Source organism: Chinchilla lanigera, unplaced genomic scaffold (assembly GCF_000276665.1).
Source record: "Chinchilla lanigera isolate Chin_1 unplaced genomic scaffold, ChiLan1.0 scaffold00016, whole genome shotgun sequence".
Lineage (NCBI taxonomy): Eukaryota > Metazoa > Chordata > Mammalia > Rodentia > Chinchillidae > Chinchilla > Chinchilla lanigera.
Window position 1 is genome coordinate 12,449,883 of NW_004955417.1, and position 144,179 is coordinate 12,594,061.

Sequence of the window (144,179 nt, forward strand, 5' to 3'; positions counted from 1 at the left end):
TCAGTATGGAGAAAAGTAACCAAGACAACATCTCACCAAAAAGATACAATGATGGTAAGGGAGAAATGAGAAAGAAAGAAAGGAAGGAAGAAAGAAAGGAAGAAAGAAAGAAAGAAAGAAAGAAAGAAAGAAAGAAAGAAAGAAAAGAAAGAAAAGAAAGGAAAGAAAAGAAAGAAGAAAGAAAGAAGAAAGAAAGGAAGAAAAGAAAGAAGAAAGAAAGAAAGAGAGAAAGAAAGAAAGAAATAAAAGGAGAGAAAGAAAGATTCATGTCACATGTCATCAGGGAAATGTAAGTGAAAACAACAGCGAGACACTACTACCTGCTTGTTAGAATGACCAAAATGTAAAGTACAGACAGTGTCAAGTATTGGCAGGTATATGAAGCTACAGAAACTTTCAAGCATAGATGGAAGGAATGCACATGGTAGTCACAGTGGGCTGTTTCTTACAAAGCTCAGTGTACTCTTGCCACGTGATCCAGGATTCACACTTTTTACTGTTTACCCACGGAACTGAAAACCTATGTGTACAAAAGAACCTGGACATGGATGCTTAAAGAAGCTTTATTCATAATTGCCCAAATTTGTAATCAACCAAGATGTCCTTCTGAAGGTGAGTGGATAAATAAACTGTGGTGCATTCAGACAATGGCATAGTATTCCATTCAGCCAACAAAAATGCCCCATATGATGGCACTCAGCAGGCAGAGAGGAAAACAAGAACAGCCAGAACACCCACTCAAGGAAATAAAACTGCCAGAAGACACAGAAAAAATATGTTTTAAAATATAAAAGTACTTAATGACCTCAAGTGCATCTACCAAATATTAATAGTTAGTAATAAAAACATGAAATAACAAAACACATTTCCCAATTAAAAATTTGGAAGGTGAATTAAAAGACAGAATGTTCATTCCTGTTAAGATAGAAATGCGTGGCCTGGAAATTCATGAACATCATTGAACAGAAATAGGAGAAGTTGGAAATTATGACAGAAAAAAAGATTTAAAAAAGATAAAAGATAAAACACAGTAAGAGTAAGGATATGTAACAGGAAAAGCTTCTTAAACAAAGATTAATAAAAGAAGGGGGGGAAGTCCCTCCAAAGCCTGAGGAGAGAGAGTCAAAGGACAAGGTAAGGAAGGAAAAAATACAAAAGAACAATTTTAAATCATAAGAGACACATATTTTTCTAAAAACAAATGTATTGCAACCAAATTTAAAATCTAGAGGACAACAAAGATTTTCTGACAAATACAAGTGACTAAAAGTGACCTAAAAGACAGGAGACCTGCGCAAAGCAATCATGACAGAAGAAAGAGGAGCAGGCACCCAGACAGACCAGGTTTCTAGATTGAGAGCGAATTTCTAAAGAATGGATCGTTTCCATGCTACTCAAGTTAGTGCAGGACAGAAAGGAAACACAGAAAGCTCCACAAGTCATTTTATACAACCAGCACAACTGTAAAGCAGCAACTTGAGCTAGTCAGTGAAACGAAAAAGACAAAGATATGTATCACTTTCAAAGGAGATACAAAAAATTCTGAACAACATTTAATGCATGGATACTAAGAAGTTCTTAAAACCTGGTGCACTAATGCAAAGGAAGTTTTACTCAGAAATGTGGGAGTTCCTTTCTATCAGAAAATTCCCAGGGAACTTCAACACTGTCCATTACATCAACAGAGTAAAGGATAAAATCCATAGGATTATATTAGTAGGTCATGGAAGGGCTTTGATAAAATTCAGCAACATTGTTAATAACAACTCAAAATAAATAATGAAACTTGCTGATCTATTAAAGGGCATCTGAAAACCAACCACAGCTGTCATTTTATTTATTTATTTATTTATTTATTTTGGTTTTTCTCCGGTACCGGGAACCGAACTCACGACCTTGCACTTGCCAGGCAGGTGCTTTGCTGCTGAGCTAAATCCCCAGCCCCACAACTGTCATTTAAATTAGAAAACACAACACACTAACCCATTTCCATTCAAACCAGGAACTGGTTATTAAGCTTCTCTTATTAAGTAACTGTCATAGACACTAAAAAATATTAAAACTACATTTTTTGCTGATGATATCATTTTATCTCTAGAAACTCATGAGACTGTAGTAGAAAAATGTGCTAGCTTCATTAATGAATTTGAAAAGATAGGGTACAAAATTAATATTAAAAGATAGATTTTATCTCTTCTATCAGTGTTACTAAATTAAAATGGGGAATTCTATTCATAGCAATGATATAATATCTGTAACTAATGGGAATATATTTTATAAGAAGTTATCAGGACCTACAAAAAAGCTATAAAAATCTATGAACAGACTTCTTTCTTTCTTTTTTTTCCCCAGCAGTGAGGATGAAACTCCAGGTCTCCTCCATACAAGGCAAGTACCCAACCACTGAGCTATACCCTCAGCCAGTAAATAGACATTTAAACGGGGTTTGAGCTGAATATAGCATTTTCTAGTTTGAAATGACTTAATATCATAAAAAATGTTAATTGTCCCCAAACCAATACATAAATTTAGTTCAATTCCAAATGGAATCCAAATATGGTCTATTTTAATTGTGTGAGACATCCTTAGCATTTATGAGAATGAAAAAATGTCCCAAAATATCCAAGAAAGGCATGGAAGAAGAGAACCAAGAGTGTGTGGTTAGGGCAAGCCAGGAGATTGGCTTCGGTACTATGTAGTTGTGGTGAGCAACTGAATATACTACGACTTCGGAATAAACAAGTAAATCAGTGGATAGGATACAGACCTGGAAGTGATTGCAGCACATATAGCGTATACGTAAGATGGATTAATAGCAATCATCTAAGAGCTCTTCTAATAAAAAGCATATTACTGTGTAGAAAGAGAAAGGATTTGATGAGACAAATCACGGAAGACCAACTCCAAATATAACAAATCCATGAAAAGACACTCTGAAGCAGTCGTCATGAGGAAAGTGCCCATCATGTGGGCAATGAGCTGTCACTTCATACTTATCAAACCGGCCAGAATGAAAGCTAGCACCTGTGGCTGGCTGGGATGTGCAGAAAGGAATCAGGAACTCTCAACATCACCGGCAGGAGGGTGAGAACCTTTGTTGTTGGAAAACTGTCAAGTGACATCTCCTAAAATTAAAAATATTTATCTCTTTCAAACCAGCATTCCCAGTGTTGGAAATCTACCCCATAGGAAGAAAATCACTATCCCTAGGGGAATATGTAAAAGATATTTCCCGCAACATGGTTTGTTATGGGAGGAGAAAAGACTAAACTGGACGTAGAAAGGTGTGCGCTATAGAGAAATGGCTGGATCAATATGGAATACCCCAGCCAAGGAGCCACTGGAACACGCGTGAAAGTGCTGCTGAATGAGAAGGATTTCTATGAGATGAAGAAAGTGTGTTCATTGGGACCCCATTTTTGTGGAACAAAAACAGAACAAACAAGCAAAAAATCTCGTGTGTGTGTGTGTGTGTGTGTGTGTGTGTGTGTGTGTGTGTGTGTGTGTGCAAGCTCACGTGTATATCCACGTACTTCGTAGGGCTATGTGAGTAGAAGGAAAGGAAGGTAACCATACTAGGACATTGATATTGGGGCGCACTTAATAGGGCTTGGAGGCACAGTTGGTGTTGAAAGTTAACTTTATAATGCAAGACTGGAATGAAATCTGCAGAAAACCGCCCATCCTTTGTCACTGCATTGTTAATAGCTATGAAAAAAAAGAAGAAGAAAAAAAATAGACATTAGAGTTCCATAAATGATTGTTCTTTATCTTTTTTCCAGAGGTATTTTCCTTATTTTTATCTAAAGTCAAAGCATTTTTAAAACAATTCAATTCTCTGTATTTCTGGGTTTTTTTGTTTTTTTGTTTTTTTGTCTTTTTGAGACAGGGCCTCGTTATGCAGTTCAGGCTGGTCTTCAGCTCACTTTGCAGCCCAGGCTGGCCTCAAACTCGCAGTGATCCTCCTGCCTCAGACTCCTGAGTGCTGAGATTACAGGCGTGTGCCACCATGCCTGGTTCTCTATGTTTCTGCTTCAGAACCTGCAATTTGGATTTTTATACCATTTCTCTGAATTTTTTTTTAGGTTTGCATACTGTAAACTTGGTATGTTGCTTTTGTTAAAAAAGACAGAATGGTTTGTGCTCTTGTTTCCTATGTCCTTCCAGTTGTTTCTACTTTTAGACTAAAGGTGTGTTTCTAAAAGCAAGTTTCACCATAACTGAAATACTGTACTGTAAGTTACAATTAATAGTGACAATTAATGATCTGAAAGTGTGTTATCCAATCTAGGAGGATCAGGGAAGTTTTCCTGGAGAAGGCATTCAGATATTTGCTTATGAGGAGACCCCTTAATTGACACTTACGAGGAATTAGGCAGGCCAAGAGAGTTGAGAGAACAGGTAAGTTTTTCCTGTCAGAAAAAAAACCAGTAACAATGCTGGCATTTATAATAATTGGCATTTATTAAATGGGAATACTAATACAACTGGCATTTATTGCAAGTTCACTATGTGCAAAGTAACCTGCTAAATACTTTGGATTATTCATGCATAGACTCCGTACATTAACCTTGACATATCTAGTCTACCGATGTGGAAATAAGGCTAGGGTGTAGTGTCCTGCTCAGACGTAAAGGGCCCTAGGCATACAGTAATAGGTGGAACTGGGATTCCAACCCCAACGTGTCTATTGCTAAAGCTTGAGGCTTTAATCACTTTAGGGCCCAGCCTACCCTAACGGTATTGAGAGCCTACATTCCTGTGTTGGGTAACAACTGTCTCAGCAAGGGAGTAATGGAGTGAAGTAATTTCTAACATTAACTTGTAGGTATATTAACACAATTTCATTCAAAGAAGCAATTGCATATTCTACTCTGGTTTTAGAGTTTTCAAGGTAGCCAGCTATGAAAAATGTTTCTGTGCAGGTAATTTAATAATTAAATTACCTTTTTCCTCAAACAAATGAAATTTATTCTTCAAATACCACAGAGATACAAATAAGAAGATAACTGTTTACCCTGATTTGAGCATTACACACTAGACACATGGATCAAAAAGTCTGATTTTACCCCACTAACATGTACAATGTGTATGCTTTCATGTATGAGTTAAAATTAAATTTAACTTAAAAACAAACAAAAATTGAATAGTAAAATCAAGTAAAAATAATTTTACTAATCAGAAAAAACATATAAATAATTGCACCTAAAATGGTATGCGGTACCAAGCAGGCACCCTGTGAATAATTGGCTATATGTGTGACTGGTGAGATTTATCACAGCATTCAGCAAAGGAACCCAAGGGGATGTCCTGTGCTCAGGCTTCTACATGTACTAGATTTTGTAATCCCTGATAATAAAAACTGCTCATAGCAAATGTCAAAAAGGGAAGAAAAACTCAACTTCTTTTCATGTCTGTGTTATCCCAAATATGAAAGTATTTTAAAATTAATTTATTCTAAAATATATTTTTATGAGTGCCTATTAATTCTGCAAAACATTGAGTTTCAGTGTGTTATTCTCATACAACTATACGACCTATTTTGATCATATTATCTCCCATTACCTGCCTTCTTAACTCTTAGTCCCTTTCTTTTGTCCAATGATTTCCCCTACATTTTCTTGTCATCTTGTTTTGTTTTGTTTTTTCGTTAGAGTCCATGTATTAGAGATAATATGAAATACTTGTGTTTCTGAGTCTGGCTTACTTTGCACAATAGAGTGATCTCCAGTTCCACCCATTTTCCTGCAAATGAAATAATATTGTTCTTTATGGCTGAAAAACACTTCACTGTAGATATACACCATATTTTCTTCATCCATTCTTCTGTTAATGGGTACCTAGGCTGTTTCCACGCCTCGGCAACTGTGAACGGTGCTGTGATAAACATGCAAATGCAAATGTCCCTTAGTTATACTGATTTTAATTCCTTTGGGTACATACCAACGCATGTTAGAGCTGGGTCATACGCAGGTTTAGTTCTGGTTTTTTGAGGCACCTCCATGCTGTCTTCCATATTGGCTGTACTAATTTACATTCACTAGCGTGTAGAAATGTTCCTTCCCCCCACATCCTGGCCAGTATTTATCAGTTTTTGTATTGTTGATGATAGCTATCTGTCTAGACTAAGATGGAATCTCAGTGTAGTTTTGATTTCCATTTTCCCGTTAGCTAAAGATATTGAACATTTTTGCAGATCCTTATTGGCCATTTGTAAGAGGCCATTCGCCTTTTGAGACGTGTCTGTTCATTTATTTATTCCTGGGTTTTTTTTTTTTTGGTGTTAAATTTTTTGAGTTCATATATTCTAGATATTAATTCTCTTTTGAAAGAGAAGCAGGCAAAATTTGTCTCCCATATTGTAGGATGTCTCTTTGCTGTGTTGGTTGTTTCCCTTGTGTGCAGAAACTTAAAATTTGGTGCAGTCTCATTGTTGATTCTTGCTATTATTTCCAGTCCTGTTGGAATCCTATAACAGAAGTTATTGCTTGTGTCTGTGTATTGAGTTTCCCCTAAGTCTTGTAACTGTTTCAAAGTTTCAAGTTTTTGACAAATTTTAAAGTGATTTTTGTACAGGGTGAGAGATAGGGACCCATTTTCAATTTTCTACCTAAGGATATCCAGTTGTCCCAGCACCAGTTTTTAGTCTGGCTGTCTTTTCTGCACTGTATGTTTCTTGTTGTTGTTGTTCTAGAATCAGACTGCTGTCATTGCATGGGTTTGTTGCTGTGTCTATCTCATCTATTTATGTGTCTATTTTTGTGATAGAACCATGCCATTTTGTTACTAGAGCTTTGTAGTATAATTTGAAGTGGGGTATGGTGATACCTCCAGCCTTGTTTTTTTGTTCTGGACTGTTTTGGCTATTCTGGGTCTTTTGTGTTTCCATATGGTGTTTTGAGGGGGATTGTATTTAATTTGTAGATTTCTTTCATTAATAAGGCCATTTTAACAATATTAATTCTGCCAGTGAATGAACATGGGAAGTCTTTTCTTTTTTTTGGTACCGGGAATTGAACTCACGACTTCATGCTTGCCCGGCAGGCACTTGCACAACTGAGCTATATCCCCAGCCCCATGGGAAGTCTTTTCATCTGGTGTTTTCTTCAATTTCTTTCTTCAGTGTTCTGAGATTTTCACTGTAGAAGTCTTTCTCTTCATAGGTTAGGGTGATTCCTAGGAATTTAATTTTCTTTGAGGCTATTGTGAATGGAATTATTTTCCTGGTTTCCTTCTCAGTTCATTATTGGTATATAGAAAACCTATTGATTTTTGTCCTGTAAGTCATCTTTTCCTTTGAAAGTGTTTTTCTAGTTGAGAGTGGTGGCATATGCCTATAATCCTAGCACTTGTGAGCTGAGGCAGGAGGATTGCCTTGAGTTCAAGGCCAGCGTAGACTACACAGTGAGTTCGAGGCCAGTCTGAAGTACATAGCGAGACTCTGTCTCAAAAAACAAAAGTTCTTTTTTTCTGAAAAAATCTAAATATTTTAATAGGTTGTATTCATGAAGATTTTTCTTTACCTATATACGCCTCATAAAGCACTACATGGCAAGAATTCCACTCTGTTTGGGGTGGAGATAAGGTAGTTGCAACTCTGCCTCATTTTCATGCTTGGCTCTGTCTGAGATTGTCTGTTTACTCAGAACAGAAGCTCCCTTAAATTAGCTAAACAAAAAGGAGGAATTTACCCTAAGGAAACCAGAGGATCCTGCAGACCCTAAAGGAACCCAGTTGATGTGGGTCTCAAGAGGCTGGAAAAACAACTGAAAAAAAAAAAATCTGAAACTTACATTATTTTGGAGCCACACATCTTCTGTTTCTGTTTTTTCTGTTCACTTGTTTTATTCCTTCCATTATAGATCCACTTTTCTGATTTAGTGTACCAGGACTCCTTATGGGATTTGGATGACTTCCAGGTCGATAGCAATCAAGTCAGATTCTGAGTTCAAATAATCTGAAGAATGACCGCTTAGCTGCCGGCCCACTAATCATTTACCTTCCGCTACCCGCAGGCCCGGTCTACAGATGTGAGTAAGGAGGGTTGGGACCATTTACTATGTAGTATAGAGGACTTGCCCTAGGGCGGAGGGAAACTGTCACTGTCTTTAAGAACACTGAATGGGTTTAGAGCTAACTGCCACTAGTGTAATGGTCCACAGAGCTACTAGTACTATCCAACAGAAGGTGAATGGATGAAGAAAATACGTTCTGTATACACGATGGAATACTATTTAGCCTTAAAAAGAAGGAAATTCTACTATCTATGATGACATCTGGGGGACCTTGTGCTAAGCGAAATAAGCCAGGCCCAGAAAGATAAATACCATATGATCTCACTTATACGTGGATTCTAAAAATGTTGAATTCACAGAAGCAAAGAGCGGAATAGTGGGAACCAGAGGCTGGGGGTGAGAAGAAGGGTTAAGGGGAGATGTTGCCAAGAGACAGGGTGTTCACTGAGATAAGAGGAGTACAAGAGACCTGTTCACATCATGGTGACTAAAGTTAACAACAATATATTGTATCTTTGAGAATTTGAGCTACAGATGTTGTCAAAACTCGCACAGTCACTGTGAGCTTGATTTAGACATTCTACTGTATGTATATATTGTTTAAAACAGCATTGTCTACAACATAAATATGAACAATTTTTGTCTGTTTTTAAAATTTCTTTTTATTTTAAAAATTAAAAAAACTAACAAAACAACAATGAAGATAAAATCAAAACAACATGAAAACAACAAAAACGATACATGACCTCAAAACAAAATGACAGGAATTAACAATGGTTGCTACATTACATACTGTTATCTTCAACCAAGTTGCTCAGTTCAACTGAAAGTAGGAATGTAAGACTGATCAAACAATCAAAGATAGTAACAAGTAAAAAAAAAAGTAATTGGAAGTGATGCAGAACTTCTCCATACAAGGTAGTACTAGTTCAGCAATGGTTCTTATACTGCATATTGTTGTTTTCAGATCAGTCATTCTGATTACCAGATTGAAGAGGGCAAAATTGGTCAAGAATAAAGAAAATTTCAAGCATTGACTGTTCCTTTCAATAAATCACAGACGTCAGCAATACACCTATTCCAGCTATCCTTATACATACATATAAATTTTGCTTTTGTTTGTTTTTTGAAAGTACCACTTTACATAAACTCATCCATGATGAGAGATTTTCCTGTACAACTGAATACATACAAATGAAGCCTAAATAACTTGAGGACAACTTTGCAGTACCTTCTTAAATTCATCTATCCATGTATGGGTCTTAGGAATTATGTATTGTATAAAATATGTTTTTCTTAAATATCATTCGGTTTTAGGATGAAATTTGTCCTGTACCTTAAAAAGGCATTAAAGGTATAAAAAGGCATTAACTCTAACATGGGTTGAGAAACTGCACATGTCTAACCAAGGAGGCCCTGATGAATGAGTCACATACCTGTGTGGTATGTCTCCTATCTTACTCAGGAGATAATTTATGTACTATACAGTTCCTTGACTTTCTGATGTAGGTCCTGCTGTCTAAAATATGATAGTTTTTTTCAATATTACCACCATATCAATTTATAAAACTCAAATCAGCTAACTTCCCTTGCAAAGGGTTGATGGAGGTTAAAGGAGAATAGTGGAAACTTTGAGTCTAAAACTAGATTCTTTTTCTTGGATTGTCTGTAGTTTTTTTTATCATGGCCTCAGCTTGCTTGCCATTATTAGCAATGGGTAATTAATAGTTGGCTTGAATGGGCTTTCTTTTAGCGGCAGGTTCTACCATCTTTCAAGTGAATTTTGTCAGGGCCAATCCTACCCCATGGATTGTCAGCCTAGACTCCTGATATCGTTCCAGGTAGAGGCAAGTGGAATAGCAACCGAGAACAATGGGGTGACATCTTTTCCCTTTGGTAGCTTTTCCTACGCTGACAGCTCAGTTTGGGCCAAAGCACCTGCTTGTTCATGGTTATAATGTGATATTGTTAGATATCAGAGGCTATTGCGTCTGCTTAGGTTAAAAACTGTCTTTAATAGCTTTCATTTCTGTTTTTCTATTTATGTGGTTCTCTATAATTCCTAGTTTTCAAATGTCTGTGTCTTAGTCTCTGTATTGCGCTCATTTTATATATTTTCTTCTGAGACTTTTAAAGCAGATGTTCATTTTATCAGCACTCAGTGACTTTCTTGGGCAGTGACTGAATAAGCTATCCGACTGGCCATACTCCTTAAAACACAGTCCTTACCCTGGAGGACGGGAAAGCAGATCAGCAAATAAATTTTGGTTGGCCAGAAGCTTCACTTAGTGTACTCCATATAATACAAACAATTTTATCAAAATTCAGTTACCACCAGCTTTTTAACCCAATTAACAAAACCTATAAACATGTCTTCATTATTTTCAAATTTAGACACGAGGACATCCTCTGTCCCCAACCCCGTCCTCACTCAGCACAGGTGACGTATTTGTGGCCAACTTGTGTTTTTCATACTGTCACATTACCCTCCTGAACCCAAGATCTTGAATATTTGATTTCTTGTACTTTACAGCATATGGCACTCAAAATGGTGCCAATTCCCTGAGCACAGTTTCAGAGCTGCTCCTTCATTTTTAAAGAGTAAGTCACTGAAAGTCTCCTGAACACCAAGAGTTTTGGAGCATGTTTTCAGAGAAGCTGGAAGATACATTCTTTTTGCTCATTCTTCTGCTTTCCCCTATCCAGGGGATTGAACCCAAGACTTTCCACACTGAGCTACATTCCCTCAGGCTTTTTATCTTGAGACAAGATTTCTCTAAATTGCCCAGTTACCCAGGATGAACTTGAATTTAGGATCCTCCTTCCTCAGCAGCGGAGAGTGCTAGGACTGTGAGTTTGTCATCAGCCTTTTCATTCATTTTTACCACTGCCTGCCCAAGCTGAATCAGTCACTGTGGGCCCTGAGAGGTGCGTGTCCTGATAAACAGCATTCGCTGAGAACCAGTGAGTGAATGCATCATCTCATTTTCTTGCAATTCTAATTTATTTCATGGACTCTTTAACTGTTGGGGATGACAGAGGTGTGACCTTGCTTGAAGGCTGGAAAGTGGACTGGGCCCCTTTTTTGGAGATAAAGGTGAAAAATTATGGCATTTTGCATTTCTTCCACACTGGCCATTTTCCTTTGGAACCTCATTTCAGAAGTTTTCCCATCTCGTCCAATTTCTCAACCCACAAAGAATCCATTTTACAGATAGTCCAGCCTACATCTGTTTATCGTAAGAGCTCACAGCTCTTTACACCGTATGGACTATGCTTCAGAACAAAAATTATTCAGGGTACATTTATTGTTTTTATCTATCAGAAATGAGGAAACAGAGGTGAACAAGACCAAGAGGGCCCTGGTTCCTTGCAGTGGCCGTTGTAGGAGCAGAATGGCTTCATAATTCATTGACTCCCTAAATCACTGAGAAAAAATGGTAGTAAAAACTGGAAAGGAATATGCATTTGCTATGTTCTATAGCATACCATAGGCATTGAATTGAAAGGAAACATAACTTCGTAACAGAATATTCCAGATCAGTTACCTCCACTCAGGAAATAATTCTCATCATTGTCTTCAAGTATAGAAATTACTTTATCCTTTTCTTTGAAATTCCCTTAAATCTGTTATTATTCAGGATCTCTGTCCAATTTCTCATCAAACTGGCCTATTTGTAGCTTCCAAACGTTAACACCACTATCGGAAATGAAGCCTATAAAAATGCCTTAGGGGCATAAACTATGTGTGAGGCAAAGATGGTATTTAAGCCCTTAATGAAATTATGAGCTTTGGAACTGTTGCCTACGGAATTTATAGGATTTTTCCTCCACTTCCCGTTTTGGGTGGAGATGGAAGGTGGGAAACAGTTTTAATACACATTTGTCACGTTTATTGTCTTCTCTTTTAAAATGCAATTTTCACGAACCAAAGATTTATGAGTATTTCACATTGCTTGAAGGGATCTATAAACTTTCTTTTGTTCAACTCTCAAAGCAGCGTCTCCCTACTGGTCTAACTCTTGCAAGCAGAAAGCTAAACGTCTGTCGTGTCTGCACAGATACTTCTTCGGAAAAGTGCATGGGAGAAGAAGAGAAAAGTGGGAAGCGGGGAAAAGTATAAAGAGAGGGGAAGGGGACAGAGCAGGGAAAGAGGGAGCCCTGGCTTGCGGACCAGCATTCCGGGAGCAGCCGCAGCGCGGAGCCGCTGACGCCCACTGGTCCTCGGAGCTGCCAGTCGGGGTGTAATCCTGTAGGAATTTCTCCCGGGTTTATCTGGAGCCGCACTGCCGCCTCTTCTCCCCTAGTCGCCCGAGGAGCTCAGAGAAGCAGGCTCAGGAGGGAGAGAGGGAGGGAGGGAAGGAGCGGGAGGAAAAGAGGCGGAGGCGGAGGCCCGGGAGGAGCGGGGGGGGGGAGGAGGAGGAGGAGGGGGAGGAGCAGGGCCGCAGCCGCCGAGCCACCAGCCCGCCCCGGCGCGCGGCTGTCCAGACGCCCCGGGAGCTCCGGCCGCGCGGATCGCGCGCCCCCGCCGCTCGGCCCCCAAACTTCAGCTCCATTTCGAGCCGTCGAGTTTATTCCTTAAAACCAGAAACCAAGCCGCGACGCGGGGAAAGAGTCCGCGGGGGAAGGAGTAAAACCACAGCGGACCCGGAGAAGCTCCAGAGAGCAGCCTCCCTGGAGCGCCAACTCTGTGCCCGGAGCGCAGAAACCAACAAGTGAGAAGGCGCCGCGTTCCCGGGGCGCAGCGCGGGCGGCAGGAGCAGGCGCAGGAGAGAGCGGGCGCCCCCGAGCCCGAGCCCGAGCCCGAGCCCGAGCGGATCGCGGCGGCTGCTCGGCTCCGGATTCCTCTGCGCGGGCTGAGCGCTGGGCAGGAGGCTTCGTTTCACTCTCTTTGCGAGCGGCTGTGAGAGAAGCCGGTTCCTGAGGAATATGCGGCGCGCGTGGATCTTGCTCACCTTGGGCTTCGTAGCCTGCGTGTCGGCGGAGTCGGTGAGTGGGCCAGGCCCAGGACGCGCGATGGTTAGGGTACCCCAGTCCACCAGAGCAGCTCGCGGGGTGCCGGGGAGCGCCACGCGGGGGATCCCCCTGCCGGACGCAGTCCTCGGCCCCGGGAATCTGCTGGGAAAAATGCGCTGGCTTCTCCACCCCTTCCCCCTAGAAAAGCCCTAGTTTCAGGCGTCTCCCCACGGACACCGGGGTTGGAGTACAGCATGGCAGTTTTACCTGCTTTCAGAGGCCCCGAAGTCACTCCCAACTTCGTCGCCCTCGGGGATCTTGCTTCGAGGTGCGGGAAGGACGGAGGGGAAAGGGTGCCTGGTGGCGGGAGCCCGGCTGCGAGCTGCGAGGGATCGAGCGCACCCCGGGAGCTCCCGGGGTGACCTGGAAACTTTGGGGACGTCCCCCCACTCCAGGTTTGCAACTGGACTGAATGCAAGTTCTGGGGAGACGGGGGAAGATTTAAGAAACCCAAGAGTGATTGCAGAGGAAAGTTTGGAAAAGTTCTTTTGTTTGATGCGCCCTGTGGCTGGGGCTAGGTCCCGACCCTTCGTGGAAAAGCGGCCCGCGGTCCCGCAGGGGACTCAGAGATCCGCAGGTCGCGTCGGCGAGTGCGGGGGCGCCGGCCGCAGGAGCCCGGTCCTCGGGGACCTCTCCTAGAGGGCTGCGGAGCGGTCGGAGCCTGGGGGCAGGAGGACATTTTAATCCGGGTTGCTCTGGAGTGCGGCGAGCACGGCAGGCTGGGAGCGGGGACCGTCGCGCGCGGCCTCGGGTCGCCCGATGCTCGGGGACCGGGGCTTTGCTCTGCCGCGCGCGCGCGCTCGGGCTCGGCTGGAGGAGTCTCGGCGGGCGCGGCTGGCTGCTGGCACCCGGCATCCCTCCCCCGCCCTCGCGGTGCGAACTGATTGCTCCTGTGGGTCGCGTTTCAAGGGTTGGAGCTCGTTTCCCTACGTCGCCCAATGAGCGCCCTCTAATGGGAACTGCCTCCTCGGCTCCCGGAGTCCGCAGGCGTCCGGGCCTGGGAGCTCCGTCCGGCCAGGTGCAAGCCGGAGCACCTCGGGTTCGGTTCGGTCTGCTTGCTGTACCCGCGCCGCCCGCGGCGGTGGTTTCTGTCCTTTCTGATTCCTCGCGGCTGCTCTTTTTGCCCCCTAATAACGTGTCCATTTTTAACTAAATGGACTGTTTTTCCTGGGCAGATTACGTGTACCGTCTGCAGTAGGTTTTGTGGACAACCCCTCCGACCCCACCCCAATGAGCTGAGGCAAGTTCGGATTGGGAAACTTGTTTGGCTCTCGGCATTGTCGTGGGTATTTGCTATCAGGGTGGTAACAGAGCCCCAAATGTTTCCCTGGGTTGGAGCACGTAGAACTGGAAAACTATGCAGAGTAAATGAGTATTTTTGAGTTCTCAGGTTGTAAAATACAACTCGGAGCCTTATCAGTATTTCTCACTGGCAAATGATGGTTTAATCCGTGGGGATTAGCAGCCTCCCAGCCAGGGATGAACTTTGGCTCGTGGACACAGAAAGAGAGAGATTGTGTGTTTATTTCGGAAAAACATTGTTGCTCATCTTATTGCAAAACAGGGCAAAGGGACAATTTCATCTAATGATTTTTTTAAGAGAAGCTGTGCCTAAAATTCTGTCTAGTTTTAGGAGTTTTTCTTTGCTAAGGACTAAATGCTGCCCAGGGGTTTGCTAAGAAATGTTCTTGTTTTGGGATTCCAGAGAAAGAAAAATCCCCTGGTTTGTTTTTTGCAAACATCTGACAGTGCTCCTTAAGGAGTTGTTTCTGGCTGAACGATACCAGTCCTCCCCACTGATAACTTTGCCCTGAAGTCTGCATCTTAAGGAGCTAATATTTCTCAATTCGAACCAGAGTTGGATGTTTTCTGAGTGAACGGCTTTATTGCAGTAGACACTGGTTTCAGCCATTGGAATATCCTCCAGAAGGGTGATTAGATATTTTTAAAATGTCAACTCGGAGATTCGCTGGAGTCTTTGTTAGGCAGTGAGTCAGTCTTTCTCAGTGGAAGATGTTTCAAGGCCGGGAATGGCTAATAGTTTGTTTAAATCACTTTCCAGTCTCGATTTGTTTCACGTAGAGCAGCATAAATATACACGGACGCCAAAGGCTTAATTTTTAGAAGTTTAGCCTTTAAGAGAACATTATTTCCTGTGCTTTGCATTTTAATTTGAAAACTGCCGCTGTGTCCTGGGATTTAGAAGTGATCCTTTGAGCTGAGAGGCTGTCTTTAAAAGGAAGCAAGGAGAAATGTCTGTAGTTATGAGCTCTTGAGTTTTAGACCTAGCTGGGGGTGGGGAGATTCCCAGGCGCTAAGCCTTAAAGCGATCTCTGAAAAGGACCCAGCAGCCAGTCCTGGGTGGATGCAGAGAAAGCCATTCATGCCTTCCACTGGCAGGTTAGGACTTTCACTGCGGGGACACCTGGCAAAGGGAAAGACAGTGTGGCAGGGGTGATACGCTGCTGCTTTTCTGTCCTTTTTTTCTCGTGACTGTTTATTTTTAGAAATAATACATTGCAGGCTGCTGTAAACACGTAATTTGAAGTGGGAAGATGTATAAGGAAAGGAGTCATTTTGAGCCAGTGGGATTTTATAAACATGCTTAGATGTCTGTAAATTAAAAGAAACTCTCAAGTCTTTCGGAGCTGTGCATTGTGCAAGGCAGGCTCTGGAAACTTTGCATTAGAAGGGAAAATAAAACGGAAATTACAGAACTTTTGCAGCTCCCTTAAAGATGTATGTTGGGTGTTTGGGTGATGAGACAAATTACTTCTGCGAGAGAGCTTGATCGAAACAGGGCTTTTCATCGCTTAGTTAGATATTAGCAGCAGATAGATGCCATTTAAAAAGGAAAGCTCTTAATGAAAAAAGATGAGGCTTGCAAGATGATGTTTGTCCAAGGAATTTGCCTTTCAGCTCCTGCTTCTGAGATATCATATATCTAGTTGTTATTTTTTAATATGAACTGATAAACAATAGCTATACCTATTGTGAGGGTACCCTGTGATGTTTTGATACATGCATACATTGTGTGAAGTTCCAAGCAGGGCAGCATATCTAGTGTGGATAGTGCCCACCGTTCAAAGGGCAGCTTACCAGAGACTATGTGACATGATCACTCAAATGGCACCATGGAGAGTGATTAGTTTGGGAAGAATTTCAAAAGATCATCTAGGTTTTCCCAGGGCAAAACCAGATTTCAATTTGCCTGGAGCCCTAGAGACCTGACTGGCCATCAGAGATATCTTGGAGTCTGCTCAGGGTGGTCAAGTCTGTCAGCTGCATAGAACTTGGCGAGCTCTGTCATTAAAGTTTATAGGGAGTCCAGTTAAGCCAGTGTGCTCTTGGCGTGGCTGCCAGCTGTGACCCAGGAGCAGGTTCTGGGAGGAATGCCTTTGAGTTTAGATTCTCACTAGATGTCCTTCCTCCACTGCCAAAAGCCAAACTAAAAGATCTCGCCCATCATTTTCTTCTTCCCAAGAGAGAAAGAAGAGCTACCATGCATGCCACTGTGAAGAGCACATTCCAGTATCTCAGAGTCACTTAATTTTTTCACGAACTGGGAGCCAAAATAAAGTGTTAGAGAAAAGTCAGAAGTCAGGAGGAGGAGCCTTTGCTGAAAACAAGCTGCAGGTCTTCAGCTCTTGTAGTCAGCAGGGCCCAAGCTGTCCTGAAGAGTCTAATCCTTTGTATTTGAATCCTAGATCAAATCCTTGACTCATTCATCTTGGTTCACAGCCATGTCTGTCTGCCTCCAAAGCCACCTGTATTTATTCATCCACAGCCAGGTAATCAGCAGGTGACTCTCCCTGCTAGCGGGTGGGGATAAAGCAATGAGCAAATCACGCACATCCACCCTGCCTTCTTCCGTCCCTCTGATGCAGATCTCTTCTTTCAGTTCTTACCTCTGTTGGGCCCTTGCCAGCTTGTTCATCTATCTCTGTCAGTAGCTGTATAGTTGCCATTCCTCGCCCAGATGCTTGTCTACTTTTTGATTTGTCGTCTGTAACTGTGATCATGTTGCCCATGGTCTAGGAACTTCTTCAAGTCCTCATTACCATGCTGTGGAGTCCATGTGCTCTGACCAGAGTTATACATTCTTCCGTAGTAGTGCTTCAGCCACTCCCTTGTTCTCTGTCCGCTGTGTCTCCTGGTCCGGGCCGACTGGTGTCACTGTTGTGAACATTTCTTGCACATAGTCACCTGTTCAGCATTTCTCCTTTGCAACTTTGTCAATTAGCCCCAAGCTCTAAATAGGTCCTTAGGACAGATTCAGCACTCCCCCTTCCTTTTTATGCTTCTGTAAATAGTAAGGCACACTGGTAATGAGAATCCCTGGGAGTACGTAAAATCTGTATTTCTGTAAAGCATCTCAGATGATGCTAGCATATGATCTCAGCTTCTTGGGAGGCTATGGCAGAAGAATCAAAAGTTTGAGCCCAGCCTGGGCAACTTAACGCGAGACCTTGCCTCAAAATTTTAAATAATGGAGCGCTAGACATACAGCTCAGTGTGAAGACCCTGAGTTTAATCCCCAGTACCAAGAAAAAAAAGTGCAGCGTGAGAATTGGAATTAAGAATGCCGTTGTAACATGACTGTCCTGAGCATAAAATGAAGGGGCCTATGCTTGGTGCTGGAGGCACAGAAGGTACTTAAGCGTTTGATTTTCCTTCCCTCCCTCTGTCTCTTCTCTCCACCCTTCCCCCGGCTTCGGTTTTCATGGCTTGAAAGGTGCGCCACATAAGGTGCTTTATATCAGGTCTCCTACTCCTCTGACCTTTCTCATCAAGATTAGTGCTCCCTGAGGGGAGGGGCCAAGTCTCCAGCCTTCTGAGTTCTGCGGGTGCAGAGCTGGGTCAGGAGCCAGGCAATCCCTGCGGGTGCTGAGATGCAGGCCCTTGCGGGCCTGGCAGTCTGGGTGGGCAGGTATCCCTGCCTAAAGGCACTATGCAGTGGGGGCCGAATCCCCCAGCCACCGGTGGACCCACAGTTTGCTAGTTTGGCCCTCTGTCCGGACTGCAGCTTCATCCTCACTGTGGGGTTGGTATGAGGCAGCACAAGACACCAAGGAGAAGTCTGGGTGCATCAGCGGTGTGCTTTCGGTGTCCGCCAGCTCCCTCCAAGTGGATTCAGCAGCTGGAAGGAGAGAGCTGGGTCTGCCTTACACAGGTGCTGCTGGGCATCCGGCATGAGGGGTGAGGGTGTGGAGTGAACGTGGGGGACTGGGGCCGAGAAAGGGAACACTTGAAAATTTTTCAGGGTGGAAATTATTATGTTATTTTTTTTCAGGGTGAAAAGGCATGAAATTTCTCCTTGGAGCTATTGGAGCTTCAGGTGCTGGTATTAAAAATCTGATTCACATTCTGGCATGTCTGTTTCTAAGGCAGCATTAGCTTTAGCAACAAGGCAGGAGGGGCGACTGCTTCAGAATTGGAAAGGACGCTGTTGGAGTAGAACTGTGGATGTCTTTTTTGGGGAATCTGGAAGAACCGGTGGGACTGGGAGAGGGGTGTGTATAGTCTTAGTGTCTTTGGAGGCGTCACGTTTGAATTTCTCATCTACAGAGCGGGGATTGCAGTCGGTGCCGTGATAGCCAGTACATGGCCAAGCTATAGAAAAGTGTTATTAAAAACAGACACGTTGTGACCTTCCTTCCCTGTACCATGGAATATATTTCATGAGAAATGTCACAGAAATGCAGCAGGTGTACCTTTCTTAATGTGTACTTCTCTTACAATTATACAGGTATATCAAATATAAACAGATAGAAACATAGGATATATGCAGTTAATTAGAATTTAGTCTTACAGAATGGCACCTGGAACAAGATATATAATTATTAAAGAAAATTTATTTTTTCAAGCTTGTTATTACAAAAGGAAAAGTTAAGGTGTGTTTTAATATAATTTATTATGAAATATAAAGAAAGTAAAACAAGGGTATAGCATTTGAAGGCTGGGCAAGTGAGGCTTTGCACAAACGTAATTAACTATCTTATTGTACCCTACAGGGTCATGTATAGTAGGGGATTTAAACTAGAGAGACTTTTTCTGCTTTTACTATTTATTTTTTTCTGTTCTTGAAGTGTGATTTGAGAAATACTAAGATTAACCTAATCAGTAAGTAATTAGTAAGCCCCTGTTCAATACCTCCTTTTAAATTTATTTTTATTTTTAATTAACAGATAAAATTATATGTATTTATTGCATATAACATGTTGTTTTAGAGTGAAATAGTTCAGAACTGTTCTTAAAGTGAGGAATTCATTCACAGTACAGAAAGGTAAGTCGTTTCTAATGGCTGATGACAGTCCGTCATTTTGAACGGTGTATTCACTGTGTACTTGGGTTGTACATTTTGCTCTCCATTCTCAGGACTGAATGTCTGCTGTTTATCCGTATGTCTTCTAATACAAGCCAGTGTGATACCATCATCCAGTGTGACTTGATATCATTTGCGGAGCTTTTAAGGCACAGGTTTTAGACTGTGTTGTAGGCTCCTTGCGTAGTTTCTGGCTTGGACTTCTACTTGGAGAGGGGCCCTTTGACTGGAGCCTGGTTCTGAGTGCTAAGGAGAGCATAAGCAAGAATCTCAGTAAGATCTGGAAGTGTGTGGGTCAGCGATGGACTGCTTGCCCTACAGACGTGAGGCCTTGAGTTCAATCTCTAGGACCACCCTTCAAAAAAAATTAAAATGGGCAGTCTGTGGTACATAGCTCAGAGCCTGAGTACTGGAGTTAAGACTGGCTTGGGTTAGAATATACTTACTGTGCAACCTAGGGGAAATGTCTGAATCTCTCCGTGCTCAGTTTTCTCACCTGTAAAATACAGTATCTTAAAAGAAGTTCTTGAGATGATGTGGATAAAAATAGGTGTTTTTTTTTTTTTTTAACAAATGGTGTATTCATCCAGTATATTATGTTAATTATTTGTTGGCATGCACACTATGTGGGCTCACCTCCTAGGCCCCAGCCCAGAGGGCATGGTCTTCATGGTCACGCCAGCTTTTGAAGCTGGAGCCTTTTGCATATCTTGGGGTAGACTCCCTCTGTGTTGAGATGTTAGGTGTATGTTTACACTTAGCTTTTTTCTAAAAATAGGTGATGAAGGAAAATAGCACCATTTATTGTTTCTGGCTGATGAAAGTTTTTTCTTACGGGTACTGGCCAGATCTATGTTACACTTGGAAAACCCACCTTTTCTGGTAGTTTCTCCTCTGCAAATCTGTCCAAGGGAAATAAGCAGAGCTGGGTAAACAGTGTTCTTACATGTGTTTCTTAAAGCTTTACTTACAATAGTTTACAACATGGAAACACCCCGAGTATACAGTAATACAGTGATAGTTAAATGAGATTCATATTCCCATTAAATGTCATATAGCTATTAAAAGTGTCCTTGTATAACTTGGAGACTATTACAGACAAAAAGCAGGATATAAGGCCATATATCATATGACTTTGGTTATTACATTAAATAAGTTTATAATATACATAAAGACAGTAGATGTATATAGATATGTCTATGTCTGCCTGTATGCATATGCACACAGACAAGTGCATGTGGTCGAATTGTGTAGAAGTAGACAAACACACCCCCCACCTCTACACATGCATGAATACAAATGAAACTGGGGAAATTGGAGGAAGATTGAGAGTTATATTAATGTAAGTATCCTTGTCATATTCATTATAGTTTTAAAAAATATTCCCATTGGTGGAAATGAGCTAAAATGGTATAAGAGATCCCTCTGTACTATTTCTTATAACCTGGTGTGAATCTACAATTATCTGAGAAATTTCATCTTTTTTTTTTTTTTTTTTTTGGTTTTTCTCCAGTACCAGGAACCGAACTCACGACCTCGCACTTGCCAGGCAGGCGCTTTTGCCACTGAGCTAAATCCCCAGCCCAGAAATTTCATCTTTAAAAAATGGCACCAGACCTAGATGGTTTTACTAATAAAATTCTACTGATCCTTCAGGGACAGACAATTGTTCCCGAGCTTAGAGGATGATAGAAGCCTGTTCCATTTTATTTTGTGAGGTTAGCATGACTCTGTGTCAGAAGCAGACAGGAAAACAAACCGATAGGCCAATTTCACTTATCACTTATCACAAATGTCAATATTTTAGATACCATATTATCAAATTTAATACAGCCACTAATGAAAGAGTACGAGTTCAAATAAGACTTATCCTGGGAATGTTTGACATCAGAAAAGCAATGCAGTTATTAAGGGAGACAAGTGATACAGTCATCTCATCTGATGCAGAAAAACATCCGATAAAAGTACAGTGTATAGAAATATTAATATAAAGTTCCCCATATTCTGAATTAGCAGAAGACTTGCTATAGTAGGGTTAGTACATCTGTGCCGGCGACTTAATTCATTTGACATGTTTAGGAACCAAAAGGCCAGTGTTTACTGAGTTGTTAGGCAACAGTCTCTGGTTGCGTGGGTGACAGGTGCATGCTAGCCCAATAAAGTCTGGGTCATGACACATATAGATTTTAATTCATGTGGAGTTAAAATTCTAGCATTGCCAGGGTTCAGTTATGTGCCATGCTAAGTTAAGATTAATACCGATGATGTCTGTTAGAGTCTTAAGTCTTTGGAATCCTATATATTAAGGATCAGTTTCAGGTATTACCACTTAAGAGCCATGTGACCTGGGCTTCTTACCATCTTGGAGCGTGTTTCTTTAATGTAAAACTGGGCCTTACAATCTTTTGCTTTTTGGCTACTTTGAAGCTTAGCCTTAATAATGACTGAAGATTTTTTACACAAAACCTGATCCATGGGAAGTATAGTAAGTATGCTTGTTTCTCTTTCCTTCTAGCTTTTTAAATTTTTTGATCATGGAATATATCATATGTATGTGTATTTATGCACATAGGTTTTGTGTTTCTCAAGTGCATTCTGACCATTGTCACCAAAGGGAACGAATTTACACCAATTTAGGATTAGTTTATTTTTTATTGGGCAGGATAAAACACTGAATTATACTTTTTCTTTCCCCTGTCACTCATATTTCATGAATTACAGCTAGCTAAAGCACATAATAGACTTGTATACGAGTTGGAAATTCAATTAAGACTGGAATATTTAGGGTAGTACTTGGGATTATAATTGTAATATGCTTAAGGAAGGCCAACATTGGACCCTTAAATTGTAAGCAGGTTGTTTACTAGGGAATTAAAACAAAATCTTTATTTATGTCTCATTTCTGAACTCATTCAGACCGAGTGATGTTTTGATTTGATTATATTAGATTTGATTAGATTTTGTAGTTATCCTAATCGTTGAATCAAGTTTTATGTTTGTAAGTCAGCAGGTTAACAGTTTGTTCATATTACTGTACCCCTACCAAGGGCACAGCTCTTGGCCAGCCTTGCAAGAAGACCTTGTGACATAGTACTTACTCTCGAGCAACTATTATCTCTCTTTTGATTATTGAGGGTAATTGAAGATAAGTTGGACTCATGTGTAATATACTGTATGTATTTTGTGTAAAAAAACGAATGTTTTGTCTGACTTAAGTTGACATAATCTAGCAATCAAAACTACCAAAAAGCAATAATCTAGAAGGATAAGAAGAATCCCTTGTAGAAAAGAAGTCACTACTTTTCCCAAAATAAAAAAGAAAAACAAACCCTTCCTTGAAGTAGCACAGTGTGTTGTAGAAAAATGGGTCTTCTGTTGATGACTTGAAGAGATCCGATTTCATAGTTTTCCCTTCTTTCCCATCTTCTTTCTAAGAAAAGACTTACAAATAGTAAAATGTACAAAAGATACAGAGCAAGGAGTTGTTTAGAACCTGAATAATGTATTGATATGTTATCCAGTCACATCTCCTTACACTGTTAAATTTTGGGGTCCTAAAGGTGAGAGCTGTACTTTATATTATTGTCTGTCTAGTTAAATTTGAGGGGTGTTAGCAGAATTGAGATAATTCCCGTTATACTGTTTTGGATTCTACTTTTTGAATCTTTACAACATTAGAAGTTAGAACTGGAATTGGCTTGTTTTTTTTAACTGGTACTTGGGGGATTGAACTCAGGATCTTTGCACTGAGCTATATTCCCAACCTTTTAAAAATTTTAAAACAGTCTTGCTAATTGTTGCCCATGCTGGACTCTTAACTTGCGATCCTCCTGCCTCAGCCTCCCAGAGTGCTAAGGTTGTAGGCTCCTGCAAGGAGCTTGAAATTGGATTTTGAAAGTAAACACATCCTGAGAGGTTAAACTGTTCATCCAAGATGACATAGCTGGTTATGGCAGTTGATGTTAAGCCCCTAGGCTATTTGACTTACTAGTTATTTTAATTTTTACGTATTACTTATCTTTTCTTACCATGAAACATTCCTTTTTTGGCTCCTTCTCTCTGATTCTCCCACATTAATACTTAGCACCACATATATTTGTTTCTGGCACATGTATGATGAAGAAATTAAACACCAAAGGGAGCATGTGTTACATGTAATGCCCCCAGAATCAGTGCAGTTAGTGGGTTTTGTTTAAAATGAATAATTTAGGGTGATGTTTAGGTATTTTCTCAATTTCCAGCAAAAGCTGTTCCCCAGCTAATTCCTTTACTTGTGCGTGAACCCTTTGGCTAATTATGGGAGAGATCTGAGAGGCTGAGATCTGGAAGACCCAGAGAGATCAGGAGCTGAAGTAAAGTTGATTTGTAAATCATAGGAAGATTGTGGAGACTTGTAGCAGAAGGGAAGATAAAAGCTTCCTGGGGATAAGAATCAAGACTGCAGACAAAATCCTCGTGAATTCATACTGCATTTCTTTCTGGGGGACAAAAGCCCGCTATTGTAGTTGAGAGATAAAGAGCATTCTTTGGATTTTTATACTAAAAGTATGTCTTTGCTGCCAGGAGGAAAGTCTGGGGCTGTATGACCCAGGTAGAAGCCTCCTTACTCTCCCAGTTTCCTTTGCCGGGGTTGGGTGTAAATTCATCTTTCCTTCTTGAACAGTTTCCCTGGAATCAATCCTACTTTCATAAATCTTAGCATAACATAAATATATTTGTATCAACCATTTTCAGAAAACAAGTCTGTGGGATGACATTTTTAAGGAAAGGATTTTATGGAAAGGCAGTAACATTAAAAATTACAACTCTGATCTCCTTCGTAGGTAGAACTATAGTAGGCACTTTCCATTCGTTACCTGGAATTGTCTCTGCACTGCTAAGCAGTGTCACTGGCCAAGAGTACCTGTCCCGTGGCCCAGCAGAAGTTAGATCTGCGGTCCTGCCTTGCTTCTGTAATTGTGGAAGAGGGCAGTGAGGGTGTTTCATTGTCTCCCTACTTCTAATGGGAATGGTCTGCAATAATGAAGTATCTGTCATTCATCTGGATTGGTTGATCTAGGCTCTAGGCCACTGATACTCTGCATTTTTTTAACCACCATTATTAGCATATTGCTCTGATGATGGCTTCTGTTTACAACCTTCAGTTTGGTTATGGGAGAGCGAAGGGGTAGGATTCATGGGAATCTCTTCATGTTATTTTTCCAGTGCTGGGATGGAACCCATGGCCTCAGGGATGCTAGGCAAGTGCTGTATCCCTGAGCCACACTCCTGGCCCCAATGGGAATCTCTTTAAATTCCAGCTCTATCAATTTCTGACAGTGTGATTTGAGCAGGTGATGAAACCTCTTACGTGTCAGTGCTCACATCTGTGAAAAGGAGATTAGTTGCAGTAGCCATGGCACGGAGGTATTGGGAGGGCTAGGGAATTAATACCGAGAGTGTCTGGTGCTTCCAATAGTGCCTGGTGTGGAGCCCACAGGCTCAGCGTTGATGAGGATTGAAATAGGTGCTTACTCAGTGTGCTGGTCAAAGACAAGAGGGTCTTGTGAGGTTTTGAACCCGTGATAAGAAGGATGGTGCCACTGACTAGGAAAGTCAGGAGGAAAGGGTGAACTTTTCCTCTTCTTTCTCCTCTTTGTGGCTGTTGTGTTTTGGTGGTGGGAGAAGCTTCAGCCTCTCTGCCTTTCTCATCTGCCTGATAAAGGACACGTTTGAAGATCACTGTTCTCAACCCACACTGTTCATTAAATTAACTGGGGAGCTTGTAAAAGCTCTGCCCTAGACCCATGACATCAGAATCTACGGGATAGGGATTCTGCTGTTGGTTTTGAAAAGCTCCCTGGGTGAGCCTTAACGTCTAGAAGGTTTGAGAACCACTGCTTGGGACAGCTTCGTGGTGTCCTCCAGCTTAGAGAGCTATCCAGCAGGAAAACTTTTGTGTTCTTGTGGCATGTTTTCTGCTGTCTATGAAGACGGGGGAAGTGAGGAGGCCAGGATCCTGTGCAGGAGGGCTGGGAAGTCCTTCCTGCCTCCTATTTTCGTTGTTTACTACTTTTCTGTCAGCATCCTCTGGCAGGCTTCTATGTTTTTTGGTAATTATTTAGTGGATGAGGTTACATTTGAGAGCTCTTGTGACGGCAAGATTATATACTTAGATCTTAAGTGTATCTGAGGAGGTCTTTAAAAATGGAAACATTTCCCTTCCTGAAAGAAAGTTTTCCTTGGTGAAACAAAGGCTACTTGTCCTTTGGGTCTGGTTGCAAAACAGCACGTTTGGTCAGCTTATTAGATTTGCCCGAGTTCATCTCTGAACAGAGAAATTGTGTGTGTTACCGAGGGGAAATGTGTTCTGGGACTTGTCTGAAACCACTGGTCATGGGTAAGCCCTGCACATGCGTCTTAATGATGGCCCTGGCGTGGCCACTGCAGTTACGTTACACAATTTGGATCTGGTTCAAGTCACATTTGGTCACTGCAGCTTTGTTGTTTGGAGTTGAAGTAGGAAGAGAGACCTTTAGGCTGTCCTGGGAACGGGACCTCTGAGTTATCTTCTTGGTTAAGCAAAAAGGCAGAAGCTAATTGAGTCATAGTTGACTTTGTTCACATACCTAATTCAGGAGCATGTTTGCTCTCACTCAATGCTGAAGTACAGTTTTTCATTCATTGAGTAGAAGAGGGGATATCTTCAGTGACTCTGGGAAAAATACCTTACTTGTAACAGTAAAACACTGAGCTTTTCCAAATGGGCATTCCCTGTATGTCTGTCCTGCAGTAGAGTTGGGATAGGAACTATTCTCAGAAAGCTGGTAAAATGAGCCACTCGCTATGGTTCGTAGGCTTTTACACCCAGTAAGTGTGTAATGTCCAGAATGAAATTCAGCATTACTGTTGATTATTTTGGTGATGAGAGGGTTAAGTTTGTCTTCAAAAAGCATTAAGCATGCACAGACTGATCTTACAAATTTAAGGAATGGAAATAGGAATTCCCCGCGCTCTAAGGTAGGGGTGTACCTCTGATAGATAAATTGTCCGAGAGCGCTCAGGTACTACAGTTCATAGATCCAAGTCTTTTTCTCACTGGATGTTGAAGTTCATAGCAAGGAGTCAGTAACTAGTGGTAGACTGGTTCTCAAAGTGTGGATAGATGGGCAGCATCTGCCTCACCCAGGAACTTGTACAAAATGCAGACTCGGGGCCTTGCTCCAGACCATCCTGATGTGAGGTCTTGCCGGTGAGGCCCCAAAAAGCTGAGCTTTAAAAAGCTCTCCATAAGATTCTGCTGCAGCTTTGAGAACAGCTGAGCCATACCTCTGAACCCAAAAGCAAAGGCTGCATTGAATGAGAACCCCTGAGTAGGTTGAGGTGGGGTGGCACACGCCTATTGTCTCAGCACTCTGGGAGACTGAACCAGGAGGGTCACAAATTTGAGTCTTGCTTGGGCAACTTGGTGAGATCCTGTCTCAAAATTGTAAAAAAGGGCTGAGAAATGTAGTTTAGTTCAGTGGCCCTGGGCTCAATCCCCAGTACCATGAAAAATAGAATGAGAGTCCTTGGTTGTGGGGCTCCATTTCAGATACTGGTGTTAGGTTTTGAAGCTGCCTTAGTAAGCCTCATATGACGAAACACTTGTAGCTATTGGCTTTGTACATAGGTTTGTAGAATGTGGCCCAGGCCAGCAAGCAGAGGTCATCGGGGAGCTTATTAGACACCCAAAATCTGGATGCCACTGAATCATGGTTTGCATGTTAATGAGATTCCTAGTGACTCATTAGAATTTTGAAACACTGCTGTGTACAAATTGTGAGTTTCCTTTACAGAAATCAGTCCCTGTAATGCTCTCAATGTGCAAATCTGGTGAAGAGGCAGAACAGCTGCTTTGGCTTCTGCCAGGTGGTGACTCAGGGAGGTGACCACTGGGGGAAGGGATGGCGTCAACAGGTGCTGCTTAGAAGGATCTGGGACCATTAGGCCCAACCCAGCCCACCTGTAGCATCATCAAGCGAGACATGGCAGTTCAGACCCTTCCGGGCGCACCTACCAAAAACCCCAACTCATCGGGGCTAACGTAACGAACTTTGCGGCCCAGTACTGCTGTCTTCAGTTGTGACTGCATCACGAAGCTTACGTTCTCTCTTCCAGCCTCCAGTTCCCTCTGTTGCAGCTCGCCTTTGCTTTGTTAGAGTCATTCTCTGGCCTTACAGGATTAGGGTAACAGCTAAGCTGTTGGTGAGAAGAGAGCCCCAAATAATGCGTCATAAATAGATTTCTTTTTGTCAGTCTGCTGTTATTTCCTGGAAATAAGACCAGGTTTTATATTAATTTTTGTTCCAAAAGACAAAGTAGAGCTGATTTTCAGGGGATGACTTACATTTTCATGTACAGCAGTCTACTTGTATTCATATCCAACAATCTACATCTATTCATGCACAGAAATCCACATTTATTCAAGGGGAGTCATATCCTCTGGAATGTCACCATAACTCTCCAAACCCTGAATTCCAGCCTGAATTTCTTGTCACCACGTTTCCTGTAGAACCGCTGGCCCCCATCCCTCATGTCCAGTCCCAGCTCTCCTTAAATGAGCACTTCTTGTCCTACACGTAGGCTGCCTGCAGCGCATTGGCAACACAGCTGTCAGTGATTTCATCCCGGGAATTCTTCACCCAAGTCACAGACCTCCTGTCGGCCAGGCGTTGCAAGTTTCCATTAAACCGGGTGCTAACTGAAGACTTAGGAGACAGGAGTGGGAACGAAATGTGACAGTTGAGAATCATGGTTCACACAAAAGAGATGAAAAACTGCAGCAACGTTCAGAAAATGTTTCTTTATTTCATACAAGTGCATTAAGTGCATCTGTTACAACATGTGATATATCGAATCATAAAGATTTATATTAGACACAACCATGTCTCTTTGGTATCCAGTGTGCATGTTATTCGTATGTTGCATCTGTACCAAAATTGGTCATTCTGCAATAAGTGTCAGGTTCATCTCTTCACATAGACGTTTATCCCTTGCCCAAAGGTGCCCACTTGCATATTTATAAATATTTAATTGTAATTTTTATATTTAATTATATATTATTATTTTATAATTCAATATGTTCATTGTGTGTGGCAGTGGACATGCTAAATGCTTGTCTGGCTGATGATCTTAGCTGGAGCTTATTTTGGGGGTAGGCCTTATATTATGCACACCCTGAAAAATCACAGAAGGGCTTATTTTCCAGTTAGGTCTTGTTTTCGGGGAAAGAAGGTAGTCCAGTCCAGGACTGGTGGGAGAAGTCTTCGGGGATTACTTGCAGCTCTTACCTTTGGATCAAGGTGGCAGCCTTATCCCACTTTCTTCTGGCCAAGAGAAAGAGTCAAGGGAAGAGCCCTTTAGGAACCAGCCTGGCATCTAACACACCATTTTTTCTCCACAAAGAGTCTGAAGAAGTCACCCAAAAGAAGAGATGGGGACCTCCATTTATTCCATTCCGTGGGGGTAGTCAGAACCACCAAGTGCAGGTGCTCAGAGTGAGGTGCATTATGGTCTGAGGCTTGGGGGTTTTGTGTGATTTTTGGGGGATGTCTTCAAGATGGCTGATCTAGGCTGTGTGTGCCTACTATCTATGTGGTGGGCTAGGTTAGAACGTACACTATTTGCATGTATTGGAGCTGTAGAGGTATGCTCTCCACTTAACAGTGCTGCTTCCTTGGTGTTGGAAGTCTGGGGTTTATGACTCTATAGTATCAGAGTAAAAGTGTAGGCTCAGTTTACAGGTGAAAAGTACAGGCCCAAATTATGGACTTATTGTATCTTTAAGACCTTTATTAATTTTTTTTTTTGCATTTGCCAGAAGGGAGGAACTTGGGGTAACTTTGTGTCCTGAAGCTGCAGTATTCTTAAAAGTACAATTTTAAAATTAATGATTTTCCTTATTTCTTTTCTACCTAGCTTCACTTTTTTTTTTTTTTTTTTTTTTTTTTTTTTTTTTTTTTGTGAGCTAAATCCCCAGCCCCTAGCTTCACTTTTTCTATCTCAATTCCACTCACATTCCATTGGTTGGATATAGTCACATGGCCCCACCACAAACTATGCATGCTGGGAAATGTAGTCTTTACAAGGTGGCCCTACACCTAGCTACAGAGGAGGTAGTTTACTACTGAACAGAAGGTAGATGGCAAGACGGCCCCCGGCTGGTCCAAAGTTACCAGTTTATCCTGTCAGCAACTTCTGTGGAAAGAGCTGCTCTTTGCAGCCACTCCCATAACAACCCCAGGAGAGGTTGTTGATTGTTAGCTGGCTGAGGTCACATACGTCGTTCGTGGAACTACATGTGGAGGGAGAGTCACCTGAACCCCATGGGCCATGGTGGAGCAGTTCCCCGAAGAGAAAAAGGAGGACTGTTACCTGAAGAAAGGAGAATGGATAGCATGGGGGTGAGATACTGTTTCCTCCTGCTGCGTGTCACCCCCTGTGCTCAGGCTGCCCCATTGTAATTTCTCTTTCAAGTCCCATTTTAACTGTTCCTGATTTTGTCAGGATAAAATGTGGGCACCCACACCCGTTTACCTTGGTCTCACACTCCTGAGTAGCATCCCGGATATGGCTCCAGGCATTGGCCTTTGCCTACGCATGTTTATTTGGTGATGTATTGAGTAGCAGGCATAGGAAAGGGGAAACTGGACCTCACTTAACTTGCAGGAAATGGAAAGTAGAGGACTTGAGGGGACCCGTGTGGAAGTGCGGGGTGTTTACAACCTGTCAGCTTAGTCAAATAAAGACTATTTGAAGATGTACACATTAGATAAAAGGTACAAGTTTATTTGAGTTTAATACACGCAACATTTAGCAATGTACTTTTGCCCTCTTATTTAAATTGGTAAATTTGAATAAAAGGATAGGTAAATTTGTTTCTTTGCTTAGCAAATACTTTTCTAAAATAGTCTAAATTAAATGATTTGAATATTTAATTGCTAAATGTTGTGTAGAAGCCTATAGTACATCAAACAATGAGTATTAGAAAAATGACTTGTGTTTACTGTCTTCTTCTCAAGGCTTTGTTTTCTTTAATATGTTTTTAAACCTTACTCTTTGCACAAAGGATTTGAAGTGCTTTCCAAGTCTGAGGGCCTTTCCACAAGATAAGATGTAAATGGTTGAATTATACTTACATACAGCTGGAGAATTTTAAAAGCATACTATGTAATGTTCTTCAAAAAACATTTTGACATCTTAAATCATGGAAAAATAACACATACTATTCAAAATAACATGCCATTCCCAAGTCTCTCAGTTGAATGCTCATTGTCCTTTTAATAAAAATGTGGATTGTAGGCACATCTGATATAAATGAACTGAAATTTCATTTGCCAGAACTTTATGTATTTTGTTAATAAGATTTACCCAAAACACTATTGTTGGCTTAATAAATATTAAAAGAGCATTTGTGATATGCCTCCTGGCGTTTTCTGCTTCTCATCTCTGAGCATTAACTACTCTTGTGAGTCTTTACCAAGCTGTTTCTGTTGTTTGTGCCTGGAGGTATAAATACAGACAGAAAACCAGGAGGATTCAAATAAATTCCATACTATCAACTGTTTACAGATGTGCTTAGTACTCATTCAGTAAAACCTTTTAGTTTATTGAATATTAAACTTTTAGCACTCTGTAAGTACAAAGGGTTTGGTTTTTACTTTGCTGGGAATTTAGAAAACAATAATAAAAGTATCTTCCTGAAGCATCACCATCTCACAAGAACTAGGAAGAGAGAATGTAATGACTTATCTTTACATAGTATTCCTGGATCTTATATTCTTTGGGCCAATCAAGAGTAAAAGGGGTGGGAACTTCCAAGGACCTTGATTTTGATTGGATAAAAGGAACTCCTAGAGGCAGTTAGACAGAACTATGACTGAGGGAAGCAACCCTGTATGAAAGGCCATTTATTTGGAATCTTAAGAGGACATTCAGACCATCCTCTGGCTGGGGAGATTAACTGACCTTCCCAGCTTCCTTCTAACCTTGTTGAATTTTGTTGTTCTTTAAATATTATGACATTGTATGCTGAGCAATTTAAAATGTATTTCCTTTCCTTTCCTGATGACTTGGTCTGACTCAGACCAGAAACCCTTTGTTGTTCTTAGTTGAAGGACAGTAACAGTTGAGGACCAACTTTATGTTAAACTGATGACCAAACCTCTATTTGTCAAACTTAGGTGATTATGAAACCTTGAAACTTGACATTGCTACAGACTTCTGGTACGTAATCAGTTAGAATAGTCAGTTTGACTCTAGGAATAAGATATATGTCCTTGAAGCAAACTTAGGCCACAGTGAATGGCCTTCAGGTGGAAGGAAGAGTCCTTCAAAGGGGGACAGGCAGAGGTCAGTGAGCCACATGAGAAGTGGAGGGAAGGCACTGCCCCTGCCTGTCAGGACTGTGGGAGGTGTTTTTAGTTTCCCAACCATTCACTCCTCCACTGCCCCCAGAAACCCTTCCGAGACGAGGTGGGGTGGTCACAGCATGCTGTCCTCAGCTATATCCCATGGCTCACAGTGCAAGGCTTTTCTTATCAGCCTCCAGGACCAGTGTGACAAGCCCCACTGAAACAAATGAAGATTGGAAACCCATTTCTCTAGTCTTTTCCCCAAAGAGCACTTCCTTCCTTCTGTGTCTCCTTCCTTACTCTTGTGAGGTAAGCAGATGCCCAAAAGGTAGCCAGAAGACCTGGATTTGTGTAAGCTGGCCTTTCTCTGCCAGTAACCGCCGCAAGTACTGGTAAATCATTCATTCTCTTTTGCCTCAGTTTCCTTGTTTGTTAAACAAGGAAACTTGTTTTTTTCCTTGTTTGTTTGTTTCCTTCTTTTCTTCCTTTCTTTCTTTTTCTTCCTTCCTTCCTTCCTTCCTTCCTTCCTTCCTTCCTTCCTCTTTCTTTCTTTTTCTTTCTTTCTTTCTTTCTTCTTTCTTTTTCTTTCTTTCTTTCTTAATCTTTCTCTTTCTCTTTTTCTCTCTCTCTCTTTCTTTCTTTCTTTCTTTCTTTCTTTCTTTCTTTCCCTCCTCCTTTTTATCTTCTGCCTTGGAGTACAGTTTTAAAATTCTAGTCTACAGTCTCACATTGTCTTCCTTTACTCTCTTTTCTCTTCCTTTGCCAGCCAGGTAAATTGGTTACAGTTGTCATTTAGAGTGCAGTAATCTTTCATGCCCAACCATTTCCCCTCTCAGATGCCATTTCACTCATAGCTCGGATTTCCTCCTCCCAGATAGGAGGAAGGAGGTTGCTTTTGTTATGGGAAATAGAAGATGGAGGAGGAGGTAAAGTTCTTGGTAGTAGGAGGTAAAGTTCTCACTGGAGGGGAAAAATGTCAGTCTGTTAGAGCAGGAAACAGCTGGGTTGTGAGAGCCAGCTGTCCATGTCCCATAGATGAAAAGATCCAGCTGAGGGCTTTTTTTCATTTTGGCTCTATGACCCACTGAATATTTGTTCTTGTTCTCCTAGAATCTAATATTCTCTTAAAAGTGGACAAGTGAATACTATATATTCCAAAAATGATCATGATGCTGTTTTTATTTTATTCTGAGAGTCTCAAGTAGTTGATGAATCTATTCTTCTAAAGGCTAATATTTCACCCAACATGCTTTGCCAGAATGTTTAAATTTGAAAGGCTCCCAAATGTCTATGAAATTGATGGCAAGAATTACTAGGGGCTGGGGGTCTTCAGCTGTGATGGTGACGCACCCACCACCCCATGGTCCGATAGCCCGGGACTTCGGCCTGCTGAGCTGACTTCACGTGGCCAGTTAGAATCAGAGGGGAAGGTATGAGTTGCTAAAACTGCTCATTCTTGGAGGGGTCTCATTCACAGCCCTGCGTACTGAATTCATTGAGTCACCACTTTAGATTGGGCATCTGGAGCACTTGATGTGACGACTTTCTGTAGCTCTCGCCGTCGTGCTAACATTTTTGACATTTTAGTTCTAGGTCTAAGGTCTTCTACAAAGTACAAAATTCAACCTTGAGCTAAGGACAAAAACATACCTAACATTATCTGGGCATTATTCCTTTAAAAGTGAGCTATTTAGCTGTGCGATAATATATAACTATCAATATCTTACCCTGCAGCTGATTCTCTCTCTCACTATATATGTAATATTGAACAACTTTGTTGAGACAGTTCATCTACCACAAAAATTCAGTATTTATTTAGTTTTTAATTTTTTTTATTTTTTGTTTTTTTTCCGGTACTGGGAACTGAACTCACAACCTTGTGCTTGCCAGGCAGGCGCTGTGCCGCTGAGCTAAATCCCCAGCACCCAAAAAATTCAGTATGTAAAAGTGTAAAGTTTTGGTGTATTCAGAGTTGTCCAACAATCACCACAGTCAACTCCTCTGTCACTTCTCATTCCACTTCTTTCTTGTGTCTTTTGAGACAAGGTCTTGCTGTGCAGTTTAGCCTGGCCTTGAGCTCACTTTGTAGCCCAGGCTGGCCTTGAACTTGCAAGGATCCTCCTGCCTCAGGCTCCTGAGTGCTGGGATTACAGGCTTGTGCCACCACTCCTGGCTGTTCATTTCACTTCTTACCGTGTCTAGGAAACCACTAATCCACCCTCTGTCTTTATAGATTTTTCTATTCTGGAAGTTCCATATATGTGAACTCACATAACATAATGACTAACGTATGGACTTTTTGTGATTGATTTCTTTCACTCAGTTTGTTTTCAAGGCTCGTCCCTCTTTCCTGCTGCACTTTCAGTACTTCATCTCTCTTTACTGCTGAACAATACTTCAGTGTACGCATGTACCACCCTTTAGAAATCCATTTGTTAGTGGGTAAGCATTGGGTTTTTTAAACTTCCTGGCTCGTACGAACAACGCTGCTATAGGCGTTCATTTACAAGTCTTCGTAGGGACATGTATTCTTAGTTTTCATTTCTCTTGGGTATATTCCTTGAGGCGCAATTCCTAGGTCATCTGGTAATTGTATGTTTAATGTTTTGAGAACTGCTATGCTTTTTTCTGGAGTGGCAGCACCATTTTGCATTCCCACCAGCAGTGCGCAAGGGTTTCAATTTCCTCACATCCTCACCATTTGTTATTGTCTGTCCTTTTGATTATGGCCATTCTAGTGGGTATGAAGTGATTATCTCATTGTGGTTTTGATATTTGTTTGCCTACTGACTGAGCAAGACATCCTTTGTGTTCTTAGTCATTTGTATTTCTTCTTTTGAAGAAATGCCTATTCAAATCCGTTGTCCATTTTTAAATTGCATTGTATGATTTCTCAGTTTTAAGAGTGCTTTCTATATTCTGAATACAAGTCCCTTATCAGATGCACAGCTTACGAATATTTTCTCTCATTCCATGGGTTGTCTTTTCATTTTCTTGATAGTGTCCTTTGGAGCATAAAAGTTTTTAATGTTCATGAAGTCCAGTTTATTTTTTTTTTCTTGTACTTTGGGTGTCATATGTAAGAAGCATTCACTGAACTGAAAGTTGCAAAGGTTTATTATGTTTTTTGAAGATTTTTATGGTTTTAGTTCTTAACTTTAGGTCTATAATCCACTCTGAATTGAATTTTGCATATCTTGTAGGGTAGGAGTGCAACTTCATTTCTTTTTCCTTGTGTGGAATCTGCTTGTCCTGATAACTTTTGTTAAATATTATTCTTTCCCCCGTCAATGTCATAAGCCTAAAGGTTTATATCTGGACTCCCACTTCTATTCCATTTATCTGAATGGTCTGTGTCCAGTACTATATATATGTGTATGTGTATATATCTTTAAAAGAAATGAATTGTGCTTAAATTTTTTTGCTTTTGACCCTCATGTAGGTAGCTAGGGAGATGAGGCAAGTGAAGAGGCAGGAATATAAAGCATTAACATCAGGAGATTGGCCCAGTAGCCTGGCCTGCCTCAGTGGAGCCACTTGTCAGGGACACTAAGAGTGAGTAGCAGTGGGTGGTTTGCTGTTAGTTTTTATTCTTTTTTCTCTTCCTGACATGAGAGACACTGTGGGATCTCAAGCTAAACAAGTGAGTCCTGAGTATCCTCTGCTTATAGCAGCTGGGTTCACTAAGTGATTTAGTTTCATGGTATAAAAAAGCCTCATTGTGTGATATTTCTAATGTTTCTTATTTTAATTTTTAATGCTAAATTCCTTGGCACTGGAAATCAAGCAACCTGCAGCTTTGCTGTGACACTGTGCTTCTGCCTGTGGACGTGGCTGGAGGCTGACTGTCTTACTTGGAGAAACGTTAACTGCGGACAGATACTGAAAGTTCTTGCAAAAAGGTCTTAATGTTTTTCTTGGGTCCTTGGGAATTTAGAAATGCAGTATAGGCTTTTAACTGTTCACAGCTGCTGCACGAATACAGCGATAATAATTAGTAGTAATACGGTTCACCCCCCAAGCTGTTAGTTTCAGTCCGTTAAATGTTTCTGATCTGCAGTCTGGCCAGGTCTTCAAGTGGAAGGAAACATTTGGGGAAGGTCCATCCTGATTTTCAATCAGCAAGTATATGGCCTGTCTTGTCCAGCTGACTTGTTGCAATTATCTTGATGGTTTGAGTTTAATGTTTTCCACCTAAGAACCCCAAACCAGCCCACACTCAACAAAACCCATGCAGCCGTCCTCTCTGCAGAGCCCAGGAGAGGAAGCAAGAGGTACCAAGGCTGTGTGTCCAGCTTGTTTGGTGTGTCTGGGAGTCCGTAGCCCAGAGTTGGCTGGAGGAGGGTGACTGTGCTCTCGCCCTTCTGTGGGTGGAGGGAGAACCAGCACAACACCCACTATTTCTCGGGGGTAAAAATGACTTTCCAATTCCAAGACAGTAGTCGAAAACGATGTAAGATTTACAAAGTTACTTCTCCCCTTCTCTGTCTTTTCCCAAGTCCTAATTCCGAAGTATTAGTGCAGTTCATTGGTGGATAGATAATTTTTTTCAGAATGTTTTAAAATTATAAATATTTATTTGTGACTAAGCACAGAAAAGAATGTGTTCTCAAATTCCGAAGTATTAGTACAGTTCATTGGTGGATAGATAATTTTTTTCAGAATGTATTAAAATTATAAATATTTGTGACTAAAGCACAGAAAAGAATGTGTTCTTGTGGAGAGATTTGGATGGAGATTGTATTGCGACAAACTTAAAACCAAAACAATAACAAAGTAGATGTTGCTTGAGAACATGTACCAAATTATTAAAAGATACATTGTGCATAACTTAAGGGGAGAAATCCCAATTCATGCCTAGGAAGTGAAAAACATTTATTTATTTATTTATTTTTGAGGCAGGGTCTAGCTGTGTAGTTCAGGCTGGCCTTGAGTTCACAACGTAGTCCAGGCTGGCCTGGAACACGCAGCAGTTCTCCTGCCTCTGTGTCCGGAGTACTGGGATTATAGGTGAGCGCCACCATGCCTGGCTTGAAAAACATTTATAAATCTCTATGATCTTTCTATTTTTTAGAAGCAATAGTGTGAAATTAATTATACAAACAAGTTACAGCCTCTCATCACTTATGCTGACCAGGAGCTTGCCTACTTTAGTAAGTAACTGTTACCTGAAAGTAAGTAATTCTCATAATGTCTTTACTGTTTTCCCTGGATTTCCTAGCACAGCAGTTTTGTTTTGCTAGCTATAATTGATAGAATCTAGCCCAGAACATTTTATAATGACAACTTTTTTCTTTTACTTTTACAAGTACACTTTGTAAAATGTTCTCTTGAATCTGTAAATAGAAGGCATTTTACTAAAGTTAAGCTGTTAGTCACATTAGATTTCCAAGAAAACAAAGCATAACCATTTTCATTTTCCAGGGTCATGGAGTTGAGGTGGACAGTACTGTGACTCTCTCCTGAGAGGTAGTATCAGATCGGGGCTACACATTAGTGTGAGAGCTGTGAATCTGGCAATTTCTAAGTTGGTGATTCTTGCTGTTTTATGCAGCCTTTACTGTTTTATGAAATACTCTCTGTCCACAAGTGAACACAAGAGCAGGCCGGTTCTATTAGGTGTCCCACATCCCTGCCCCTTAAAGCGCCCTCTCCCACCCACATCCTTTATATACGATGTTCAGTGTGTGGGCACTCCGTGTGCTTCTGTTTGAAGTACTTGCATCTGGAGAGCCAGCTTGAAAAAGCAAAACAGAAAAACCCATTGGCATTTTAAGAGTTGAATCCACAGAAGATGTTGTTTGCAGTGTGCTGAAAACATAAGGTCCCAACAGCCGGAACAGGCCTGGTGCCAGGCAATTTCACTTGCAGAGAAAGAGAAGGCTGAGCAGTCCTCTAAGGATTAGCCCAACTCAGCAGCTGCTGTCTGAGTTTGATTATGCACATCCTGCTCTTGGAGACCTGCATTAACCCTCGGCCCCTGGGAGACTTCAGGGCTGTCTTTTCAACAAAAGACTCTTCCTCAACATCCAAGGGCAAAAGCCAAAACAATATGGAGGTTAAAAGAAGGAGGAGGCCTAGAAAACTGGATTCAGAGAACAGTTTTGGAAGGAAGCCGATGCAGAACTTTGGAACTGCGAGCGCCTTTTCTGACCCTGCAGTGTTTTACAAATGAAGCAGTAGCCCAGAGAAGTTAAGTGACTTGCTCCAAAAGAACCAGTCAGAACTGAAATTGAGACCTCCCCATTCCCCAGTTAGACCTGATGGGTCACGTTTGGTACCACAGCCCTTGAAGACATGACCCTCACATCACCATAGATAATAAACTGTGTGGTTTTGCAGATTGAGCTGAGAGGAGAAACTTACAAAAGAAGCATTTGGGAATTATGTGTTAGTTATGCTATGGATTGTCTGGGTTTTTCTTTCAAGCAGCCTTCTATCAATGTTTAAATCCTAGTAAGCGATCAGTCAACGGGCCATTCCAGTGACTTCTGTGTCAGAGTTGTAAAGGTGGAGTGGGCATTTTGGGAAGGAGTTGGGGTGGAAAGCTTGAGTCCACGGAACGTGCTGTGAGAACTGGGAGTAGCGGTTAATGACATGGAGCCTTTTGTTTCCTCATCATCATGAGGAGCAGGGCTGCAGCCTGGAGAGTGCATGGCTTCCAGTCAGAAGAAGGTAGGTGGGGGTCACACGAGTGGTGTTGGAGAAAGCCTGAGGTTTCGGAGCCTGAGACTATCCAGATAATAAAAGGCTTTGTCGAAGAACACGACTGTCGCAAGTTCTTTGAGAGTAGTGTTGTTGCTGTTTATTTCACATCTGTGTTGAGTACTGAGAATTATTCCTGCTTTGTGGTTGTAACAAGATCTGCAGCTTTCTTCCTGTTAAGGTTGGAGAGCTAATTCCTTGTAGGAAAAAACACATGAAATTCAGGAATACCACTAAACATGCATGCTTTCTCTTTTTGCCCAATTAAATGATTGAGCCATTAGGGTTTTGTTTGATATGTAGATTTTAAAGAGTTTGACTAAGCAAGACAGAAAAACACCAGGACAGACAGTCTTATTCACTAAAATTTCAAGTGGTTGTACAATCTGTTGTTACACTTTTAAATGTGTAGTGGGATCTCACATTGCCTTATTCTTAAAGGCTGAGTGTAAGCTGAATGTGTATCTTTTCCGATGATTTTACCATCCTTTCTGCAAAACTCGAAAGAAAATGCTCCTTTTAGGATGCTCTGTTGAGATGCAGAGGAGCCTGGCATGGTGATGCACACCTGTAATCCCAGCACTTGGGGGGCTGAGGCAGGAGGATTGTTGTGAGTTCGAGACCAACCTGGGCTACAAAGTGAGCTCAAGGCCAGCCTGAACTGCATAGTGAGACACTGTCCCAAAAAGGAAAAAAAAAAAAAGATGCAGAGGAATATATTTCTTTTCATTTACTGTTCTGAGATTTTAGTGATTCTGTGGCTGTCAATGAAGAGGAAAGGGGGAAGCTTGGAGCACATGGTAGGGAAAATAGAGACTTTTCCCAGTCAGGGAAAGTAGGGCCTGGACTTGGGAAGTGTTTTTGTTGAGTAGCGTTATCAGACCGTGCAGGAGTCTGCTGAGTGAACAAGGAGCTTGTGAAGTATCTATTGCCTGTTTTTCTCCCTCTGGCTAGTGAAAAGTTAGGGCAGAAGAGAAAGCTTTGTATTTTTTAAAGTTGTTCTCCCTATAGACAGTTAGGGGTACTTTGGAAAGAGAAGATATTAATATGTGCGTAATCCCTGGCTCCTTTGCTATCTTAGTTGCTAGCCGTATGTCTTCTCCCATTCCGAAGGGCTTCCCTAATGCTATTGTTATGTTCTTAATAACATCCAAGCAGCCAACTAAAGCAATCTTCTATGTAGGAAATTACTGTAGTTCATATGATATATAATTTTAGGGAATGTCTTTGTTTAGATTACTAAGGTAAAGGAAACGATTTAAGGATCTCTGATCTATACTTGAAATAGTTATTAAGCCATCTAGTTGAATTTTTGGAGAGCAAAATGAGCAGTTTTAGGATGGTAAGGCATCTGGTCTTGAACAAAAACTGCTTCCAAATTGTCACCTAGGCCAGAAGTCACATTCTTCAGGTGATGGTTTTATCTAGAAAGGGGATTTTTCTGCTTCTGGGTTAGCTTTACACAAATGAAGCGTGTTTGTGTGATTCATCAAGTCAGACTTCCCCAAGCAGTTGTCATTTCTGTTGCTCCCTTGTGAATGGCTCATACTACAGTGCTAAACCTCAGGATTGGAAATAGTGTTTTAAAAAAATCTTCTTTCCCCACTTCCAGAAATGCACAGATGGATTGCTGAGCCACTACAATTTCATACTCCCTGGCATTGTCACTCCTTGAATCATTTTTTAGAGGATTTGCTGGTATTTGCTGTTTAAGCTAAATGACATTACTATGAAGTTGAGACTTAAGAGGTATAGAAATAGTTCGGGAATAACACCAGACGCTTTAGATTTCTTTGAAAAGGAGAGGTGAATGTATGGTGATTGTACACACACATCGCGTAGTTGAAATGTGACACATGCACTGTGGCTGGGAGTTGAGCTTGCCCCTGATAGGCTCGGCTTTTCCAGGAGAATCCAAGGTGCTGTTGGAGAGGAGCTTTGGTTCTCAGCATTCTGGGGAAGATTTACATCCCGTAAGCCGGATGAAAATATGTGGAAAGGTGATTAGTTTAATTGGCTCACTGTTATAATTATTCAGTAGGAGGTGACTGTAGGCTTGCTATTATAGCACCAAATGCCTGGTAGGAAGAGGAGGAGAGACTCATTGAAAACAGCAGCAACATTATAAAACTTGGTTTAAGTATGTAACAAATTGCCCTGGCGCTTCAAGCCCAGGGAAGTTCTTAACAATTTGATAAAGGCATCCATCCAAAGATGTAGGCTTATTTTTTTCTCTTAATCAATTTGGGTATTCTGCTAATGATTCCTTTTCCTTTAAAATACTAAGCAGTGGAACAAGATTTAGGGAGAGGTAGAGTCCCTCAGCGTTTGTAATTTGAACAGGGTCTCCTCCAAAGTTGTCACTTCACCCAGGGTGGCCGCAATGGTGGGTTTGTTTTGGCTTCTTGACTTCTTTCAAAAAAAAAAAAAGAAGCCCAGTCCTGGTAACATTGTGAAATGGAATATTTTTCTTTCACATCAAAGGGCAAGGAATGTTCCACAGACAGTGAGCTGAGACACGCAGGGAGCAGGCATTTCATCCTTGCTTTGGCGAACTATGCGTGGAATGTCATAGTTGATGGGCCAGGGACCCTGAAGTGAATCCAGGTGCCTGCGTGGTGCTGTTTTCCTGTGGAGAAATGACTGCAGGCAGAAATTGCAGCCAGATGAGCCAAAAATAAAATTGATGGCTTTATTGGGCATTCTTCTCGTGAGATTTAACTTTCTAATGTGCACATATATCACTCCAGGGATGGCGTTCTAAACGGCTGACCTTTTGCTGGGGGAGCTGCCGCATGCCGTCTCTGCAGCTTTCGGCACAGCTCTGCTTTGATTCCCACCCACATCTGTTGAGCATCTGATATGTGTATATATATCCCCCCCAGCCCCCAAGCACATTGACAACTGGCTGAAAAAGTTTTAATGAAAACCAGTCAGAACTAATTTCAGTTAAGAGATTCCAGTTCAGCAGACTGGCTCTTTTGGTTTCGGATGTAGAAGTTACAGCTTCCTAAAAGGCCTTGCTGAAGGCAGCATGAGGAAGTCTTCTTGGGCAGGACCTTGGGTTTCTTTGTCTTATCGCCCCCTCCGCTCCTGCTCCGGGTTAATGATTGCAGGGCGGCAGGGAATAATGAGCCAGAGTTGCAAAGCTTGTTACCCACAAGCTGGAGTAATATTTAAAAATCGTTCCTTCCTTCCTCTTTCCCATTTCCAGTAGGAGCTAGAGCACTGCTGTGGCTACACCTAATCAATCCTGCAGGCTTCGTTGGGCTGTTTAATGGGACCTAATGTGATGTCATTTGTGCATATCAGTGGGCGATTCTTGTTTTTGTATGGATTCTTGTTCAGTCTTCTGAAGATCTGAATGAAATTTGAGGGCTTTCCCATCATAGACTTTTATGGAACCAGAATTTGAGTAGGGCAAGACTTTGGCCCTTGTTTAACAGGTAACCTAGATTTCCCTATGAGCTTTGAGGCATAAAATAGTGAGGTTTCAGGTCAGTGTGTGATGCCACTGTCTCGATCCTGGGCGTCCTGGAGAAGCGTCTTCCTCTCACCTTGGAAACCACCCCGTGGTCGTTACCACATCTCTTTTCCATCTTCCCTGCAATACCCCGCCTCCCTCCTTGTTTGCTGTCATGCTGGAGTTGAATGTGTAGGTCCCTGGACAGGTTCCTGTGGGAGTGAGGTGGGATCCTGTCTGGCCTTCATCATCCTGCTTTGAGAGCAGAAAAGTCCTCACACTTCATTCACATCTTCACAGGACTGAACAAGAATCCACAGAGCCAAGAGTCACCCACTGAGACGCACAGGTGGCACAGTAGGTCTCATTGAAGAGCCCAGCGACGCCTGCCATAGGGACTGGGTTCTGGCCTCGTGGGCCAGGAGTCAGGCCCAGTTTCTTCAGTCTTTGCCTTCTCTTACAAAACTCTTCTGTGCCAAAACCTTCCTTACTGGGCACTCTCCAGGCAGGTGGATGGAATTGAGATGCAAGAAAACTAGCACTGGAGGGCTTTAGGGCTTGTCTAAGCCCATGCCCACCTTACCGGCACCCAGGGTCTCCAACTCTGTTGTTCCTTTTCTGCTGTTGTTTGTTTTTTGTCTTTTTGAGACAGGGTCTAGCTATGCAGTCCAGGCTGGCCTTGAACTCCCTATGTAGCCCAGGCTGGCCTTGAACTCATGGCAATCCTTCGGCCTCAGCCTCTGGAGTGCTGGGATTGCAGGCGTGCATCTGGCTCCACGCCTGGCTCCAACTTTCGTTTCTGTGGGCTTTCCCTGACTTTGTCGGATTTTTTTTTTCTTCCTGGAAAAACCATTGCTTGAGCATGTGAAACGGAAAATAAGAAACAAGACCACTGACCCATGCAGTCAGAGGGTATTGTGTCAGGAAGAAAGCAAGATACTGAGTTCCTCCAGAGGAAAGCGTCTGAGGTGACTCTGCCGACATTGTAAGAGCTGGTCCACCCACTCTGTGGGTTCAGAATCCTTGACTTCATTTCACAGGTGAGGATGAGGAAAATAAGTCCCTGGTAGGTTGAAGGGAGGTTTAGCAAAACCGAGCATCTGGTCTGAAGGATCAAATGAAGTAGGTAATCATGGCTTCTAGGCATGCCTGCCAGGTGGTGGTAGGCATGTTTCTGCCTTGCGGTTCTTCCCTGATGTTTTGTTTCCGTAGGCCCCTCAGAGTAGACTTTGTACTATCTCTGTGATGACTTGACAGAGATTAAAATTTTGTACATATGTCCTGATTTGTGACATGGTCTTATAGTCATCTTTATAGTTAAACTTTTTAACTTTTGTAGACAGTGAAGCATCGAAAGTCATCTGGTTTATGCGAGGTATGTGTGAGGAATTGGTTTCAGGATCCCCGCGGATACCTAAATCCATGGGTAGTCCCATCCCTTAAGTAAAATGGTATAATATTTGCATATAAACTATGTATATTCTCCTATATACTTTAAATCATCTCTAGATTACTTATAGTATCAAAGACCATGCACATGCTACGTAAATAGTTATATTGTGTTGTTTAGGGCATGATAACGAAAAAGTATGTGCATGTTTAATTCAAGTGCTGGAATTTGAAATATTTGCAATTCATTAGAGAGCTGATTGTATACATAGGGCAAAGAAACAAATTAAAAGTATAGATACTGGATGTACAGAACTGTGAAGCAGTTACATTCAGTTACTATAGCACAGTGTTTTTATCGTGCACCACATTACCAGCAAATGGCAGGACTAAATATTTTATAATTAGAGGCTTTTCTTCCATCTGTTCCTTGAAGTTTAAAAAGGTGGACCAGATGTCTCTGGTCTGTAGTCAGCAAGATGGGGAGAGAGAAAGCCTTGATAGATCGTAGGCATGCCAACGTAGAGAGTGCACAGAGGCCTGGGCTTACTCTGTCGAGGGGGAAGAAATTAAGCAGTGAGCAAAAAGTGGGATGGGGGGAACTTCTTCTTTTTTCAGTGTGATAATTTTTAAGGGACTTCATGCATACTTGATATACCTAAGCCCTGAAGGGTCAAGGCAGGGAATCAAAAATGGGCTTCTCCACTGTTCACCTGTGTAGTTGTGGCCAGGGCTTCTGATTTTGCTGTGTTCACGAGTGATCGTCAGACAAGGACAGTGATGCTGCTCTCTGGTGTGTGGAGGGGTCAGCCTGCTGGAGGGACAGGGCCTGGCCCTTGGCCTGGAGGACAGAGGCAGGTGCCCTCTAGGGAAGTGGTTGTCTACCTTCTTTTCCCAGTGTGTGAGTAGCTCCTGATTTCAATGGTCGGCTCCGTGTTTTTGGATGTCACTCAGGTTTTTTGTTCTCTGAACTCCCACCTTTTTTTTTGGCACTGACCTATCCGTGGTTTATTTCAGCAGTTGCTATAGTGCCTGGTCCATTGAAGGTGCTCAGGAGGTAGCTGATTGAGTGAATGCACCCAGCAGGGGGAACAGGCACTGTTTACCTGTGAGACAGTGGGCAGGGGACCTTGCTCAGGGACAGGTCTATGAACTTCCTTATTTCTGCCTCTAGGGTGTCAGGCAGTAGAGAGAGGCAGGCAATGCAGGATTGTAAGGGGGAAACTTCTACTCTAACCACTGTCTGTGTTCCATTGCCTGGGGCCTCCTTAGGATCCTTGTAGAACAGATCCTGCTGGAGGCTCCTGAGGGCTCTCCCTGCCTGATGGAGCCTAAATTCTGATAGCACAGTTTCCTGGCAGGGATGCGATGGCTTGGCTGATGGCCCAGGGCCCCGGATGGAAGGAAGACACTAACACAGATCACACGCAGCACAAGACATAAATTCTGCAAGTTATTTCAAATCCAGGAAGTGAAAGGTAGGTGGGGGAGGAGATAATTTCAAATATATGAACCGTGCATCCTACCCACTCAATGATCCGAAGCATCCGTTAGAAGAAATGAATGGAAGAAAATGCACCAAAATGTGGTCCATAATTATCTCTGATAATTGGCTTTATGGGTTATTTTCTTATTTATAATACTCTTACCTTTATAGTATGTGTTGATTGCATTAAATGTAAAATAAGAAAAATTATTTAAAAACAAATACATCTCACTTGTATCTATTTTTTTCCCTCCATGGTATGGGTGGGACCCAGGGGTGCTCTCTTTCCAGCCCTTTCTAGTTTTTATTCTGAGATAGGGTCTCACTGAATTTTCCAGGCTAAGCTTAAACTTTTGATTCTCCTGCCTCAGCTTCCCTTGTGCTGGGATTACAAGCATAATCATCCTTACATTCTAAAAGTCCATGAGTTCAAGTGACCCCTGTGGCTGTGAGGGTTTAGAATCTAACAGAAACAAAACACCAGACGCAAACCTATTTCTCATTACTGAATACCCTGGGGTATTTCCTGTGCCTGGGTTCCTGGCTCAATGCTCATTTTCAAGGCTGGCTTAAGGTGTGAGAAATAAGCAGACGTTTTCCCTGAAGAGTAAGGTAGAAGCCTTCTTCTGACTTGGGCCAGCATATCCGAGAAGTTGTCTTCCTCCTTAAATGCTTTCTTGCTTTCCTTTTCCCTTGCTTATGACCCCTGGAATTGCTGAATTCTTCTTTTCTTTGTTCTCTTCAGTCCCCTGCGTGTATATAGTTAGATGTCCCTTGTGCCCACTTAGCTGGTGATGGAGATTCTGTTTTTACCTTGTCCCTTCCATGCCGACCTGTCTACTTTTTAGTCATTATAGTTTTCCCCATCCTAATTCCGTCCCTCCTGCTTGTTTATATCTTTCTGGTAAAGAGATGGTTAGAACTTTCCAACGTATTCGTTTAAACTAGGTTTGTTTGCCAAAAAAGGGATTTTTTTTCTGCCCTTGTTGGTTTTAAGAGAAATATTATATACATTAAAGTTGTTCACACACAATTTTCTCAGACTTCAGACGTGTTACTTTTCATTGACTCCTAACATTTTAATTTTGTGAAGAGTGATTATTCCTTTAAATGCCAAGTGGGGGAATAAAATGCCTTTGTACTTATTCAACAAAATTTTAGATTGATTAATAGCTAATTTCGAGATCTAATGATTATATTATATGTTACAATAAGCTACAATGTTTTAGTATTAAAACTGGTGAATATAGTTTACTTTCAGGTATATCTCTGTTGGATATTATAGTATGCCTTGACGTTCTGGGCATAGATAATAAGTAGGAAATTTACAGTTGGCAGAAATGAGTAAATATTGTAAATGTATGTTGAATTTTTAACATTGATCTCTTCTAGGATGCCTGCAATTTTAGCCATTGTAACACATTTTTGAGTTCTTATTACTTATAAAGCTCTGTGTTCTGCATTGCAGATGATAGAGCCATATGGTAGTTAGCTGTGGGTATTGTCTCAGGAAGAATTGCAATCAGAAAGTAACAAAAAGTCAGAGCTAGGAGAGACTTGAAGGTCACTTAATCTACTGCTTCCCACCCGTTTTCGCATCATGGCTCACATTGAAAAGGGCCTCACAGCACACTGCGGGGACGAATGGCTGCTCTTAGCTGGATGTGAGAGATCTGGGGCCTCCATTTCAGACTCTGCCCAGCTGCCCCAGAGCCTGAGAGGCATTGGTTTCTCAATGCAGCTGGGCCAGGGGCCTTCCAGCCGGGAGACTGTGATGTAATTTGGTTAGAAATGAAACACATCTGTATTTATGCATCCAGCTTCAGAGAGGTAAAGTAGCTTGTTCAGGGTTACACAGTGAATCAGTGATATTTGGATTCATAGACTTTGACCTTTTCAGAAAGTGGAGCCTAATTTACTTCTCTTTTACGTGAGATGCCTCATTGTGTCATTCTTTTAAGACATAAGGATCATAAAAACCTTTTAATAGGGCATGTTTTCCCAAAAGGTTTATCTTTGCCAATTTTATATGGAGAAGTATAGTAAGTTAATGGTACATTTCTTTCAGATAAGCTAGAGATTAAAAAGTTATTTTAAAGGACAAAAGATTAAACATTAGTTCATTATTTATAAAAATAACCAAACCACTTAAAATACTGTATTTACACAAACCAAGAATGTACTCAGTGTATAAAACCCGCATGTTGGCAGTTGCCTCATTTTTTAAAATTTAAGAAATACAAAAGTAGGATTGGAGAAGACTGATTTTAACTATAATAGATGATACCACCCTCATCCCTAGATTGATTAGCCATCAACTATGTGAAGTTATTCACAAATACTAGGAAACAGTGACTCACTGGCATGGTTTTATAATTCAGTTCTGGTAACCTTGAAATTCTTCTTCCGCTCCATGAGATGATTCTCAGGTTCGAGTGTAATTGTGGCTTGGTTCATTGCTACACGAACTCCTGTGTGCGTCTGCTGACATGCACACAGTAACACGGCGCCTCATCTTAGGCACTTCACTGAAACCCAAATTCTGCATACCAATTCAGGGCAATTCGGAGTGTGTTCGGGTTGTGATACCAGATAGACTTGTTCTCCAGTTAGCTCCAGATGCCAGGTCCAGAGAAACGTTACCGACCGTTGACAGCTGTGTGTCCTTGGAGTTCCTTGCTCTCTCTTTGCCTCTGTTGTCTCATCTGGGAAGTGAGAGATAACAGTACCTACCTGTTAGGAGCGTAGGAGTGATGTATGTAATACAGTAAATGTGGGCTGTTCTCATCATCACTGTCTTAGCAGCCTCGTGGATTGTCATTAGTAGAGGGCAGTAGAGGGGTCTTTCATATGACGAAGACCTGTTCTATTTGCCAGTCTTGGGTTTATACTTCTTCTTTTTTTCTTTTTGTTGTTCTGAGATGGAATTTAGAGGCTCTCCCTCTGAGCTTCAGCCCCAGCCCCAGCCCCAGCCCCAGCCCTTTTTATTTTTTTCTTTTGAGACAAGGGTTTCCCTAAGTATGCAGGCTGGCCAAAAACTTGTGATTCTCTTACCTCAGCCTCTCCAATAGCTGGGGTCCCAGGCATGCGTGACCATCCTCATACCTAGCAGACTTACACCTTTTGGGAAACCGTAGTCATCTGAGTTCTTGGGGCCCAGGACGTATAACTACATGTCCCTGCATCTCTGCCTAATGAGAAGCTTTTTGTTATTGCTGTTGTTGGAGAAGGGGGCAAAAAGGAAATCTACCTCCAGGAACATAGTAAATGTTATTTTTGTTTATAAATTAACATTACGTTTCAGTCATTCTTTGCAGAAATGTTGGGCAGCAGAAAGGAGCGATAGAAATCTCAATTTTTGCCTCTCCTAAGATCTCACGTAAGGGAAACCCAGACAGCGTGGTACTTTTTCAGCATGTATCCTTCCTTCTCCCTCCCTTCGCCCAATGTGAGAGGGAGGTCAGGAGCCTGAGTTCAGACAGGCTGGCTTTGATTCCTGTGCACAGTTACTGGCCGAGTGTGCTTTGGGCTGTGCCTTTACCCTCTCTGATAGTCTTAGGGTGAAAGCATCCTCGCGAAGTGCCACGAGTGGCCAGGGATGTGGTGTAAGATTTGCAAGCTTGAGCCTGACCTGTAGTAGTCTGCGTGCTATAAACGTGCCCTCCCTTTTCTGAGTACATCTTACGCACTGCTCTGAGCAGTCTCTTGTAGTAACCCAATGAGGTGGTTTCGTGCCAGTGGCTTTTTCACTTTAGATTAATGCTTCCTGGGCTCCTCCACCCCCACCCTCCTCCCTCAGTCTCATTCTGAGTTATCTCAGCTCCTTTAGTTTTGTCACCCACTTCTTTCTTTGCATACCCAAGGCCTCACTGTGCTCCTTACCCTTTCTCTTATGGTGTAAGCCTTTCTCCTTAGGAGAAAGGGTAGGAGGCCAGTTACAGCGGAGTCTCCAGTCAACACTGAACTACCTTTCCCAATACAAGTGTATCGTACGCACTATTTGGGACATATTTAAACTAAACATTGTTTGTTGTTGGCTTAAGTTCAAATTTAACTGAGTGTCCTATATGTTTATAAGTTTGACAGCCCTATAAATAAATATCCATCCTGGTTACATTATTAAAATGTTTCTTTCCACAGTGGCTGATTTTGGCCTTAAGAATACCAAAAGGAATGAAAGAACCTTCCCAGGTACTTCCTAAGGCTCTGTTTTGACTAACTTAAAAAGAAAATGCCTGCAGGTTAACAGCGCATTCTGACAAGTGACAGGGACTTCTGTGATTTCAGGGTGTGAGGTATGTGTCCACTTGAATTTGGGGAATCACAGGGTAAATGTAAGGTGTCTGTGTTTCCGGCTGAATGTCAGCCCTGGGAGTAGGTGAAAGTTAACAGTTATATAGTCGCATGCCATTCCATCTCAAAACTGTAGAAAAATCTTATCTTCCTTGCATAATTTGCAATCTTAATGGTTGGGCTTTAACTGAACAGAGCAGAAAGTTTGCCTTAGAGAGGGTCTGGTGAATGAGTGCTTGGGCTCAGGACCTGAGCTACAAAGTGAAAAGATGGTCATACCAGTTAAAGATTACATTACGCAGTTTTATGAATCGTAGAAATGGCTTTTTCATGCAGCTCCAAAGGCATGAGGTTGGAGGGAAAAAACCAAAGAGGAGTGATTTGTGTTTGTCAGCCCGCTAACATTTATGGAAATGTCCCTGGGGAATAGCGAAGTAATCGGATGGCACGGAAATTCCCTCAAGGAATTAAATTTATGGGTGAGAAACTGGGAAATAGAATCATTTATCCCGGTTCTTCTCTCCCTTCCTTTTGTTTCTTCCGTTAATTTTCCCCCACTGAGACGGAGCTAGGCCTGCCGCAGGGATGGGGAGGAACAATCAAGGAGAGGTCCTTAAAGACTTGGTAGACTTCTACTCCCGGTAGAAGTTGTGAGGATGGTTTAGTAACATTTCTTGAGAACTTTCTAGATGTGATCAACCTCATATTTGAGTGTCTGCAAGTTCCTGGAAGGGTTTTAGGTGCTGGCATTTTTTTCTTTTCAGAGAAAGGAAGAATAGGGGCTGGGGATTTAGCTCAGCGGCAAAAGCGGCTGCCTGGCAAGCGCAAAGTCGTGAGTTCGGTTCCCGGTACCGGAGAAAAAAACCAAAAAAAAAAAAAGAAAGGAAGAATAACCTCTGTTACTCTAAAAGTTATCTTGGAATTTGCATTCTTGCCCATATTGTAAGAGCTTCTTGAGTTGCTGTGCGACCCCCAGCCTGAAGTACACAAGCTCTGAGTGTCCAGGTAGCTGTGAGCTGTCACAGAGTTCTCAGAAAATTTGGAAACAGTAGACCGAAGGAACAAAAACATGTCCTGTAATATTCTTTGATGTGGCAGGATTTCCTGTTGGAGTAAATGGCAGATCCGGCGGTAATGAGATATCTTGTCAGAAGACAGCATAGAAAATAAGTAGCTTTAGTTTTTTAGAGAAATTGAAAGAAATTAATAACTTTTCTTCTGAAAGATTTTTGCTCTTGGATATTTTGGGTCTACTTTATTGGTTTTAAGTGCTATTTAATAAACCCTGTATTTAGTGATGGTGCTATTGATTTTAAGGCTAACGTGGAAAAAGATAATTTTATTCCCATTCCTTAAGGGATAATACACTTAGAAATATCTTTTGGCTTTATCTTTAAAATCTTTGTGTTTACAAGTGACCCCTGACTTCAGGCCTTATTGGTCCTGAACATTGAGTTTTGAGGCATGGCTGTGACACAAACTCTTATTTCCTGTAGTCTGTGGTACGTTAACACTTTTGTTACATAGTGGGCTTCCATTCCTGGAAGTCCGTTTTAGAATATGCATAATATGCAGTAACAAAGTGGATATGAAAATGTATCAGAACTACAAATGCATGTTTACAAAACAGATCTTACTAAATATTTCAAACCAAGGTCACTAAATATTAAAAAAAAAAAAAAAGTTTTGCCATAAATGTTAATGTGGGAGAATTTCTTCTTAGGCTGAATTGAAGCTTATGATGAGTCCAATGTTAACTCTCCTGACAGCAAACAAAAGCATCTTTTGCATTGTTTCAAGGCCCTGCAGATAGTCGTCTGCCTCCAAGTCTGTGGTGTATGAAATGGTAGAAGATGAGTTTCTTAATTACTAAAAGTTGAATCGGGGCAGTTTCCATGGCAACTTCTTCAGTCACCCTTTTTCTTACATTTCACGAGGATCGCCATTGTTGGGCTGTGAATGCAGTATTAAGAATTCAATCAAATCTTTGGAATGTGAAGAGCAGTTGCTAAAGAAATTCATCTGCCTTAAGCAAAGGTAGAGGAGACAACTAGCTGGGTCTGTGCCTAGCCCAGCTGAGCCCTGCCAGTCCACTCACCAAGACGTCGCCTTTGGACATAGGCATGAAGGGGTCTGACTGACATGTAGTCTTGATCTTACCAGACAGAGTCACAAGGTGAGCTGTCTTTGACTGGGCTTAATGCCTGTACATCATTAGGATATATTCATTTAATGTGTAGATGTTTGGAAATGATTGACCTATGTGTCTCAAGAAGAGAAGCAGAATAGAAGCTTTGTCTAAAAGACCAAATTCATGCTATAACATTTTCTGGTTTTTCTTTTAAATGAAAAGGGACAAAGTGGAGCCTGGAATTCCCTTGCCATAACCGGTGCTGAGTGTAGAATTTTATGTGTCTATGCCACGTGAGTGGTTGGAGTTCCTGCAGAAATGACATTAAAAGAAGACCTTTTATCTCCCAAGTTTCCAAAGACGAAACACATCTAAATGTGAATGAGATGATATAAAAGTATTTTCTTCAAACATTTTGGAGTACTTATATTTTTCTTACTGATTTCCTCCATGAGATTTTTTGCTTTGTAGAGTTCACATGGTATTTAAGTATTTGAAGATTCATGATACCGCGGCTCTTGTTATCCAGTTGAATTTGCAGTTTTAAAAGTTACTAGACCATAGAAAGACAGGAAAAGGAACGGCAGCCTTTTGTTACTGCTAATATTCAAGCAAATATCAATCTATAAACCAGCATATGTTAAGGATAGTAGATACTTGCCTAGCACTGTGCCACAAGGAGCAAAAGAAAATATGAGAACTGATCCCTACTTCCTTTCAAATTGCTTGGTCTGTTTTTCTGACCCTTTATTTATGGTTTAAAAGCAATATAGCGTGAGTTTAATGAGGTTTTCACTGTAATGCCACACATACTTACTTTTTCTCATTCGTTCTGTTTCCTGGGTTAGGTGACATTTCTGATACTTGTAGTCATCCTTCTTGTGCTCAGGTTTTTCAAGGTGTCGTTTCTGAAGCAAGGTACAATTTTAACTGTGTCTCCTCCCGACCCCCTGGACATCATATAGTAGAAATGAATAGAAGCAGTCTCACCAATGAACTTGGAAGTCCAGGAAGTGGGACCATATCAACAGATGAAATATTTTAAAATGAGTTATTATATTTAGCCTTTCTGAAGTAATTAGATTATGCTTCCAAGAAATTCCAAGGAGTAAAAAGAGAAAGTGTGGTGTTCATTATGAAAATCTTTTGCGCTTCTGCCTTCCCCATGTCTGGTGAGCATCTGAAGATGGGAGAAGGGAAAAAGGTGTCCCCTACTGATGTACCTCTGATTTCTAGAGAAAGTGTACTGTAGGACGGCATCCTCTGGGAGGTCACTGTGAGGGACAGTGGCTGCCCACACTTCTTTTTGTAAACTTGAGGCTTCTGAAGTCAGGACTTGAAGATTTTAGACATGTTTATTCTTTCTGTAGAGACTTTATCTCTCCAGATGGTGAGGCTGTCACTTTGGTCCTCATGAGATAGATTTTATTTATGCATTGAAATATAAACTGATTGAGCTGGTCGTGGTGGCATATGCCTATAATCCCAGCACTTGGGAGGCTGAGGCAGGAGGATTGCTATGAGTCTGAGGCCAGCCTGGATTACATAGGAAGGCCCTGTCTCAAAAAACAGATGAAGAAACTACCAGATGAGGGAATTTTCAGGTCAGTGACAGATGAGGATGTGATGCTGCTGGTATGAGGGACACAGGTTGGGTCGTGGCTAAGGATGCTTTGGTCCTTGGTGCAGCTCTTCTTGAACCTTGCTGTGAATAAGACCAGAAACGGTTCTCTGCTGTTATTGCTTCTGTCCAGCTTCTCTTTGCAATGTGCAGTCCTGCCTCATTGCTGTGCCCCAGAGCCAGTGCCTTCAGAACCAATTTGCCTTCAGCTCTTTCCCTAGGTCTCGCTCTGTGCATCTTCCTTGGGCAGGTCCCTTATTTGATGTGTGTGTGTGTGTAGCTCTCATTGTATAGACCACGTCATTTTCCATCTTGGACTATAAATTCCAAGGGGATTTAGGCTGTGCATCTTGACCTTTGCAGGACTTAGCATAGTAAACCACACGTGCTGGGTGTTTTGGGTGAGACTGAGGCTCTGAAGTTAGAAGCTGACATGAATAATGCTTATTTAATTGAAGGTTATTAATGCCTCTTTATCAGTGAACGATAGTCTGCTCTTCACAGCAGAGCACGAATGAGCCCTCAAGCTTTTTCCAGTGACCCTGAAGAATTCCCAGCCAGGTACATACTGACCCAGACTCTGTATCCCAGGATCAATTGGTGCCATGGGGCAGTTTCCACTGAGAGGACAAAGGTCTTCTCTTCCTGTACGTGGTTCCAAGGTGGGCATGTGGGGCTAGGACAGATCAGCGGGTTAAATACACGTTTTTCTTTCTTCCTCAGTGAATTGTAGTTTCTTCCTTTTGCCCCAGAGTAATAGTTACAAGTAGGGTGACCATACGTTTCAGTTTTTAGTTCATATTTGCCTGGCCTAATTATTAGTGTTATTGTTATTTTCAGTCCTGAGGATGCAATCCAGGTCCTCTGCTCTGAGCTACACCCCTGGTCCATTAAAATTTTTTTTAAATTTTGAGCTATGGGCCTTTGTGAGTTGCTAAATTGCCCAGGCTGGGCTTGGATTCCTCCTTCCTGGCTTTTGCCTGACTTAATTACAGATAGCTCCCTTTTTTATTCCAAGGGGTAAGCCAGTGACAAATTGACTGTTAGTGCTAGTTTCAGAGGAAGAACATGTAGAATCAGTTTTTAGGGGAGACGGAGAGGAGAAGAGAAACGGAGGATGCTAGAGATTTAGGAGGTGAGGAACTGGTCTGCTTTGGCCTGAGCACAGCACACGTTGTTGTGGAGAGCTTTCGCATTGTTGAGTATTTTTTATCTTGGCAGTATGTGTGTGTGTAATCTGTGTATGTAAAAATAAATTAAAAATACTTTCAGAAGTTACCCAGTAATCTTGCTTTCCAGTTTGAAAGAGTTTTAGAAAGGATCATCCATCTTGTTGGATAAAAAGTTAGTTTTAAAGGGTGAGAAAATCATTTTTTTATTTTACGCGTGAAGAATCAGATGACAGATGGCAGGATGAACTTTGATCCAGCCCAGATCTTTTGATTTTATATCCATTAGTCTATGCTTGAGACTGCCTCTTAAAACTTCTTGCCACATACATTTCTGAATCTCTTTTCCATTTGGGTATAATTTGAGGTTGTGCCATACTGTTGCTTCAGGAAAGAAAGAACCTAGGTGCCTTTGTCTGAGTGGGCAGGGCTTTGTCTAATCTGAAAAGTGCACTTGCTGATGAAAACTCTCACCATCCTACAGGTATAACCAAGAGTGGGTGAGGACTCTTGGCTTATGCAGTTCTGCTGCAGTTGTTACTGTCCTCTGTATTCTGCCCTCCACTTAAAAGACTTAAGCTCGCCCTTCAAGAGCAAGCTGAAATGCTGCCAAGACAGTGATGTTTTCTCTGTTTGTTCTGGTAATTGCTCTTTCTCTCTTGAATTCCTGGAGTACCTCAAATTTCTCTTACGGCCCTTATCACACACTGTGGTGGACTGCAGCTATTTGTCTTTATTATATTTCTTCTTGCAAGATTGTGGTGAGCTCCTCAAGGGTACCGGCCATTGCTCATTCATCTTGGGGAACCTGTAGTGCTTAGCACAGTGCCACATCCCTAGGAGATTTTGTGGTATTGTTTTGGTGTGTGTGTGTGTGTGTGTGTGTGTGTGTAAGTGTAATTGTTTAGACATTGTTATGTTTGCTCCTAGAGACAAAGTGATGGTAGATTTTTTAAAACGTGTGGATGTTACATGCTTACAATATAAAGGAATCCTTATATTGGTGTAGTTATCACCTGGTTTGTGCATAATGTTAGTATATGTGGTGCCGAAGTGAGCACCAGTTTGCGCATAAAGAAACGTAATTCTGTATTTTTTATGACTGTACCATTTAATGACACTGCATAGGCGCTTTGGACAATGCTACAAGGAAGAAGTGTGGAGGTCAGTTCCTTCCAGAGTCCCGACAGGCTGCTTCTTGTGTTGTGGGTGTTCCCTGTTAGGCTAGGCTGGGCGGTGACACAGCTGTCTTTACCCAGTGAGCTTTGTTCCTTGGATTGCAATAATAGAGAGAGCAGTTTTTAAGATTTTACCTTTTTCCTACCTAATTTTGGAAATACTTTAGAGAATTTTTGGATAGTAGACATTCAATCAATAAGAATTGATTTTTGAAAGTCTGATTTTATGTAAAGTTTGCTTTTTAGACATGGACATGCTTACTTTTCACTCCATGTTCTTCCAGTTCTGCAGATCTTGGACCAGCCTGGGAACTGACATGTTATAAATAACCGCCCCCTCTTCCATCTGCCCTGTAAAGTAATTCTGATGGTAAGAGTCAGAGAAAAATGAACCACAAAAGACACTAGAATAGGTTAGTATTGGAGATTAGTTGCTTGGCTTTGATGTCAGCCTTTCAGCATACGTAAGATGTAAGCAGATGGTGGGGAGACTGATGTGAGGTGAGATGAGGAAGGTGAGTAAGCATGTAATAAATCCTGAGAGGACAGCTGATGAGCCCAACCAGGTTTCAGTGGAAGATTCATGAGAGCAGGGATCTCAAACTGCAGGTGCATCAGGTGTGTCCTGTATGCTATGCATCATCCACGTTCCTGCTTCACCCTTCTCTGAAATTCTGTCAGTTTAACAGGGTTGGTGAATGGCCTGGGCATCTGTATTTCTGGCAGACATCCAGCTGGACCTTTTGCTGATGGTGTTTCAGTTGACAGAGTAAATGAGGATGTGCTGTGAGATAGAAGGGCCTACCTTTTGCGTTCCTTACAGTTTTAGAAAAGGTCTTTGGGTGTAAGGTGGGGAGACGAGAGTCCTGAGAGGTGACACAGTGAGAGGACGCAATCAGGAATATGAGGTAGAACTTTTCCTCAGAAGATATGGGTGGATGAAAACAGAGTTTAACCTTCTTTAAACTGCTAAGACATTGCGGAGAATTTTTTTCTGAGTACTCCACTGAAATGCTTTAGAAAGGTAAGCTTTTCCATCCACCCTCTAATGGCCTAACAGTTACACCTCATCGATATCCAGAGCAGCCTAAGATCAGAGATTGGTCTAGTCAAGGGATTTAATTGGAGACCCTGACCCCTGAATGGAAATGGGAGCCAGTGAACCAACTTCCTAAAACCGTAGAGTTTTGTGTGGACACATTATGTTATGTCAGCTTCGTTGGATTAAGAAATGCCTAACAGATTAGTAGAGCATGCTCCTGGCTGCGCCTGGGTTGGTCATGGAAGCATGGCTGTGGGGACCAAATATGATTCCTTGTCTGTTCTTTTGTGGTTCTGTTACCTTGCTCTGCTTCCGGGCCACTGTGAACTGAGCAGCCCTGTTCTACCATGTCTTTCCGCCTTGGTGTTTCCTGCCTTGGAGCCGAATGACTATGGACTGAATCCCCTCAAACCGTGAGCTAAATTAAACCTTTCCTCCTCGAAGTTGTGATGTTGGGTATTATGCTTCAGTGACAGGATATCTGACTGATACACACATGTTTTATGGGGATAGAGTCCATAGTCTATAGTACGTTTTCAGAGTTGCCCCTAACTGGGACTTAGGATTAGATGATTTAGTACTTGGCTGATAGCAGGCTTGCTTGCTTTCTCTGCTCCCTTTTTGAAAATCCTGAAAAAGTTCCCTTTTGTGACAAAAAGGTGACCAAAGGAACAAAGAAAACCCAGTCCATAAGATGGAGTCAGGGAAAAGCTCCTCCATTTGTTTGCGTGTGGGTGGGCCCACCATTATTAATAACCAGGGAAGAGGGAAGGGGAAGCTGTCTGAGGAATGTGATGAATTTTTCGGTTCCTTGTGGAGCCATTTCAGTGGTCTCAGCTGAAGTAAAAAGAGAGGGCTATTTTACCAGCAAGAAGGTGAATTGCTATCAAGTTTGGAGCTGAAGAAAAAAAGCTGATGTGTGAAACAGGACCATGTGTGAATGGATTTCTCAAGTGTTTCATTAAAGATTCGTCAGAATGGTTAGCCCTCTAACTATGCTGTAGTTCCTGGCTTCTGATTCCTTTGTGGAATTAAAAATGCTCTTAGGAAGAAGAGCTAAACAAGTCTTTTGTTTGGATTTCCATATATTGATTAATGGACCCAGCAGAGCATCCTGCTGTGAATTTGGTCTGCTGATGGTAACCATCACAATGAGCAAAGCTTTTCTGAACTGGCACTTTCCACGCGGGTGTGACAATTTTTAAAAAGCCACAGAGCTAGAATGAAAATGGCCATTTCTAAATGGCCTATTGATTTGCAAAAGTCTTTTTGTGTCAAGTTGAATGGTCTCATATCTGAATTGAGGAAAAAGATGCAGGGCATTTTCAAGTTATTATTGTGTCTTCAGGGCTTAGGTTGACAACATTTCAATTAGTGGTTATGCTCGCCCCTTGTTGAAAGATTTGCTTGCATTTCTTGCCTTGCTCCTGTGTGTAAAGATCTGGTTCTTTTGCTCACACTGTGGAAGATGTGTACAGCTCCTCTTGCAGTGTGAGTCACAGTCAGTGACTATGGATCTACAAGGTCTAATTATGACTCAAATTCACCCGTAAACTTGGGGACCACCTCCCCACCAACGCTCTCTACTGGGTTATTTACAGAAGACGTCACCAGGAATTGCTAGGTAGCTGAGTGCATGTGCAGGGCTGATAGGGCCTGTATTCATTTATTTCATCACTGCCTTTAATCTTGAGCCCTTCAGGAGAGTTGCAGAAGATAATAAACCATGTCTGGCTGTACCCGGGTGGTGTATGTTTTTGTCTGCTGATACTCTCTATCGGGGTGGCTGTTGTGAGCATGTGAGCTCTGTGTTTGCGTGATGCTTTGTCTCCATATCTGAGCTGACTTGATAGGTACAGCTTCTGATTTGAGTTTTTAACAGGTTGAAGCAGCTTTTAAATATTTCTTGCTTCCAAAAAGAATATTTATGATAAATACTGAAGACAGTTGAAATATGTACTATTTATCAGGTATCTTCCCAAACAGGAAGTATGAAAGAAAAAGTAAGTTCCAAGAATCACAAATGCTTCTGGCTGCAGACACACACTATGATTCATTTTGACAGAGGAGATCATCTTCAGGCAGTTTACGGACTGACGTGGGCAGGTGCCACTTTTCAAACTTGTTTTTTACCTATATTTTACCTTATCATGGTAGTGCCTCTCTGTTCTCTTCTTGAAATGGCACGGAGCTTAGTGAAAGGTGAGGGGAAGGTGTTGGAAATAGCTACCATCAGAAATGGACCAGTGAACCTTCTGGTCTGAGACTTCTTTTCAACATCTCAGTTTTAACACCGAGAATTTGCTTTGCAGTGGACAGGAAACCAAGGATATTACAGAGTTGAAGGTTGTATACTTCACTGACTTGATGTCAGTTTTGATAATAAGCAAGACGGCGACGGCAGTAAGAAAAACTTTGACCCCAATTCTGTGTGTGAAACAGAACTTCCTAGCGTGTCCTGGCTAACAGTATGCACAGAGGGTGGATGCCATGTTTAATGGGTTTTCACAGCATAATATTATGCTGTGTAAAATTTCCTCTTACTATTGTGTTTGGCAAATTGAACTCAAATGTACCCATGCACCTTTTATCTCTTGTATAGCAAATTATATTTGTCAGAAATATTTCTTGAGTAGTCTGAGTATAGGAGTCTGAAAAACAGTATTCAATGGAACTCTTTTGTGCTAAAATTGAGACACCTCGTACCTTAGGAAAACATGTTATTTAAAAACAATTTTGAGTATTGTCAAACTTTCTCCTATTTTTCCTCCACATTTTCCCCCAAGCCATAGGCCTTGGCATAGAGAAAACAAACAAAATAAATCTTTTTTTCTCCTGTGTTTCTTACTCTTGAATTATAGCTTCCCTGAGCAGCCTGGTGCCTTTCAAGTTTTCCTACAAAGATGTGGGATAAGCTTAAAGGTGAATATAGCGAACTTTATCATGTAGACAACCCTGCAAATGGGATAAAAGTTTTTATTTTTGAGAACTGTGCAGGGATTGCTGGGAATGGAGTTGCTTTTTCAAAAATAAGTGGCCTCTGAGCTATTGGGAAAGGGGAAATTTTGTTCCAAACAAAAAATCACGGAAGCACTGTTAGCTTATAGATAGAACCCATTGGCTTTCACCTAGTCAGCAAAAGGAACCCTTAGTTTGAGGGGATGTTTGTCAGTTGGTCCTTTTTTTTCCTCTCTTTTGTGGTACTGGGGATTGAACTCAGGGCCCTGTACATGCTAGACAGGCACTCTACCGCTGAGGCACATACCCAGTCCAACTGGCCCTTCTTGTCTCTGTTTAGAGTAACTTCCTTAGGTCTCCATCAAGGGAAATGTGGTTTCCAAGACCTTCCTATCAGTTTGTCTTCAGAGGGCAAGAGTACTGACTCTTACCTTTCCATCCTTCCAATTGCCATTGTTTAGGGATTCAATGAGTATTTTTGCTTCTGCTTCCTTATTAGTTAATGAACATATTTAAAACAAAGTTACTTCCTTATTTCAAACTAGAACCTACAGATTTTCAGTGTAGGGATTTATGTACTCCCTTAGCTAGTGCTAAGGGATCCCCTCATCCTCAAGAGAACAGTCGGAATTACCTTTCTTATTCCCCGGTGTTGAGTTCTGAACCTGAAATCAGCCTATCTTTGTGACTGCTGTGTTTTCTGGCTTTGAACTTTCAAACTTGGAATTTGTGAGTCTCCCTAAAAGTACTTCCTGAATCCGTGGAAGCACACTACCAAATCCATATAGTAAACCCACAGACAACATAGGTAGGCTGGAGTGCCTCTGCTTAGCTGAAAAGGGGAATTGAAAAAGTTTCTCAAAGATATCAAATTTATAAGTAATATAAAAAAATTTTTAAAAAAGGAAACCAGGTGGTTGTCTGAGTGTCTCTGTAGGATTTTGAGAATAGGGTTATAATCTAAGGACGTGACTGAGAATGCCCAGTTGCTCACAGATGAAGACAAATTCCACTGGTAAGTTTAATGAGCAGTGTTATTCGGGTTTTGATGCTCAACAGGTATTTTTGTGTCACATGTCCAGTGACAGGCTGATTCCCATCCTATGCATAGATCCCCAGAACCCTAACACAGCAAGACAGCCCAGAACAAGACCCAACTTCTGTTCTCTAGGCACATTGTATTAGAAAATTAGAAAGTGTTCTCCATGAACTATAAAAGTGCTTCTGTGATCCTCATCAGCATTAGGAGACGCGAGGGGCATCCTGCACAGGTGTCACCTGGAAGGTGATGACTCGCATTGCTTCTTGCTGATTGTTGCTGTGATCTGTGATCTTTTTTCTTGGCTTAGTGTTGTTGTCTCCTGATTTCTTCCTGCGGTTGCTCTGACCATCTATCAGACTCTGGTAGGGCCTGCATGTGTCCACAGTTGGGAGTTCCTGCAGAGGAGGACTTGGAACTTGCCTCCTGCTCAGCCAGTGATGAGCACGTTTACTCAAGTCCTGTTGATGAGGATGCCAGAGTAGTAGGCGGCTGTCCCTGGGGTGCTCCACCTGGTTCAGGCACCGTGGCCGCAGGGAGGATTTCTCTGGCCCCCGCCTACCCCAGGTAGGTGGCTTAGATGCAGAGATACTGTCACAGTCTTGCCAGGGATTGCATCACATTCCTCCTACAGCCGGGGAAGCTCACTTCTTTCCCATTCATGGGGTTTAGAGACTGTCTGCCCATGGCTACAAGTCTGTGTGTCAAAACCCTCCTCTGCTTAAGTAGTAGAGCACAAAAGAGGCCTCATCCTCAAGAGAAAAAGTCAGGAACTAACACTTTTGTACGGCACGTTAACTATGCCAAGCACCTCTTCTCAGCACTCTGTGTATCTTAAGTCAATGAATCCTCAGGGGAACCCCATGAACCAGGTATACTATTATTAGCCGCGGTTTAGAGGTGTCACATGTCCAGTGACAGGCTGATTCCCACCCTATGCACAGATCCCACAGATCCTTTACCTTTCTCGGTTACCATCTCCAGGCTGGTGGAATCAGGAATAACACATGGCTGCACGCAAGACCCTGCTCTTAAGCAACCACTGCTGTCATCACCAAGTGCAAGGGAGGTTGGGGGTGGTTAACTTGGATTCTGACAGATGTTTCAGGTGGTTGCCCTTAGTCCTTTGTGAGTTTTCTGAATCTGTAGAGAAGATACTCACAGAAGGGACCTTCCCTAGATCAGTGTGTTGTGCAGATCTCCGTATTCTGAGACTCCTCCACTTTCCCTCTGATTCCAACCCCTCTGGACTTGGGTGTCGAGTTCTCTTGGGTCCATTTCCTTTTTCTTGGAACAGGTATTCTCTGGTATCTCCTTCTACCCATCCTCTCTTCCTTCTTCCTTTTTCTTAAGTAAGATTAACCTGCTTCCTCTTAGGGCCAGCCTGTGTGTTCCCAGAAGCCCCAGGGACTTGATTGGCAGGGGGTGGTGGCATTCATGCTGCCTACCAGGAGGCTGGAATGTCTCCCTATTTCTGCAAATTCACGAATTGTATTGTTCTGCAGCAGAAGTAGGGGCACATGGATGTGTATTTGGGGTACCTTGGATTCTCACTCTTTACCCAATTCTTGTTTGAGTCAACGACTTGGCAACTGGGTGAAATAAGGAATGAAATACAGATTCTAGTATCTGCTCTAAAATCATACCTTGTTTTTTACTGTAAGCTTATCCTGGGACTGTATTCCATTCAGGAGCCCTGAGGAACTTCTTTTCCTCCTTTGTTTCAATATATTAAAGCTCTTTAGTTTTATCCTGCTTAGTGATGTTGGCAATTGTGGATTTTAAAATTGAGACAATAAGTGGTGCTGTGTTGTTGTTGTACGCTTGGCGGAATTCTGTCCAACCTCTAAAGAAAAGGAATGATATCAAGTTGCAGTCTTTTAATGTAAAATCAGTTTTCACTTTGCCTTTTTTAAAAAAAATGATCAGTGTGTGCTACATGTAAGACTTTATTCTGATCAGGTAGTGAGGTGCAGGTATAGGCTGTCTTCTCTTGCATTCAAGACTAAAGGGGACAAAGGAATTGGTAAGTGTCATCCACTTAATTGTAGCATACAAGTAGTATAGTTTTATGCTATTTTGAAGACTCGGTTTTGCTTCTTGGTCACATCTTTTTTTAAAAGGGATCCAACTTAGTGCATTAGATGACTTTTCATAGTGAGTGGTATCCCCAAGCCCCTTGCCCAGGTTAGGATAGTCTGAACCTTGAAATTCCTTTGGTGTCTTGAAAGATCTTGTTAAAAGAGTAACGTTTCTCCAATTCATTGAGTTTTCTGATGGAATGAAAAATACCTGTGGGTATCTCAGGAATTTCTGAATAGCTATTTGGTAACCAGACAGATGAAAAGCTGTTTTATAATCAGACAGATGCCTGTGTTTTAGGCATGAAGCTATAGGCAATATAAGTTTAAAATTTTTGGAGTAATACAGAATTCTATGACACTTTTATCTTATAGAATGTCCTTTAACATTGAGGAAGAACTTGCCAAAATATGTAAAATAAGTTTCACTTAATAAATATTTGAAAGAGAGATGTATTTGTGAGGCATAACTTTAACCACAGACTTGACTCCTATAAACTAATATTTCTGTTGGTACTAATTTCAGAAATTTTTAGTTATAGGCATTCAATTTTGATAGCTTGCCTATAAATGTAGTCTATCCATATGTAGCCTGTCCATATACATATGCGAGTACACTGTTGTAAGACTTTAATGTTTTATTTTAATTTTTAGAATAATTTGAGGGTTCTTGCAATAAATATAGCACAATAATAAGTTATCCATATGTTATACTTCAAATTTTTAACAATAATTTTTTTGGTTTAATGACTTATCACTCTCACTATTTTGTATGCACTTCTACTAGCGTGAGTTTAGAGTGGCTTGCATTTCTCTTCCCTTTCTGATATACTTAGGCAGTAAGAACACATACAGTAAGGTAGAAAGTACAGCCATTTGTCTGTGTTTTAAAAACACAAACATTATTCTTTTGTTTAAGCTTTATTACTCAAATTCAGAATACTGCCATAGATCATGAGAGGGACTTGTATTTCAACTTATTTTGTATTCACTTTTATACAAAGATTTCTTAATGTGTCTGCATGGTTTGTCTATAAGCTCTCTCTGTAACTAAGTAATGGATTGATAACATACAACTCTGGATTTATGCTAGTGACTTTTTTTTTCCTTAAAGAAGTTTATATGATGATAGTTAAAAATATTATGTTCTGGTATGTTGAAATATATAAATGTATATGTAAACAGCTTTACATCTTGCCACCTATAGAAAGTTACAATGTGTGTTAATTTCTCAATTTTAAGGTAGTCTTGAGTTTTGTGATGATCCTTCCCTTTGATAGGGTCCTGTGACGTTCACATATTTCAGTGTCAGAATGCAATTTAAAACTATTACATCTTTGGGCACATGTTTCTTAATTTGTCTTAATTTTAAAAGGAAAGAGTAGGTTTTAAGCCTGTCATGACTTGTAGCATTTACTTTTAAAAAATCTGCATAATGCAGTTGATTTGCTGAACACTTCATCTTTACAGAGTGATTTGCACCCTTTATCCTAGTGCACTGTGCACACGCATGCTGTGGGAAATAGGTGTTGTTACTGTGTGCTGTCACGCTGATAGGATGGACACTGGGCCCATGAATGCCTGGCACCTGCTCCTGGTCCAGCTGGCACTTGGGACTCAGGTTCACGTTGTCTGATCTGGAATCCACAGACTCCTTTGTTCTACGGCACGGAGAGCTGTTTGGATTTCTTCTTGTTTTCATGTTGCGATAAAGACAAGTCTTTAACCAAGGCTGGTTGGCTGATGCCTACTTCTCTGCCCTCTGGTGCAGGTCCCTAACCTCCTGACATTAGCAGCACAGGCTGGTTTGTAGTTTCGGGTTCTTCCCTTCAGAGGTCTTTGCACGCACTATTACTTCTTTGTAGAACTCTCTTCTCTGCTTTTGCTGCTCTTGCTTCCCTTCCTTCTTCCCCTAGTTAAGGCCTGAATACCCTTCAGGCCACTGCGAAGGGCTTCTTGACTCATCCTCCTGCTTTGCTACTGTTTGTTCTCATAATTTCACCCTCCTCTTCTTGCAGGCGCTTTTTCTCAGCAGTTTATTTTTGTGTCAGTCATGATCATCTTCCTTGTTAAACCAAGCTCTGGGTTAAAGGGCCTTTGTCCATTATTTCCACCCATTGTATCCTCAGCCCCTGGCATAGTGCCTGACACATAAGAGATTCCCACATATTTAGATCGACGGATGGATGAATGAATGCTGCAAAGACTCATCAGTAATACAGACTTTGCTTTGTCTTCTTTTTTAGACATAGAGTCATGGGAACCTGGGCCATTAAAAGTAGCTGGTATGGCACTTGGCTAGATTTGGACATGTTAGGAACTCTGTTTTGTTTAGTTCCAATTCCAATCAGTTAACCAATACTTATTGACAGTAAGGCCAAGTGTGAAATGTGTAGCTCTGCTGCTGTCTTTATTTCTCTGTCTTAACGTTTGTCCATGTTTATAGATCACTGACTCCAGTAGCTGCTGGAAGCCACCAGGTAGGAGTGCACAGATAATAAATACCAGCATGAAGGGATACACACAGGCATTAAACACAAACTGTCATTGGTAGAATAATAAACAAGGCCAGATTGAAAATTTTTCCCTTTGGTGTGGAATACTTTATCATTTTGACCACTTCTCAGTTATTCCAGCGATAGTTTATTTTTCAAATGTAATAACATTGAAGCTGAGCGCCAGTGTTTTTCTTTTGTTCATCCTTCAAACTCTCTTTATAGAGCCTGCAAGTTGAAACATGCATACAAATCCACATATTTAAGAAAGTCTTTGCCTGCTTCAGGGAAGATTTGAGGTAATATTTATTTTTTTCTTATTCTGAGTAGTCTTTTTTTAGTTTGAGTTATAATAATTTGTTAAACTTACTGAAAACTACACCTTTCAACTTACACTTGATACTAAAATCTACTTTGGAATGAATTCTCGGAATATTGTGCAGACACATTCAGATGTGATCAAGTGACATACTTGAACGTCAGGCTTGACTAGAAGTTTAGGATTTGGTTTGTTTCTTGTAATGATTTCCCACCTTTGTGTTCTCCTTGCTGGAGCTGATAATTTGAGAAGTTATCTACATCTTAGGTTTAATAAGAGGTTTTATTACATTTAAAAGAAAGCTAAGCAGTAAATTATTTCTCTGTTTTGGCTGCTTTGGTCGCTCATCACAGTTTTCACAACAATTTTATGATTTTATTGATTTTGCCTCATGTCCAGGCAGTTGGTATTTTTATATAAGAATGGTGCTGTTTGTCACTTAAACAGTGTTTTTATCTCTTCCAGGCTTTTCCTGAACCCAAGAGCGTAGAAGCTTGTTGTGCAGTAGGATGGGCCTAGGAGGGCTGTTCTTTTTTTCCAGGGCTGGGGATTGCACCCAGGGTGTCTAATGAATGCTGGACAAGTGCTCTGTCACTGAGCTACATCCCCAACCCAAGTGGAGGATTTTTTTAAAGATGTGGTTAGTACAGGAGGAGCACAAGCACATTGAACTGATCCTGAGACAGATGTGAGGGCGTGCCAAAACCATGTCTCCATTCAGTGTACTTTGTAAAGAAAGCCTATAATTGGTATGCATGAGTAGTCAGAGCAGTTCTAATTGCATGAACCTGTTTGAGAGAAGGATCCAGTCTGTTCTTGGTGGTTGAGAACATTCTAAGTATAGGATAGAGCTGCATGTCATTTACAAAGGTCTGCTAGGGTTTAGGAGTGCTTCTTTTTCCGTGGGTGCAGATTGGGGGAGGTAAGAGTAGGGGGTTTGTGATTCTGGCTGGAGACTTGGGCAACCAGGATCAATGCTTACCCCCAGGAGGTGGCTCTCTGTGGTTTTGAGGTAAGCAGTCAGCAAATCTTTATAGATAGCTGTGTTGTCTGCTTATAGGTTTTTCTTTTGCCTTTAGTTACACTTCAGACATATGTAGATGACTTTCTTGCAAGGTTAAGGTAACAGTGAAGAATTTCTGAATTTTACTTCCTGAGATTGGCTTGGAGTTCTGTGACTAAGTTTCTGACATCCAGTATCCAGTAGGTGCTTGGAAATAGTTTATTAAATAAATGAGATTTTTAAACAGTGTGAGTCCATGTAAGTCAATACCCACTTTTGAAGCATTTTAATAAATAAGGTTTGGGAGACCAGTTTCTCTCACTGTGACTGAAGTAGGAAACTAAGTGGTATACATTAGCAAAGCACTTCCCTGTAAGTCTCTTCTACCCCACAGTATCTTAAAAGTCACATATAATTTCCACGTTACTCCATGGATTGCTCATGGAGGGACTGACTTAGTTTTGAAACTACTTTGCATGACTTAATTGAATTATGGGGTAAGTTTAGTCACAGTAACTTAATGACTAAGTCATCTACTTATACTTGTTTCTGACCTGAGAGCTTACACAGAGAGTCATGGTAGAAGCCATATTTGTGCCATATTCGACACAAGGACCAGTGGGGATTAGGTGAAATGTGATGACATGAGTGAAAAGAGTCATTAAAGGAGTGAAAGTTGAAGTGGAGTTGAAAGATTTAGCTAGAGGAGACAAAGAAAGAATTGCTGGAGATGGAACTAAGTGTGGGACTTAAAGGAGGGCGACCTTCTTATCTGTTACTAAAAGGTAGACAACACAGTGGAGTCATAAGGGTAGGCAGAGGAGTTGAGATTTAATACAATAAGTCATAGAAAGCCACGATTCCTAAAGAGACAAGCCGAAGAATGAAACTGGCTTAGAGAAGCTTGATTCACTGTGTTCACGAGCACCTCTCACGATGTTAGTCGGGCTTGCTGTTTATGCCAGACCTGGCCTCCCATTGGCCTTGTCTACCTAACTTACTAGCATAAGGAGGAGGATGAATAATGATTCAGTGATTAAGCCTAAGCTTTAAGTTTTTGTCTTGACTGTCTCTTTGAGTTACAGAGTATGCGTAAGCATTGTACTTCCTGGTCTACAGAATGGGAGAAGGATAGAATTTAACAGTTCTTGAGCAGATATTAACCAAGTAGGAATCAGTCCAGGAATGATAGCAAGCCAGCTCTTCACTTCCGGTACTACTGGACAGCCTAGCAGGAAGTGAACTGGAAATTCTTGGAAAAATAAAACATAGGCTAAATGTTGATTTTTGAATTGATATCCATTCTTAAAGGTGACATAATATAAAAAATATATTCCCCCCAGTTTCAATCGATTTTTAACAACTTTATGGAACTTTATTTAATTCACACACAATGTAATTAATCCATGTTAAAAAGTGTCCAATGCAGTGGTTTTAAGGATTTTTGGAGTTGTACAACCATCATCACAATCTCATTTTTAAACTTTTAAAAAATCAAACCTTTATCTATGACCAGGTACCCCCTCTTCTGTGTTTCCCACCTTCTGCCCCCTCTTCCTATATAATCTAATACCTGACTCCATAATCCAGTTGCTGTCATTCAAAACTAGTATTTTGTAGGATGTTGCTGTGGATTTTGACATTAGCAGATCAGCTTAGTATCACTGTGACTTTGAGAAAATTTCTTTGTAAAGTTTATCTCTGTATTTATAAAATATACGTAATCATATGTACTTCCCAGCTAGTGAAGATTAAAGAACATTTATGTAAAGTGTTTTGTTAAGTGCTGTATGAGTTAATGTTCCACAAGTAGATAACTGAATTATTTTTATTAAATGGTCCCCTATTAATCCTTTCTAATAGTTGGTACAGCATAACAGAATACATGAAAAATACCTGATTAGGAGAGGACAGATTTTGTTTTGAAGTCCATGATTTTGTTATTTAATGATTTTAGGTTTTGGCTTTTAATACGGAAAATGTTTTTCTGGTTGCACATACACTTGACTTTACAAAAAACAAAATTCAGGAGGCTTATAGATCCCTTAAAACTATTCATACAGCCTCTTTGTGTCAGGTGCGGAACCTCTTGGTCTAAAGAAAGAGAAAACAGCTCTTCAGAACCAGGCTGAGTGCCACCTATACATTGGCAGGAAACATAGCCAGGTGGCAGAGGTGTGTTTTTTTGCCTTAGTTTTCACTGTATTGTTCACCCACCTAAAAAAGTGTGCCCAGTATGTGCTTACTCAAATGGCAAATTTCTTCTAGGTGTGAAACTATACATACATCTTAAATATAAAGAAAAAACATGAAAACTAGTCATCCTGTAAGACAGAGCTGGCGAGAGGGAGACTAAGCAACCAGAGTACCTTCGCAGTATAACAGGGGTTCCCCTTTGGGCCTGCACATTGTGGAACCCTTGTATAAACGAGCATCAGATTCCCAGAGCACTGGGGGGAAGTGGGAATTCAGCCTTACTGCATAGGGTGTGCGGTGTGATCTTGATTTTGTTCTCCAGGTAGCTGTTACAGGCCACTGGATACCACTCTTATTTCGCAGTTGGCAGGTAACCTATGTAATCATCCCTCATTAGATTTAACAAAGATGTCCTTACCATATCTAAAAAAAAGGATTCATCCATACCAAGCCTGTTTTCTCTGTTGCTTCCTTTAATCTGAGATGCACTGTTGTGGGAAATATCCCGGTACCAGGGGCGGGAGCATGCCCCGAAGAAGAAGGAAAGCGAATGCTAGTTCCCACCGCAGCGGCCACTGACTCCATCAGATGGAGGGACACCTGCCACGCAGCCTTTGAATAACAGCCTTTTATCAGATAGGTCTTTTGCAAATATTTTCTCGCAGTCTGGCTTGTCTTCTCATTCTTTTTCACAGAGTAGAAGGTTTTAATTTTAATGAGGTCTAGTTTATCAATGATTTCTTCCATGGGTTATGCTTTTGGGTGCTGTATCTCAAAAGTTAATGTTCTATCCAGGTCATTTAGATTTTCTACTGTGTTAATCTTCTGGAGGTTTTATAGTTTGACCTTTTACATGTAAGTCGATATGATCTTGTGTATTTTGAATTACATTTTGTAAAGGATATAAGGCCTGTGTCCAGATTATTTTGTTTTGTTTTGCTTTTTTATTTTGCATGTAGATAGTTGTTCTAGCACTGTTTATTAAAAAGACTGTTTCTTTCCCATTGTATTATTTTTGCTCTTTTGTCAAAAGTCAGTTGAAGATATTTATGTAAGCCTATTTCTGGATACTGCCTTTTAGTGACTTAAAGATAAAAAGAAACAGCCAGTTTCACTGCCTCCCTAGCTCACCCTTGGCAGGGTTTCTGAAGGTCATTGTGCCCTTGGGAGCAGGGAGCTGGCGTGGTGGGCACCCTGTGAAGGTCCTGGTCCTTGTGCGAGTACCAGAGTCAAATGAGAGGCTCTTGGTAGCGAAGTAACTGAGTTCTTTCCTCCTTTTCTCCTCTTCTGTAGGCCCCTCATTCCTAACACTCATTCTGTAAATCACTGCTAGAACCAGAGGTTCTGTTGAAACAGAGCTGCTAATCCTCACCTTCATTTCTTCCAGTGAAACCCAAGATAAAATTAAAGTTGTTCTCTCGCAGAGTTTTTACGCTTACATTATTACATCTCTCTCTGTATCCACAGGGTAATTTGAGTTCTACACTTCTCATTTGGGGCCTGAGATGCTTCATCTGTGGAAGCCAAACTTAATTTCAGGACAGGTTGGTGGCGGTGGGGCAGGGGAGTCACCCAGTGAAGTTCCCGGTGGACTTCTAGGCTTTTGCTCTTCCTTGCTGTTTCCCTCCTGGCAGCATTGCCTAACTCACTCGGTGTCTTCAGACCTTGCACACCCACCACCCTAATATTTTTTCTGGCTCTACACCCTCCCTATTTTTTTCTCTCTAGTCACTCTCCAGTTGCTCCAATTATCTGGGCAACTTTCCCCCTTGACACCCTGTTGTTACTCAGGCATCAGTAACGAACTGTCAGTCTCCCTCCAGACGTAGCTCGATCGATATTTCTGTAAATTCTGTCCATGAGATGTCTTTGCTGCCAAGTCTTATTGAAAGTTCTAGTTCTAAAACTTTGTGAATCTCTCTCTTGTCCATAGTCTATGATCTTACTCCAGTTCACCCTTCCTGAGAATCTTCCATCTAGTTTTTCTTAGCTCTTCTTAACCAGTTGTCTAATAATCTCCTCCAAATTTTTCAAAAACTTCCAATTTAGTAGAGCTTGGGTCTTCTAGGCTGGGATGAAGTGCTGTGAATATCTTGGCATCTTCCGGCTTTCACCTTTGTCACCTGAGTGTCTCGCTGTTCCATTTCCTATGACTCTCTTGGACTCTTCTGCTTCTGCTTCTTTCTCAGCCTTCGAAGGCAGCAGTCCTGAAACCTTCAGTGGCCTCAAGCTCACCTAGAGGACTAGGCCACATTCTGATGGACTAAGACTGAGGTGGGGCTGAGAATTAATATTCCTAACAAGTTACTAAGGAGCTGCTGATGCTCCTTGCCCCAGAATCCGCCTTGAGAGTGGCTCTGGGCAAGTCTCAAAGCTGGGATGGAAATCCTATAAACCATATTTCATATATATTTGTTAAAAGGTACATCTCATTCGTAAGGAAGCTGCTGTGGTTTGGATGTGAAATGTCCCCAAGGCTATTAAAGGCTTGGTCTCCAGCTTGGTGCCACTGGGGGGAGGTGGTGAGGGTGGGCCTTGAGGAAGGAAGTTAGGTCACTGACGAGGTTCCCTTGAAGGGGAAATTGGTATCCTGGCTCTTCCGCTCCCTGTTTTCTTCCCATGAGATGCGCAGTTCGCCCTAATCATGTATTCCTCGACACCATGTGCTGTTTCACCCCAGCCCTGAAATAATGGGATCAACTGGACACAGACTGATACCTCCAAAAACCTTTGAACTGCAAGAAATCTCTCCTTTTTTTAAGTTTATTTGTCTCAACTATTTGTTACAGTAACAGAAAGCTGATCAGCAGAGGCCATCGGTCATTCAGATCTGTGCTTGGGATATTATGTGCGCCAGTGCTAAAATTGTTCTGCACAGAAAATACACATTGACTTCTATTCTGTGTGAGCTGACAAGCCCTTTGTCCATGAAGGCATGTTTGAACTGAGAGTTATACTTCTGTGTGCTTCCTACATGTTGGGTGAGGACATTTGCCATATTTAGCCCTGGGCTAGCCATGGCTATGCTCTGTCATTACAAACCAACAGACCCTATGTCCAGTTACCTGCCAATTACAAGCTACAGGCCTGTATTCTGGAGGCAGTTTTGTCCAGCATCTTGGTTATACCTCCTGTTCCCGTAGCCTTGTAGCTTGGTGGCTTGGTAATTACACAGCTTTGAAAGAAGCAGATGTTCCTAATTGTATTGGTGGGAAGGCTTTACATTTAAACCTTACTCTTACAGGATAGAAATCCTTTCTTTTTGCTATTGAAAATGGACGTGTCTGCCCCCTGTACCGTGGATGGGAGAGCAGAGAAGGATAAGAAGGTGGCGTGCCCGTGAGCACCCAGGTGATAGGCCTGGGGAGAAGCCATCAGGGGCTTTTCAGTCTGTTTAACTTTGCAAGGGGATGTCTGAAGGTGAATGCAATTTCAGTAGGGAATGTGAAGCTCTTTTTTTTATACAGTACTCAGAACCTAAGGTTTTTCACTTGTATTGTGGTTGCATTCTGCTTGTCTGGAATGCAGACTCTTGACTTTTGATTTCTGACCTAAAATAGCACTGTCCAAAGAAATGCCTCAAGATCTCAGGTATTTTTCTGTGTTTAATCCTCCAACTTTGAATACCTCTCATTGGGAAGGGGTGGAGTCTACCCTACTGGTGCCTTGGCAAAGCATCTCACCCACTGTTTGGGGAGGTGAACTTTGCTCTCATTTAGAAAACTAGTGTAATTATCTGCAGTGGCGCTTTAGTAATCTCTGCAATTTCTCTAAAAGTTGTACATTTAAAAAAATTGTGTATTGAGGAAGGAAAGTAATTTGGGGGAAAGTTACAGTATGTTAAGCAGTAAAAGCATGAAATGTATCAAGTATTTTATTTACAGTTTATTAGCCTCAAATGGGAGTAAGCTTGAATACACTCAGTTCTTATTTCTGGAGCTTGCTTTAGAAGTGGAATGTCTGTTTAGTTTTGATGGGGAGAGGCCCTGTTTACCATCTGCAAATTCATCAATTTTTTAAAAATGAAAATGTTTCCTAATTTTTCTAGAGATAGACGTTTTCTTAGAGATGGTCAGGTTTGATCTGTCCCCTTCTAAGTGTATATGAAGAGGTCTTGACAGATTGTACTGATCCCTGAAACCGTGCGGAATCTGACTTCTGTGATTCTTAAGGTATTTCAGGGTCTCAGAGGATCATTGTACTGAAAGGAATCTTCATTGTTTCTCTGTGCGGTAGAATGAATTTAGGTCAAGTCTTACCTTAATAGGGCTTTGGGTAAGTAGCGTTCAACAACTCTAGATCCTAAGACTGCATGCATATGTCGTCTTGTATTAGGGTAGAGATGAGGCAGAAAGTGTGGTGAAGAGGACCGAGAATCCAGGGCCGGGCAGTGGTGGATTCAGTAAGCAAGGTGCTAAGCGTGCCGTCTTTATGATTGTGTCCAGGTTTCCCTGACATCAGCCGTGTGTGCGTCACACGCACATTGAGAAACACTGCATTTCCTCCATAGGTTCTGGATGTGTCTGATTAGAAAAGCTGTATGGGTAACTGCAAGGAAGAAATCCAATGGCGATTCGAATGTAATGGTATTTTCACGCTCAGGGGTAGGCAGTGATCGATATCCAGGAAGTTGCTGGGTTAAAATTCAGTTAGAATGGCAGAGCTCAGCAGTTATCCCATAGGATGGGCATATCTTCTCCATAAAATGTCGTGGGCGTGCCACCCACAAGACCAGTGCCGTAGCCTGCTTCCTCTTCTGCCTCCTAGCTGCGAACTAGCCATGTGATCTTGGGCCAGGCTTGAAACCTGGAGTCCCTTTCTACCCAAGGCCAGTGAGCATTGACCTGGGAGATGGGAGTGCGCATCAGAGGTGTAAAGCCACAGACTGAGACGTCTGCTGGTTTCTCTTGATGCTTTTTGGCAGACTTTATTCTGGGCCTCTTAGATATTTCTCTTTTTAAGATTGGAACTTGTACTTCAAAGGCATGTATATTCGGCCAGGGATATAGCTCAGTGGCACAGCGCCTGCATGGCAAATGCAAGGTGCTGAGTTCGATTCCCGGTACCAAAACCAAAACAAAACAAAACAAAGCAATAAAAATGCATATATGGATCTGGATGTGGTGGCACCATGCCTGTTTGTCCCAGCACTCTGGAGGCTGAGGCAAACAATCGCTAGTTCCAGGCCAATCTGGGCTACACAGTGAGATCCTGTCTCAAAAAAAAGTACATTGAACTTGACTTTGGTACATTTCCCTGATAACTTTATACTGTTCTAATGCTATGGAGTTACAAAACCATTAATTGTGTAGTTCTGGAAGTAAACACCATAGCTAACTCATCAGAACAATAAGGAATAATGTGCAAAGGTTTCTAAACATTCTGCTCACAACATATCTGGGAAAATAATGAAATGTAAACTATAACAGTTTTTAAGTGGGCATACTTATACATGTAAAGAAGCTGTAATAACTATTATACTTGTCTTATGTCAAATATAACTAAGCATATATATGTATATACTAAAAGAGGTTTTGCTGAAATTGGTAGGTAGTCTTTTTAATAAAAAATTATTCTGGCCAGATATGGTGGCCCATGTTTGTAATCACAGCACTCGGGAGGCTGAGGCAGGAGGATCACTGCGAGCTCAAGACCAGTTTAGGCTACATGGCGAGTTCAAGGCCATTCTGAGCTACATAGTGAGACCCTGTCTCAAAAAACAACTACAAAAACATCCAAAAAACAAAATAATTATTTTGACTTCGGAATTTGAGAAGCATGGGCCTTATTTGCATACTAGAATCTCATTTTAAGCATTCATACTAGACAAGGGCACATTTATGTGTATGTGTGGTAGTTTATTAATATGCTTTCATGGCTGTTCAAATATAATCAAAGCCCAGGTGCAAGAATTCTGGTAGCAAAATGATAGGGAAGAATTCTCCTTTCTTAATGCAGTTTGAAAAGGAAAATGGCATCTTATTTTAAAAGTCTTAAATAGCTGCATATTCTACTACCTTTAAGAATTCCTAAGAATACTTGTCATAGATTTTTTTTTTTCTTGAACTAAATCTTACCTTTACAACCTTGTTACCAGATTTTGAGGAGTGGAATAGATGTCATATTTTTTGAGCACCTACTATGCGCCGGCTTCCTTATGTGCAGGCAGATTTTATACCATCACAGAAGGTGGTTGTGGTATCCACACTTTGTATGACAGAAAGCTCCTGTCATTTGAATCCAGGTCTGCTGTGCTCTGAGGCCCACATTTTTCTTCACAGCTGCTGGAAGAAGCCTGAAATACTGGCTCTTTACCTAGCGTACGGCAGGTGTTATAGCTGGTACCTAGTTCTCCCCCAAGGGCCTCATGCACTCAGAGGCAGGGCTTTTTTGGAAGGCGATTGGATGATGAGGGCTTATAGCTGATTTGCTGCTAGGAGGTAAAGTCTCGTAGGAGGAGGCAGGTCAGGTGTGACTTGGGAGGGCATATCTCCCTTCCTGGCTCTTCCTTTCTCTCTCTGCTTCCTGTCTACCCTGCCGTGAACAGCTATGCCCCTGTGCTGTGCCACCCTGCCTTGGAGCCAGCAGATGGTGGACTGACATGACAGCCAGAATCCACTTCTCCCCTTGTAGTTGCAGATGTTGGGTATTTTGTCCCAGCAACAAGAAACATAACTAAGATAGCAGGAAAGCTTATGCTCGTGTTTTAGTGTCAATAAACTTAAAAAATTGCCTCTGTTTTCATTGCTTCACTGAAAAAATTGCCTTTGTTTTCATCGCTTTACTTAAAAAATTGCCTCTCTTGTGAAGCTGTCTGAGATCTGAGCCAGGTAAACCCTGGCCCCAGGAAAGCCTGTGGTCTCTGCCTCTCCCTCAGAAGTTTTTAATTACCTTTGGCACATCTGGTAGTGAAAGAATACGTCTTGTGAGGGTGGAAAATGCAATGTAAACTATAAAGAATAAATTGTTGCCCAACCCAAAGAGTTGGCTTAAACAGAAGGGAGAACAGCTTGAATAAATTTGTTTTTCATTATGTACCTTTAAGGCATAGCCTAGGAGAGGCACTAAACAGTTGTCCAGTTGCTAAAACAGTCATAGAGTGCCTGGGAGAAGGGCCTAGAATGCTCTCTGTGTTAGCCAGACAGGCAAGGTAGTTGGATGGGTCAGAGAGACGCAAACCTCCGCCTGAGGAGGACCCTGGAGGCAGAACTCTTGTGGGGAACACTTGTCTCGGGGTTGAAGTAAATACCACAGAGACGGAGTCCAGCCGTCCTTCCTTGTATCTCTGAGTTTGTAGAAGGTGAACGGATGAGACACTGCCAAGGAAGCGATGGTCTGCTGAAGCCAGGAGCTGGTTAGTGTGGTCCACCTCGGGGCCCATAGCTGAGGCTACCATTTGGGAAATACTGTGACGGGATTTTACTCCTAAGAGAAACTAGCAGAAAAGTGCATTCAGTCAGTGAGACTTTGCTCGCTTTGGGGTAGGGCAGGTGAACAGGGAACTCCCCATGTTCAGGGGTTAGGCAGACCTAAGTCAGGAAGGCAAGCAAGAGGTATGAAGAGTAGTGAGAGGTCATTGGATGTCATAGAAGGGTGAGAAGTTTCCCTGGCTGGTGCTTGCATAATGATGGAATGTTCTGCCATGTTCACATACCCACCTCTTCCTCTTCCTTCCCCTCCTCCTCCTTCTCCTTATCTTCCATGAAACGCTTTCTCTTCTCCCCATCAGCTGGGGTGGGTTTCCTTTTGGTGGGGTTCCTGAGTATAGCACTGTCTACACCTAGATCATAACTGGCTCCTGTGACAGCAAACACAGGCAGACACAGTGCCTTGCCCATAGTTGGTGCATACATATTTGTTAGAGGAATTAAAATGACGCTGTAGAAGTTAGCATCTGGTTGCGGAAGGCCCTGTAATAACACTGTATGACAGCTATTGAGTGCTATAAAAGTACCTGGCATATAGTAACTCATTTTTTTTCTCAGCAGGCCCTAGAGCGGCCATGTGCTGCTGCTCAATTTTATAGACAAGGAGTGAGGCATGGACGCTGAGTGTCTTCTTCGAGGTCTCTCTGCAGACCCAGGCAACTCCCTGCTTGGGAGTTCAGATTCGCTCTTGGAGGCTGAGTCTGTGAGCAGGGGTGCTGTGAACATGTGCACCCTCTCTATGTTTTAAAATTATTATTATCTCTTAAAGAAACATGAGAAGGATTTATGAGAGGCAGGTATACAAGTGCGGGTGCTCAGAGAAGTGAGGCGCAATAAAGTTGGGAACGAGGTGGTGGGAATGATGATCTGTAGTCTTAGCCTTACCTAGTGGGTGGGGGTGGGTGGCTCACCCATAGGAGATAATGTCCATTCTTAGGAGAAATCCCAAAGGGTGTCCGTCTGGGTGGAAGAGGACCATTCGCAAGTAAAGAGGGAACGGGCAAACATGTTTGTAGGTGAAAGGAAGTTGCCTGGTCTGCTGTTTTGGGAGAAAAACAGGAAAAAACCAAGTCAGGCTTATGTCTTGAAGGTGAAGTTTTTCTTCAAAGTACCATTTTAAAAAATCTCGATTATCTTGTCTCCTTTCTACCTAGTTTTATTTCTTCTGTCCTATCTCACTTTCTTCCTTTTGGTCTCTTATTCTTAAGAGGGTGCAGAAGGCCAAGTCTGTCTTCAGTAACTGCTTCAGGCTGAGAAGGGGTGCTGATCCCGCCTAGCCAGGGACTGCAGGTCTCATCCTGATGGCTACAAAGGAAACATAAGAATATTGGGTTTCATCTGGTGAAGAACCATCATTTTTTGATAATCTGAAAAACAGTGTAAGAACATATAAGACATTGGCCCATACATACTAGGGAATCATGCTACAGAAAAGAATTAAAAAAAAAATTCCAGTGCACAGCATCATAGCTGGGAAAAATGAGAACTTTTTTCCATTAGACTGCTCTAGAGAACCAGAATGCTAGCCAGCCATAAGAACTTATGGCAGAGTTTGACAACGCATTGATTTGTGATTGTGTAACAGAGCACACGTTTGCGGAGCTCTCAAGAATGCACACGCACCGTTCTGTTTCAGTAAGGGCGTGGATTTCGCCTTGTGCTGCTGTTAGATCTAGGGGCATTCGCCTTTGTAGAATTGCTTTTCTCATCACTTTTACTTAGGAATTTAATACTGAAATGTCCTCTTTGTGTAGTTAGTAAGAGCTTCACCCTAACCCAGGAATGAACCCCGGGCCTGAACCTAATGGCCTGTGCCATCTGCAGACGATTGGGCAGAGGGACGAGTCAACCTGGACTGGTACCAAATTGCCCTGCAATGGCGGTGGTAAAATGTACCCGTGTAGCTTATTAATCCAGCAGGTGCACAGGAAGGGTGCTTACCAAGTGCCAGGTGCCGTTCAGAGTACTTTTGACAGCTCTGTGAGAGGCATTGCTACTGTCATCTCTGTTTTATAGACGAGAACCTTGACTGAGGTTCAGAGAGGTCCCACAGCTAGGAGGTGGTGAAGCCAGGGCAGCCTGGCGTCAGGTTTTCCTCTGTGTCCCCGGCTGCCGCTTTGCTCTCCTGTACAGCGGGAGTGATCGCTGGCATCCAGTCATGTTTCTGTCCAGATATTTCAGGGTTGCTTGATATTTTGGAGACAGACCCTTCCAACTCCAAAACATTTACTTTAAAATATTTGTCTAAAGATATTTATATCATTATGTTTAATATGTGCTAAGCTTAGAGCAGGGAAATAAAAATCCAGCACAGACCTTGCCCTTGGGAACTTGAATTCTACTGAGGGGAGATACAAAAGCGTGTAGACTCACAAAGAAATAATTTCAGATGGAGAAAGGCAATGAGGAAAAGAAAACACAGCATAACAGAACTGTGCTGTCCACTGATAGCCACTGGCCATCTGGCCCCTGAGCGTGTGAAATGTGGACATGCCACAGTGCAGAAGGCTATGAATAAAATACACGCTGGAATTCGAAGACTTGGGATAAACAAGAGTATAAAATACCAATAATTTTTGCATTGCTAGTAATTAAAAAATCTTTTTTATTAGGTTAAACAGAAGTATTGCAGAGTGAGCGTTCCTAATCTGAAAAACTCCAAAATCTGAAACTTTCTGAGCACCAGTATGATGTCACAAGTGGAAAATTCCACACCATGACACAGATTCATGCCTAAAATTAGTAAAAAGGTTCAAAACTACCTTTTGGCGATGTGTACGAAGTATATGTAAGACATGCGTGATTCTTTGGTTAGGCTTGTGTTCTATTCCCAAGACATCTCATGATCTAGAATCAGAAAACAACCCAGAATCTGAAACATTTCTGATCTCAAACATTTTGGAAAAGGTATATTCAGTCTGCATTAAAATGCAGACTAAGTGAACTAGTCACAAAAGGACAAATACTCAGTTATTACAGAAAGTACCGGGAACAGTCAAATTCGTAACTGCAGCAAGTAGGGGCTGGGGGGAGGGAGAGCGGGAGTCGTTATTTAATGGGCAGAGTTTCTGTTCATGATGATGAGGAAGGCCTGGGAGGGTTGGTGGTGGTGATGGTCGCACAGCAGTGTGAGTGTTGTTAAGGCCACTGAAGTGTACACTGAAAACTGGTCAACATGGTAATTTTGTTAGGTGCATTTTACTTTCTAAAACTGAGCAATGAATTTCACTTTTCTTTATAAATGAGACCACTAGATAATTTAAAGTTATGCACGTGGCTTGAGTTGTGTGTCTGTTGGACTTTGCTGGAATAGAAAGCCCTGGGTACAAGGTGATGTGAGATGCCTCTTTCAAGGGGCTCCCCTTTGCACCCGGGGCAGTAGGAGGACTTGAGGGAAGCTGTTCAGCCAGCGGAGGAGCTGGGGCCAAGTCCTGGGGTGGGAAGAGTTTGTAGGCTTGTGGCGGTGGGATGAACGAAGGAAGGAAGGGGCAGGCCTGTGGCCCGAGTTTGTGTACTGCTGCCCTGCATTATTACACTTGAGAATAGAAACAAAGCAACAAGAAAGGCACATTTCCGTATGCTAAACCATATGAAATTCTGACGTTTTCCAGTTGTTTGTTCTTTCGTGGGTGCCTCCAAGGGCGGCACCCGTCCCATTGGCTTGCAGAGTACCAGGCCAGACAAAAATCTGTGTTGAAAACTTCGCTGTCACAAACAAGAAATCCTGACAGCAGACCTTAAACGTTTCCAGTTTCATAAAGCTCGGTCTTTGTCAGCTGGGTGGCTTTTGGAACCTAGAGGGAGAGATAATAGTGTCATTAGCGCCTTTGGATTGTGACTCTGTCATGTTACGGGCGCTTGATATTATTGCACAGGTAGACTTTTCCTTCTGGAAAGGTCTTGGCTCAGGACAAATAAATTGAAGGGTTGGCTTTCCCAGTAGGAGAGGGTTATTAGGAAGGTAAATTGGGGTTTGTTTATCTTCTATTAAAGTCCATCCATGCTGGCTCAGGCAGTATCCAGGTGGTGGCTGCCACCTTGTTCTCTTCCCAAATCCACCTCGGTGGCCTCATTGTATGTTATTACTGCCTTTTCCAGGACAATTGAGAGGTGACCCCATAGGAGAGGCTGCAGAAAGAATCTTTTTCTTAATGGCTTTTGATTGTAGAGCCCCTGGTGGAAAATGTTGGTTCATATTAAAGGGGAAGATGATTAATACCTAAAATCTTCCATTTTATGAAAACATTTTTTGGGCTTTGAAACATCTCTGACTATCTGCTGGGGACCACCGAGTCCAGCCAGCAATAATGTTTTCTGCTTTCTAGTCTAGTCTTTATGTCCTTTTTGTACCTTTTGAATGTGAGGTTCTGGCAGCATCTCAACTGCTGGGAGGTGGGTGGGTGTCTACAGGTTCCTCAGGCTGTGTTGCGGTTTCAGATTGATTGGACACTTTGTGCTCCCCTGGGATGACTTTGTATTTCCTCATAGTCTAGGTGCTGTGTAAGCTAATTTGCTGAAAACAACAAAGGTTTGTTCCATCCTCTATTACGTACCGATTGATATCTGAGCCACAAACCAGAAATTGATGGCTAGAAACCATCTTACAATTTCTAGCAGATTTTTCAATTCTGTAACACATTGTGGTCCTTTTCTGTAGGGTAGTTGTTGTGTCATCTGCTTACTGCTAAGTGATCAACTGGAACTTAGCTCCATAGATTTATTTGAAGGCAGAGCTAGATTAGGGTTCACTTGCAGATTTTTTCCTTCATTTACCTTCAGCATCCTTTTGTTTTGTTCACCATAGGATTAGTGGATCACTGTGACCCCGCTTAGTTACAGCAGACAGAAAAAGCCATGGACTTCCCTTGAAGTGGCTTGAATTGAAGAACAGGTGCTTTTTTAATATGGTACCTTACATACCTCAGACAGCAAAGGCACCTATGCAGATAGTTCTCATTATATATATTTGCAGTTACATTAACTGTTGTAAATATTTCATTTCTTTAACCTTCACATGCAGATTGGAGACTGACATTATTTTATAGGTAGAATAACTCAGATTTGCAGTCTAGATGGATTGACTTTAAGATGAATTCCCTTCTCCACATCTCCCAACTACTGTGTTTCCTTACCTTAGCAAGTGGCCAAAACGATTACAGGAGTCTATAATCATTCAGCCTAGGTGCGAAAATGTGTCTCTTATCAAGTGTCATTTCTGATTCTTACTTTAGTAACTCCTGGCATTTTCTGCATCTTCATCCTTCCAGCTGCATCTAGTAGGTGCTTGCTGAATAAGTGAACTAACTCTTGAACTATGTGGATCCCAGATGGTCAGGTTCTGTAAATAGCTTACAGGGTCTCTTCAGGTCTCTAACAGGGGTGGAGGTGGTGGTAGGTAGGAAGGTAGGTAGGTAGGCTCGACAAGGCTGGACACAGCCTATCCGTGGTGGCAGATCTATGGCATGTGTTCCGCAGCAGGCTGTTTTTATCATTGAAAGCACAAAATGTTCACCATGACTGGCCTAGATCTTCAGGCGAGGACCCTGAGTTAATAGCAGGGTCTCCAGGGCACCTCGGAAGAGAAACAGTGATCACTGTTACCACGAGTGGTCAGCTTTCTCAGCAGCAAAAATGCTGTGCTGTGGGGTTCCTCTGAATTCAGGCGTATGCAGCAGCAGCTGGCCTCATGAATCCTTGGGACACACCACACCAAACCACAGCACCCTCCCCTTTCTGTTTAAAGGAGCCCTTTCTCTTCGGGACTCTATCACTCAAGGTCATAGCCTTTACTTCTAGACAATCATGCCCCCCACAACCATGCAGTCTTCTGTGGCCCAATCTGTTTGAACCAATGTAACTTAATTCTTTCTTCTGCCTCATGAAAATAGTGTGTTCTGGTCCTGTTATTGATGAACTTGTTTGCCATACAGTCAGCTTTGGTGGTACCTGAAATTTTTTTCACCTGAGCCTCCCCTCCCCCCCTTTAAAAAGTAGGAACCTGATAGTATGGAGAATTTGCAGACCGGCTTTTTTTAATTTAGCGAGATATCTACCACACTTCTTTCGTATTTCTTGGTGGCTTCATAGCTTGTTTCTTTTTTAATCACTGAATAATAATCTGTTATCTGGAAGTAAGGTCATTGGTCTATCCATTCACAAAAGCTGCTGTTTTCTTCTTAAATAAACAAATAACAGAACATTTGTTGAATAGTCATTAAATCACCTAGGCACAGTGGAATCCTTAATTTTTCTGCTGGGTGTGCAGTTCCAAGGGAGAATCATGATGGAAAAGGCAAATAGGTTGTTAGGCACTGACTTCTGCTGAGGTGCGGTCATAGTTTAAGCAGAGAGGATCGAACTAGCAAAGTGAGAGTCAGGCATATGGCTTTGAGGGGTCCAAGCTTTTAACAACAGCTTAAGAACTTTCTCTAGAATCCCATCGCCCAGTAACAGTAGCCCCACATGACTGTTTGAACAGAAATTGGTTAAAAGTAAACAAAATTTTAAAATTCAGCACTCAGCTGGACTAGCTATATTTACTCCATTGCCACAGGTAGCTGGTGGCCACCATTGTGGACAACAGAGATGTAGACCATTTCCTTCATTGCTGAACATTTTACCGGACAGCCCTGATTCAAATGAAAGCATTCCACTAAGAGGATGGGATTGAAATTAGTTGACCAGGCTGATTTCTGGTTTCTCTTTAATGCTTCAGCTCTTTTGTGCCGCAGCAATTTTACAATGGAAGAGATGAAGCCCAGAGATTTGTTTGCTGGTGGAAAAAAAAAAAAGTTGCTTAAAATGACTTGCTGGGGATAAAAAGGCTGCCTGGGCCAGTGAAGCTGTGAAATGCCCCCTGTGTGACAGCCCCAGGAGGTGCGGCTTGACAACAGGCTGGGCCCTTGATCAGCTAGTGTTAAGCAGTTTTACAGAGCTCTTAGCTCTTGCTAATTCAGTTTGGTTTAAAAGCAAAGGTTTTCTCTAATTTGAGGGGATGGAATAGGTATGGAGAGGGAGTTAAACTTCTCATTGAAAAAAATCTGCAAATTGTACACCCATCCCTTCAGTAAACTCCTGTGGTCCATGCATACCAGGAATGTGAAACCTGAATGAATATCAGATATTTGCCTCAGAAACTGTAGCTCACCCTCTTGAAATTACTGTTATGTGGGAGCAAAGCATATTCTTTTCTTTCTTCTTCCTTTGCCAGTTCTTTAGATTTGGCGAGATCTAATTTCATTCACATGGTAGGGGCTGCACTGAATGGATGCCCACAAACTATTATGGGTTGTCAGTCTTCTGTGCTCATTTTTTTGTATGGTATTTTAATAAAGTCTTCATTTTTGGCCTTTTAAACAGAAGTGCCGATAACAAACGTTACATGAAATTGTGCTTTTCCTTAGTGTCTAATCTGAAAATGGGCTGTTGACATTGGTGAAGGTTTTTAATATGATTTTTAAATGAAAATGCCAAATAGCCTTATCTGTTCGTTGTAGCTTTAAATATTGACTTTTTGCCTTTGGAGTTGCTTGTGCTTTTAAGAGGCCTAGTGTGAAAGGGCGAACTTGACAGCATAATATATCTACCATAATTCCTGTGAAAAGACTTAGCGTATTCTGGTATTTGGAAGTTCAGTCAGGATGTGACTACTCAGAGTCATAAATGTCTGTAAACACAGGCTGAAAATTGATAGTTTTCTCTGAGAATAGGCACAGAGAAAAAAAGTTTATTATCTTGCAAATTAAGAATTGGAAATGCCAGATCTCCGATGAAGACAGATTTCTCCTCCATCTGTAAAGCCAGTGTCACCTGCTAAACAACTCTTACAAGAGTTGCTGAGGTTTAATCAGTATTTAATAATTAGTGAATTCATTCAAGTGATTTTAAAAAATTTGGTCGCTTGAATGAAAGGCAGGGTAAACAGTTCGGTGTATTATGTCTGCTATGGTTTTAACACAATTCTAAAAATGTATGTATTTTAACTTGGATACTGTTTCATGTTAGCAAAATCTAGAGACATTGATTATGGTTTCCTAGCATGGGATTGTTTCCTTAAAAGCTGTGAAAGGGAAGAGGATCAATATGAAGGCTTTCCAAATGGCAGCTTTACAGAGGCCCCCAGCACGATTGATTACAGCTGCTGTTTTAAAGGATTTAAAAAGAACAATCTGTATGAAAAACATCATTCTTTGGTATGAGCTTGAGCAGTTCCAAATGGGTTTCCATGGGGGCTGCCCTGCAATGTGACATGGGAAGGGCCTGTGGCCATCACCGGTGGACCAGGGCAGCAAGGCAGGGGAAAGGCGCTTAGGTGAGGAGTTGCTGGCGTGCATGCCAGAGGGGTTGCCCTGGCAGCTGCAGCCATTTGGCCGCATTCTTCAGCCTCCAAAGCAGGAGGGGTGAGAAGCATTTTTCTACACGCGGCGCATGAGAGTAAGCTGCAGGAAGGGAGAAGTAGAAGGATGTCTTTGTTCTGGAGCATTGACCAAAGCCAGGTATGTCAGTCAGAGCTAGGGCTAATAGTAACGGACGCGTTTCCATCCTCTACACCCTCAGCTGTTGCCTTGAGGTGGGTGGGGAGTGGACGCGCCTTCATTTGGCATCTTACACATGAGCGCTGTGACCTTGCTAGTCTCCAGCTGCACGCTGATCTGTACCAATTAAATAATTAACTCTACTCTGGGGGCAGAGGCTCTGCCTGTGGGCAAGTGTGCCTGCAGCAGTTAAATCTATTAGACATTGGGACCGTTCTTACAAGGCATGTGACAAGATCAGTGATATGGACAGGGATCCTGGAGTTTAGTTCTCAGTGAGTCTCTGCACTGACTGGGAAATTGTAATGGGTAGACCAGAGGGTTTTTATCCCACAAAAGGTGTTTGTGTGTGTGAGGTGTGGGTTACAGGCCTGTCTTTGTCACTTCACAGAAGACATTTGTAGGAATGGGGTGACCCATTACTTTAAGAAAGGTGAAGATCCTAGGAGCGGTGCGAATTTTTCGAGCAGATGTTGAGTTTTGTGTCATAAGTTTTATTCAGCACCCTTGGGTGCTGAGTCCGTACAGAAGCCTTTGGTACGGCTTGCTACAAAACTGGTGAAATCAGCTTGTAAATTGCTCTTGTTCCTGGACTTTCTTGGAGAAAGACAAAAAAAATTGCTTGAGCTAATCTGATAGGTTTTACATTCCTAATGATTTTCTTAAAAAAAAAAGCACCTCAGTAAACTCTAAATGCTGTATGTGTTGTGAAGTGGTGTTTATGAATGTGTGTTCCAACTAAGACTTGTCCTTTTCAGTAGTGAATTATCATATGTCAGCCTCTGGGGGGCAAGAAAGTAATTAAATATGCTTTTAGAAAAACATTTTCCCAAAAGTGCTTTTAAAATCGAGCAAGTAATTTCATTTTCTTGTAGTTTGCCCCTTCATCCTGCAAAACTTTCATATCATAAAGTACTGAATAAATGATGCTGTTATTCACAGATGTCGGGATGTCTTTGCACACAGTCTGATGCAGGAGGTTACCCTTGGGATTTTTTAAGGCTCTGGCCACGGGTCAGTTTGCACGCCAATCACATGTGCATTGTTGGTGGGAAAACTACTGTGGTTCGCAGTTGTCCTGCCCTCCTCGTTTGACAAGACCGTAAATTTACTTTGTTCAGATAAAAGGCTCTTAGACACCACTTGAATACAGCAACAGGAGAGCTTCCTAAACCGAGTTAGCTTTGCAAGGCCCCGCTCGTGTGCTCTCAGTGCACCGCGTGAAGCAGGTCCATTTCGCTAGGAGCTCACGCTCTTGCTCCAGACCCCATGGTGCAGCTTGGACAGGCTCCGTTTCCTGGGGAATTTCATGCAGGGTCTCTGATGGATTTCATAATAGACTCTAATAGCTTTAAATCTCTTCTGGTTCCTCTGTCAAGGAAACTATTTCTTTAAAAGCTGCTGGGCCCCCTTTGTTTATTTTACTGATTAAAACATTTGGTCAAGAACAATTCATTATATAATGAAAAAAAAATACAGGCCCTGGGGCTATGAGTCATGGACAGAAACAGGGTGTTTTTCCAGTAGATTATCAGGAATGTGAATAATCCTTTGGGCACACAGCGCAGCCGCCACAGTGAGTTGGCACTAGATATTAACGGCCAACCATTCAGAACAGTGTTTTGTTTTCTTTTAATACTGGGTTTAGAATCAGTGGTCTCTGTTGTAGCTTTGCTGTCTTTGTTTAGGGTTTTAGATTTATTTAAGTTTTTCAGTGTTAGTATATTCTTCTAGAAAAAGAGCCAGCTGCGTATGTCATCATCCTGCTCACTGACGCAGTGCTCCTAGATCAGAGTCTCTGAGTCGGTGAGCCTTTCTCGGGATCAGCAGGAATGGCTCCCCCTGTGAGCGTACGAGGTCTGTGTAATAGAAAGGACGCTAAAAGCCATTAGCAGTGTGAGACATCCCCTGTGTAGCTGGCATTTCAGCCATGCAGTTGTGTGAGGGACAGTGGTCAGGTGTGGGCATCAGCCTCTGCTCCCTGGGGCTTTCCTATGCTTGGAGTAACTAGATACAAGGAGAGGGTAATTAGATCCAGGAAACTGGACAACCTGGAAGCTTGTGGTCAAATATCCATTTTATCAGGCTCTTAAATGCCTTTGTAAACTTTGTGGCTAGAAGTGGTACAAGCTCTATTCTTGTGCTTCTGTGGTATTTTTCTGAAGTGCAGAGTTTTTTCTTTTAGTACTTACCACTTCCATACCCATATACTTCCATGGTACTTCCTGTAGAGTCTTTAAATATAAAAGCACATGCCCAATGTATGAATGCATTAATTGTTAAATAACTAGTACATTTGCTTTCAAAAGTTTGTTTGTACTCTTGAAATGCGGAAGCTGGGCCCTGGCCTTATGTGACTGACTCATTGGTGTTGTTTCTTTTATGTGAGTGTGTGTATGAACTATGTATGGCAAAGATATAACAGTGATACCAATTAGGAGAGAAAACACCACAAACCTGTTACTTTAACCGGTTAACATTTCTTCTAAATTTGTCCTTCAATTCTTGGTCAGATGTATAAGAACTTTTAGCTGTAATATCAGAAAAAAATTTTATAGCACGGTTTTAAATTATGTGTTATGTTTTTCCTTATTGTTCTGTGGTACATGGTTTATTAGTGGCTGCTTTGAGAAAATTAATGTGTCATGCATAACAATCATATGTGCTACCCCCTGTACTTGGTGATTTTTGCTTTGATACAATAGTAAACACCCCAGATTTTCTTTTTAAAATAATTTCCTTAAGATAATTCCTGAGAGAGAAAAAGTCTATTCCAATGATGTAAAAGTTTTTGCAGATGCTTAAAAACATATTGCAAGTGTGATTTTTAAAGGGCCTGTGGCCCTTTCTGTAAATTTGGCATCTTTTAAGTTGTCGGGGCTTTTCTCTGCAGGCCAGCAATAAAGTCTCATATTGTGTTAGTCAGTTTTCCTAGCACTGGGGCAGAATACCTGACACCTGCAACTTAAAGGAGGAGAGGTTTATTTTGGCTCTTGGTTTTAATGGGTTCAGTCCATGGTCAGGTGGCTCCAGAGTAGAAAGGCCTGGTGGAGGAAATCTGCTCACACCATGGTGGCCGGGAAGCAGGAGAGAAGGGAGGAGCTGGGGCATGGATACACTGTTACAGGTTACACCTCCCACGACCTGCCTCTGATGAGGCCCTACCTGTCAATGTGAGACTTTTGGGGGATGTTTTAGATCTCAACTCTAATACATGTGTTCCTGTTGACGTTTAAATATAGTTAGTTCTAGCTTAGTTCTCTGAAACCTGGCTCAGTTGGCAGTTCATCTGTCACTACTGGGAGCTTCAGGGCCTAGTTCTTTCCCTAGCATCCGCTGCAGCCTGGGAAGGTGTAGCCTGCCCTTTAGAGCCAAGGTCATTGGCATTTTCCTGTCCCTTGGGCTTCAAATGTGATGTCCTGTTAGTTGCCCTATGGGGCGGAGAGTATGGGGGCGCCTAGAATTGGAGCAGTTAAAAATCCTTAGAGTGAATTATTAAAATCTAAACCAGAGCCTGTTGGCTTCCTGTGCTTGCCTTGCAATCTGTTCCGTGATGGTAGTTTCTAGCAAAACAGTGCTGAATAAGAAGTAAATTCCAAGTATCTTTTTCCCCCCACTCTTGCCAAACTCCAACCAGGAAACAGCATCTCAGTTACTTCAGTTAGAATTTATTAATACTGACCTACTCTAGCACTTAGGCCTTTTCAGGTTCGGCTCACACAGCTTCTATTTTTACTCTAGTCTAAACTGTGGTCCTATGGATAGCAAAATAAATACCGAAATATTGTAGCTTGGGAGGGGGAGAGGCAGCAATGCTTATAATAACATAGCTCCAAGGTTCCCTGTTTTTGACATTCCAAAAATGGGGGGGGGGCACAACGTGGACTACATCTGTAAGTAATGAACATTTTCCTTTTGTGTGTCATGCATATTCAACATAATCCCACTCAAAGTCCCCAGCGTTGTTTCAATATACGTTGCCTCCTAGATCCCTATTTTAGTTGCCAGCAAATTCAATTCAGCACAAAGATTGTTTCCCTTCTCTCTCTGTATGAGGGATCTGAACCCATTGCCACAAATAGAAGAATAAATTGTCAGTGTGTTCTGTTTATGTTTTTGTTTTTCCCTGTGGTTATCATTTTCCTTGCTGTTGAGGAGAAAGACTTGTTCAGTATGAGCAATAAATCAGTTAATTTAGGAAGGGTATTTTAATTTTAACTGCTTTATTTTTGCACCAATGAAGATCAAACCTAGGGCCTCACACCTGTTAGGGAAGTCCTGTATCACTGAGCTACAACCTTAGCTTTGGAAGGGTATTTAAAGAATGCAGTTTAATTTTGTCATGTTATAGTCTTTAAAATACAGAACTTACAAAAAGATACTAAGTAACATTTCCCTCCAGATGAGATATTTTGCTTTTAAGTAGTTGTATCTGTACTTATTCCAAGTTACAAAGCGTGAGTTGTACCAAGAATTTGGGCACATGGTTTAGATTCTTTCCATTTGGTTGGTTCAGTTAAAGGTTCTCCACCATGAGAAGGTGGCTTGTGAAGCTCGAGAAGCTTGGATCATAGGGTTTGTAGAATGATGCACTGGTAACGTGGCTACCAGCAGATGAGTTTATTCCCAGTGACTGTGTGTCATTGGGTTTGCTTATTGTTATCGAGTTTTAGTTTAAGAAGTGAGACTGGCAAGACATCCTGTTGTGTGTGTGGTAATGCTTGGGGTGGGGGAAGTTCGGCATGTAGTTTAAATAGCATGTAAGATCTTTGGTTTTTTTTCCCGGTACTGGGAATCAAACTCATGACCTCACGCTTGCCAGGCAGGCACTGTGCCACTGAGCTAAATCCCCAGCCCCAGATCTTTCTGAATCATTGGATCTGAGATGCTATTATAAATTTACCCAACAACCTACTCATTGAGCCAGATACTGTTTTGTAGAATCAATAAACAAACACGGTAGGAAGAAAACAAGAGTTTTGTGTCATAGCCCGAGATATAACCAGCATACACACAGCGAGGTATCTTCTCTGCAAATGATATCGATGAAATGAAATCATATGTACGTGTTTAGATGAGTAGCCAGATAACCCTCTGGCACGATGACTATTTGAAGGGGAAGGAGGGGGAGCTAATTTGATGATTATTGCACTGAACATTTTTTGAAAGAATTTTATTTGAACTTTGTTGACTTAGGAAATCTCACTGGTTTGAACCAAATAGTTCTTTTTTAAACAAAGAAGGAAAAACCCACAGTTAAGTACTATACACTGAGTCACTGTTACTTTTGGGAAGGGTTTGCGTAGCCCTGTGCCTGGCACACTGGGAGCATTCTTCATGAGTTGGAGTTTCTTCTAAAGGTGCACTTACCTTTAGGGCAGGCCTCTCGCTGTATAAAGTTGAATTCCAGTTTTCCCTTTTGCGAAAAGACCAGATAGGAAAACGTTGATCTGTTTTCTTGCAGATGCGGGGAAACCAGATAACTTCCTTAAAGACCTGGTTGTTTTTTCCACTAAATAGCCTAAAGCTTGGATGCAGCCCATCAGGAACATCAGAATTCAGCTGCTTGTTGAGCCTTTCCTGCTTGTTGGTCACGAGAAGATACTAACAGTCGTGAAGTGTGGGCGCAGGCACTGCTGCTCTTGCGTCTTGAGCTTCTTCTGAGAGTGCTCATTCTAGGTGGTGAGATAGAACGCCCACTCTGAGATCCAGTGTTTGTGGGTTTGTGGTAAATTCCAAATGAATAGCTCAGAATTGAAGGGCTAGAAATAATTGCAGTAGGGAATTCTGTCATCTTCCAGGCCTTGGTTTATTTCAAAAGCTGTGTGGAACTTGTGCCATTTTTCCAGAATTGCCTGTAATGGGTCATTTGTATGACAACCCCAGTCATCCTTGGGCCTTGCACTTTACATCCAAATATGATCCTACTTTCCTGTAGCCCCCTACCCCTTCCCCCAGCATTGGGTTTATTTTTCATTATAATATACATGTGTAAATACATAAAATTTCCTACTTTGTGGAATGCGTATTCAAGTGTTCCTTAAAGAGATTTTATTTAGCTTTTGTATAATTAATGATTATAAAGTATATTTGAAACACTTTTGAACTAAAGGTGTTTCTTAAAGAGCTTTATCCCCTGCCTCCCAAGCACTTTTGACTTACCCGAGGGCCTTCCCGCCCATCAGAGTTCACCAGGGCTCCTTACTGCAGTTCTTCCCAGGGCCTTTTTATATTATGGTATGCGAATCAAAGTAAAGGGAGAAAGTCACTGTCAGTGACAGATATGGCACACTAAGGTAGACTTCCCAGCCCTGAGCTGTGTGACCTCAGGCCAGATCATCTTGGTTTACAGTGGGGATTGTTGATGATTAGATGAGGCCGTGTTTATGAAACACTTAATGCCAAATGCCCAGCACATCATCAACTCTGAAGCCTTAGCTGTAGCTAATCCCTTTGAACTCGAGGTTGGATGGTCTGATGTCGTTCTTGTTATACAACTTTCTGGTACAGCAGAAAGAGCCCAGAATTAGGTGTCAAGAGCTTTGGGTTCTGTGATGGTCCCTTTCTTCGTTCTGGAATAGACAGATAATCTTGATACCTAAAATCAAGCCTTAAAGTTGTGTTTTGTGGTGCCGTAGCTAAGCCCAAAGGATTAGCACAGAATCATTTCTCTTAGTTTTATTATAAACACATACCATGTCTGGCTCCATCCTTGTATTAAGCTCTAGTTTTTAATCATCATATACTGAAGGCCTAGCTCATTATTGCCTTGGTCAATTTTTAAAGGGGTTGATGTACTGTTAGGTATTTATAGGATGGAAATTGATGTCACCAGATTTTCTTGTGGTGTCTTGTCTTGGAGCTGGGGATTGGGTGCAGGAGGTAGTAGCAGCTGACCTAGGAATTCTGGAGAGGCCAAGTAGTGAAAGAGCGTCTTCGCTTCCCGGGGAGTTACCATGTTGTCCTAGAAGTGTCAGAAACAGTGGTGTTTTGGGAGGGGAGCAGCGTGGTTATGTTAAGGACAGTTCTTCTACAGAGAAGAACTTTCAAGGTAAGGGACTGGGCACTGCCAGATCAGGGGGTCTTTGTATGGTCCAGGCCCAAGATGACGAGGGTGCTGAAGTTGTTGGGCCAGAGCAGTAGGGGTGGAGTGAGACAAATACATATCTTGCCTCCCTTGTAGGCACTGTGGGGCTTCTCCTGGGAATTTGGTCTATGAAGATCCCATGGCACTTGCTTGCCTTGCTGAACATACCAGGAAGTGGAACCTGCATTTCCGTCTGCAGTGGATTTCCCCCTCTGTGGAACCGCCTTGCTTTCCGGGCTTCCCTCTGCTCTCCTGCATTCACGTCTTGCATCAGCCAAGGCAGAAAGGCCTGAAAGACTGGCTTTGTTTTCCTTCCAGCTTGTACTCTGAACCCTGTTAGCCAACAGCATTGGCACCACCTCGCCGCCGTGGTCAGTCCCAAATTAAACAACCCTGTTACGAAAGCCTCTGCTCAGACCACGGGTCTGTGCCTCTGCGCATTTTCTTCCAGTTGCTTTTGTCCCCTCGCTGTGTCCTGTTGAGCAAGCGAGTGTGTGCAGAGCATATATCATCCCTGGGTGTTCTGCACAGTGAGGCCAGCACGTTTGACTGGTGTAAAAGAATCGTTTTGAGTCGCCCCTCCTCGTGGCCTTGAAGAGACACACACCAATTTGTTCAAAGGGAACATTGGTACAAATTAATTTCCTTTCTTTAAGCAAAGTCCTTCTCAGCATAGAGTGTAGTCTGCATAGAAGGAGTCTGTCCTGTTTTAGAAAAGCTTTGTGTTATGCTTTGTTTTGTTTTTTGGAAGACAGTATTACCTGCTAGAAAGTGCAAAGGGCCCTCTCACTATTAAATGGGACTCTATAGAAATACCACTAATTCCTTCTGGGTTCTTGGTGCCCCTGCAGTCACAGTAGGAGATAGCTTCTTTTTAGTTTGATGTCACAATTGTTTATACCACACTGAATGACGGGGGAAAAAACAGTATTCTTGCTGTTGTCACAGACATGAAACATCCCATGGATTTTGGGACCACCATGGTGCCCTGCATGGACCATGTGGTGAGGGATGCCTGGCTTTTCTCCACCATCCCTGATGCCACCCCAAGCCTGGCATTAGTACAGGCCTTACAGTTAGTTACCCACTTTTCCTTTCAGGCTGCCCGGTAGTGTGGTTGATGGGTGAGGTGGCTTAGATTCTCTGGGAGGCAGTTTGGGCCTACCTGCCTGGTAATTGTGACAGATGTGTTAATCCAGACAAATGGATCCTCTAATGAACAGAAATCTAACTGACACATAAGGATTAAGTTTCTTAATGTTAACCTTTGCCACATCAGATTTCTCTGACAGAGCCAAGGGGAAAATGAGAACCACCCAACATTAAGGAAAGGGAAACCAGTTTCTAAAATGTAGATGGCGGAATCTTTCCCTTTCAAGAGTCTGAGTTACTGAAGTAGATTCTATGTAAGGCTTAGCAGGTGGAGAAGGTAATCTCCTAGGCTTAATATTGAGAGATTTTGACTGTAGGAACCTTGGACCTCTTGGGACATTTCAGCTCTGAAACCTGAATCAAAAGTAGTCAAGCCAATTTGGTTTAAGTAATCTCAGCTGACAAATATTTATTGTGTATCCGTGCACTTGGAGAGAGACAGAGAGCGAGTCTACACAGGTTATTCAAGACTGGCATCAACAAAGTGTTCTCAGCAAGAGGCAAGGCAAGTACATATGAAGCAATTAGAAATAATGGTGAGGGTGTATGTCTTAAGTTGTCCGTGTGCCACAAAATCTAAAATAGCAGAGTTTATAACTAGGGGACATAAGTGCTAGGAAAGTCAAGTTAGATTTGACAGCGTGAAAAAGAAGGTTCTCTGGAGCAGTTAACGGGACAAGGTTTGATATAAGCAAGACTGACGGTGGGTTGTAGGTGGGAGCAGAGTGGTTCAGCACAGTCATAGGTCTCTGACCTCCTACTATCTGCCAAGCCCAATGGTTTGACTGGGCGGGGTGCGGGGGGTGAGTTAAAGATGAATGAGTTACCATCATACCTTGTTTTCCACAGGAGATTGTTTCCTATACCTAGCTTGCACACCCAAATCTATGGGTGCTCGAGCCCCTTATATAACATGTCATAGTATTTTCATGTAGCCTACCCACCACCCCTTAAATCATCTTTGGATTCCTTACACTACCTAACAGTGTAAATGCTGTATGAATAGATGTTACACTGTATTGTTTAGGGAGTGATGACAAGAAAAAATCTGTACATGCTCAGTACTGGCTTAGTTTTAAAAAGTATTGTCAGTCCACGGTTAGAATGCACGGCTGTGGAGGCCCCAGACATACATAAGGAGGGCTGGCTGTTTAGTCTTCTCTAAGCAGGCAGCTGAGTTATTTATAAGAGCTATGGAACCTCAGGGCTCCAGATACAGTTTGCAAGCTTTGGGAACGCAGTCTGGAATGGTGTAGCCTTGGAAACCGGCATCATTCGGGATGGCCTCAGAGTGTCTGGCAGAAAGGTTCCAGAATGCTCTTGGCTCAGGGTGACCTGGCCACTCAGTGCCTGTACCTCGGGCTGCTGGAACAGGGGTCCCAAGATTTGGGCCCTCAAAATAGGCTGGTATGATCGTTGCAACAAAGCGATCCCCTATTTCGCTATCCATTGGCACCAAGGCCTGTGGAGAAGGTGGGCTCAGATTTACAAGGCTCCGGCCTCTGGAGCCTGCTGCTGAAACCCGAGAGAAGAAAGCACCGCTGTTCCTTCCCAAGGATGCCCAACCTCCCGGGAAGGCTCAGCCACAGCGTCTGCTGAAACCAAGTTTTATTTTAAGTGGAAATCTCATGAAAAACCAACATAAGCAAGGGAAACATTTTGTATAATTCCTCTTAGGAACAAACATCCAATTTGATCTTTAAAAATAGGACGATAATGACTGCTGCCTGTTTCCAAACACCAGCTATGCTTAGAAGCTGCCAGGCTGAGATGCTGCTGGTAAAATATCAATTTACCGAGACCATTTAAAAAAAAGTTCTACCTCGGCTCAAATTCATGCATGTTACCCTTTGGCAGGATTAGGTTGATTTTAATACTGCACTCCTACTAAAGAGCTAAGAAGCTGTGGAACTGGTATACGTCGTTAACTGATCCTTCTCATATTAAGCCTGCGATTTGCTATTACCCAGTGCCAGTAATTTAAAAAAAAAAGCACTCTTGTGGGTTTATCTGTATTTGTCATTAAGGCTCTGCTAAGCCTAGAAGTGAGTTGGCAGCAAGCTCTCAGCCTTGGCAGGTGAGCCCCACAGACTTTGCTCCGCGTGGGGCTCGCCGTGGGTCTGGGTCATAGCAGAAAGCTCTGGGTGACTGATGCACTCTCATCTGTAGTGATAAAGCTGAGCACAGACAGGTCTGTGAGCATTTGGTGCTCCTTGATGGGGTCCCCAGTCTTTAGCCTAAGCGCCGTAATACCTTTATGTACATCCCCAAGAAAGTCTTAAGCAGGTTGGGTGTTTCTGTAGCTTTGCAGTAAAGGAACCTCACTGGTGACTAAAACACTGCCTGAGCTGCCTAATAACTAGCACCGGGACAACTGAAACTCAGTTAGGTTTAGTGGAGTGGAACAGAGGAAGCCCAAGGTGCTTAGGGCTCTGAGCTGTCCTCATTCTGCTGCGTTAGGCTGCACAGGCCTCCCTCTAGGGCATTAGTCTGGAGGCTCTTGATTTAATCCGAGTTGTCTGAGTGTGCTGAGTAAGAGGATGGCTAGACGTGTGGATCCAGAGGAGCAGAGGAGGGAGGTCTGGTCCCTGTAGTGTAAACTGAACAGGAAGACAAGCAACGTGTTTCTTAATGTCTCACCACCCCGCATCCCTTGTCCTTCCCTCCTCAGAGAGCAGAGCTGACGTCTGATAAAGACATGTACCTTGACAACAGTTCCATTGAAGATGCGTCAGGAGTGTACCCTATTGACGACGACGACTATGCTTCTGCTTCCGGCTCAGGTAAGACTGGCCATAATCGGTGTTGGGACATACAAACACTGTACTGTATTCTAGGAGACAGGCAGGATGTGTTACACTTGAGAGCCTGGTCCTTGGTGTTACAGTGCCCGGGTACGAGTTACAGCTCCCAGCCACTTCCGCTGTGAGACCTTGAGAAGTTCTTTCCCTTTGCTGAGCCTCAGTTTTCTCATTTATAAAATAGAAAGTAACACTCGTGCAACAGAGCTGTTGTGAGGATGAAAGGAGTGGGCACATTAGCTTCCACGTTCGTTAAGTCTTCCAGAGTAACACCATGGAAACTACTCTTAAGGAAATCTCTCAAACGCTAGCTTCATAAAACCGCCTGCTCTGTGTTAAAGATTACATACGAGAGCAAGAAGCTGTATCGTCTTTTTTTTCCTAGTGTGTTGCTCAGAAGTAGGAGGAAAAATGTAGCAGCCGAGTGAAAGCAGGGCAGGGTGATGCTAACATTCCTTAGTGCTACGTGACAAACCACCCCACATTTCAATGACTTAGAACAACAGGCATTTACCCCACTACTGTGCAGGTGGACCTTGTGTGCCAGAGGTCAGCAGGAGGCTGGGTGTGCAGAGTGCCTGGGCTTGGCTGGGCTCTGTCATGTCTCTGTGGCAGCTGAGTAGACTTGGCTGTGGTCTGCACTGTCTGTCACCCAGTGTCTGTCCAGCCATTTGCTCAGCAATCAGATGGGTGCTCAGTGGGTAGATGTGTGCAAATCCTCCTGTGGCCTGGGCTTAGAACTTACCACATCATACTTTCTACCAGCCTTTATTGGTCAAAGCAAGAGAAAAGGCCAGTCCAGACCCTGCCTCTTAGTGGAAGGAGCTGTGGTCAGTCACATGTCAGAGGATGTGAGACCAAGGAGGAATAAAGGAGCCTGGCCAATTTCCAGTCTACCTCACCTGGTAAACATTTCACCTGTGCCAAAAACGGTCCCCAAGAATAAAAGAGCCTGTGTATATATTTAATTAATGGGCCATTCAGGAATTTGTCGCCAAGAGCATACAATAAAAGTCTTAACCAGATCTTTTTTTGCTCAGGGTTTTCATTGTAGGTTCAAAAGATGGTAGAAGTTTTGCTGAATGTAGATGTGCAACAGGCAGATTGGTCCAGCACAAATTAAAATCGACTGCATCTTAGAGATCCAGTCATATGTGATATGAGAATATTTTAAGTTGGAAAGTGGCAGGTCTGAGAAAGACAAGAGAGGTGGTGGCTGACCTAGTAATAATGAGCTTACACTGCAATCCAGAGTAAGAATAGCCTGAGTTATTCTTGGGAGTGTGATATATATCACACACGCAGAATGAGTGTGAAAAGAGTTGTTCTCCATAGCCTACAACTCTATTAATATCTTCCACTCATGGCCCCCCTTTTTTTAGTGCCTCAAAAGTGCTTTGTAACTGTCATTTTCAAAATGTCCCAGGAGATAGACAGGGGTACTCTTTTGCCCCCATTTCACAGATCTTAGGATCAGAGTTGTTACGGATCTCTAGAGGTAGTGCAAGTTGTTTTACCGCCAAGGTTTTCTTTATGGTTAAAGCAAGCAGGTGGCCCCAGCCTGCCCATGTGCTCTCTGCGCTTGTCCAGATGAAAGGCTGGAGTTGGAGTGGGTTGTTGGAAAACCTGGACCCACTCATCACGTAGATCAAGATGAGGCTTAAATGTGGTCTAGAGTGCTTTGTCCACAGCTCTAGGTTTTGGCAAATGGTCGCTGTGAAAAAGTTGGGAGACCGTTGTTCTTCTTTGGAAACCACTCGGTGCTCTTCTGCCTGGGTATTGCTTTTCATCCTCAGGTACTAGTGGCTGTGACTGTGCTTTGTGATGCGCTTCCTGTGTGTCTCCAATCCATGCAAGAGCCCTGTGAGTTTAGAGCCTATTATTATTTCCATTTTCCATGTGAGGAAATCTAAGGCATGGACGATGAAGGAACTTGCCTCACCCCACACCGTCAGAATGTAGTGGAGCAGGGACAGGGACCGTGGAGTGGCTCTTGGGAGTGTGTTCTCTTTCAGGCCTTTACTGTTTTGGATCCCTGTTCCTCACACCCTATTCTAGAAGTCAGCAGTCTTTCCCCAGGGGTGTCCAGTCCCGTCAGGAAACATCGGAACTCTCCCGGGTTTTGGCCCATGCACCGTCTAGCCTAACTTCTCTCAGCATATCCAGTAGAAAAGCAAGTGGCCAGGACGAGAAGGTCTACAGGCCCAGAGGGTGCTTCCCAGACAGAGAGGGGCCCCTGTCACATATGCAGACTCAGAATGGGCACCAGCCAACCCAGGAACATTCATAGGCATTTGCCGTGTGCCATAGACACAGACAAAAAAGACTTGCTTGAGGGGCTGGGGATATAGCTCAGCAGCATGGCGCCTGCCTGGCAAGTGCAAAGTCTTAAGTTCAATTCCCCGTTCCAGAAAAAAAAAAGACTTGCTTGGTTCCCATCCCAAGAGACCAAGAGTCTAATGAGAGAAGTGTAGGAACGAGAAATAACGATTGTAACACCATGTGATGGATGACAGGAGATACGAAAGTGCTGTCTGACAAAGAGTCAAAAGTTAAATAACAGATTTTTGGTTACAGATAGCAGACTGAGCAGAATGCTATCTGAGACCCAACTAAACTGACACTAAAGGAATTGGGCATAAACCCAGAAGGACAAACAAAGACAATAAAAGACACAGAAGTCATCAGGTTTAGAAAGCTGGGAAGCAGATGGGCTGATAGTAACAGGCTTGGCAGACCTGAGATGTGTGAGTTGGCCAGAAGTGGGGGGAACTGAGATGCACCCCAGTCTACACAGCAGACGTCTGGGGGCGTTAGCACCTCTCGTTGCTGTAAGAGGAAGGTGGGAGTGGTAATGGACTGTGTGAGTTTATCAGAAGTCTGTATGGGGGGGGGGGCCGGGGATTTAGCTCAGTGGCACAGCACCTGCCTGGCAAGCGCAAAGTCCTGAGTTTGATTCCTGGTACCAGAAAAAGGAAAACAAACAAACAAAAAAGAAGTCTGTACAGGGAGAGAGTACATCCTTGTGCTTCCCAAGAGGAAAACTGGAGGCTTATTGTCTGGGGTAAAGCATTGGAGCTTGGGCTTATGTGAAGCAGGGGAATAAATTCTTAGACTGGTTGTTTAATGCTGGGGTATCCCTAGTTGTCTTCCCCTAGTCAGCTCCAGAACACTGGTGGGCTGTCCTTTATCCCCTCACCCCCCTCGCACCATGCCCCGAGTTGGGGGCAGATGCTCCTTTCAGGGATCTGGACCAACTCGAGAGAAGCAGTGCAGAGATGGTGGCCCTGGGAGCTCCATCCTAACTGGTGAGGCTCACACTGGACAAACGCGTCCTGTGTGTTCAAAGCTTCTAGTTAGCTTTTCCCTGTTTCAAATACAAAAAGACCTTGGAAGCTCCCCAGGCATTTATGAGAAGCTTGTAACATGAAAGATCAGAAACTTCCCCTAACCTTCACATTGGGAGCGGACAGGAACTCACAGGGAGAATTTAAAAGCTTCAAAGAAGAGAATATAAAAGCTTCAAAGAAGAGAATATAAAATCTGAATAAATTTATAATAACTGAAGATTGAATTAGTAATCACAAATGTTTCATTAAAAAGACCCAATACAGAATGACTTGTGATGAATTTTAGCAGATGTTGAAAGGATTAACATTAATTCTTCACAAAGTTTTCTAAATAATAAGAGGAATACGATTGATGGATGGATGGATGGATTGATTGATTGATTGATTGGTGGTGCTGGGCATTGAACCCAGGGCCTTCATACTGAGCTATGTCCCCAGCCTGTTTAAAATTTTGAGACAGGGTTCCCTAAGTAGTATCTTTGTCACTTTTCTTGTCTCTGGGACAAAATACCTTAGATGCCTACAATTTAAAGGAGGGAGGTTTGTTTTGGCTCACAGTTCTTCCAGGATTCAATCCATGGTTGGTTGCCTCTAAGGCGGGAAGGATATAGTAGTGGAAGGATGCGGTGCAGGAAAGTCGCTCACATCATGGTGAGCAGGAAGCAGAGAGAGAAGGCAGGAGCCAGGGAGGGAGATGAACCCCTTCAGGTCACACCTCCAGTGACGAGGCCTCAACCAGGCCTACCCTCCTAATAGCAAGTTATCTGTGAACACATCAGTGGTCTAACACGCTGAAGAATATAGCAACCCATGTCCAACCACCTTCCAAAAGCCCCACAGCTGAACACATGAGGCTTTGGGGTACATTCTAGATCTAAACCATTTACAGTCTGTAAGTTGCTCAGGCTGGGCTGGAATTTGACATCCAACTGCCTCAGCCTCCCAGCATGCTGGGATTAAAGGTGTTTGTCACCACACCAAGCTGAGAGGAGAGATTGTCTTTAAGAAAAGAAAGTATTTTGTTAAGCCAACATTACTCTGATACTGTTACCCTGCTCTAGTTTTATTTGAGGACAGAATGCCTGTAGGTCAGAGGTTCCTTTTCAGAGAGAGCTGGCCAGATTTGTTGGATCTAACAGATGCCAGAGTGGCAACCACACAACCTCCAATGTCATATAATCTACTTGTGTGATAACTGACAAACTCCCTGGCACTATGACAGTTGATAGCAGTTGGAAAGAAACTATAAAAGGAACAGAAAAGGGTAGCACCCAGATTCCCAAAGAAATGTGAATATTCCTCCTTTTATCAGCCTATCCATCTCCTCATTTCTTCGATACTTTATAACCTCCTCATCACCAATGGTTTGAGAATTTGGTGAGTTTTATCTTCCATTTTTCTCATTCTTGGCCAAGAATAAAAATCTCTGTCACTGCTCTAAAAATCTTTCTTCAAAGAGATAAGATGTTTTAACAGTGAAACAAGAACAAGATACTATAAAATAGGAACATTCAGAAAGCACGAAAGAGTTCTTAGTGTACAGTCCTGTCAAAAATGAAAAACTTACTAGAAGATGAAAAGATGAAGAGGATAGTTTTTCACTCATGCTACAAGCATTTATTAAACACCTACAGCACAGGGGTCCAGGCACTAGTCTAGAAACACTTTGGTAAATAAAATTTAATCATGTTTTCTCCAGTGGTGAGATAATTCTACTCAGCATATTCATCTGTGCATTTCTGTGTCCCTAAATTTCATTCCTGAAAATATATTCTTTACAAAGAATGACAGCCCTCATGTTCTAGTCACCTCTAAGTGGCCCACTTCATAATACCTGTCACGTTAGAGTGGGGTACAGTGGACAGTGCAAGCACAGAATGGAAACAGCTCCAATAATGGGGAGCTCACAAAGACTACAGAGGGAGGATGAGGTCCACACTGGCTGCAATAGTAAATGCAAACAATCCAAAGTGGGATATTTCAGACTGAGCCTATAGCAGGAGCTGAGAGTTATTGAGAGGTGATCAAAGAGGCTCCCTCAGTTCTCATTTGAGTAGGGGAGCTTGTCTTTTCATTAAAGATAATAACAGTAGCTGAGGCACATTCTGCATATGTGTCCAACTTTAAAAATGCCCGTTGGAGGGGGGATTATCCACTGTTGGGATCTCTTCTTTCACACACAGCTTGTCCCACTCCTACTTTGGTGACTCACGTTTGGAACTCTTGTGAAACAGGGAGTATGGAAAGCCCTTAAATGAACATTTTCATTTCTCATCGACATTCTTTTCTTCATAAGAAAATGAGTCATTGTAGTAACGAATCGAGTCTATCTAGTATAAAACTGATGGATAGTCAAGCTGATACAAAAACAGCAGTGTATTGCTGGAACTATCATTATTAAAGACTTGTTCTTACATAGCATATATACAGAATGCTTCCAGGTAATGTATTACATCTTTGATGGATTCCCAGTCATGCACCCCATCGTGACATTTTGGTTCACAGTAGACTGAATACATGATAGTGGTCCCATAAGATTACAGGGAGCTGAAAAGTTCCCGTTGCCTAGTGACATCACAGCTGTCATAATGTTGTAGTGCAGTACATTACTCCTGTGTTTGTGGAGATACTTGTGTAAAGAAGCCTACTGTGCTATTAGATATATGAAAATAAAGCATACATAATTGTGTACAGTATGTGATACTTACCAGTGATAATGAAAACTATGTTAGTGGTTATGTATTTACTATACTATGTCTTATCATTATTTTAGGGTGTACTCCTGCTTATTGGAAAATGTTTACTCTGAATAATCTGCTGTAATACCGATAGCAGCCTCACACAGCCTGTGTTATTAGGTCTCTTGATTGCATCATTTTCTCTTTTTCCTGATTTAGTTTTACATTGTGTTTGTTCGTTATAGTCTTGGGAGCAGTAGTCTCTACCATATATGTTTTATAGTTAGACACCATGTAGTTGAGATGTGTAGAAGGCTATGCCATCTAGGTTTATGTAAGTCCATGTTGTTACCATGACAAAGAGGTCAGTTAACAATATTTTTGCGTAAGCCTGTTGTTAGTGACACATGGCGGTATGTGCAATTTTAAGAGTAAGTTATTATTTTCCCCATTTTACAAGTGAAGAAAATAAGACACAAATAGTACTTGCCCAAGATTGCAGAGCTAACAAATTCTAGAAGGCGAAGTAGATCGATGTGGTTTGGTTTTTAAATGTCAGACCTTGTATTTATCCCAGTATTTCCTGCCAGTTCTTCCTTATAAAAATGAGTATATGTGTCCCGAAGTTAAAGTTGATACATTAAGAAATAACCTGTAGCCATTACACTCTTTCCAGCATGTTACCTCTTATTTTCAGAACTCCTTATTACATGCTTATGATTCTGTGGGAAATACTTATATTCTTTGATTTAAGGAATTTAGAGGTATTCATCATTCATTCTCATCTAAAGAAACAGGTTAGTTTGAGTTATAGAGTTTGAGCTTATTCTAAATTATTACAAAATTCAGAAGTGGTTAATTTAAAAACAATATTATGTTTGAATGTCAGAAATTCTCAAGCTGTCTTTTGATAGAAAGCCCCTTTCCCAAAGTGCCAAGCTAGGAATACCAGATTAGAGCCTGTAATGCCCCAGACACAGTATTAGGCTCATCATAGCAAAAACAGATCCAAATCTAAAAGTCAATAGTTACATGAATAAATACATAATAATAAAGTTGTGATAAATGCAGGTAGGGTAAGAAAGATGGTGCTAAAAAGCTGCTTAACAAAGAGCTCCGAGATAATAGGGAAGGTGTGTTTTCCCCAAGGGCTTGTTTAGTTATTTTCTTGTTGCTGGGGCAAAATACCGGATACCCACAAGTTAAAGGAGGAAAGGTTTGTCTTGGCTCAGTTTGTAGAGATTTCAGTCCCTAGTTGGCTGGCTTAAGGCAGGGTGGCATGGCAAAGGAGAAACAGTCTGTGACATGCCAGACAGGAAGAAGCGAGACTCCCTTCTTCTTTCTCTTTTTATTCTGTCCAGGCTTCAAGCCTATTGGTTGGTGCCACCCCACACCCAAGGTGTAGTCTTCCCTCTTCAGTAAGTCCATCATCTACACCGAGAACAATGCTAAACCAGTCAGTGGACTAATCCAGTGCTATATACCCATGATGCAGTATCACACACCCACGATCCAGTCATTCCCAAAAGCCCCACCTCTGAGTGCATAAGGCTTGGGGTGGGGGGAGTCTAGATATAAATCATAACAGGCCTGGAGCTGAATTAGGAATTATTAACTAAGTGAGAGCTTCTTGTAGAAGGGTCAGGGCACCATAGCTAGCACCCAGGGGACAATAGTGGTGGTGGTGCTTGAGGAAGCTGGGAAAAGTAGGCCAAGGCTAGACCACACATGGATGGGTAGAGGCATCTTATATTCATCCCATGGTACCTGCGTATGAAGAAGGAAGGTATAGGGGTTCATGGCAAGGTCACAGTGGGTTGAATTAGGGTAGTGTCTCCCGAAAGTATAGAAAGATGTCAGAGTTGAGAGACACTGAGAAGACAGAAGCAGTGGGATGGAGTGAAGCATTCCATATGGAGATAAGGAGGAGAAAGTCCGGAATCTGGAATGCAGAGAGAGGATTACAGCCACTGCAAGTTCATATGGGAGATGGCTACAGGGTGCATGTGGGGAAGGTAGGGGAGAGTTTTGTTTTGAACATGTTAGAGGTATATGATATCTTTGAGTCGTTCAAGTGAAAATGTCAAGCAGTTCGTTGGTTATATAGGTCTGAATTTGAGAGGGGTGGCAAAGACTAGCAATGTAAATTGGGGTATCATCTTTGTTTTTATGGTTGATTGAAACCATGGGTATAAGGGAGGGAGAAAGTATAGATTAAAAAACCTCAACCAACTTGTATTAGTTGGCATTCTAGTAGAGAATGATAAATCTGCAGAGGAGACTTAGATAGCCAGAGAAGTAAGGGAAGACGAGGAAGTTGTAGAAGCCCAAAGAAACAAGGTGTATCAAAGACATGGCAGTTGGCAGTGTCCAATGGAGGTACTAGGAGTATATTAGTCAGCTTTCTCTCAGTATAATGAAATACCCGAGATAATCATCTTACACAGAGAAAATGTTTATTTTGGATCATTGTTTTGGAAGATTCAGTCCATGGTTGATTTGCTACTTACTTTTGGGCTTGTAGTAAACCAGCACATCATGGTGGGAGCCTGTGGCAGAGAGAGCTGGGAAATGGAAGGGAGACAGAAAGGGGCTAGCATCTCGATATCCCCGTCAAGTACATGCCTGCAGTGACTGGGACTTGGCTAGCCTCCAACTCTCAATTGCACCATGAGCTAAGGACCAAACCTTTAACATGTGAACCTGTGGAGGACACTTCATGCAAACGATCATGAGGATATTTGATTGGTTGAGTACCCTTTGAAAAATGCCATTGGATATGTCAACATGGAGGACACTGGTGACCTTAACCAAAAATATCGCCAGTGTGATGACAGGGAAGGAATCCCTGGGAGGAATGGAGCACAGAGTGGAGAGGATGATGATGACGAAAGGACCCAGCACATCCATGCCACCTGTGGGAAAGTCAGCTATAACAAGGGCAGAGAAGCCAGGAGCTCGATATGAGATAAGGAGCTAGCTGTGGGAAAGATTGCGTTTTGTATTTTGTTTTATGGTTTTACAACACAAAAAGGATATTTTAGTGTAAACAGGAGAAAACTTCAGGCAGAAGAGATTGAACACGCAAGGTTAAAGATATAGAAAAAAATACCAAGCTACTTGTAGAGCTCCTTTAAAATCACACTATCACAGTAAAGACTGCAGGAAGGTTTATGCTGTAAATTCTTAAGGACTGGTACTTTGAAGGACCCTGGCTTGGCAGTATCAGCCTTAGAAAGTATTGCCTGCTAATGTAAAACTCTGTGCTAAGATTTGCATGCTCACCTTTGCTTATTTTCTAGGAGCTGATGAGGATGTAGAAAGTCCAGAGCTGACGACGTCTCGACCACTGCTTCCAAAGATACCATTCACTAGTGTTGCTCCCAAAGTGGAAACCACGACGCTGAAGACACACGACAGGATACCTGCTCAGACGAAGGTGCATTTGGTTTTGCTTGCGTTATTGCATTATTGTAAATGCTGCTCTTTTTTCCCACCATGCAGAACAGACCTTTCAAGAAGCCCTACATCAAATTATGCGAGGACAAATGGTCTCTTGTTATATTGTAAATGGCTCTTGCTTTTTCTTTAGGGTCATTTATCTCAACTCCTACTTTTATCTCCCAAGCCTAATTTATGTATGGATGTTGTTCACATGGCACTTTTTCTTAAGGAACTTCTTAAGCTCAGTTAAGAAGCAAAACCTTATTTATTTGACTCAAATCAAGACAAAAATTTCATTTCCTGGAGAATGTTCTGAATTAAAACCATTGCAAACCTTACGCATGCTGCAACAGATTATGGGATGAGACTCCCGATAGTGTCTTGAATTGGTCCGAGTCTCCATGCCCTGGCGGGTCTGCCCTCAGTGGCATGTAAATTTAGGCCTCTTTCTCTGCTGCTGCTGAAGCTGGATACATCTGTATTCATTCTTTTCGTGAGCTGGCATCTTCAGAATGAGACTATTGGCTTTAGAGCAGAACAAAGTTACTAGCTACTGAAAACTATGAGCTCATGGCCTGGGCCTCAGCGTTGTACTGCAATTAGTTGACTATCCACTAATAGGAGGACTATTTAAGTTGGAAAAGGCATATTAAAAGCTTAGAGATGGCCTCAGGTTTCAAGCCCTAGATCCAGTCAAATTCCTTGGGTCATTAAGAGGATTAAATGTGAGTGTAATGTGGCACCTAGATGGAGTTAGCATTCTGGAAATGTTGATTGAATTTGGTGGAGCAGAAGGGACCAAGCCTGTCTTCCAGATGAGCATGTGTGGTGACAGCTGCAGTGGTAGACTTTGCAGGTACTCCAGGAGTGGCCTGGTTCTTATGAAAACTTAAAGACACAAGAACACATTTTGGAACTTACCCATCTATTGATTAGAAGTCAGATTCTTCAAAGCTTTTATAACAGACGGCTATGGAAGGCTGTCTTGTAAAAGCAGTGACATGGCCATTCTAGAGTAAGAAGTGCCCTCTTGCAGGCAGGAGCAGAGGTGGCCTTTCTTGCTCTTAGCAGAGCACTCGTCCTTTTCTCTCTTGTCCTAGTGCATGTCCTAGGGTGGGGAAGAGCATAGCTGTATGGTTTTCTGCAGATGTGGAGCAACAGAGGTCAGCCCTCTCTGGGTTAATATGATCCTGTAGGGTTAAGAAGGGTCAGTTGCTAGAACTGGCTGGCTGACTTCAGCAGCCAGGCTTTGAGAAGGCAGGGCAAAGCTCCATGAGGACTCAGGCAGATGTAGCTAGCATGTTCTGGCTCATGCATGGTAGCTGCTCCACTATTGTCTAGGTTGAATGAACACAAGAAAGGACAAAGGAAGAAAGGAAAAGTAGGTATGATTGCTGATAGGACAGCTGAACACAGCAAAGTAGGTGTTTATTATCCACTATGGCCCTTACCACATTTGTATGTGACTCCATCCCAAGACTGAATCTCTTACCAGGGATGTAGCTCAGTAGCACACCGCCTGCCTGGCAAGGGCGAGACCCTGAGTTTGATTCCTGGTACAAAAAAAAAAAGAAAAACTGAATCTCTTGAAGTCAGCAACCATTAAACCTCACTAACTTGAGCTAAAAAACCCTCCTAGGTCAGTTTTGGCTTTCAGTGGTAGAGTTCTATCCTGACCAAAACCCAATTTGACATAGATTTCTCGTCTATTGACAAAAACCAGATGGGAAATGGATTTAAGTTTGACTTGAATAAATAATTGCATCAAATTGAGATAAACAGTGTAATCATTAGGCAGATGAGTCTAGGGACAAAAGTTCCTGTAACATTTTTAGTATATTTATATTCTTACTATTATTTATATTTAGTGTAACAATAAAAATTCATGCAGTCATGGGAGATGTATTTGTTATATATCACATCATCATCAAGCCACTGATAATGGCAATATTGATTATGAATAACAATGATAATAGTGATTTAGTCTTCTATTTTGTGGTTACACAGTGCAGCTGTATTCGTTGCCTCTAGGATACCATTAGTGCAGATTTTGCTTTTGAATGGGTCTCACAGTGGCATTAATGTCATTGTTACAGATATTGTATCTAGTTTGTTATAAATTTATGTGGCTAAAAAGTAAAAAAAAAAAACAAAGCAGTTACTTGTTGATGCAGAGAATCTCCCGTAAACTTCTGCTCTCTTCCATTTCCATGGCATCCAAATAGCCAAGCATGGTGTGACAGAACTTTAATTGGCTTCATTTAATTATCTCTGCTGCCTTTCTCATAATTTCATTTTGCACATGTATGCTAGAGTTACAGCAATTAGATTGGTTCTATACTGTGAAATGATTTCTTCTTCAAGCCTGTGTTTCTATACAATAAAAATTTAAATTTAAACAAAAGAACGTTCCATCCAGAACACCTTCAGGCTGATAGACCATGCCTCTAAGCGCACATGGCTCCAGTTCTGTGGGGACCTCCCATACCCACATACTCAGATCCTGGAATGCATACTTTTTTTTTTTGCTTCCTGCTGGACCCAAAGTTGGATCAGAGAGAACTGAACAAGTCAGCTGTTAGATGACTTTAGGAACTCAAAAAGCCCATGTGATTTATCATTACAATGGGATAAAGATAATGTGGAGTAAATTTGTTGTCTAATATTGCAGTAGCTACTACATGCATCTAATTTCCCAAAGGAGTTTTTTTAATTCTCTCTGAGACACAAGTCCATCTACTTACTTGAGTTTTCTCCTCTTTTTCATAACCTCTAGTAGAAAAACAGGGTTGATGAGCAGCACAAGGTTCCTAGATTAGGACTCAGATAATCCACTCTCTGATAAGTTGAGGTATTTGTCTTTTGTACTAGGTAACCAGTTACTGATAGGTTTTCTGTCAGAAGAAAGTGGAGAAAACTCAGGCAAACGATGGTTAATGAGCTTCTTTCTTCTGCTTTGCTTTGCTACAGGAAGGCCTGGGCAAACCATTCTTATTGTCTTCTGCCATAGCAGTGCAGAAAATAGTGAAATTCAGGTTCATGTTGAGTGACAGTGAAATGATAATTTCTTTGTGGTGCTGTATTTTGTAAGTCATGGCAAGTTAAAGTTTAGACAGTAGAGATTTTCCTTGTGGTTTGGAAAGGAAAGAGGGCCACTCTGTCACACTTTTATCATATACCGTCTTCCAGGGAAGCCTGATATGTTCTGATCCTGAGACAGAGACCCACTGATCTTACATCCCATAAAGTTCAAGTGGACCCTTGTCTAGCTGTGGTCCTTTCTAAAACTAAGAGTGACTTTGAGGCAGCCCAAGAAGGTGAGGTCTCTTTTTAGGTACTTTAGCCCTGTAGACTTAAGCAACAGGCCACTATTTTGAATAAATCTTTCTTCAAACAGCAATCGTTTGACCATCTCAGGCATGTTAGACTCTGTAAAGTCCCGATGAAGATTATTGTTCTTTGTAGGAAGACTAGTAGAGTTAAAAAAGATTTACTGTCTTTATAGCCCAGTGGAATTGACAGTGTTTTTAATCAGTAATGCTGACCAGTGGAAACTTCATCATGATGGAGAAAAGACAACTCACTTGAACTAAATTTCTCAAAAGTGGTGGTTCTGGTACCATAGAATCATCCAGAAAACTTTAATCAACACTACAAGTCAGGGCCACTTCGCACCTCAGACTAACTGAAACAGAATCTGTAGTCACAGGGCCTGTTTTAGAATGCTTTCAGATAATTCAGATTTCACTGTATGCGTGAGTGAATGACACGAGATGGCCTGTGTGATGGGGCTGAATTTTAGAAAGGCAACAGGATTCTTTGTGGACTGGCAGAATGTCAAGTGTTTTGTAGTTTCAGAGGGGCAGATGGTTAGAGAGTGTTTCATTAAGAACAAGTGGGTAATGAAAGAAGTGAGAAAAATCTATATTTGGGATAGAACAACTGCTTTGACTTAAGAATGGATGTTAACTGTCAATTTTAGCTAGCAAGAGGCTGTGGAGATGGCCTGTTGTGGTTTATTGGGATGCAAAGGGATGGGCTGGAGAAGACCAGAAACTGCCTAAGATGTGTGTTCCTAAGGATGTTGAGGAACTTGGACAGGATGTGCTACCTGCACAGAGGTGTGGAAATGGGAATCCAAGGAAGGAGCTTCACTGAAGGGATTGACAGGCAAATTGATGAGACTGTGAGTAGAAAAATACAAGATGAAATATGCCAAAGTGCAGGAATGTCTCAGTTCACGAGTGCTTCTCTTTGCAACCTATTTAGTTCACAAACAAAAGCGTTAGGCAAAAATTGCCTTGTGTTCACAAACTCTGTATTGAGTGAAAAACATGACCATGGCCATCTTCTGCACACAAACACAGCCACTATCCCCCAAATGGGAAAACAAATTTAAATTTGTAAACTGAGATAACACTGTAGTAAGTTTAGGATCCCCCAAGACACAGTACCATTAGTGAAAGTAGAAGAGAGGGCTGATCTGGTTTGGCAGTAAATTACTCTTTCAGAATTGACGAGTAGACTTCAAGGAGATGCAGGTTAAATGTTGGTGTCCTATGGGCTGAATGGAAATGAGGCCATGAGAATTAGGACTGTATGCTGATTGTCAGTAATGTGCATTGTCCAGGAACCTGGGGGTGTCTTTCATTAGAGAAGGACACTGAGCTCTAGAGAAATGGACTCAGTCAAGGTCAAGGAGAATTTGGGTTGATGCTCTTGGGTGAGAGCAGCTGAAGTCACAAAGTGGTGAGATAGTAGAGATTTTAGGAAATGTCAATGAAAACATTTAACCATGTCATTAAAATTATGAATTCCCTGGTTGTCTATCCTGCCTGTTTACCTGATGTGTCTTACACAGCATCGTGAAGGATAGGAGTCCATCATGAGCCTTACTCTCTGAGATAGACGTCATGCAAAATATTATTCTAATTATTTCCTACTAGACTATTGTTAAAACAGGCAGAACTCGGGAATATACTCGTTTATTATTTCTACCTTCCACACATTTCCAAAACATTGACACAGTGCTTTTGCTTTCTCCCACACCAGTCACCTGAAGAAATTGATAAAGGGGAAGTTCACCTCTCTGACACAGAAAAGAAAATGAACCCTGCTGAAGAGAATAAAAACGTGTATACTGAGAAACACTCAGACAACCTGTTTAAACGCACAGAAGTCCTAGCAGGTGAGCGACTGGCTGGTGGTCAGGTGGGAGGATGCCTAAGTGTAGGTGTGGTTTGTCTTGGGGTCTTCCCAGGTGTAGCAAAGTTTGCTAAATATCACCTCCTTTCTGGAAGCAGTCCTGAGAGCCCATCGTGCTGGTGTAAAAAGCTAGAGGATAGCTTTGTTTTCTGCTAGCTCCTTCAGCCTAGCCCTTAGCCAGTTATTGGGTAGAGGCCAAAGTTACAAAGTAGCCTTGAAGAGTCATCTGAACTGGTCCGGAACATCCAGAGGAGCTGGGTTTGTGGGACTGGCATGGTGTAAAGGTCACCTTTACTCCTACTCATCCCTGATTTCACAGAAAACTTAAGAGGAAGTGGTCTTTGTGGGGAGGGCAGTTGACACAAATACTGCTCAAAGTGTTAAGAATGTTGTGTCTAATTACAATTTTTTCAGTGAAGTAGAGGGCACGGTTTGAGCTTCCCTAATCTGAGAATCTAAAATGATCCAAAATCCAGGACACTTTTTTTTAAGGGGGCAGTACTGGGTACTGCACCCAGGGCCTCATGCATGCTATGCAACTCGTCAATGAGTAACATCCCCAACTTTTTTTATTTTGAGATAGAAAATAAACTTTGATTAAATATTATGTATAAGACTTCCTTCAGGCTGTGTGTATAAGGTGTTAAAAAACGTAAATTTCACTTTTAGACTTAAAGCCCTTCCTCAAGATATATCTCATTATGTATCTGTAGATATCCCAATCTCCAAAAATGTCCATACTCGAAAGGGTAAGGGGTGCTCAACTTGTACCAACATTTGATTCAAAGAGCAAGCTTTGCAAGATTTAAGAACAGCTAATCCTTGAAAATGATAGTCTCAAATTCAAGACTAGAAAGAAGTTTGCATACTTTACTTCATATTTACTGTAAAAAAAATTTAGCCAATTATATCATGTTTTGTGTTTTCATTGAAAAGCAATTAGAAGATTAGGATATGAAATTTGAGTACTGAAAAGACGAAAGCATTTAAAGTATGGAATAAGCTGGATTTTTCTTATTGAGGCTTTTGGGTGATATTAATACTAATCAAAGGAGGTATTATCATACCTTCCAGAGGAATATCAGATTTGCATAATTACCTCTACTGAATCCAGGGTTTTTTTTTAAATTGGGTTTTCAAATTAAGCCTTCTATAAAAGTGTAAATAGATTTGATTTGACAAAGCTAATTTCTGCAACCCATGAATCTTAGTCTTAAGTGGTCGTGCTTTGCCGTGTTTCAGCTGTCATTGCTGGTGGAGTTATTGGCTTCCTCTTCGCGATTTTCCTCATCCTGCTGTTGGTGTACCGCATGAGAAAGAAGGACGAAGGGAGCTATGACCTTGGAGAGCGCAAACCATCCAGTGCTGCTTACCAGAAAGCACCTACTAAGGAGTTTTACGCATAAAACTCCCACTTAGTGTCTCTTTTTCTGAGATCACTGAACTTTTCAAAATAAAGCTTTTGCATAGAATAATGAAGATCTTTGTTTTTTGTTTTTTTCATTAAAGAGCCATCCTGGCACTTTAATGATAAAATCCCATTGTATTTAAAACTTTTCATGTATTTCTTTAGAAAGACATAAAATTAAAATTTAACATCTGCAGTGTTCTGTGAATAGCAGTGGCAAAATATGTTATGAAAACCCTTGATGTTCATGGAATCGGTTAAACTTTTTATGCGAAAATACGATTGTTTTGTCCTATGGTTCAAAGATGAAAGCTATGTCATTTGTGTTAGCATGTCTCAGATGGACCTTACCAAGTTGGTCTTACTTTGTTAATTTATCTGATGTCCCCTCTTTTCTGCCCTCCCTTCTTATCCCCTTACAAGCCAAACTGAATCCCATGCCTTTCTGTAGCTGTCATGGTGCAATTTGTCTTTGGATGATTCAGATAATAGTAATTTAGTGTATATGTGATTTTCAAATATGTAAACTTTAACCTCCACTTTGTGTAAATTTTTAAATGTCAGACTATCCATTTTACACTTGCTTTATTTTTCATTACCTGTAGCTTCAGGCAGATTTATAACAGCAAATCTATGTGTAAAATTGGATTATTACTACAAAATGTTTAGTCCAATCTATCTGATCAGATCTTCTCTTCAGAGGATTTGATGGAAGTTACTGACAAGCCTCAGCAAGCCCAAAGATGCTCTCAGTATTTTGAAAAGTTGCTGCAGATTCCTTTGGCCACTGTTTTTGTTAATTTCTTGCAATTTGAAGGTACAAGGAGGGGTTTAAAGAAAAAAAGCGGTTTTCATTTTTAAAAATGCATTTAAGTTGTAAACATCCTTTTAAGCCTTTGAAGTGCCTATGATTCTATGTAACTTGTCACAGACTGGTGTTGAGTATATATAACAGTTTAAAAAAGTTGGTATTTTATAAGCACAGACAATTCTAATGGTAACTTTTGTAGTCTTATGAATAGACATAAATTGTAATTTGGGAACATAAAAACTACTGAATAAATCATGTGGCCTAATTGAAAATGTCACTGTTATAAATTTTGTACATTTTCGATCAAATGTACATCTCCCCTTTGCTGATGACCATCTGCTCTCAAGAATGTTGGGGTTTGATTCTGCGTGTTCCACAGTGTCTGTAAATCAAGACCAAAGAGCCCGTCAGTGGGGCTGTTTATTACCAGATTCTCGAATTGGCCAGAGGAAAGCCGAGTGCATTGTCCTGTGTATATCTTGGTACAGATATTGGGAGGTTGCCAGGGAATTCCGAAGTTTGCTACCTTTGTGGGGTAGCTGGTGGCAGTATTGAGACAGATGTCTGCTTTTGCAAATAACTTCTTAGACTGTAAATTCCAAAGAACTGAAGGGGGGTTTTCCGGAAGTAGCTATCTCAGGCTTAGTCCTGTGAATTGATTTACCTTGCAAAGTGTGCTGTTTGTGTTAAAAATGAGGGCCTTGCTGCTTGGGATCAAAATAGCTGGAAAGAGTGATGCCTCAGGAGGAGAGGAGGGTACCCTGCCTGGGTCCTTACTGTTCTGAACATTTCCTTTTTACATGTTATTAATTTTGTTTTAAATTTTGAGCCCTGGAAGTAGGAAAAAGGTAGCAAAAACAGCAACTTTTTCGATATGTAAGCTTTTAAGAAAGTTAGAATGCTTCATTTAGAAAACATTCCCTGGGATTGCCACCGAACTCATTTTTAAAGAAAAGTTTTAAAGCAACACTGAAGCAGTGTTTACTTAAATTCTTAATGGCCTTAATTGTCAAATCTCCTCCCCCACCACTTACAGACTCGATTCACTTTATTTAGAGTAATTAAAAGGAACCGATAGGTCCTTCAGATACCGCGCACAATAGCCCTCATTACAGAGGTTAAGAATGTAGTGGGTTTACCTCTAACTGTGCAAAGCAGAGTGAAATTCTATTCCTAGAACAACTTGCTTGGAATATCCGTGCCAGGAAAAGAATTTTTCTGGCAAATATTTTGTCACTGCTGTAAAGCAAAATATTTGTTAAAGTGCCAAAATAAAGTCTGTCATGCCGAAAGTAAATCACTGTATAGACTGATATCCAGTTTTCTTCAACTGCACGTTTTCTGCTTAGTTTATTTCTTCTTGATTTTTTCAGAAGTACTAAACACTACTATGAAAAGGGTTAGTAACCATTGCTAAATTCAGAAAAATTTTGGTAAAATATAAATACTAAAACCAATGTGGAAATTTCCTGTTTCCTTAACCATGTGCAAATGATCTCCCTTGTCTGAAGATGGCTTTGTGTTGAGACTTGGAGCGTTTAAGCTGTCTCATTTTTAGCACATGGGGGAAATGGCATTTGTGCATATTTTTAAAATGTTTTTTTCTCATGAGTCTTAGCTGCAGGTGTGTAGTGCCTGAATGTCAGCTTTAGGATCTGGTTAGTATGATTGAATTGAGGTGGACACTGATTTCAGCTAATGTCAGTAGTTGGTCATTTCACATCAAGTTTTCAGTGATTTGATGTTTCGGTAGTGTACTTTTTTTTTTTTTTACATTAGATGAGGTGCTCTTGATTGATGAGGTTGGAAACTAAATTAGGACACAATAACAATAACTCAGAAGGCCTCAGGAAACCAGTATGTCCTACAAAGGGTACTGGTTCCTGTAAGAATACGCACAGACAATCTTAGTTTTTAGGCTTTTTTCTTCAATACTTAAAAACATTTTGCAACTCTGAGGAATATTTTTAAGTGAGGAGCAAAAACAAACAAACTAAAATCATCCCATGGTTAACTTGACAAGCAGGATCTTCTTTATAGCCTTATTGCCATTATATAATGAGGTAGTAGAAGTATATTTTTAAATATACTAGATTTAAAAGGACAGTGACTTCACGCAGCAGTCTCTCTCACGAGACTCTGCGTTAGTACCAAGCGGGCAACAGTGAGATCCTGAGAGGTTTCTAATAAAAAGGAATCAAGCCAGACTGCAAGTGGAGTGGTCTGCGTTGAGCGATCAGGAAGGCTCTTTCTAGTGGTAATCTATGACAGTTGTGCAACTTGAGACTTGGACCATGTGTAGAATTAGATTTAGTCAGCACACAAAACTTTCTGTTTTTCTCTTAGCAGTAAAATCAGTATCAAAATGAATTTTGTCCTCCTGTTTCCTAACTCTGGGTAACTTCTTTGGATTCTAAAGTTCCATTTCTTTTAGTTCTGCTGCTACATTATAGTCTTCAGCCAGATTTTTTTCTGACCAAAAAATCCTGGCAGCTTGGAGAGCAGCTTAGATTCTTGTGAATGAGTTGGAAGGGTGTAACCCAAGGCACTGACCCAGCCCACAAATAGAGTGAAACTTTGGACTTTAGTGCTTGTGTATGCTGAGCATAATAAGATAGGTTTGTTCCAGTTCCATTGTCAAAATAGTGTTCATTTTGCTCATATATGTAAGCCACCAGAATTTTAATCAACACATATTTACCTACTGGCTGCACAGGACATTTGAAGAAGCTGGAGGTGTGTGAATAACTCACTTGTACAGATCCAGCCCATGTGGACCTGCCATGGAGGGAGTGCACAGTGGAAACAAAATCAGTAAATGAAACTTCTAGATAGAGATCATCAGTTGGTGGGAATTTCCACATGGACAGGACTAGAAGACTAACAGTAGGGTGAGCTGTGAGGCTATAACAATCTCTGAGCAACTTGAAGCAGCACAGACTTCCTTGCTCAAGCTATGGTCTGGCAGAAAGTTGTGCTCTGGATAATTTCATCCTCACCATGGGGCTCAGCCTTGTGGAGTAGCTATTATCCGGACACTGCCAGTAACTAAGGTAGGAGGGAAAGAGCTGAAGCACACAAGGGCTCTTAAAACTTAATTCCCAATAGTGACATGTCGCTGCCATCCCCATCTCATTTGCCGGGGCGAGTTATCTGGCCACACCTGAGGTTCTGGGCTCAGAAGGGCTGTCCAACTTTGTGCCCACAGGAGAGAGTTGTGAGCAGCCATCATGAAAACTTGGGCTGGTTAGGAAAGGGCTAAGGCTAAAGCTTGGGTGATTAACCAGTTGGGCCAAAGTCAGGACAAAACAGGCTGTGGGAAGGCCTTAAGGAGGGGTTGGGGGAACAGGACAGAGACCAGTGGCTGGGAAGAAGGGGACAGTGATAGAGAAGAGGGCTGAGCGTAAGCATAAGGGCCTTCTGACAGGCCTTCCCTCTTCCGCTTTTGTTACGTTATATTTTACTTCCCACAGAAAGCAAGGCCGATTCCATTAAGATGTAAATTAGTTTTGTCACTCTCTTCAGTGGTTCCTACAGGCAGAATAAAGCCCCTAGCTCTCAAGGTCTATGGGAACGCCCTTGGCATCTGTATTGTAAAGAGACACAATAGGACACAATAAAGAGACACAGTTGTCATAGTCACCCAGGGGAAACTGTGGTAGCCTGGCCGAAGTGGTCTAAGGGAGACGGGCAGGACTACAGGGGAGCTTTTCAGAGAGGCATAGCCAACCAGGCTTGCCAGAAGTTTGGAAGAAGTAAGGGAGTAAAAAGGATTGAAGGTGACAAACACTGGCTGAGCAGTGAGCAGATCATCGGAAAGGAATTGGCTGGGGGTGAACCATGGTTCCTTTTGGGCCATGGTGCTAGGACTGTTAGTCAAGGGGAGGTGTCAGGTAAACGAATAAAATGGAAGGGCCCAGAGGCCAAGAAATCTAAATTGGAAATACTAATTTAAGAGGAGAGACCATTATTTGGCTGTTGGACTCTCATTATCTCCAACCCTCCCTACTGTCCTCTGTATGGATGGGGGGGGCAGGAAGAAGGGGGAGTGGCATGCCTAAGGTTGACACCTGGAAACTACATTCCCAAGCTTCCTTGCCAAGTGGGCTCTGGTAAAGTTTGGTCCATGGAAGGCACTGGCAGACAGCAGTCAAGAAGAGGGGGAAAGCCAGTACTTCCCATTCTCTCTGCAGTGGTGGCATCTCTAGTTTTTTCTTTCTTTTTTGGGAGGGGATAGCAGGAAAGACTGAACCCATGGGCTTTGCACTGAGCAATATCCCCTGTTTAATTTTAAAAATTTTTTTGAGACAAGGTCTTGCTAAATTGCCCAGGCTGGGCTCAAACTTGTGTCCTTTCTGCGTCAGCATCCCAGCATCTTTTCTGTGATTTGAATTCCCATTAGGCAGGCCTTCCTCCATGGTGCCACTCCCATGATTCTTAAACTTAGGGCCCTGGTCCCTCCCTACAACAGATGCATGGTCTCTCTAGCCCCTAGGGAGAGTTGCAACTTGACGTTGCTGTGCTCTGGACAATCTCACCCTCCCTGGTTTGCTCTCACATCTTTTCCAACATCTCTGAACCTGACTGCAGTGTTAAATTCTCCATTGCTTTGCCCAGCATGGGCTCTATTTTCCTTCCTGGACCCCCGACTGATGACACTACTGATGACATTGGAGTGAGCTGCAGGTAGATGGTATTCAGAGCCATGAGGATGAGCTTATTTGGAGAGGTAAGTGCCTAGTGAAGGAGGACGTCCTTGGATCTGCAGTCCAGCAAAGTCTTATCTTTTTAGATGAACCAGTATTAGACTTCCTCGTTAGCCCTGGACTGCCATTTTGACTTATACTTAGCAAGAAACATAATCTTTAATTGAAAAGTGGGGGAATACTCCTCATGTACCATTAAAAGCACATTTTTGAGTATATTAATAAATATGTTACAGTATCTATTTCTACCTTGTGGAGAAGGACATTCTTTGGTTAGAAAGCACTGAGGACACACAATGATTTGTTTATTGTTGCAGAAATGAACTGAAACCTTTCACCTGAAGATAAGAGTGTATTTGAATTGCAGGAGATCCCTATTTTTTAGTCCTGCAACGCATTATAAAAATTAATGGGAAGTAAGGACTGTGATTGTAGTGGATTGATAACTGGTGGTCAACTTGTAACCCCCAGCTGAACTGAGTGAGCGTGGTGCTGGGTGTGGGAGGCCCACCAGGAGATTGCTGCCAGCAGCATAAGAGACAGAATTGGAGAAGGATAATGCTTTAATTACTAAAATGTTTGGTATCCGCCCATTTGTTCTAGCTATGCCCTTGGTTCTTGTTCAGTATAAGGTGAGTGAGATTGGTAATCCGGGCTGCAGTCTGAGACGCTGTAAGCCCCCAGGTCCCAGACTTTTGCCTCTTTTGTTTTTCTTGTCTCTCTTTCTTTCCCTTTTCATCCATGGGCACCTCATTCTTGGGACCTGTCACCCTGGATAGAACGACACTACCTGATCATTAATAACAAAATGTGAGCTGTTTTAAAAATAGAACAAAGTAATAGGCAGCAAAGTAGTCAGGAAATATCTCTATCATCTGTGTTGAATATACAAACAGTATCAGCAAACAAAACAATAAGCAATTCTCCCAGTTGTAGCATGGTCCTGGGGTCATTGAAAGCAAAATTTCTACATCCTTAATTACATTCTGGTTAAGTAAATACCAGAATAAACTAACAGTTCCTTTTGTGAGACCAATTGCAGGAAAGATGATAAAAATATAAATGCTTTGGCACTGTATCTGACCCAGAACTTGGGAGATTGTGAAAAGTTCTCTAGAACCTCGCATCTCAGTTCTTTTACTTTTTTAGTTCTCTGTTACTCTTTCTCACTTAACTCACCTTCTCATGTGTCAGATGAAGGTGCTGCTGACCACACTGGCTGGTGGTAACCCCAAGAGGCAATGAGGTGATACACTGACCCCCGCAACTGACAACTGGTCATCCTGAATAAAAGATGATTTATTCATTCCTCTGCTAATGCTTTCTGGGTACTGTTTGCTAGGAATGGTTCTAGGCTCCAGGAAGAGACAGACAACAAATAAATAAATAATGACATTTGATGAGAAGGTGACCCTGGAAGAGAGTAGAAAATGGTGAGGGATTGTAGCATGATAGGTAAGGGAGCAGTGGCTGAGGATTTGGGGGATCTGCAGAGTATCCCAGGTAGAAGGAAAAGTGAGATTCATGGCCTTGAGTATGGCTGTGACCAGGAGCGAGTGCCCTAGAAATTAAGGTGGTTAGTTGCTTGTAAAGTATCCACAAGTCAGAGGATGTGTATAGCCCTGTACCGTGGTGATGGCTTTGGAGAGCTCCTGCAGGATTTTGAGCCAAGGAAGGCAAAACAGCTGAGGGTTCTCAGACATCAGCAAGAAGGAGAACCACCCAGAGGACCTGTTACAACACAGATATCTGGGTTCCACCCCTGGAAGTTCTGATTCAGCAGGTGGGTGGAACCTGAGGGTTTGCACTTTCAGTTAAGATCTTCAAGCGCAGTTTCTGCTACTAGTCCAGAGATCCCGTGCTGTGAACCACCACTTCACAGGGTTTACTTTGATTCTGACGTTGAGAATGACTGCTTTTGGGTAATGAATGTGTGCGAAAACAAACATGGAGACTAGTGACGCTACTGCAGTCTACAAGAAGAGAGGCAATGATGGTGGGTAGAAGTGGGTGGATTCTTCAGAGCGAGAGTACCTTCCAAGTCTGGAGACCCAGGGAATGGTTTGTTGACATTACATTGTCATACCTAATAACACATTTCCACTCTTTCTGGCTAGTTCATTTTTTGAAGGTATAGCCAACTAGAAGTGTAGCCATCTCTTCTTCCAGATAGCCACAAGTTCCAGAATCTTCCCCTCTCAGGCTATGAGGAAATGTTCATTCCCCCAACTGACTCAGTCCTTTCTTGTCATTCCTGTAATCCTCAATACATACCTTGCTCCTGCCTTGTGTTTTATATAGTACCTGTGCTTCCCTCCAGTTCTAATGGTGCAGTGGTCCCTCACCCTCAGTCTTACTTTCTACTTTCAGTACCCATGGGCAACTGTGGTCTGAAAATACGAAATGAAAAATTCCAGAAATTAGTAATTCATGGTCCTAAATAACTGTGTAAACAGATTGTTATAATTATTCTACTTTATTATTTGTTATTGTTTATCTCTTAGTGTGCTTGATTTACAAATTAAACTATATCACAAATATATATATGGAAAAAAACAGTGTATATAGGGTTCAATACTATCCATGGCTTCAGGGATCTGCTGGGAGTCTGAGAATGTACCCCCTACGGAGAAGGGACAATCATATTGAGGACCTAGACCAGGGTTAATACATTTTGCTACCACCCTCAGCTCCCGCTGCCACCCCCTCCCTGGGGCCTGGCACTGCTCCTAGCATTGTGAACATCACCGAGTCTCAGTTACCAGCCTGTTCATCAATTCCTCTGTGAAGCTCGTAGGAACTCGTATGTCTGGGAGCTGCAATAAGGCAAAACAAAACAATCTATATCACACCAAATCCAAACAAAATTCTAGTAAGTAAGTGTCCAGAGATACTTGTTAAAAACTTGGGTTTCAATTTCACCTACTTCAAACACAGAAAGTGCTCTGATGGGTTGGTGATTTCCCTCCAGATACACTTTAGCGTTTTGCAGATAAATATTTTGCATTTATACATGGAGTTGATTAGTGTTTTCTTCCTTTGTTCTTCCAATATTTCCGTTATTGCGCGGCCTAATCACCATGCTGGATCCAGGCTGTCCCCAAGATCAAAAACTACCCTTTTTATGACCCCCCTCTCCCATTTATGTGAAGGAGGCTGGGCTGTAAATGTACGAAAAAAATTCTTATATGCCATCTTGATTGCTAACAACTGTTCACATTTCCATTCATAAATTTAAAATTCAGGCTTCTGCAGCCATCTGCTTTCTTCCAGCAATCTGAAAAGAAGAGAAGCTCAAGGCAGATGTGCAGGTGGGGGAACTCCTGCCTGGCTTGGTAGACTTTGGTGAGTTTGTTGTGCTTTCCCCACAACTCCCAGCAGGGTAGGCAGGACTTTTCTTTCTTTATAGTAGGATTTCAACTCCTAGGCTCAGTGATAATAGAAGATTAAGAAATGCCTATTTCCTCCCTACCTAGTTTCTTTCCTCTCCTCAATTCCCCTCCCCTCCCCTCCCATCCCCCTTCCTCTCCCTCACTCCCTCTCCCCCCCCCTCTCTCACGCGCACACACACACACACACACACACACACACACACACACAGGAGTGCCCATTTCATGAACTCTGAAATCTTTCCACTGTCTTACTTAAAGGGCCTGTTAATCTCAGCAGACACTGGTGAACTAGAACCCACTTCTTACCTATATCCTAGGCAATTTTCCCGCTTGCTGAGTGGCTGGGCCTCTCATCGGGAATTTCTCCACGATGACTTTGGCATGGTTGGTGGATATGACTAGGCAGCTGCTAGACCCAGATGCCAAGCTAGGCAGTGGCCCTTTTTCATTTTCTCTTGGCAGTGTCATCTACATCCAAGGGACTAGGCTTCTTCTAAATCTGCTTGGCTTTGTTCCAGCGGTGCTGTTGCAACAACCGTGAATGCCTTCGAAAGCTGACAGGACATTTTAGGGGCCTGCTGGGCACTTTCTATGTTTTAAGTAGGTGAAATTGAAACCCAAGTTTTTAACAAGTATCTCTGGACACATATTTACTAGAATTTTGTTTAGATTATGTGTAATATAGGTTGTTTTGTTTTGCCTGACTGCAGGGCCCAGACAGATGAGTCTTTCAAAGGCAAACTCACGTGGACTCCCTTTGAGCTTCAAATAATATTTTTTTTTCTTGTACTTTGCATTGAGAAACAAGTCCTTAGGAAACCACAAGCAAAGTCTGTCTGTCATCGTGATATTCACTCTGAAAACCTCAGCAGTATGAGGGAGGATCCACCCATCCCAAACCTTAGTTTCACAGCCCAGCACGTAAGCTGGTGGTTTGTGGGATTGTCTTGCTGGGTTATGTGTGCTCATTTTCATCCTGCTCTGATGCTGCTTTCATATATAACTCATGACTGATGCTCTGGGCCTCACTCTGTGATTTAGAATGAGTCATTTAACCATTCTGAGCCCAACTTCTTGAAATTCCTATGGAACAGATGATGTCAATACCTCCCTTGCCCTTGCTTGTCATGGCTTGAATGGGTTCCCCTAAAGATTCACTGTTCAGAAGTTGAACCTCCAAATTGTATGTTAATGGTACTGGAAGGAAGAGCTTTTGAGAGCTAATTAGGATTAAATGAGATCATGAGGGGGGCCCTATCATGGTATTAGTGGCTTTATAAGAGGAGAGACCTAAGTCAGCAGGTGCTTGCTCTGTCCTGCCACTTTATGCAGCAAGAAGATTTCCCTACCACTTGGACTTCCTACCTTTCTAATTATGAGAGAAATAAACTTTGTGATTTATAAAGTCTGTGATATTCAGTTACAGCAGTGGCAAATGGACTAGACCATTGCCACTGAGTGGTTCACTGAGGTGGTATTTAGGCATGGAAGGAAAAATGTGGCGGGCATTGCCAACATAGCAATGCTTCACTTCTAAATTACCTGTACTTCTGAACAGCTGTTGTCACCTTGTCAGAGTTGCCTCAGCCATTAATCACAGCAGGCCCTCTCACCCTGTCACTCACGCCCCACCCTAGTTCTTCGAATCCTTGCCCTGTCCTCTTCTTCTACTCTCTAACCCTTAGTACTCAGGATGGAGACATACACAGAGACAAGGTCACAAGCCTTAACTGACAGCTCCTGGTCAGGGTTTAAATGCCCAGAAATGGCAGATGCTTGGTTTTCAGGCATCTCTGTCCACTTCCATGATGGCAGAATTTGCTGACTCTCGTGTACGGTCTTGCTAAGGCCAGTCTCAGAATTACACAGTCAGGGTTGCTGTCAGCCTCAGGAATTGATTAGAGGTGGGTTGGAAGTTGAAACTTACAGTGTCAGCCTAGAGGGCCCCGGTTTTGAGGCCCTAGTTGTTCTGAATTAGCCATGCTGTGATTGAAATAAGTTTGCTGTTTCAGTAGGTTAGCTGAAAGGACCAGACCTGTTTGCAACACCGTTCTTGGGTGAGATCCATTTGGAACTTGAAATATTAACTTACAAGTAGGTTTCAAAACAATCAGTACATACATTAGTGTGCACTTGTGCTTGGTTATGTGCCAGTAAGAAAGGCAACTTGGCTTGATGTTGAGAATGTGGGCTGCTGGGTTCTAGACTTAGCTCTGACTTATTGGCTGTGTAACTATAGACAGGTGAATTACCTCTTTGTGGCTCACTTCTTGCATCTATAAAATGGACAAGCTCATCATATGACCCGCCTCACAGGATTACTATGGTGACCAAAAATTTATTATTTGTAAGGTACTTAGAAGAATGCCTGGCATAAAAAAGCATGTATGAGAATTCATGGACTAAAAGAAACACCAACCAGGTGTGCTGGTGCATACCTGTGATCCCGAACTTGGGAGGCTGAGGCAGGAGGATTGCTTTGAGTTCAAGGCCAGCCTAGTGAGATCCCGTCCCCCTCACCAAGAAAAAGAGAAATACCAAGTTTTAAACTGGTACTTGGTGGCTGTGTCTTTTCCTTTATCCTCTTCATGAAACCATAAACAGAGATGATCACTGATCATAAATCTCATATTCATATAAGGTATATCCAGGTGTTATCTATTAATCATTTATTTCACACTTTATAGATATATTAACTCATTTCATCCTACCAGTAACTTTGTGAGGCAGAGTATTAGTCCTCATTTTATAGACAGCACAACAAAGGCATTTCTGCGGGGCACTCCAGTTTACCAATGCAGCCATACTAACTCAACAAGGCACCTGTCAGACATACACAGTCTGTAACCCATGCCAGGCCTGGCTCAGGAGATGCTTCAGTCTTTGCCAGGTGTCTTCAGTGACACTGATTTGTCCCAGTTTCCAAAAATGTGTGTTAATAAAGGCAGTGAATACTGACCTCAGGGATGCTCTTTCTCTAATTCTGTTACTTAAACTTTACTCTAAAAATAATGTTTTACTAATACTAAAACAAGGCTTAGTGGCAAACTGCTTGCCTAGCATGTAAGGCCCTGGGTTCAATGCCCAGCATGGAGGTAGGGCATAATATAAAAATATTCCCACCAGCCGGTGAGTGCCAGTGCCAAGATCACTATTTATCGTTCCGGAACATTGTTTATATTTCTCCTTTGTCTCCTGTAAAACAAGATTACATGATGCATACTTCTATTACTTGCCTTTTTAAAAAGTCCATTATCTCTATTTTCCCATTCAACATATTTTCACCTTATCTAATAATAAACTGTAAATATATTATCCAATTGTCTCCAACATGTGCTTTATCACTGGTTTATGCAAATGTAATTCCCACCCAGGGCTACATTTGCATCTACTTGTATTTCCCATAAGCCTCTTTTAATCCATTCCTGTTTTCGTGACAGATTTGTTGAGGAGACTGGATCAGTTGTCCTGCATCCTTCCCTCCCTCCGTCCCTCTGTCCCTCCCTCCCTCCTCTTACCTCCCTCTTCCTTTCCTCCTTTCTTTCCTCCCTCCTTCTTTCCTTCTTCCCTCCCTCATCCCTTCCCTCCCTCTCTCCTTCCCTCCCTCCCTCATTCTCCTTTCTTTCTGAAACAATCCCATCAAATTTATAGGAAAGTTAAACACAACTAATGTTTTTGAAGCCTGTGAGTGAGAGTTGCTGATGCGATGACCCGTCATTCCCAGATATTTAAGTATATTTCATACAAAAAGGGTGTTCTTCTGTACAACCACAATACAAGCACTAAATCAGGAAATTAGTATGCGTGCACCACTGTCCTCCTACCCTCAGTTTCTCCAAATGCCCCACTGATGTGCTTTAGAAGGATCCAGTCTAGAATAGTGCGTTGAGTTTTGCTGTCTGGTTTCTTCAGTCTCCTTCAATTTGGGACATTCTTAAATCATTCCTTCACTTTCATGATCTTGACATTCGTGGAGATGAAAGTCTAGTTATTTTATAGCCCATCCTTCACTTTAGATGTATCAGATATGTCTTAATGGTTAGATTTAGGCTATGCATCTTAGAAATATCTGAACAGATGCTGCAATGTTTTCATTGCATTCCATTAGGTGGCATAGGACTTAGATTTGTCTCATTACGGAGGATGTTGACATTGATCTTTGATTAGGATGGCATTTGCCAGCCATCTTGTCCTTTATCATTAGTAAGTATCTTGTGCAGATATACTTGGAGTCTTTATCCATAATTTGTTTCTTATCATACTTTCAATTTGCCATTTTTCTCAGTACGGACTTACAGATTCTTATTTCACTGAAGGGTCATCATCCGTTACTATCATTATTTATTTTCATATTCATTTTAGTCTATATTTAGCCAATAGGAATCCTTTCAAGCTGGTTTCTGTATCTTTTTGATGTGACATATCTCTGAAATGTTGCACCATTTTCTCACTTTCTGGTGCAAAAGAACCTTCAGGCTTATTTTATACTTTGCTTAGCCCCGCTCTGGAATCAGCCATTGATGTGAGAATCCTTCTTGCCTTGTAGGGAAGAATGATGTTTAGAAACCAAAATCTAGTTTCAAAGTTCAGTGGGCTCGTTGCTGTTGGGGTGGTATTGCGCCCTTGGTGCAGGGAGCACATGTGTTCTCAGTGGATATGTTTCTGTGTGTATACCCTTACACATTTTTTCAGTACTGGGGACTGACCTTAGAGCTTTCACACTGAGCTATGTGCTCACCCCTTTTTTACTTTGAGACAAGATCTTGGCAAATTGCTAAGTTGTCGAGGCTGGGCTCAAACTTGTGATCCTCCTGGCTTAGCCTTGCAGAGTGCTAGGATTACAGGCATGCGTTATCATCCCCCACTCATTTATTTTTATCGATCTCTCATCTCTTTATCATCTGTCTGTATCTTGAAAACTATGCATTTACTTCATTATCTCCAATTATAATCTGACACCAGAGGGTTCATTCTAGTTTTTCCCATTTCACATCTGTAACTGCCTCTCCAAAGGTGAGATACTTAGCTCTTACTGTACGTAATATATTTTCTCATTTAATCAATCCTCCTGTTGTAACCAGTCTCCCACCTGCACTCCTCATGTCCCTTGTATTCCAATACTTCATACTAGGCAAACCTACCAGGTCTGATTCCCTATTCACCCTACTCCAGCCCCCCATCTTACACCAGGCAGCTGTATTTGGGTGAGCATCCTCGTCAACCAACACCCCATTCCAGACCTTTACCCCCACCTCAACATGACTGCTTTCCTCACCCCTCTTCACCTCTGACACCTTGCTGAGCTGCTCTGCCATGCAGGTATTTCCTCCTTTTGCTTAGGATTCAACATCCCACATGGGGCTGCTCCCCTATGGGAAGGCACGCCCTCCTTACCCTGCCCTGGCTCTGGCACCTTCCACAGGGCCACCTTCCTTCCTGGAGACTCACCACACCCTGTTCAGCCTTCAGCACCCCAGTTGAAGTGGCCCAACCACACAAATGCCCTGTGCATCCTTTTTGGACCAGGTCACCTTACGTCACTTCCACCTGTTATGGACACACACTTTGTCTCATTTGAGTTCCAGAACTCTCTGGGCCATCATGGCTTATCACTACACTACCACCCCCAACACACACACACACACACACACCATACACACACACACACGCACACACACACACATACACACACACACACACCATACACACACACACACACACACACACACACTTCTTATTTAGTTCCATCTAATGAGTGTTGCAGAAATTGTTCAGAATGAAAAAAGAACCGAAAGAACAGGAGGATGAGGAGCCATTATTGATTCTTGAGGGAAAGAATATCGGCAATTTATCACTGGCTTTATCTCCCACCAGCGACTGAGCCTGCGGATCTGCAGCGAGCGGCTGAATGAGGAAGTGTGTGGCGGGAACTGCACACATACTGTGGGTTTGTTTTCCTGTGGTTCTATATTGTTGGGAGCAGGAAGAAATTCCTATTGTTCTTTCCCAAAGGATTTGGTGAGGAAAGATGCCAGTTTTCTAATCATTAGTAGAGAATAGTATTAGTTTGCTGAAAATCCCCTAAAACAGGTGGTTTAAAGACAGACATTTTTTTTTCTCACAGTTCTGCAGGGTTGAAGTCCGAGATCAAGGTGTTGGCAGGGCTGGTTTCTCTGGAGACTTGTCTCTTGGGCCTATATTTGCCTTCTTCTCCCTTTGTCCTCACAGGGTCTTTCCTCACCCTGTGTGTGTGTGTCCCCTAATCTCTTCTAATGAGGACACTAGTCACTTTGGGGTAGGGCCCATCGTAGTGGCATTATTTTAATTTAATTACTTCTTGAAAGAGTATTTGCAAATGCAGCCATAATCTGAGGTAAGAGGGATTGAGGGAGGGATATAAAAGGGACATTCCCTGGAGGGCAAAAAATTTTCTTCATGTGGTGATTCCCTTATGCAACTGTAAAATTTTAGGACTTTCTTATTTAAATGACTAACTTTCTTATACAGTCTTGTTCTTTTTTATCCTTTCTTAGCAACAGTTTCTGTTACTAAACCTAGGAAGCGTTCTGAATTGCTTGGTGGTGTATGCAGGTTTTGACTTCTGAGGTCAAGGAAACTACAACCAAAGGAAATGAGCCTCTGTTAAGGAGACCTGCGGAGTTCATGCAGAACTTACTTGGGGAGACAAATGTGGTTCTTGCTATGAAGACGTGCCTGACTCAGGGGTTCTGGGGTGGACACAGGTCAGAGACCCCACCCATGGAAAGAAAAGGATACACCCTAGGCTTTTTGGAGGGCTACATTCAGGGAAACTGAAATGGAAGGCCAGGCTCAATGTACCATGAAGTGTCAATCAAAAGAGATCCAGGTAACAGGCCACAGGATAGAAGTAGAGATAAGGAAACAGAACAAGAGGGTTTAGTGTGGAAAGTACAAAGTGGAACCAGGAGTAATTTTCTGAACCACTGGGACATAACTGTAGGAGCTGTTCCTAGGGCCTCAGCAGTGTTAGCCCTGGGTGATGAGGGAGTTGTTACAGTAACCAAACCAATTCCTGCCTCTGTAAATCAAGACTTTTTTGGCAGCACATAACAGAAATTCTAACTCAAATAAACCTAAGTGAAAAAAAAAGAGGAATTTACTTGTGCATGTAGCTGCAAAGGAACAAATCTAGCTTCAGGTACAGCTGGATCTTGGGGTTCAGATAGGATTAACACTTTCCATTTGCAATCTATTAAACTCTACTTCACTCTGGATTGGGTAAAACTTTTCATTATGGCTGACTCTCCTGGGGCTTGGAAAAATATTTACAAATGGAACAAATTTTCACTTTCCTTTACCGGTGGAGAAGATTTCACTTCTTTTCCCCAGTATCTGTTAAATTTTAAGGAGGAATCTGGTTCACTTTGAATCATAGATGTGTTTGTAAACCAATCACAGTCAGGGAGAAGACATACGCTGAGTGGTTTGTTCTGGGTCTGGTGTGGAGTATGGGCTGGAAATTCTGTACCCGAATCATGTGGAAAGAGAAAGCAGAGGATCACTGAAGGGCACTGACTACCAGAAAATGGGAGAATGAGTTCGAGATGGGCAAACCCATCTATTGGCTATAGGCACTTACAATCAGACCAGAATGTAGGTATATTTTCTGTGCCCAAGATGTCTTCTGTTCTGAATTATTCCTTGTTAGCTCATTCCTAACCTGCAGAAGAATGACTACAAAAGACTAGTTCTGAGGTAGGATGTCCTGGAGTTTCTTACTATGGCACTATCCCCCTTCTAAGTCAGGCTGTCTGTACTCGCTAATCCAGTGTCCACTTTGATTCACTTTTGCTTGTCATTGTAGCGTTGTAGCTTGTCACCGAGAGACCAGTAGCCAGGTAGTTTGACTGCAGCATATATAGTAGGCAAAGTGCATCCAGGCTTAGCCAAGTAAAGAAATGAATCTTCAGATCTCTGGTGAGGTGGCCCCTGGGTCCTATCACATAGGCCCACGGACTGTGTCTGCATCTGGTTGAAAAATCTTATGATTTACTCATGAATGTGTGTGTGTGTGTGTGTGTGTGTGTGTGTGTGTGTGTGTGGTCAGCTTGTTTTATTACATTCCCTCCTTTCCTTCTTTCTTTCTTTCCTTCCTCCCTTCATCTTACCTATTCATCCATATCTATCATCTATGACACTTAATATTTATCTTATGAATATCAACTTTATCTACATAATCTTCATATCCCTATAGTTTCCTTTGTGTTCCAGTTGAACAGTTGAGGAGAAGGGTTTTCAGGTGAATGTTTGTCCATAAATTGACTCCAAAGATTTAAAGAGCTGAAGTAATTCCTAGTTAGAACCAAAAGAGAACAATTTAGCTCAGGATAAATGCAGATTATCTTGGGAGAAAAAGGAGAAACAGAAATTACATATGTTCTCAGTGAATTGTTGGACCCTGGATCTTTGAAAATTATAATTTAAGAGACTCTTTTGGAGGATCCTAATGTGATATAAATAAATTGAATTTCCTCAAAGTTACTAAGGGTTTTTATGTGATAAATACTGTGATAGGCTTATTTATGTTTAGGAATTAAGCATAGTTCCTGTTATCATAAAACTTACTGTCTAGTGAATAACAGTCAAAGGTGACAGACTGATAATTATATTTGTTTATCCTACCCTTTTTCCTATTAGTAATAGGACACCTAAAAGTTTTATTTGTGCATTTGGCTGTCAGGGCAGAAACTACTCTTTGCAGTATCCTTAGTAACTAGGTTTGGTTATGAAATTAAGTTTTGGCAAACCAGAGGTAATGCATGCAACTTCCAATTCATGCTGATTACAGAAGTGCCTTGCTCCCCTTCTCTGCCCCCATCTCACATACTGAAATGTGAGGCTATTATACTGAAGTCCAGCTTCGACTTCGGGGTAAGATCTAGATCCTAGCAGCCTTTCTCACCCAGGGTTCCTAAAAGAGAATCAAGCCCTAGAGAAAATTGTGTAAGTGGCCACTTTCCCTCCAAGGATGCTACAAAACTACAGTATGCTAGGTGCGTAGTAGAAAAATTAATCTATTTCCGTGATGTTTTTTTAAAGTGCGAAAGCCTAATTTCTCCAGGAATAGTCCACTGGGGAGGGCTACTTGAGGATATTGGAGTAAGAGGATAGAGAGCACCTAGCAGCAAGATGAGCCTCAAGAGGTTTGAGGCTCAAGACTTGCGTGACTTTGAATAAGTTAATTTCAATCAAAGAAGATGGTCAGACTAAAGATATATTAACAAATGGCCTGCCTTTCTTCTGGGAAATATATCGTTCCTCAAAGACAAATAGCAGTAGTTGCTGGCAGAGGGGTTGTTCATAGACATTCTGAGGGAATGTGGTTTTCTGGGTCCTATTGAATTGTAGTTTCTCTCTAACATGGCAACTTTGCCACTGTCTACTGTTACAACTTCATAGCTAAATCTTTTATTTCCTTTCTCTAGTTTTTACTAATTAAGTGGAATATTACATGAAATCGACCACTCAGAGGGCTCCTAACTAGTATTCATGTTCAAAAGTCAAAGCCCCAATAATGCATGCAACTCCTGTAACCACTTTTGAGGATTTATCAGTCTAGACTTCATAGATCAGAAATCTACGTCTGGAGAATTCTAAATGACCTATGGAAGGGCCCAGAGCTGCTAAGCAAAAGTCTACCTCTGCAGGTGATATTCTTTCCATTGCATCATGCAAGGCTTTAAGTAGTAAGTAAAAATAGCCCAAATGGTAGATTGAACTGGGGCACCCAATTTTTCACCACTCCTTGTATCCACACTATAAATGAGTTTGGTTTTTCCAACCAAAGGCATTGCATATGTATCTGACCTCAGCTACATGACTTTCTTTGATCAATAAAAAGTGGGACCAAGGAGGCCTAACAAGCATTGTATGTTCTTTGTAGTGAGAGATGCAGGACCCAGTAATTTTTCCTTTTACTTGGAAGGGATGACCTAGCACACCCCAGACAACTGAACTCTAAACAGTTTGCTGAGGTATGGCGTCCTTCTTCTTAGCTGGGTTATATCCCACTCTTTGGAGCTCATGTGTCTTGCATCATTGCTACCTCTATGAGCCATACCGTTACATAACTGATACAGTGGACAAAGGTAATGTTCTGTGGAACATTCTGCTGGCCAGGTCTTATTAGGATAGAGGATGATAGAGTCAAAATAGTCCCAGGAAAAGATTATCCATTCCAAATAACTGCAACTATTTTTTTTAATGAAGATGGAAGAAAACATATTTACATGTTAACGGCAACATGTCATGGGCCTAAAGCCCTGATGATCCTTACTATTGAAGGTATACGTATTAGTTAGCTTTTCTGTTGTGATCAAATACCTGACACCCACAATCTAAAGGAGAAAATTGTTTATTTAGCTCATGGTTTCAGAGGTTTCAGTCCATAGGTAGCTGGTTCCAAGGCAGGAACATCATGGTGGAAGCACGCAGTGCAACAAAGCTGCTGACTTCAGGGGGGCTGGGAAGCACAGGAAGGAAGAGTGTCAGAGAGGAAGGGGTCGGGGACCAATATAGAACCCAAGGTCACACCACCTCAGCCTACCCAGACACACGTAGAAGTGTGCTTTACTTATCCCCTAGGTAGCTCTCTTGTCAATCAAGTTGACAATTAAGCTTAATGATGACAGTGTCATATGGAACAGCATCTTCAATTGAGGCTACCACTTGTTGAATTATAATGGAGCATTGTCATCTTTTAACTATATTTAATTTTTGAGAGGACAAAGCTAGTAAGTTGAGTAGAGGTGTAATGGGGATCACTATTCTTGTATCCTAAACATTTAAAAGTGCCATTCTGATCTTATTTTTATGATTCTTATATTGTGATAATTCTACTCACCTTTTTCCGACATTAAATCACTGTTGGGGCTGGGGATTTAGCTCAGCGGCAAAGCGCCTGCCTGGCAAGCGCAAGGTCATGAGTTCGGTTCCTGGTACCGGAGAAAAACAAAAACAAAAACAAACAAAAAAAATCACTGTTATCTGGTCTCCATTACCAATTTGGAATTCTATCATTTCTCTTTAGGAGCTCAATTATGTAAGACCACCTCCTATCATCAGCCCTGGTCTGCAAAACACTTCTGAATGTTTCATGAGTGTTCCTCTCACATCAGTGCATACTTACTTCTTTGTTATAAAGAGAGCTTCTGAAATTTTTTGTGGTTGGTTGGCTGGCTTTCTAGACATAGGCAATCTATTTGTATATCTAACTCTTTGAACTCTTAAGGCCTTCCTATACCATCTACTTGGCAGTTGTAGGATTTATAATTATTTTAATATAGGATATCACCTTTTTAAAGTTTCTTATAGTGTCAATTTAGCAGTACAGTAGCACCATCTCCTGAGTTCCTTGCCAGGTATGAAATCTTGCATGAGGGAAAAATCTCCCTTATTGAACTTTATGTTCTACCCTCTTTGATTCTGATCATTAAGGACAATCTTCTCATAATATTTTCTGAACTTCTGCTATACATATTACCTAGATCTTGTAGGAACTTTGTTATAATCTTTTCTTTCCTTATCAGACCCAGCATAGCCCAAAGGAGCATATTGTCCTGTACATTGCAGACCTGCTTAGACTGAACATTTTATCTTTTTTGAAATTCTAATTATTAAGGAATGTTAATAAGCTTTTTCTGTTCTCCTGTGCAGGAGATGAAAAGCTCTTTATATGCTACCAAAAAGGGTTGTAGTTTTCTACACTTGATCTTAGCCAAAAGGCCGAGAAGTGATAAATGCTGTAGCTTTCACACTTAGCTTTTGACCATGCATTAATCACTCTCAATGACTCTGGACTGCATCAGCACACTCAATTCCAGTGTCCATCTGATTTTGATTTCCTCCATATTTTTCTAATGCATTACATCCCCTTTTTGTTCTAAGAAGTAAGGAAATGTTCAATCAATGAGGCAACCCTGCAACAAAGGAAATTCTGAAAGAGGGCCAGCAGCTGAGGGCTGTCAGCAGTAGTAGTCTTGTCTGCCCGCAGTAGTACCAGTATTGTAGTATGTTAGAAGACCACGAACAGTTTAGAATTGGAACTAGAGCTGCAGCCACATGGTAGCGGAGTCAGCCCAGGTCTTTTAACTATTAATCTATTACTATTCCACTCTACCAAGCCACCTCTATGAAGCCAAAAAGGTAACTAGATTTCTTGCTGATCTTGAGAGAAAGCCATGCACTATCTATTCTGTTTCCCAATACCACCAATCTCTGTCATAAGACAAGAAGTACAGAATAAGAGCCCTGGCAGGAAGCCCAGAACCCTGGCATTATTCCAATAGTTTGAGTGCCTTTCAGTTTCAGTCAAATCAATGACGTTCCTTGTCCTTCCCCATACTCTAAGGTCAAGGGTCCCTATACTGCACTAGCCCTTCAAGGAGACCAGAATGGTCCAATGTGTAGTGACTACTTCTTTCATAACTTTTCTCCTGAGAAGCAAAGGACATAAGGAACATCTACCTTCCATTTCCAGGGTTCCCTCTCATCTTCAAGCACAGTGTCAACTTTACTTAAGGATGTCTTCCAACTCATTGGCTTGTTTTAGGAAGTTAATTTTTCTCAATGTAAAAGTAATAAAAGCTGTTTCTAGAAAAATTGGCAGTATCATACAAGAAAAAAGAAGAAACAAATACGTTCATCTCATTATACAACTTACGATTTTGATGCATTTCTTTTTTGTCTTTTTCACAGTTTTGTCTTGTATAGTTATGATCATTTAAAGCATTTTTGTCTTACCAGAGACTGCAACATTACAACAGAAGTTTTGTTCCACTGTTTCAATCTGTGTGAACCTATCACGTAGGATCCTATACACAAATGAGTGTATCATTTACTTAATCATGTCTTTGGGGGTGCAGAAGCTTCTTGACTCACATTGGATTTCCATCTAAATATACTCATCATAAGTTGAAAATATTATGAGTCTAAAATGGACCTACCTAACCTATAGAACTTTACAGCTTAGCCTAGTTTACCCTTAAACATGCTTAGAATACTCCCATTAGCCTACACTTGGGTAAAATCATCTAACACAAGACTATTGTAATAAAATGTTGAGTATTGCATGAAATTTATTGACTACTTGCGTCTGAAAGCTGCTGTCAATGCAATACACTGTGAAGTATCAGTTGTTTACCCTAACAGTGGTGTTGCTGCTGTGGTCCAGTATCAGACTGCGTATTGCTAGCCTGGAAGAAGGTCAACATTGGAAATTCACAGTACAGTTTTGACTGAATTAGTATGGCTTTCACACCATTGTAAAGTGGAAAACTCTTGATTAAGTCAAACTATTGTAAGTCAGGGACCATCTGTATATGATATCTATGATAAATATGTTTATTTATAAAATTAAAACACTAAAATGTATATTAGAAATTTTAAAACTATATGTTGATGTTTTCCATGTAATGAAAATTATTTGTAAATATATTATTTGTTGCATGGTATTTCACTATGTGAATGTACTAAAATTGTTATGAGCTATTCTTGTATTACTAATCATCTGACGCATTATCAGCGTTTTGCTATACTAAATTAACCTGATCATTTCCTTAGAATAGATTTTTAGAAATTCATTACTGGGTCAAGAAGTGTGACAAAGACTGCTAATTGTTCAGTAAATCCACTGGCCCTTCTTCTTGGGCACACAAGTAGATTATATCTACAGGGAAGTGTGCTTACATGACTGAGTTCTAGCTAGAGGAATGTGAGGTACTACTAGGCAGCTCCACTGAACATTACATGCAAATTTCTCTGACTTGGGTGACATATGTTACCATCTCAGGCTTCTTTATATAAGCTAAATAGTTTATTCCAAACATAATTTCCCCTACTGCTATTTTCCTCCAGGAGTGGAGGAATGACTGGGATGACTGGGATTCTGGAGTATACCTCATTCCCTTATACTTACTTTACCTCCCTATTCTCACATGTCTCTGCAAGTCACCTTTACCTTACCCTTATGGCTTTTGTGGTCAGCCCAGTCGCAAATATTATTAGGATTTACGATGCAGCTGTGTATTGAGTGCCTACTTACTGTGCTAGAACTCCTTCTAGACACTGAGGGTACAGTAGATAAGATGGGGAAAAGGGCAAAATCCTGGTTCTTGAGGGACTTACAAACAGTACACAATGTAAGTATTATCACGTAGTTGAGAAATGATGAGTGCTATGGAAAAATAACAAGAGAAGGGAAAGAGTCATTGGTAGTGCTGGAGCTAGAGGGAAGGGGCTGGTCACAGTACTAAAAGGTGGTCAGGTTGGTCTCAGGGAGATGATGAGACGTGAGTAAAAACTGAGAGCAAGCGAGTAAGGAAGGTTTATCAAGTAGATGCCCAGGGAATAGGAATAGCCCGCACAAAGTCGCTAAGGCAGCAGTGTACAAGGAATAGCAAGCAAGAAAGCAATATGGCTGGAGAAGAGTAACCATGGAGATTGGAGGCACCGATGGGAGTTAGATCATGCAGTGTCTTGCAGGTCTCTATACACACATTGGTTCTTTGGGTAAAACAGGATGTCACTGGAGGGTTTCGAACAGAGGAATGACATGACCTGATTTTGACTATAACAGGGTCTATGCCCATTCTCTATCATCTACCCTAAAGGTTGTTTATGAAGTTATAAAGCTCTTAGAACAGTACGGGGTACATTCTAAGTGCTATTGAATATTGTGCAGTTAATTAAATAAAAATTTTTGGTGATGTAACTAGGAATATAGTGACTTGCCTGTGGTCCAGGGCATATAGATCTAAATATGTAAATATAACATAACATGAAATAAGTACAGAAGTAGTGGAAACACAAAGAATGACCTCCACTTCCAGTTTTTAGTAAGAAGAAAGTACAGATGCTCCAGTTGGAGAGGGCAGTGCTAAGCTATTATTATTACATTATGAGCCTGGTCTTGAATGAGAAGAACTTTGGTGAGCACTAAAGCAATAATACAAAAAAATTCCAGAAGTCAAAAAAATCTCATATGAAGAACAGTAAGTCCATCACCACAGCTGGTCCATGAACCATTTTTTATTCGTTCCATGATGAGGTAAGTATGGAAATCGAGAGTAAGCCTTTAAAAATTAAAAAAAAAAAAAGAAGAATCTTATACTTGCTGCAAGCTTATATACTTTAAAAACAAATCTAGTACCTGTAGTTTTTATGTCTTTTGTTTTTCACTTTTGCACACAGGTTTGAAATTGTATTTTACAAAGATAGCAGTGACAAAAAACTTGTTCTTTATCCCAAATCCTTTGAGGAAAAAAATAATTCAATGTTGCTGGATACAGTACCTTAGATGCCCTCATGAAAAGGTTGATCAGGGCCATACCGTGAGGACCCTTGAGTTCCTGGCAGAGCTGACACTGTATGTGGGTGTAGGAGAACAAATTTTGTACTTTTTAAACAAACTGAGCATGTAATTTTCCTTTTTCTTTAAATGAAAAGCTGTGTGTGTGTGTGTGTGTGTGTGTGTGTGGTCAGGAAAGAGTATTTCACAAAAATAACTTTGTGTTTGATAAGAGTTTGGTTAAGCAGAGGAGTTTAGACTTATCAAAACATGACACGGTGAAGATACGAGAGCGCACACTTGGTGAGCACCAGCGCGTGTGGCTGGCTGAGATAAGCCGCCCAGGTCAGCTCTTGCCCTGGGCACGCTGCGTAATTAACGCCCCGACCCCGCAGCCTCTCCCACCGTCCTGCCCCGGCGGGACCGGAACAGCGGTTGAGGAATCACTTCCCGGGGCGGCCTGCAGGACGCGCAGTCCCGGAGGGCCCGGCCCCGCAGAAGACGCCCCTTCGGCGCTTTCCTCCCGGGCGCCACCCCGGGCGGCCTTCGGTCTCTGTCCCGCCGGTCCGGAGGAGCCGGCGCGGGGCCCGGGCACGCGGGGGTTCAGCCGGCGGCCGGAACCCGGAAGGTGAGGCGCCTCGGGGTCACCGCCGCGGGCCTCCCGCTCCCCGCTGCATCCCGCGGTGGGTGACAGTCCCCTCCTCCACGGGGCTGCGGCTGTTAGGGAGCCCAGCGCCCCGGTCACCCCCTGCCGTGTCCCACAGGCTGCGTGGGGGCGAGGGGACGCGCGGGGACACGTCGCACAGCTGGGGCCGCCTTTCCACGCCTCTGCCCGGGCGTCTTCAGCCCCCTCTGGAGCCACCCCCCCGATTAGTGGCTTCATTGGGGTGCTTTAGAGGCTCTTTGCACTTTTTACCGTGTGCTTTAGTTTTTGTGGTGCTTATTGCATGAGGCCAAGTCCACGTGTGACTTGATATGTACTTAGGTGTGAAGTGAATGAGGGTCTATGAACTAGAGCCAAATGAATGAATGAATGAGCACATGTGAAATACAGCAATAGAGCAGAATGCGTATAAATATGAGAGAACATACATTGGATGCATGTAAATTGGATGCATTGGGTATATGAAATGGAAGCAGGGGACAGAATTACAACTTTTGTTTTTGAAGGGTTTTCCAAAGAACTAAGCAAGTGTTGTACTTTGGCAAATAGAATCATTCTAATTGTGATTACTTAAGAGGAGTTTTAGTTTATGTTTCAGTTAAGGAAATAATCAGAAACAGGCCCTGCTATGTCCACTTCAGGTGTTTTGGGTGTGTGTGTTTGCTTCAAACAAATGTGTCTGAAGTTTTTCTTCCTTGTGCTTTGTTCTCTTCTACTTTGGACTTTTGAAGAATCTTTGTCCCTGTAATATTACTTCATGTTTCTGAAAGATCAGGGTGAATCTCAAAGCAGAACCACATGACTAACTTGTTTGTAGAGCCAGGCATTTCTCTTGAATTCAGGATTGTGAGGAATCTTGCCTGCTTTCCTGACACGGGCTGGTTGATTTGGGGGTGACTGCAGAGGGCTAAACCGCCCAGAAGTGAAAAAAGAGACATTTATTACTGTGAGAACATAGCACTCGGTCGTTGCAGCAGTTCGGGGTTTCTAGGTGCAAGCTGGACTTGTTGACCTTGGACTTGTTGCTTGGTCTCTACAGGCTTTAATTTCTTAATCTCTATTGTAAGGGAGCATATGGGGACTCCTTCCTGAGTCAAACTTCTGTGATTTTTTTATGTAAAGTTAAAAGGCGAAATTGCTGATGTTTTCATTGAGCTCTACTTACTTCACCTGCTTCACTTGGGACTGTGTGGGGTCTTGTCCCTTTCTTGCCTGCACGTTACAGCACATTTACCTTCCATTCCACATTTGCAGTAAGAGGACTTGGACTGATAGGGTGAAAGGAAGCCAAGATTTTCTTTAGCACTGCTGCAGACTCCTCGTCCTGGGTCTAATTGTTTCCAGTGCAACCTGAGCAGATAATGCTATGTATGTCCTGGATGTTGAGGGAATTGTGTCATGATTAATTCGAATGCATTTCAGATCAGTTATCATAGATCACAACACGTTGGAGCTGGAAGAACCTTGGAGATTTTTAAAGGCACTTAAAAAGTCATTTTACATACACATTAAAATATTTTGTGCATGCTACATTTAACAAACACAAAGTCCAAAAATAAAGTCAGTGTTACCTACTTCATTTATTTCAAGTCTATTGGGAGAAGTGGAGCAAATGCTTTGCTTGGTTTTCTGAGATTCTTTTCCTAAAGATCCATTTATGGGGTCACGTGTTAGTCATGGAATGTAACCAAGCTGATATTTATGAAGCTGTGATCACGCACTAAGCACTGTTATACTTAGTCCCATTTAATTGTCACTATAACTCTAAGATGTAGGTCTGTTGTAATCCTCATTTGACTTTCTTAAATAGAAACAGTGCTTGGTAAATGAAAAGTCAGGACTCAAAACACAAGCAGGTAGAGGCAGGGATTCTCCCAGAAACACAATCTCTGCTAGTAAAGCTTGTGTGCTGTTGAAGAACTGTGGTGTCTGTGCATTCCAGGATATATATACAAATTCTGGGGCACTGAGGGCAAATGCATTTAGAATGAGAACCCAGGAGTGCAAAGATTAAGACTGAATTACAGAGGAGTTGGCTGTTTTGTCATTTAAAATATTATTGAATTTCACTGGGATTCTAGTAGACTGATTCTCTGACTAGTTGTTCATACATCCTAATTTTAAATGTGTTAGGTCTTGCCAGTTTAGAGACTATGAAATGGGTGACGTTGAGAGCTGTGATCAGTGAATGGCATTGTAAAAGGGATTTGAACCATGAGTTCTAAGCACCCTTGTTTCTTATACTGGCTTTGTGTCCTTGGTGAGGTGCTGCCTGCCAGCCTGCTTCTTTTATAAGGAAGCTCGTGGTGGTGACAAAGTACAATGTCTACATCCCAGTAATCCAGGGATAAGAATGCATGATGGGTTTCCAGGACCCTTATACCTAATTGACGAGAGCAGAAGAGGATAAGAGAAACCTATAAAATAAGTGGAAAATTGTTTTGTTTCTTTTTTGTCAGCCAGATTTAGCCATGTGGAAGGCAGAGACCAATTGTGGTTCCCTGAAAAACTGAGTTGATGCCAGTTTGATTTAGCTCAGGACCCAGAAACTTTTTGCCCTGAAGGCTGCTGTGATAGAATAGACTTTCCCATTGCTCACAATATTATGGGGAGAAAAGGCCAGAAAGGAAAAAAAAAAGCCCTCAAACATTAACACAATAATTTTTATTACTTGCCCCGGAGCTAGAGCTTTAAAATGTACTTCCTTCTCCCCCTACCCTCCCTAAACCACTTAACTTTAAAAAACAACCCACTCATGTGTTTGCTACACACAGATTGTTAGTCCTTTCTCTTTATTCCTGGGCTCCTTCCTTTAAGGCAGCAAAGGAGTAGGAGTTGGTGGAATTCTGGAATTTTCTTTAGTTATTATTTTATTCATCAAATATTATTTTCAATAACCATTTCTTCAGTTAAATAATAAAGATTGGGATACTGAGTTTAAGGAAGAGAGTGACCATCACAAATAATTACGTCGCAGGGTACAATGTGGGAGTAGGAGCCACTCACTCCCAGGACAGAGGTGTGGCTGGACTTTAGGACATCTTGACAGAGCAGGTGAATTTCAACTGTGCTTTGAGCTCTAAAGGTCAAGAGGGTAGAGAAGGGCATCCATGAGAAAACTACAGGGGGTACTAGGCAAAGTAGGTGAGTGTAGACATGGTAGTCTTAGGGACAGATGGAGATCCTGTGGAACTGTAGAAGACAGGTCTTGTCAGATGGGGCCAGGCAGCAAAGGTCCTCAAATGCCAGTTATTATACTTTATCACAGCCTGAGTAGTTTTTTCTTTTTCTTTCTTTCTTTCCTTCTTTTTTTTTTTTTTATAAAGCATTTTAAAGCTGAATTATAAGCAAAGGAACATGTAATTGGATTTTCTTTGGATAATAGCTCCAGCAATAATGTTTTGGAGGAACTGGAGAGGGAAGGCCCAGGAGACCGGAGGAAAATGAGAATGCTGTTGCCGTAGTTCAGATGCAACAGAATAAGAGTAAGTTTGAGATAGTTTCAGAAAATAGGGCAGGATTTAATGAGTAATTGGATATGGGAGAAGTTGAAAATACTTCTGAGGTTTTGGGATTGCTGAACAGGGCAAATGGAGATGCCATTAATGAGATAAATACAAGACAAGGAAGGAGTTTTAGGAGAAACACAGCAAGTAGAAGCAACCTGGGAACCTTCAGGTGGAGATGCCCAGGACATAGGTTTGCCTGTAACTGAGCTGTAGTGTCACACAGTGGAGACTCCTGCCAAACATTACAATAGGTCCTCAGTCCATTTCCTAGGTCACTTCAGAAGAAGTAGAAGCACATTAGACTTGGCTAATTAATGAACATTACATCATGTTTCATGGGAATTCTTAGAACTGTGATCCGTATGTAAATGTCAGAGAAGGAAGAAGGTTTGGAGACAAACAATGAAGGGTTATTATATTTTTTTTGAAGGGTTATTATAAACCATGGAGAGAAACTGAAATAAAGGAACACAGATGGAAGTGGATCAGAGGACAAAGATAAGGAAATGTCCAGAGTGTAGCAGAAAGCGGTGATCAGTGAAGTATAGGTAGAGGTGGAATACAGGGACGAAAACTGAGCTGACGCTTCTAAATAACTGTAGTTTGCTAATGGTAACACTCACAAGCTTTGATTTCTCATCTTACTTAATTTTTCAGGAAGAGACAACCGGGACTGTTCAGAGGAGTGGGTTCTGGGCAGAGAGCTCACATCTTATTTTGTCAAAAAAGCATTGGGAAACTTTGAACTAAGTAAAGGCTAACAGAAAGAGAATGAGATAAAAATGAAAAGGATAATGATTAGGAGGAATTTTCCAGAACATTTAGCAAATTCTATGGTAGTTGCTAACAAAGAAAAAGGTAGATTGAGATGACATATCCTGGTGCAGTGGTATTAAATTTCCTTGCAAAAAAGGATACATTACCCTAAGTCCTTTTATTTAGAAAGCAACTTTGCATTAGATTGTTATAAGCATGCTTAGGAGTAGGTACTTCCAGGCAGTATTAGCTTTCTTTTATATACTAAAAATCTGGCATTAAGGTGGCTATTGTTTGCCTCAGATCTCGTGGTTGACAGCAACTCAGCCTTCTGCCTTTTAGTCTCCCGCTCTTTCCATTGTAACAAATCTTTGCTTGGTCTTGGAGTTTTTGCCCTTTGCAGTATGTCCTGTCTACCTTCACCAAATCACATCAAATAAAAGTAAGAGTACAGCAGATGATATGAAAAGGCCAGTAGAGTCAAGATTTTCAGGGAGTGAGGCAGTGATGGAAAGGAGTCTTAGCCCTGATTGTGCCATGTTCACGAAGGATTGTACTTAGAGAATATCTATGGGAATCAAGTGACACTTTGAATGCAATAAAGGAGTCCACAATAGTATAAAACAATCTTATGAATCAATCTTCTATGAGGAAAAAAACCCTTTATAAAATGAAGTCATTCTTTGATACATTGCTTGAATAAATCTAACATTTCAAATAGAGTCTATCTAGAGCAAGATATATTTATAACATTTATATATAACATCATATATTAAGATGGTGATCTGGAGCTGGATTCCCAAATTATTAGAGACTATTTAAGCCATAGTGAAGATAATGATTTCCAGTTAAATCCATGTAACTACTTATATTGCTTATCAAGCACGCACAAGCAGTATATTGCATGGGATGAAGGTTAGCTGGGAAATGGAAAGCCAAGTCCAGCCCTGGTGCTTCCCTCTGATGTAGGATCCACAAGAGACCATCATACATTAGTAAGTTATAGCAAGGAAACCAGAAACTTTTATGGTTCTTCAGTTCCATGTCAGTATTTAAAAAGCCCAGAGTTATTTTGTATTGATAAAAGATCAAAGGTATAAGGAAGAGGCAGTTGTGACCTTTTTATGGTTCACATATTTAAAAATGCAATCTTCAAAATATGTAAAGCAAAATACAAGTATGAAAGCTAGCAAAACAGTTTGCAGGAGATGTTAGAGCTGTTGTTTTATATGATAAATTAAGTAGACAAAAACAAATGGAAAATGTAAATGATAAAAATAATGAAATTGGAGACTAATTTGTATGAGTAAATAGGGATATTGAATGTTTCAATAATATGATATTTTACCTGAAACAACTCCCTTTACAATTTCTGTAAAGTAAGTCCAGTGGTCATTAACTCCTTTAGCTTTTGTTTTTCTGGGAAAATTGTACTTATTTCCCTTCTTTTATGAGATTGGGTACATTCAGGGTGGTATGGCTATAGACTATTTCCCATTTCTGAAAGATAGTTTTACCAGATGAAAAATTCTTGGTTGGCAGATCTTTTCCTTCAGCAGTTTGATTGTACTGTCCAGTCTCTCTTGGTGTGCAGGGTTTCTGCCTCCATTGGTAGCTGTATTGAGATTTCCTTTTAGTGATATGTTTCTTACCTCTTGGTGCTCTTAAACCATGTTTCTTTGCCTTTAATTCTTAGCAGTTTGATATTATATGTATGGTGAACTGGCCTTGGATTGGTTGAATTGGAAACCTCTGCACTTCTTGTTCATGGATGTTGGGATCTTTTCTCAGATTTGAGAAGTTGTAGGCTATTCTTTTAAAAAATATACTCCTGGCCATTTTTCTTCTATCTTTTCTACCTGAAATACATGTTATATGAAGATTAGTTCAGAGATAGGTCCATAATTTCCATAGACTTCCTTCATTTTTTTTCATTGTTTCCACTCTTCTGACTGGATAATTTCAAGTGTTCTGTTTTGAGCTCACTGATTCTGTCTTCTGCTTTACTGAAGCTGTAATTGTTACACATGATTGTGTTTTTCCAGTGGTACCTCAGTTCATGAATACTTTTGTTTTGCAAACAGAAGCATTTGGCAAAATTTTGTTTTTGTTTGCAAACTCTGCTTTGGATGACAAACACAACTATGGCCATTTCTCCCATACAAACACAAACATAGCCATCTTTTCCAAAATCATAGAACAAATTAAGTTCATGAACCAAGGTACCACTGTAGGTCTATTCTTGATCACTAATGCACATATATTGTATCCTAAAATTTACTGTCCTCTGTTGAAAATTTCTATTGATTTTTAGTTCAGTCATTGTATTCTTCATCTCTAGGATTACCAGCTTTTCTTTATTGTTTCATTTCATTTCCTACCTTCTTGTATATTATTTTCCAAATTTAATTTAGTTTTCCTAATTTCCTAATTTAATTTAGGTTTAAATCTTATACTTTAATAAGTTTTTTATGAGAATCATTCTGAATTTGTTGTCTGTCATTTCATAAATCTCCATTTAATATTATCATTTTGGTTTTTTGAGACAAGATAGCACTGTGTAGCTCATATGGGCCTTAAACTTGCTATCATTTTGCCTCAGCCTTCAGTATGTTGGGATTGCAGATGTGTTCCACACACTTGGTTTTAGAACTCCATTTTTGAAAGGACCTATTATTGGAGCTTTATTGGCTTCTTTTGGAGTTGTCCTGACTCCCTGCTTCTTCATAATCATTGTGTTCTTACATTGGTGTTTGTTAATTTGAGGGCACAAATACCTCTTCTGACCTTTGCAGGTATTGTTTGGGAGGGATGGACCTTCAGGACTAAGTTTAGCCTGTGATTCTAGTTGGGTAAACTGGTAATGACTCCAGGTAGGTAGGGCTTATTGCTGGCCTCTTTAATTGGCTGGGCTGCTACCTCTGTTCAGAGGTTGAGTGGGGCTGCTGTCTGGGCTCCACTGCCTGTTGAGACCACTGGCTGGGCTCTGTGGTCAGATGGAATTGCTGGTTACGCACTTCAGTTAGCTCTGAGTGGGCAGGACTTCTCAGTGCATTCCCCAACATGGCCGTACCACTATGTGGAAAGAAGTGGACTTTCTGATATATCCTATTCTGCCACCTTGCTGACATCACTTATATATTTACAAAAAGTTATTTTGTTCCCTGGAACATTCATGAGGTAATGCAAACAAGCAAACAAACAAACAAAAAAATGAAAACCAAAAATACTAACTGAAGGCCAGTGAATTCCAGTTCTTGTACTTACTGACCTATGCCTTAGTTTTTGCTTTAGACCGTAATAGGTTGAAATGATAAAACAATAGGAAATCATCTTTGTTTTATGGTACTATCATGCTGCTTGTATAAGTCACTTTCTACTTTCATGTACATATGTCTCTCCTTGCCTAGATCCTTATTTTGTGACTTTTTAAATTATTAAAATATATTAGCTGTGTTATAAGCTGTATTTGTGCATGTGCTTGAGTATTATAGATCTATTCTTGATCATCAGTACATATGTATTGTATCCTAAAATTTACTGTCTAAAACATCTGGCTGTTCTTTCATAGGAACTTTCTTTTCATTAGCTTTTCTAAGCCAAGGCTTAAAGAAAACCAAGAGACAATA

The 144,179-nt window shown here is 41.8% G+C and overlaps 2 protein-coding genes across 4 annotated transcripts in view; both read left to right on the plus strand.

The window, feature by feature from the left end:
• The first annotated feature begins 12,471 nt into the window (after positions 1-12,471).
• On the plus strand, positions 12,472-113,492 carry Sdc2 (syndecan 2). Of its 2 annotated transcripts, none has more exons than XM_005381834.2 (5): positions 12,472-13,004; positions 95,170-95,281; positions 104,630-104,766; positions 109,824-109,959; positions 111,219-113,492. In XM_005381834.2, exons 1-5 carry the CDS (start codon positions 12,945-12,947, stop codon positions 111,380-111,382), a joined length of 609 nt encoding a protein of 202 aa, XP_005381891.1. In that variant the 5' UTR covers positions 12,472-12,944; the 3' UTR covers positions 111,383-113,492. The 2 variants fall into 2 exon arrangements, with proteins under 2 accessions (XP_005381891.1, XP_005381892.1); XM_005381835.2 differs by lacking the exon at positions 12,472-13,004 and adding an exon at positions 84,173-84,220.
• A 22,454-nt stretch (positions 113,493-135,946) lies between these two features.
• The window catches only part of Cpq (carboxypeptidase Q), a 435,107-nt gene continuing 426,874 nt past the window's right edge, over positions 135,947-144,179 (plus strand). For both annotated transcript variants that reach the window (XM_005381836.2, XM_005381837.2), the window contains exon 1: positions 135,947-136,249. The gene's annotated coding sequence lies outside the window, so the exon portion shown is untranslated. The remainder of the gene's footprint in view (positions 136,250-144,179) is intronic.

Bases quoted from the DNA above. Each gene is read 5' to 3' on its own strand.
- Sdc2 (XM_005381834.2), top strand. From the start codon at position 12,945: ATGCGGCGCGCGTGGATCTTGCTCACCTTGGGCTTCGTAGCCTGCGTG. The intron at 104,767-109,823 runs GTGCATTTGGTT...CTCCCACACCAG, and splicing joins GGATACCTGCTCAGACGAAG to TCACCTGAAGAAATTGATAA. The intron at 109,960-111,218 runs GTGAGCGACTGG...GCCGTGTTTCAG, and splicing joins ACGCACAGAAGTCCTAGCAG to CTGTCATTGCTGGTGGAGTT.